Source organism: Castor canadensis, chromosome 11 (assembly GCF_047511655.1).
Source record: "Castor canadensis chromosome 11, mCasCan1.hap1v2, whole genome shotgun sequence".
Taxonomy (NCBI): Eukaryota; Metazoa; Chordata; class Mammalia; order Rodentia; family Castoridae; genus Castor; species Castor canadensis.
In genome coordinates, this window is record NC_133396.1 from 119,160,181 (window position 1) to 119,302,673 (window position 142,493).

Genomic DNA, 142,493 nt, shown 5'->3' on the forward strand with positions numbered 1-142,493 from the left:
ATCTATTGCATATTTTAGATCTTGGATTTCTTTATTGAGTTTTTGTTTGGATGACCTATCTATTGATGATAATGGAGTGTTAAAGTCTCCCACAACCACTGTGTTGGCCTTTGTATATGCTTTTAGGTCTTTCAGGGTATGTTTGATGAAATTGGGTGCGTTCACATTGGGTGCATACAGATTGATGATTATTATTTCCTTTTGGTCTATTTCCCCTTTTATTAGTATGGAATGTCCTTCTTTATCTCGTTTGATCAATGTAGGTTTGAAGCCTACTTTGTCAGAGATAAGTATTGCTACTCCTGCTTGTTTTCGGGGGCCATTGGCTTGGTAAATCTTCTTCCAGCCTTTCATCCTAAGCATATGCTTATTTCTGTCGGTGAGATGAGTCTCCTGTAAGCAACAAATTGTTGGATCTTCTTTTTTAATCCACTTTGTCAAACGGTGTCTTTTGATGGGTGAATTAAGTCCGTTAACATTAAGCGTTAGCACAGGAAATCAATGTGAGTCAATGCCCTGTATAGCTATCCTTATCTCAACCAGCAAAAACCCTTGTTCCTTCCTATTATTGCTTATACTCTCTCTACAACAAAATTAGAGATAAGGGCAAAATAGTTTCTGCTGGGTATTGAGGGGGAGGAGCGGGAGGGGGTGGAGTTGGTGGTAAGGGAGGGGGTGGGGGCAGGGGGGAGAAATAAACCAAGCCTTGTATGCACATATGAATAATAAAAGAAAAATGAAAAAAAAAAAAACATTAAGCGTTAGTACTGATAGGTATGTGGTGATTCCTGCCATTTAGTTGTCTTAGTTGTTAGAAGGTTTGATTGTGTGTACCTAACTTGATGTTACTCTCTACTGTCTTGCTTTTTCTTATCTTGTGGTTTGGTGCTGCCTGCGTTTTCATGGTTAAGTTGGGTGTCACTTTCTGTGTGCAGGATCCCTTGCAGAATCTTTTGTAATGGTGGCTTTGTGGTCACATATTGTTTTAGTTTCTGCTTATCATGGAAGACTTTTATTGCTCCATCTATTTTGAATGATAGCTTTGCTGGGTAGAGTATCCTGGGGTTAAAGTTATTTTCATTCAGTGCCCAGAAGATCTCACCCCACGCTCTTCTTGCTTTTAATGTTTCTGTTGAGAAGTCTGCTGTGATTTTGATGGGTTTACCTTTGTATGTTACTTGTTTTTTCTCTCTTACAGCCTTCAATATTCTTTCCTTATTTTCTGAACTTGTTGTTTTAATGATGATATGTCGTGGAGTAGTTCTATTTTGATCTGGTCTGTTTGGTGTCCTGGAGGCCTCTTGCATTTGTATGGGAATATCTTTCTCTAGATTTGGGAAATTTTCCATTATTATTTTGTTGAAGATATTATGCATTCCCTTCGCTTGCACCTCTTCTCCTTCTTCGATGCCCATGATTCTCAAGTTTGGTCTTTTGATGGAGTCAGTGAGTTCTTGCATTTTCTTTTCACAGGTCTTGAGTTGTTTAATTAATAGTTCTTCGGTTTTTCTTTTAATTACCATTTCATCTTCAAGTTCTGAGATTCTGTCTTCTGTTTGTTCTATTCTGCTGGATTGGCCTTCCGTTTTGTTTTGCAGTTCTGTTTCGTTCTTTTTTCTGAGGTTTTCCATATCCTGGCAGTTTTCTTCTTTATTGTTGTCTATTTTTGTCCTGAGTTCATTTATCCATTTATTCATTGTGTTCTCTCTTTCACTTTGGTGTTTATACAGTGCTTCTATGGTTTCCTTTATTTCTTCTTTTGCTTTTTCAAATTCTCTATTTTTATTGTCTTGGAATTTCTTGAGTGTCTCCTGTACATTTTGGTTGACCCTATCCAGTATCATCTCTATAAAATTCTCATTGAGTACTTGTAGTATGTCTTCTTTTAAATTATTCTTGTGGGCTTCATTGGGTCCTTTGGCATAGTTTATCTTCATTTTGTTGGAGTCTGGATCTGAGTTTCTGTTCTCTTCATTCCCCTCTGGTTCCTGTACTAATTTTTTGCTGTGGGGAAACTGGTTTCCCTGTTTTTTCTGTCTTCCTGTCATTGTCCTTGGTGTTGTTACTGTCCCTGTACTGTGTGTAATTAAGTATTTTCTAGCTTGTAATAATAACAATGGTAATATTTAGAATGGAAGAGTGAGCTGAGATGGAAAGCAAGAAGTTAAAGAAAAGGGGAAAACAAATATACAGACAAGAGGGAGAAAGCAGAACAAGGTATCAGACAAGAGAGTTTCAAAGGTATAAACAGGGAGTGTTAGTGTACTAATCGACAGTAAGCTGAACAGACATTAGAGAGACAGAGAGAGGATTGAAAGTCAAAGATAAAAAAATAAAATATAAGTAAATGAAAGTAATATCTATATATAAAAATGAATTAAAATAAAATGGAAAATGGAAAATTAAAAAAAAAAAAAAAAAAAACTTCCAAGTTTATATGCAATGCAGTTTCAGTCTTAATAATTTGGGTGTCTGTCTCAATCTCCTGTCCTGGAGTTGGTGCCTCAGATGTTGTTCTGTAGTTGTCTCATCAAAGGGGATGCATAAAGTAGAACAAAACTACACACTCACACACACACACACACACACACACAAAAAGCCCCACCAAGTGTCCCCAGTTCAAATGCAATACAGTTTCAGTAAGTTTTTCGGCTTGCAGGTGTAATTCGGATGTTCTCTCATCAAAGGTAGGGAGAAAAAGAAAAAAAAGCATCTGGACACAGTTCTGAGAGTGGTATCTGCAACTGTGGCTTGCCTGCCTGCTGCTCTCAGCCTGTAGCTCACGGCGTTATTTATGCAGATCTCTGGGGTGAGCTAGCACTCACCTGGTCCCACAGGCTTTGTTTGCTCAGAGTTCTCCTGTGCGGGAGCCTCTGCTACAGGCTTTCCCCTTTCCAAGCACTGGGAAAGGCGACACTGCCCCGCGTTGTCAGGGCTGCGTGTTTATTTACAGTTCATGTGGGAGGTGGGTCTTCCCCCATCTCCTCTGAAGTTTTCCTCCCACTGCCACTTTCAGAAGCTGTCCTGCTCCTGCTTACTGGGCGGTGCTGCTGCTCCTGCTGGTCGCCATGTTTGTTTACAGTTCACGTGGGAAGTGGGTCTTCCCTCCTCTCACAAGCTTCCCTGCTCCTGGTTGCTGGGTGCGCGTCCCGCTCCCACCAGAGGCTCTCCGGCCCGCCTGGCTTGTTTATTTACAGTCCCGGGAAGGATTCCCTTTCCCCAATCTTCAGTGCTCAGGGTGCCCCACCTTCTTTCCAGCATGTCTTAACTGTTCTTATTGCTTATTACTCAGTTTCTCTTTTTTTTTTCCCCGGGTGGAGGTCAGTCTGTCCAGGGGGCTATGCTGCTGTGGCCTAGGCTTGTCTGTGGGGTACCGCGGTACCGTGAAGCTCACCTGGTCCGCGTCTTCCCACGCCGTATGGGCGCCGGCCACTGGCGGCCCCGGGGACCCTCCTCGTTTCTCCGTTTAACATGAAGTGGAGATTCTCTGCACCGGCTGGAGATGTGGAGGGGTCAAAGTTATGCCTTTTCTCGGTGATTATGCCTGCAAGGTGTGTCTCCAGCGTCTCTCCAAGCTTTCACTATAGGAGGGTCGCTTTCTGCTTCCTACCTCTAGCCGCCATCTTGGAATTCTCTCAAAATTGGCAAATCTTGAGATCTTTTTCAAAAGAAAATATAACTCGCCAGTAAGAGCATGAAAAGCTGCTTGTCATCATTAATAACTAAGATAATTCAAATCATCACCACCATGAAACACAACTTCACACCTTCAAGAATGGCTATAATCAGAAAATGAGTGTTGGGAAGGATGTGGAGAAGTTAGAACCCTTGTATGGTGCTGGTAAGAATGGAAACTGGGTCAGTCAACATGAAAAGCAGTCTAGTGGTTGTGATACTTAGCCTTCCATGATGCTAACAAAATATCTGAGATAATCGTCTTATAAAGAGAAGTTTATTTTAGCTCACCATTTTAGAAATGTTAGCCCATCATTGGTTGGCCCTGTTGCTTTGGGCCTATGACAGGATAACATGTCATGGTGGAAGTGTGTCAAGAGCATATTCACTCACCTCGTGGCCAAGAAATGAAAGAGAAAAAGACAAAACAGCTGGGCTCTCACTGCCCCATTCTAGGACACATCACTAGTAACCTGAAGACCTTCTACTTCAGCTCTCAGTGATGCCACACAGACTTTTGGGGGACACTTAAGATTTAAACTATAGCAGAGAACCAAAAAAGACAAACATAGATGAGCATATGATTCTGCAGTTTCATTTTTAGGTATATACCCAAAGTATTGAAAACAAGTATTAAAAAAAGTACTCATTCACAAATGTTCATTGTATCATTATTCACAATAGCTAAAAGGTGGAAATCCTCTAAATGTCCTTCAATGAATTAATGGATTAAAAAAACTGCAATATATACCTATTACTATTATTCACCCATACAAAACAATAAAATCTTGCTACATGCTACTACATGGATAAACCTCAAAAACATTATTCTAACTGCTGAATTCAACAAAAAAGGCCAACTATTGTATGATTCTATTTATAGGAACTATCCAGAGTAGGTGAACCCACAGAGAAAGAAGGCAAATTGCTTCCCTGAGGGCTGGGGAAAGGGGAGAATAGGAAAGGACTGTTCAATGGGCTTGGAGTTTTCCCGTGGTGTGATGAAAATGTTTTAATGCTAGAAAGAAGTGGCCATTGCACACAATACTGTGAACGTACTCAATGTCACTGAAGTGTACATGCCAAGTGGTTAATTCTGTCACATAAGTTTCATTTCAATAAGAAAAATTTAAAAATAAAAAACCCTGTCCGGGTGGCAGTACCTCCCACCTGCAATCCTAGCTATTCAGGAGGCAGAGATCAGGAGGATCACAGTTTGAAGCCAGCCCAGGAAAACAGCTCATGAGACCTTAGCTCAAAAAAAAAAAACCCATCACAAAAAAAGGGACTGGTGGAGTGGCTCAAGATGTAGGCCCTGAGTTCAAACCCCAGTACCAAAAAAACAAAAAAAACCTGATGCCTATATCCTTGTCAAAACAGGTCTGTATTGACCATGTTGCTTAAGGATATCTCATTGTCCCTGCACAATATTTCTCTATTTTGATAGTTTTTCACATGTTGAGTCTTTACAACCAAAATAATAATAAAATAAATGTTTATATAAACCATAATCGTTCACAGCAGTTCATAGAAGCAGACAAGTGGGATAGAGTCTACCAATAATATCCACCCATGCAAGACTTGGATGTGGAGGAAAGGAACATAAGGCAATAGTCATGTGTGAACTTAGTTTTCTGACTACCATTGTTGCATAGGGTTTGGTTCTACTGAGACAAGTATGCTGGGTATCTGTCATCTAGTTCCTGCCCTATCACTGTTGTGAGATAATCAGTGATTGCAGTTTCGTTGTGACTAGATGACGCACACAGCTTAGTGGGACATTAGTTCTGGATGGTGTTACAACCAAGTCCTGATGCCTAGTTATCTTGGAGACTCCATAAGTTACCCCTTATTTTAAGTCCCTTTCTGCCTAACCAGGTAGAGTGGATTCCATTATTTACCACAAAACACTGACCAGTACAGTAATTGTGTCAGCAAAAGGTGTAAGTGGCATCTGTTACGAGTCTCTAGACTAGACCTCTGGTGTGTTTGCCAAGTTCTGCTTCTCATGCCCATGACTCCTGACTCTGTTAGTTTGGAGACTTCAGGACAAATGGAAAAAATAGCTACAGTTTTATCCATTAAACTGAATGCCGACATTGCTTCTAGGGTATCTGTAGCTGCTCAACTTACTAAGCTACAAAATAAGGTTCTAGTGTGGACTGGGACTTGGGGTCCCAGTTATGAGGGGGAATGTGGTTTCTGATATATCCTTCGGGCATGGGAAAGTGAGAATGGAATTCAGGAGATCTGGCACATCTTCATGTATTATCAGGACCAGGAGTAGAATCTCGTAGAAAACTACAGCATCCTACATAAGGCACTGCCAACAAGGGCTCAGGTATCTCACAAATGAAGGTCATGCCACAAAATAAAGGAAGCTGACCAGATGAAATGCTGTATGAAGGTAAATGTAATATGGGCAACAGAGTCACAAATACCATTTATGGCCTTGGGCCCAGTTGCAGAAAGAGATCTGAAATACCTTTCCATATATTCATAGCTTCATATGTCAACTAATTCTAACATGCATTCCTATGTGATAACTAGTTTTCCCTCGTGGTATATTAGAGGTGGTAAACTTTGAAGTTTAATGCATAGATCACACAATATAGGCAAATTGGTGGCAGAACTACAGCAGGAGCGATCCACGTCCAGACAGCTGGTCTTAGAAATGCGTAAAATAGCCGAGACATTGGAAGTCTCTTCTAATTTAAAGTTGAGATGCCACATTTGCAAGGCTGCTGATCTACTACTTGAACCCCGCCTCCAGCTCTGGATGTTCCCTAAAGACTGCTTTTATTCGTGCAAAGGACAGTCATATATGTCAGACGACAGCAGGTTGCAGAGGTTGTTTTCAGGTTTTATTTCCTTTTATTTTGTTTTGATCAGGATTTGGTTTAGAAGTTGAAGTGAGGTAAAATGATTGGTTAATTTGGTCAGGCACTCTGATCCAAACTCTTCATGTGTTAAGGATTGGGGGAAAGCTGAAAATCATAGCAAACTTGACTAAGTAGTGGCTTAAACAAATTAGTGTTCTTGGGGTTTTTTTAGAAGTTTTAGGAAGGATTTATTTTAGTACAACAAGATAAAGTGGGGAGAAGTGACAGAAAAAAGAAGAAACATTGCCTGTGGAAATTTCCATGCAGGAAATGGGAGTAAAGACTCAAAATGGTGGTTCTTATTATCTGAGGCCTTTATACTTTCTGAAGAATACATGTGGTCATATTCTCTTTCTGCTCTTAATCATTAGACAATCGTTCTGAGTAGCTAAGATGGGTGCTGTTTATTATTAATATAAGAGGTTTGGTTTTTCTTATAAAAAAGAAGAAAAGTCCAGAGGTCGATGTTGCTGGGATACAAGGATAAGGAGGGTTTAACATGAATTATTGACGGGACAACCAAATAATCAGCATACTGACAAAACTCCCTAAACAGAAATGATCAAGTACAAAATGTGACACTCATTCATTCAACATTCCATTCCCCTCCTCAATGGCTCTATCACTCCCCAAGCATTCTGTTTGGCAATTAGCATACTATTAATTAAACCATTATTGAAAACTTACTAAGACTGTTCTTTATATTCTATGTGAAATTAATCTTTATATGAAATTAGCTCTATCGCTATTTTGTAAGAGAGGAAACTGAGGCTCAGAGAAATTAAGCAGTCTAGCAGAAACCATGTAGCTAGCAAGTGAATTCACCAGTAATCAAGGCAGTCACATTCCCCCATACACACCCAGGGGCATCAGAACCTGTTGTCGCTGACAATTTCTTGTGGATTCTTTCAAAAGATAATTCTTTCAATTCACTTATGTAACACAGTCAATGAAGCATTGTGGTCTTTGAGCTTCTCTAATTATGTTTCAAATCTAATATGTTCAGCAAATTGTGTTTATAAAATGAAAGCTAATGTTTGTTAGAAAGGAGTAAAAGAAGCTAAAGAGAGCACTTCCTGCAAAGCAAATATTGGTACCCTTTAAGAAAGTTATACAGAACTCCACTTCTACCATGTAGAGATTAGATATCCTAAAAGCCACTAGTGATAAAGCACCCCAGAAATAATAGATAAAATATTTGAGACACTTTTAAATGCATTGCTGAGTTTATAGAAAGACAAATCTCTAGATCCTAAAAATGAATTAAAATCATGATTATGAGAGTCACATCCAGCAGCTGGCTATCTTCAGAAGCTTGAACTTTCAGTTTTATTAGGTGGCTCTTTCCATAAAGGTAGTAAATTAGTAAACAAAGAGGGAACAGGGGTACAGCTCAGTGTTACAGCACATGCTTAGGGTTCAATTACAAGTGAAAGAAAGAAAAGGAAAGAGAGGAAGAAAGAAAGGAAGGAAGGAAAGGAGGTAAGGAGGGAGAGAAGAAGGCAGGGACTGAAGATACGGCTCAAGCAATAGAGCACTGGCCTAGCAAGCATGAGGCCTTGAGTTCAGATCATAGTACCGACAAAAAAGGAAGAAAGGAGAAGAGAAAAGAAAGAAAGAAAAGAGTAAGAAAGACAAACATAAGGAACAAACAGAACTCTCAATCATGTGTAAAAAAAAATCTGTAAAAATAGAAGAAATTAATTGCTTTCAAGCACCAAAAGTCAATAAGATAATTTTTATTGTCAATGACAAGAGTAGGCAGTTCACGAACACCAATTTCAACTTTGTTTTCAACTTGCTATGGATCTTAGCCTGTTTTCTATTGCTATAACAAAATACCTGAGACTGCAATTTATAAAGAAAATAAGTTTATTTTGGTTCACAGTGCTGGCATCTGCTTGGCTTCTGGTGAGGCCCTCATGCTGCTTCAACTCATGGTAGAAAGCAAAAAGGCAAGCAGGCAAGGGTGAAAGAGGCAAAGCACAAGGAGAAGCCTCACTTTTGCAGCAGTCTGCTCACATGGTCATTAAACTAGTTCCGTGGGAGAGGGAACTCATGTGAAAAAGGTATAAATCCATTCACAAAGGCTCCAGGCCCATGACCAAACACCTTGCACTAGAACCCAACTCCTAACACTACTGCATGAGGAATCAAATTTCATATGAGTTCTGATGGGGACAAACCCTATTCAAACCATAGCATTAGTTAACTTAATTAAGCAAAAGAAAGAAATGAGGCATACAGAGTAGAAAGGAGCTGGTATCATTTACACTTTTTAAAGATGAGATGGTTGTAAACCTGGAAAATCCAAAAGAACCCACTAGAAATTTATCATACTGCAAAAAATGCAAGAATTCAGAATTGTGATTGAGTTCAAAATTAATTCATAAAATAGCCAAAATCAATTTGAAGACATGCTAGAAGGGAAGACATACTTATACTCAAAATAGCATCAAGAAGATGAAATATGTAGACATAAACTTAAGCCAAATATAAAAACTTATATGAAGAAATATTTTAAACACTACTGACACAACATGAAGACTTTCATAACAAGGGAGATATATCTTGCTGTTGGATAGAAAGATTTGATATTTTGAAGATGCCAATTCTCCCTAAACCAATATATTGTGATTATAATTAAAATAAGATAGGATTTTCTTTATAAATAAGCAAGCTGATTCTAAAATTCTTATGGAAAAATATGTAAGAAAATCCCAAGAAAAAAATAAGAGCAATTAAAACACTATGATAATATTAAGTGCTCAACTCACACTACCTGATAGAACAGAAGGAAGAACTCAGAAATAAAGGCAAATACAGAGTCCTTTGGAATGGGTAAAGGTATCATCCCATTCCAGAAGGCAAAGATGAACTATTGGATAAATATACTTTTCAATAAATAAGGCTGTATTAACAGGGTAGCTCATGAGGAAAAATTACTTTATACTTATCTTGTTCCTGCTATCCAAGTAAATATCAGATGAAACAATGATTTAAAGTACATTTTTTAAAGAAGTAGGGAAGAAAAAAAGTCATGCAATATTAGCAAACATCTAGAAAAACAATTTTTTCTTATGCTTCAGTGTGAAAAAGTCCCTTCTAAGTATGAGAAAAACCCAGGAGCCAAGAGAGAAATGATTAATAAATTCAAATAAATGTAGAAAAATACCAACTTCTTCATGGCAAGAAAACTAATAGGAAAAATATTTGCACAATACATCATTAATATTAATACCATTAATATTAAATGAATTCCCACAAAGGTCAATAGAAAAAAATACAGGATATGAACCAATGACTCATAAAATAATAGAAATGGCTCTTAAACATTGAAAAAATGTTGAACATCATTTACAATAAAAAGTTCTAAATAAAACTACAAGACACAATTTATTATCTTATTTATTACCTAGTAGAAACAACTCAAACATTTTAAAGATATTGAACATCACCAATAATAAAAGACATTCTAAATGAAACAACAGATATAATTTATCATCTTACTTGTTACCTTATTACATGAGAATTCCGAGAGTTTGACAACTTCTTGGTAAGATTAGGGATGTACAGGTTCTAATCATTTGCACTAATGTGAAATATGTGCTGTATTTATGATGGTAATCTGTCAATGTCTACCAAATTCTAATGTTCACCAATTTTGGTCTTAACAGTGCTTATATCTACAAATTTGTCCTTTATAGATGCTCCAATATGTACTCAGCATTGTAGACAGAATGCTATTTTCTGGTCATGAGTAAAAGACTACAGACAATCCATTTGTGGATTGTCTGGTTAAATATGTCTTAGGTATATTCACGAAATAGACTAACAAGCAACCATTAACAAGTACAACTCTATAGATTTTGAAACTCAACAACTTCCAATATGGGTTGTTTAGTGGGAAAAGCTGAGAAAGCATATCACATGCTACTTAAGTGAAAGCTAGATGATGTATCTATTTATAGATCAGTAAGCATAGACAGTTGGTAAAAGAACACATAATAAACTGATTATAGTTGACTCAGAAAATTCTGTTGCTATTAAGCCAATTTTCTACTAACTGGAAAAGAAATTGGTTTTTCATTATATTTTTTGTGTACCATTTAAACCATGTACCACCTATATGCATTAATTATTCAAATTTTTTAATTTAATTTTTTAAGTAATTCACACAGAAGCCACCTTCTCACAATAAATAAATCAGTAGTTGGTATACTGTGCCATGCCAGCTTCATAATTTATACAATTTGAAGAACCACATAGGTTTGGTTTTTTGTGGGGTATGTGTGTGTGTGTGTGTGTGTGTGTGTGTGTGTGTATGTGTGTGTGTGTGTGTTTCAAAATAAAGTGTTACACCATCTTTTTTTTTTGTTACACCATCTTTTAGCAAAAACATAAATTTCTCTTTGCCAACTTTATTAGAAATAACATACCATGATAGACAGTAAAATGCTAACTAAAGAACAATTTATCTATTTGCTATGTTATTAAAGTCACATTAGGAATTTGATTGAGTATAATTTTGCATCACTTCTAATAAGCTTCTTATGAAGAATTCAACAAATTATATAATATAGCAAAATTATTTTAATTGAGCTGCTTTTAAAAAATTCTTTTAGATCTTTCAAACATACACATCAAAAAAGAAATGTGGTGCTCCCACCACATTTGCTGGAGTGTGATGCATGCCTCTTCTTAAACAAAAATTCCTCTAAACCTGTCTTAGCAACTCAGATGTGAACAATTCACTGAGTTGATCATAATCATCAGCATAATAATGATTATTTTATTGGCATAAGTTTTATTTTCTTCATATAAGTGCCTATGAAAGCTGATCTGTAGAGACAATGCAATTTTAGAAAATATCATGGGAATTATTTTTAATATGTGATAATTCTCAAAGCTCACCATATAAAGAATAAATGTTAAAATGTAACAAATTCTGTTAAAATGACATTCAGGGAACCTATTAATGAAAATATAAAATTTCTTATGGAGAAAAACACAGCTGTGTACCTAAAATGATGGTACGTATGAAAAGCATATGTTGGAAAATAAGAGGACATAAAGCAAGGTAAACAGAAAGAGGACTAGCTGTGGGGACTTTGGAAACTCAGCAAATTAAGAACCCTTCCCAGGATCACAGAGCCTGCAAGGATCCAAGCCAGGATAAAGCCCACACAGAGCTGCTGGGACTTTTGCTCCTACCTCCCCATCTCAACTCTATTTTCCTAAATGTGTGTGCTAGAGAAAACCACTTCCAGAAAACGTTGCTGTTTGGGTAGTTACTGCTTCTCTCATGGTTCAATTACTGGTTCCTGTGACATTATTCCCATGGTGTGGGTCCTCTTCTCCCATCAGACCCTTCTCCAGCAGGTCCCACTGGACAAAAATACTCCTTTGTCACATCTGCATCTTTGCTGACTGCTACTCTACCAGAGCATACTCTTTCCTCCTGGCTTCTGAAGGAATTCTATGCACCTGTCCCAGTTTCTCTAAAGCCACATGAATATCTCCTTTCTCTGAACCTTTGTAGTACCTACAATTTTGCCACATGATTGAGCTCGGAATTAGAAACTTACCTGTATTCTTTAATTTTTATGTCACTCTGATTAACAGTGTTAAAACACTACATGTATAGGAACCACACAATCTCTTTTTTTCCTATGTCTTACATAGCTCTCTGTTCATATTATCTTTATTATTCTTTTCTCTTTTCTTCAGTACAGCTCTACTCAGATGGTCCCTGGGTCAGAAATTCTAGTGACTGACATGAGTAGTATCTTCAGTAGCCTCTCTGGGGGGAGAACAGAATAGGACACAAAGCCAGTTCAATCTTATAAATTTCTAAGTCATTTAACCTTTCTAAGATGATCTCAGTGAATACCAAGGTAGAGGATACAGTCAGCCAAAACAAGGAAGTTGTTTTTTTTTTCCTTTGCTCTTCTCTGTTTGAAAACATAGAGATATGAATTATGGGTCCTAAAATCTGAAACATTTTAATACACCCACTTCAGAAAAATAAACATATTAAAATGCAATGTTTATCTGAAAGTCTTTTAGTAGCATCCAAAATTCACAATCCTAATGAGTCACAAGTCCATCTTTATGTTTAATTCAGGGCCCAGAACAACCCAAAGTTCATCTCAGCTGAGCAGCTACAGATTAATATGTAGAAGATGTCTTCAGTGTAATTTATGTTACTCCTGTCAAGGAATGAAACAGTCTGAGGGTTACTCACTTAGCAGTGAATTCATGTGATAGTTAACTAGTTGGTTTCTTCTCTTAGAACTCCTACTGGCTGTTACTGCTGTCATTACAAGTCTGAGGATGTAAGTACACCTCTCAACTCTTAAAAAAATCATTCGATTAATTAATTAAAGGTAATCTTAGTCATTGATTTAAGGAGTTCTAAAATCAAATTATTCTCCAATGAAATCCAAGAGGTACCCATAAATACAGAGTTTACTACCCATTTTAGCATCCTAGGCTGAACAGCCAAGAAATCACCTGGCATTTTCTTGCAGAAGACAAAGACCAAAATAAATAGGGAAAGTTGAAAAAAAAGAAAGAAAGAAAGAAAGAAAGAAACCACACTGGCTTATAAGACAAATTAAAAATTCCCAGAAAGGGGCTTCTGAATCCCCCTAGGATAGATTAACCACAAATGGACCTCTTGATTTTCAGATAGTGGACGACAGGCAGGCAGGACTGTGGTCTACAAAAGAAGGGGAATCGGCTGGGGAGCCCTGTAGTGGGTGTATATGGAGATGGTTTCCAGACTACAAGGCAGGAAGGGAAACCTAAAGAGAGCCCAGAGTTGACACAGATAGAGTTTTGGGAGGCTTGGATGGTGAGGCATTTGCAGAGTTAAGGAGCTGCTGAAGACAGAGGGAGTGCTTGTACCCTGGAGACAGAGGCTGAGTACCGATTTCATATGTGAGCAAGGAAAGGAAGAACTACCAAGAAGGAACAGGATAATTCCCAAAGACCACACAGTCATATTCAACTCAGCAGAAAATGGTGCAAGAGATGTATAAGGAACTACTGTTTTTCCTAAGAGGCTTTATAGGATTATTTGACTAGACACTATGTGCCTACACAGTTTTAATAAAAACAATGTTTAAGAACACTTACACTAGTCCCAGTAGCTGCTATAGTTTGGATATTAAATGTCCTCCAAAATCCCATGTGTTGGGCACTTTATCCCCAACTGTGGGGCCATAGAGAGGTAGTAGATCCTTGACAGGTGGGGCCTAGTGAGAGGTCTTTAAGTCATTGGGGTTGAAGCCTACAAGGGAACTATATGTCCCCGTTCTCTTCCTCTTTCTCACTTTTCACTTTCTATCCATGAGGTGAGTGGGTTTGCTCTAGCTGTATGCTAGCACCATGATGTGTCATCACTGCAATATCAAAAAAAAAAAAGTTCAATCAGTTATGGAGCAAACTTTTAAAACTATGAGCCAAAGTAAACCTTTTTTCTTTATAAGTTGACTTGTTATAGTGATGGAAAGCTACCTGCCCAATAGTATAAATGTTAAAACAACCCAACTATCCCTAACAGATGAATGGGCAAGCAAACAAGAATAGCCATACAACAGAATATTAGCCATTAAAAGGAACAAAGTCCTAATGCATGCTACAATCTAGGTAAGTCTCCCACACATTACTCTAAGTGAAAGAAGTGAACACCTATTGGATGAACCCATTTACTTAAAGTATCTAGAGTAAATAAATCCAAAACTCCATAGAAAAAATGCAGAGTGATGGTTGCCAGGGGCTGGGCAAAGGGAGGAATGAGCAGCATTATTTAATTTGTAAGGGGTCTGGCAGTGGAACAGTGAAATGTTCTAGACCTGGGTACAGACGGTGCTTGCACAACCTTGTGGTTGTATGAAATACCACTGAGTTGTTCACTTTCAGACAGTTCATTTCATAGCATGCAAATTTCACCTCAGTAAATTATTTCTAAATAACTCTTATTAACAAAACAACAGATGCCATTTGTAATGGAGTTTTAGCTAGGAACTGCCAATTAGTCAGGCTCTAACCAAGCTTTATAGTAACACACAATTTATTTTCTCCAGAAAGCTTGATAGAAAGACTTGCACAAGATTAGATCCCCAGTAAATGGCCACCATCATTGCTGAAAGATAACACAACAAAGTTGTTTGCAATTTACTGAAGAAGCAAACATTGCCAAGAGAATGGGGGACGAGGTGACTGGTGCTAAGTCTCTGCTACATTTGGGCAGAGAAGCCTGAAGCACCTGTGTTCTTTGACAAAATACAAGCCACATTTTGATTCAACTCTGCTGCCACAATAAGTGGGAAATTTCTCCTTAATTCAAACTCTTTTGAAGATGAGAATTACAGCTAAGTATAGAATGAGCGAGAGCTACTTCGGAAGACGAATTTAAATGTCCTGTGGCATATGGTCATTTTTTTTCTATTTTCAGCAGCTTATGCCTTTGGTTTCTTCAGCTTGTATTTGTATTCTGGTTGTGAAGATTATATGGGATTCTGTGTTTCACGTATTCCAACAGTATTCGACACAGGAAAGGCTGGAAGATAGAATGATTTGGGGGTTTAGTTTCCTTTTTGTTTGAAGGAAAATCAAAATGACAGAAACATCACAAGCACTTTAATTTTTTTTTAGCAATCCTGCCTTTCCTGCATTTTTAATGAGAAAAAAATCAAACACTAGCTCTTTCTCCCCGGATTTCAATGCAGAGGCAGTGTGATGTAGGGGAAGTAAGTGGAGTTTGAAAGTAGTCAGAAGAACTTGGCTTTGAACCCTATTCCTATCCTGCTTATGAATTTATATTTCTGTGCATGCACCAGATGCTCCACACATGGTAGGTGTAAACACTATCATTATCCAAAAGAACAGAAGCTTGAAAGAAAAAAGAACGCTATGAGACAGGAAGGACAAAGAGACAGGAGAGGGACAAGTAAGGAAGGAGTAGGAACCAGAGTCTATAACCGTTATGGATGTTGAAATGGATACAGGCGTCCTGGATCTCTGCCCCAGCTCTTCTTCTGGTTTTACTATTATGTTCATTTTCTTTGCTCTTTTCAGGGATGTTAGTTACAGTGTCTTCTCAGATTCCATCTCCCCTTGGGTAGTACAAGACGAATACGAGGAATTCAGTTATAAGGGACAACAAACGAGTGAGGGGAACAAAGTTTATGGAGTCAAATTTTAACTAGATCTGAACATAATGGAAATCTAACTATTTAAAAGGAAAGGCAAAAAAAGAATGTTTGTTTTTGCTATGAATTTTCCATGAATGTTAAAAATAATAATACATGATCACCACAGCGAGTTTGCAAACACTGGAAGGTACTAGGAAAAAAACGTAAATCACACTGAACATCCCCACCCAGAGATAACATGGTAAATATTATTTTCCTTCCGGTCTTTTATTTTTTTTCCTAGTCCTGTAATCTCAAGTGATTATATGATATTGTCTCCCAATTTGGGGGGTTTATTATAAAATGAGCATTTTTCTTGTTAGGTATTTTCTCTAAACACCATGTCTGTTGTGTAGATGGACCTCAATTCATTGGACACTAAAAAGACATTAATAGTAAACTTTCTACCCCAACCAGTAATCTACCCCAAATACTTCCTCTCAGCACAGAATCATGGTTATAAAAGGAATGGCTGATGTGAAAAGTAGACTTTGCCTTAAGACTAAAGTACTGCCTTATGTGTTTTGTAAACTAAAACAAACTAAAATTAAAGGTAGAGCTGAAAATCAGTGAGGTTGGAAAAGACTGAGAAATAATGCTGCCCTTCCCAGATATTTTTTACCCTTCATATTTTACCTGTCATTTGAAGGTCAGTTTCCGTCATGCCATTGCATAAATGCTTTTCCTCTCAAGTCCTTTTTCAACTTGAGCTTGTGACTTGCTTTAGAGTTGGCAAGGCCATGACCTCCGTGATACGAAGAAATTGTTTTTGACTGCAGACATGCTTAGGCCTTGACTTTTCCTTAGTCAAGGAGACAATTTGCTGACAATATTAACTGTGCCGTGTCTCAGCTAACTAAGTGAATGACTTTCCCTAAAATTTTATCCAGCCTACCTCAGATTTGACCTAAAAATTAAAAATAAAAAAAACTCAACCAAGAAAAAGATGAAATGCACATTTTTTAAATGTCAGAAAACAAGAGTCAAGGAGAAACATATTAAATATTTCAACCCCCATACATATATATATATATATTTGCCTCCTCATAAAATGTTGTATACTAACTAAATATTGTTGTAAATGAACAAATAAAAGAATAAATTCTAACAATGATGTGGAGAAATCAGAAACCAGAGATTCAAAGGTTGACTGTTGTGCACTTTGGGTTGGGGAAAGAAGGTAACAATATAAACATGTTTGTGCTATACCACCTCTGCTCATTAGTTTTGTTTTTGGGCAAGACATTCTGTACTTTTTTTCTGCATGAAAAAAAAATGCCTCTAAGCCTCAGTTTCCTCATCCATAAAATCTCATCGTAATAACTTACCTTCACAGGGTTATAAAGCTGAGCAGTGAGATCATGTGTTTTGTACACAGCAGGGTGAATGACTTTGGGGACCAACAGACTCCAGCTGTTCATTTTTCAGCCATGCCAACTTGGGCAGCTTACACAAACTCAATACACCTGTTTCCTCATCTGTGAAATGAGGATAGTACTAAGATACAAAATCCAGTTTTAAATGTTGTAACATGTATTGACATGTGAACCACACGCCTGGCTTTGCTGACTGCATCCCAATAGAAGCCGATGTGAGGACAGGCTTAGCTTATCATAGAGCATGTAGCCCTTCAGGAAGCATCTGGCCAAGAGAAGAAAGCATACATCCAAACCAGTTAGTCTCTTCTTCCTCTGTCTCCAGGCTCCACCTCTTCTCAGGGATCATCTTTTCTAACCATTGTACCCTCGGTTTTTAGAACTATAATTGTTCACAGTTTTTAAAAATCTGTTCAGGTACATTAGTTGCCATTATGTTTTAAGAACTCTTGGTGTTACAATAATAAAAGCAGGGAAAGATATTTGTTTGTATTTATTTATTTTTCCCTCTGCTAGTTGCTTAAGAATAGGACAGCTTTTGTTATTCATGAGATAGAGATTAGACAGAAGAATTTTAAGAGATTCCTAATAATTTTTTTTTTAGTATTTTAATTCTTTATTGCAAAAATCTTTTCCAAATGTCAGCTGTTCCTGGAGGCCACTTTTCTAAAATGAGACCAAGGGTAATCCTGCCGATTTGACTGAAAGCAAAACTCCCTTTAAACAAGAAAACAGTATCATAACTCTCAGAATTGTGCTCCCAGTCTTCATGTGCAGAGGAAATATCTGCAGTTGTAGAAACCATGGAAATATTACCTAAAACTCCAAACACTCCTATCTCTACATTTAAATCCAATAAATACAACAAAATGATGAGAAAAATAAGATCTGGACAGCTATAATAGACCTGCACTATCAACACAAAACCCCTTGGACTATCAATATACACTTAATTTTTTTTAATGAAGCGCAAGAGGAAAAAATAAACCTACTGGGGGTGGGTACCAGTGAGAAGGGAGTAGGCATAAGGAAAGGGGGAATGAGGATGTATATAGTGGAAGTATTTTGTATCCATATATGAAAATAGAAGAATGAAACCTATTGAAATTGTTCTGAGAAGGAGGGGTAAGGGGAAAGAGGCAGAACAATGGAGGGGGTGAATCCAACTAAGATATATTGCAAGCACATTTGTAAATATCACAACGTATCCCCTGTACAACTATTATATGCTAATAAAATCATTTTAAAAATCTGGACAGAAAGAAAATTTGCTTCCTTTTCTACTACAATAGACATTCAAAGGATCCTTCGACTTAAATGCATTTAATCATCATTCTAGACAGAATCCACACTGAATAAAATCTTGTGACAGTACCATAAGCAGCCACTTCATCTAACTGCAGTGAGTGTCCTGCTGTGGGCCACAGAGGCAGAGGAGACCAAGACCCACAAGTACCAGCCTGTCGAGGGCAAGGTGTCCTTTTCTGATATTTTTACAGTCCTTCCAGCTGCACCTCACAGTTTTTAAAGGGCCAAGCACACAGAATTCTTTCAGGAATTAACGTAGAAGGAAAATGTACAAAGAGAAGCTAACATTTTTCCTTGAAGATAAGTCCATTTCACGACAAACTTCAGCTCACTTCAAATCACTGCTCTGTGGATGAACATATCTTCTGTGACCTGGGATAGAGTGCTCAGGTACGGCCAGCTCAGGTCAGCCAAGAGAAGTGGCAGGTCAATGGAGAGGGGGAGTGACATTTGGAAAGATTTTGCAAACTGATAGGTCCAAGTTGGGGACTCTAATAAATCTCTTGCACATACTGGCATACCACACTGAATGCATCTCTCATTAGGGTTACAGGTCACCTTTTCTGAATCTTCGCTGTTACTTTTTACCTGCTGACACAGTAAAAGGCAGTGTAAGCAATGGCCATTATTGTGAAAAGGCACAGAAGTGAACACTGTGGTTTCTGAGCTTGGAAAGTTCAATGTCAACTTTTGGGATATGGTGCAGGGCCATTAGTTTTAAGTTCATTCCAGCCCTGCACAGTCAAATCAGTATTCAGTAGCTTAGCAAAATACCTCTTCACATACCTGCTCCAAACCTCTTGAGGCCAAAATACTTCCTTCTCATGGTTCTTCCAGATAATCAAGAATGGTATTTACCTTCTATAGAAACAAGCTCATAAAGCTGACAGACTCTTGAGACTTCATCAACTGGCAGCTCCTAGAATTTAACTTCAAAGACACTTTACAGATATTAATGATGGAAGTTTAGGTTCAAAATTTAATTTTTTTTTTTGGCAGTACTGGGGTTTGAACTCAGGACCTTATACTTGTTACACAGGTGCTCTACCACTTGAGCCATGACCCCAATCCTTTTAATGGTTTTTATAAGAAGTTTAAGGAGCTGATTTCAGATTGGTAGCTATATTCCATTAATGAAATTATTACCAACAGATAAAGTACTTTCAAGGCCATATTTTACTGGAAAAAGTATAGCAAAGCCCAATTATAATGCTGAACATGCTAATGTAATTTAAGTTTATTCAGAAGATTTTTTTCACTTCCATTCTCTCTCTTGCAATGTCAATTTTATGTTTTTCAAAATATAGGAGAATCGAACCCGGAAACTATCCCCTTCAAGGAGATTATTCAGAGGAAGCCACTTAAACACCCATAAATAATGGGTTAATGCAGTGATAGTTCATTCATATACTATCCAAAAAACAGTCTTTGTGAAAGTTTACTTCTAAAATGCTGCCAATAATTTTTCCCTCCCTAAATAAACAGACCATTCACCATCAAAGGGGGGAGTCTATCCCCTCCCTCTTGAAAGTGGGTGAGATGGGAGAATTGCTGCACCAGTAAAAGGCAGAGAAGTTGATGCTGTGAAGTCAACAAGAACAATCTAGAGGGATTCAAAATTATTTCAATAGAATGTATTTTCTTTACTACAGTTTTAAAAACTAGAGAGAAGAGGATTGAAACAAAAAAATCAGATCAGAAGAGGCAAAATAAAAATTCTTCCCTAACACAATGCCCAAATGAATATACTTATCTTTTGTAAATGTATCTTTTATTATAGATTAGCATTATAATATTTTTGCTTTTATATATTTCCTTTTTATCAAACTCTTTTATACCCATTTGGAGACAATATATTTGATATTGAAAGACACTGAGCCTATAGATTTTGTCCAACCCAACATGCCATTGATTAATGTAAATATTCACTATTTTAAAAAGCTCTAAAAATTACTTTACTTAGAAAACAAGGGAACCTTCATCATACTTACAATGTGTTTTCATTGTATCACATTTAGCCCATCAGTATTTTTGCTTTTGATGTTTAAGAAACTAGGTATTGTATTTTCATTTTAATTTTCTTTTCATTATCACATAATTGTTGAACTGGGGGCACATTGTAACAGTTACAAAAGTGCTTGCAATATATCTTAGCTAAATTCACCCCCTCCATCATTCTCCTTTATCCCCTCTTCCCTCCCCCCCTTCCTAGAATAGTATCAACAGGTCTCATTTTTCCATTTTCATACATGAATACATAATATTTCCACCATATTCAGCCTCGTTCACCCTTTGCTTACATCCTCCCCCCACACTGGTACCAAACCCCTAGACAGGACCTATTTGACCTTTCTGTCCTCCATTTTTAAAAAAGACATTTTTGTTAGCTTAAGATACCTACACAGGGGGTTTCATTATATTTTCGTGTATACATGTATTATATTCTGAATTGGTTCATCCCTTCCATTTTTCTCCTTTTTACCTTAGTTAATTTTCTTATAGTCTCTTTTTTATTCTTTTATCCTGTCTCAAAGGCCATTTGACTTCATTTCAAACACATATTAAGAGTAGATAAACCTGAACTTGAGGAAAAGAGTTAGTTTAAATATCTTAAATTTGTATTTTTTGCATTTTTTCTCAGACATTTTTATATCTGCCAAACCAAGCTTACAAATTAAATAGTTGTTTTAATTCTTGGTGTTTATGAACAGTACAGTCTCCAAACCTTGCTTTTATATCACATTTTTTTACTGCAAACTCCAAAATCTTAAATTAAGCCTCTTGAATATGGTGTTTATTGGTTTAAATTTTTTAGACCTTGATCAAGGTGCTATTTGTCACTACAAATTTCTTGTCTATCATGTATGAGGCACAAGAGAATAGGCATATAATTCTCTTTTTCTAAATCAGGCTCAGGCTAGATCCACTTCAAAAGCTTAGGATCCAACTTTGAACTTTCCTCCACTTCAAAAGCTTTGCCTTGAAGTGTGTTATGGAGAGAAAAACACACGGAGATGTCCTGAATATTAAGGATGAGGAGAATTACTTCTTACAATGGAAAATAGAAGAATAGGAAAACAGAATAAAAGGGGGAACAGTCACTCTAAAGATATAAAAATCACATTTTTCTTTATCAGAAAAAAAAGAAGTAAATGCTTATTTTGAAGAGGATTTGAGGCAGGCTAAAATTAGGGAAAGTTCAGGACTCATTGAAAACTCTTACATTTCCAATTGACCATGCTCTAGCTCAGGTACCACCGTCACCTGACTGGGAACCATCCATGTCCCTCCCCACTCATTGATTATTGGATGGGAATCACCTGGCTCCTCCCTTTCCATAGATTAGCATAAGTTTTAAAAGTATCTGGAGAAGAGAAAAACACTCTGTCTCCAAATTCCACCTGGACCCCACAATGCTCCCTTTTGCATTTCTCTTCCCTAACTTTTAATAAACTGCCTTTACTCCCACATATCCTGCCATGGATTCTTCCTGATGGTACACAAAGAATTTGGAAGTCTTCTGGTGTACTGACACCATTAGCAGTTTCAGTATGCTTCGTCATGGTTTATTCTACTAGCAACCATTCTACAAGTTGTTCATCCTAAATAAGACAATATTATGAACAGTTTGAGTATTTTAATCCTAATAAAATTTAAAGTAGCATTAAAGAATAAGATTACACAAAGCCAAGTAAGTAAACAAAGTAGTGGTTTCTTTGTTATCTAAAAATAATTTAAAGTGTTACTTTATGATATAAGGAGCATAGCCAGAGGTCATATAAAAGAATATATGCCATTTGGTTTTTATTTAGAAGGCACTCTTGGTCTGTGGTAAGATTAAGATAAAAGTAATTCTTTTGTTCATTGAGATGGACCTTTCACCAGAATAATGAGTGATAACTATATAGGTACTCAAAAAATCTGGTAAATAAACAAATGGATTGCTAATAAAACAGAGAGAATACAGAAAAAGAACAGCAAAGTGATCATAATAGAACACTGTGGCTTACTATATACCAGTCATGGAGCTCTAGAGCTAGAAGAAACCTTCAGAAACAATCAAGATTTCAAAGCCCTGGCTTCAGTCAGTCTGTTGCTCACAGTACTCATACCTCTGGACTCAGTGGCAAGTCTGGTACTTTACTACAGGGACAAAAGTCAGAGAAGCCTTGGGGAAACAATTTCATCAGTGGACAGTAAGGAAGAAGACTCAACATCCATAAGAAAATGGAAGTCTCTGATCAGAGGCTGGGCAAATTGTCCACAAAACATGGTTGAAAACCAGGTAGAAATACTTCCCAATATGTGGTACTTCCCAACATAGCTGTGGTCCAGTCAGACAGGTTTCTTAGAAGTCCAAAAAGGTAGTAAGTACCCAGTTCTTTGGAAGTTCCATATAGGTGCCTCAGACGCAGAGTGGGAATGGAAGAGGAGGGCTCTAAAGTTGTCATACACAAGAAAGGAAGGAAGGAGACAAGTTGTGAAGAAGAGGACAGGAAAAGAGAGCGAGAGAAGAAAAGTTCTAAAAAAGATGTGGAAAAAAAAAGATAGAAGATGACCTCAGGTATAAAGACAAAAAGAAAAAAGAAAAAAAAAAAGTGTGACAGACACTGAACCACGTGTTTAGTAGAGTAGCTGATTAAATTCCATGTAATATGGATTATGATCTAAATTTTGTCAATAAAAAGAAAAAAACTGAAGCTCAGAGAACAAAAAAACATAAACAATCACTTCATAGGAATCACAGTGACCAATAAAAATATGAACAATTCATGTTTATGAGAAATCAGGGAAATGCAAACCAAGGCCAAGAGAGATCCCATTTTACACCTGTGTGATGATAAAAAGAAGATGTCTGACAGTATCAAATATGGCAAATACAGATCAACAAACTCTAGCATAAATTGGTGCAATTAAGGGCTCAGGGTGGGGCTCAAGTGGTAGAGCAACTGCTTGGCAAGTATGAGGCCCAGAGTTCAAACCCCAGTACCACCAAAAAATAAATAAATAAATTGGTGCAGTTACTTTGAAAAAAAAAATTTAGCAGTGTCTTACAAAATTGAGGTATTCATGCTTTTCAACACAGCAGTTCTGTCCTTAGACATATCTTACACATGTGAACAAGATGGCACCAACAAGAATTTCCATGGTCTCACTGTTCATAATAATAAAAAACTGAAGAAAAATGAAGTGTACATTCACTCAAGAGCAATTAAATAAATCACTGTATATTAACACAATGCAAACATGTATAGAGCAATGAATGTTGACTGAAATACAGTCATGTTCTGCAACATAGCTTTATTCTTGTATTGTAGTGAGAGAAATAAGAAAATCCTAAAAAACTACAGGTAACACGAAATTTTGTTTTTAAAATTCACAAAAAAAGTGTTAAATAAACAGTTAAGCAAACGTAAGCACCAAAACTAAAAAAATAAAAGGCAAGGAAATGATAAACACAAAACTAAAGATAGTCATTACAGGAAGGATAGAGGCAGGTGGAGGAAAGAGAGGAGAACAGATGACAGGTGCACATTGCATCATAGTTCTTGAACAGTGAATTTAAGGATAGCAGTTAATAATTAACTGGAGGGCAGGAAGAGAGCTCAGTCACATAGCACTTGCTTAGTGTGCATAAGGCCCTGGGGGCCTGAACTCAATCCCCAGAACAAAAAAAAAAAAAGAAGAAAAGGAAGAGCAAAAAGAGGAGGAAGAGGAAGAATTGTACCATTAGATGAATAAATCCAAAGGGCAATGATTAAACTATATCACAAACAAGGATTATGACTAACTCAGCCTTGTACAAAGGACAACTAAATTTGAGAAAGAAAAGAAGAAAAAGAAGCACTAACTCTTTGACTAGTTTGCAAAAGTCAAATTTGTTGTGAAGATTATCACAACATACTATCATATAGTTTAATCAGAAATATATTATTTAAAGTCATTTGATTCATTTCTACTCTATGAATCAGTACATATGTGTATTTAAAATCAGAATTCTGTTGACTCTAATAAAAATTTATTTTCATAATTTAGTTTCACTTTTAAGTCTTAATTAAAACTTCATTGTTGGGGGGATTCCAAGATGGCAGCTAGAGGGAGGAAGCAGAAAGTGAGCCTCCTATAGTGAAATCTTGGAGAGATGCTGGAGACACACTTTGCAGGCAAAATCACTGAGAAGAGGCAAAACTTTGACCCCTCCACACCTCCAGCTAGTGCAGAGAATCTCCACTACACGTTAAACAGAGAAGCAAGGAGGGCCCCCGGGCTGCCAGTCGCCCACGCCCAGACGGCTTGGGAAGACATGGACAAGGTGAGCTTTGTGGTGCCACGGTACTCCCACAGGCAACCCTGGGCCAGAGCAGCATAGCCCCCTGGACAGACTGACCTCCACCTGGGGAAAAAAGAGAAACTGGCTAATAAGCAATAAAAACAATAAAGACACGTGGGAAAGAGGGTGGGGCACACTGAGCGCTGAAGATTGGGAACTGTAAATAAACAAGCCAGGCAGGCAGGAGAACCTCCAGCAGGAGCAGGGGTACATGCCCAGCAACCAGGAGCAGGAAGGCTTGTGAGAGTGGCGGAGGGAGGAAAACTCCACAGGAGAGGAGGGAAGACCCACTTCCCACATAAGCTATAAACAAACATGGAGGCTGGCAGGAGCAGCAGCACTGCCCAGTAATCAGGAGACGGAAAGCTTGTAAAAGTGGTGGTGGGAAGAAAACTGCACAGGACAAGGGGGGAAGACGCACTTCCCACATGAACTGTAAATAAACAAGCAGGCCTGAGAAAGCGGGTTCAGTGTCACCTTTCCCAGTGCTTGCAAAGGGGAAAGCTTGTAGCAGAGGCTCCCGCACAGGAGAACTCTGAGTAAACAAAGCCTGCGGGGCCAGGTGAGTGCTAAGCTCACCCCAGAGATCTGCATAAATAAAGCCTCCAGCAACAGCAGGCTGACAGCAGTGGGTAGGCAAGCCACAGCCTCAGATAGCCATTCTCAGAACTGTCTCCAGACTCTTTTTTTTTTTTCTCTTTTTCTCCCTACCTTTGAGGAGAGAACAACTGAATTACACCTGCATGCTGAAAAACTTACTGAAACTGTATTGCATTTGAACTTGGGTCACTTGGTGGGGTTTTTGTGTGTGCGTGTGTGTAGTATTGTTCTACTTTATGCATCCCCTTTGATGACACAACTACAGAACAACACCTGAGGCACCATCTCCAGGATTGGAGACTGAGACGAACACCCAAATTATTAAGACTGAAACTTCATTGTATTTAAACTTGGAGGTTTTTTGGTTTTTTGGTTTTTTGGTATTTTTTTCTTTTAATTTTCTATTTTTCATTTTATTTTATTTTATTTTTATATATAGATATTTCTTTCATTTAACTATTTTTTATTTTTATTCTTATCTTTTTTTTATTTTCAATCCTCTCTCTGTCTCTCTAATGTCTGCTCAGCTTACTGTCAATTATTACACTAACGCTCCCTGTTTATACCTTTGAAACTTTCTTATCTGATTCCTTGTTCTGTTTTCTCCTTCTTGTCTGTTTATTTGTCTTTCCCTTTTCTTTAACTTCTTGCTTTCCATCTCCGCTTACCCTTCCATTCTAAATATTAACATTGTTATTGTTACAAGCTAGAAAATACTTAACTGCACACAGTACAGGGACAGTAACAACACCAAAGACAATAACGGGAAGACAGAAAAAATAGGAAAACCAGTTTCTCCACAGCAAAAAATTAGTACAGGAACCAGAGGGGAATGAAGAAAACAGATAAGCAGATCCAGACTCCAACAGAATGAAGATAAACTATGCCAAAGGACCCAATGAAGCCCACAAGAGTAATTTAAAAGAAGACATACTACAGGTATTCAATGAGAATTTTATAGAGATGATACTGGATAGGGTCAACCAAAATGTACAGGAGACACTCAAGAAATTCCAAGACAATAAAAATAGAGAATTTGAAAAAGAAAAAGAAGAAATAAAGGTAAACCATAGAAGCACTGTATAAACACCAAAGTGAAAGAGAGAACACGATGAATAAACAGATAAATGAACTCAGGACAAAAATAGACAACATTAAAGAGGAAACCACCCAGGATATGGAAAACCGCAGAAAAAAGAACGAAACAGAACTACAAAACAAAATGGAAGGCCAATCCAGCAGAACGGAACAAACAGAAGACAGAATCTCAGAACTTGAAGATGAAATGGTAATTAAAGGAAAAACTGAAGAACTATTAATTAAACAACTCAAGACCTGTGAAAAGAAAATGCAAGAACTCACTGACTCCATCAAAAGACCAAACTTGAGAATCATGGGCATCGAAGAAGGAGAAGAGGTGCAAGCGAAGGGAATGCATAATATCTTCAACAAAATAATAACGGAAAATTTCCCAAATCTAGAGAAAGATATTCCCATACAGATGCAAGAGGCCTCCAGGACACCAAACAGACCAGATCAAAATAGAACTACTCCACGACATATCATCATTAAAACAACAAGTTCACAAACTAGGGAAAGAATATTGAAGGCTGTAAGAGAGAAAAAACAAGTAACATACAAAGGTAAACCTATCAAAATCACAGCAGACTTCTCAACAGAAACATTAAAAGCAAGAAGAGCATGGGGTGAGATCTTCCGGGCACTGAATGAAAATAACCTCAACCCCAGGATACTCTACCCAGCAAAACTGTCATTCAAAATAGATGGAGCAATAAAAGTCTTCCATGATAAGCAGAAACTAAAACAATATGTGACCACAAAGCCACCACTACAAAAGATTCTTCAAGGGATTCTGGACACAGAAAGTGAAACCCAACTTAACCATGAAAAGACAGACAGCACCAAACCACAGGAAAAGAAAAAGCAAGACTACAGTAGAGAGTAACCTCAACTTAGGTACACACAATCAAACCTTCAAACAACTAAGACAACTAAATGACAGGAATCACCACATACCTATCAGTACTAACACTTAATGTTAACAGACTTAATTCACCCATCAAAAGGCACCGCTTGATGAAATGGATTAAAAGGGAAGATCCAACAATTTGTTGCTTATTTCTCACTGACAGAAATAAGCATAGGCTTAGGATGAAAGGCTAGAAGAAGATTTACCAAGCCAATGGCCCCCGAAAACAGGCAGGAGTAGCAATACTTATCTCTGACAAAGTAGGCTTCAAATCTACATGGATCAAACGAGATAAAGAAGGACATTCCATACTAATAAAAGGGGAAATAGACCAAAAGGAAATAATAATCATCAACCTGTATGCACCCAATGTCAACACACCCAATTTCATCAAACATACCCTGAAAGACCTAAAAGTATATATTAATGCCAACACAGTGGTGGTGGGAGACTTTAACACCCCAGTATCATCAATAGATAGGTAATCCAAACGAAAAATCAATAAAGAAATCCAAGATCTAAAATATACAATAAATCAAATGGACCTAGTTGATGTCTACAGAACATTTCATCCAACTTCTACACAATATACATTCTTCTCAGCAGCCCATGGAACCTTCTCCAAAATAGATCATGTCCTAGGGCACAAGCAGGCCTCAGCAAATATAAGAAAATAGAAATTATACCATGCATTCTATTTGATCACAATGCAGTAAAAGTAGAACTCAACAACAAAAGTAAAGACAAAAAACATGCAAACAACTGGAAACTAAATAACTCATTACTTAATGAACAATGGATCATCGATGAAATAAAAGAGGAAATTTAAAAGTTCCTGGAAGTCAATGAAAATGAAAACACAACCTACCGGAACCTATGGGACACAGCTAAGTCTTTCATGAGAGGAAAGTTTATAGCCATGAGTGCACATGAAAGATCCCAAATCAATAACCTAATGATACATCTCAAACTCCTAGAAAAACAAGAACAAAACTTCATTGTTACTACTTATTATATTTTTCTGTTCAAAGTGGTGTAACTCTAAGTGGTCTTTTTATAAAACCAAACATTTTATTTTATTTTATTTTATTTTATTTTATTTTATTTTATATATTTTTTTATTCATATGTTCATACAATTCTTGGGTCATTTCTCCCCCCTGCCCCTACCCCCTCCCTTACCACCCACTCCACACCTCCCTCTCTCCCCCACCCCCTCGATACCCAGCAGAAACTATTTTGCCCTTATTTCTAATTTTGTTGAAGAGAGAGTATAAGCAATAATAGGAAGGAACAAGGGTTTTTGCTAGTTGAGATAAGTATAGCTATACAGGGAGTCGACTCACATTAATTTCTTACCTTCTAGGTTAATTCTTCTTGATCTAACCTTTTCTCTAGTTCCTGTTCCCCTTTTCCTATTGGCCTCAGTTGCTTTTAAGGTATCTGCTTTAGTTTCTCTGCGTTGAGAGCAATAAATGCTGACTAATTTTTAGGTGTCTTACCTATCCTCATATCTCCCTGTGTGCTCTCCCTTTTATCTTGTGATCAAAGTTCAATCACCTTGTTGTGTTTGCCCTTGATCTAATGTCCGCATATGAGGGAGAACAAACGATTTTTGGTCTTTTGGGCCAGGCTAACCTCACTCAGAATGATGTTCTCCAATTCCATCCATTTACCAGCGAATGATAACATTTCATTCTTCTTCATGGCTGCATAAAATTCCATTGTGTATAGATACCACATTTTCTTGATCCATTCGTCAGTGGTGAGGCATCTTGGCTGTTTCCATAACTTGGCTATTGTGAATAGTGTTGCAGTAAACATGGGTGTGCAGGTGCCTCTGGAGTAACCTGTGTCATAGTCTTTTGGGTATATCCCCAAGAGTGGTATTGCTGGATCAAATGGTAGATCAATGTCTAGCTTTTTAAGTAGCCTCCAAATTTTTTTCCAGAGTGGTTGTACTAGTTTACATTCCCACCAACAGTGTAAGAGGGTTCCTTTTTCCCCTCATCCTCGCCAATACCTGTTGTTCGTGGTGTTGCTAATGATGGCTATTCTAACAGGGGTGAGGTGGAATCTTAGTGTGGTTTTGATTTGCATTTCCTTTATTGCTAGAGATGGTGAGCATTTTTTCATGTGTTTTTTGGCCATTTGAATTTCTTCTTTTGAGAAAGTTCTGTTTAGTTCACTTGCCCATTTCTTTATTGGTTCATTAGTTTTGGGAGAATTTAGTTTTTTAAGTTCCCTATATATTAAGGTTATCAATCCTTTGTCTGATGTGTATCTGGCAAATATTTTCTCCCACTCTGTGGGTGTTCTCTTCAGTTTAGAGACCATTTCTTAGGTTGAGCAGAAGCTTTTTAGTTTTATGAAGTCCCATTTATCTATGCTATCTCTTAGTTGCTGTGCTGCTGGGGTTTCGTTGAGAAAGTTCTTACCTATACCTACTAAGTCCAGAGTATTTCCTACTCTTTCCTGTATCAACTTTAGAGTTTGTGGTCTGATATTAAGATCCTTGATCCATTTTGAGTTAATCTTGGTATAGGGTGATATACATAGATCTAGTTCCAGTTTTTTGCAGACTGCTAACCAGTTTTCCCAGCAGTTTTTGTTGAAGAGGCTGCTTTTTCTCCATCATATATTTTTTGTGCCTTTGTCAAAGACAAGTTGAAAACCAAACATTTTAAAATAATACCATCTTCCCGTATTATATTAAGCCCAAATTGCTCTTTTGTAACTTCTGTACAGGTTCTAGTTACACTCTGAGCCATTTCTCTACTTATGTGAAACTTCTTGCTCCCTGAGTCCAGCCTCCTCTTTATAAATTGATAAATTAACACTTACTCATAATACTGCAAATTTTTAATCTAATTATATTTGCTTATTCCAGGCTTCCTCAACTTCCTGAGAGCTGCACTATTAATGTTTGATGTCTCATAATATAGATATTTGGGGTGCCAAGCACTCATCTTTCCTCCTATCTCAGCTCTTCTAGTTCCAAGAGAGAATAAACACAAAAAACTGTATAGAAATTCAGAAATAAGGATAAGTGCTTGTTGTGGGATCAGTATTTAAAGTAAAGCTGGAGAATGCAGCTGGAACCTGAGGCCCAACTGGGAGCCCTTGAAAACAATTGAGCCTGTGAAGCATTTGCAGTCAGAGAAAATGGAAAATACAGACCTTCTCCTCTTAACCTGTAGCCCTTCATCAAAAGCCCTTCCCAGGGAACTAAGATGTGAAGAATAGTTATATAGGCCATTGTGCATGAACACAAACCATGGGCATTTCCCAAGAAGGGAATTTCTTATTATCTTTTTCTATGTAGTACCTCTAAATAATGAACCAAATAAGGTCAGATAATGACCTATAAATTTGATTGGTCCATCAAATTAGGTGAAAAAAGAAAGAAACTGAAGTGTACCTCCCGATAGCCTTACCCAGCAGGGAAAGGAGCAGCACTTTCTTCTTGGAGAACATGGATGTCACACCACCCTCTAGAACCATGGTATACTCTGTTGAATGAATAGACTGAAAATGTTTGTGGAACAAAAAAACAAATTGTGATGAGGTACGCACCTCTGCAAAGAGAAATAAACACAAATATCCAGGTACAAATGGTACCCAATAGAATCCACTGGTTCCTTGAACAACAGCCACAAGTCAAGATATTGTAAGCTAAGCTATGACTTCCTGTAAAAACAATATTACAAACTAAGTTTTCATGTCTAGAAACACAATTCATGCTTGCATAAATGACATCAAACATAAAACAACAAAATATAAAGCTACATTTTAAATGTTCTTTGGTGGTGGAAGGTTCTCTGACCAAGGATGTATCTCTTTTTGGATGAATCTCCCTGAAGAACAAAGACATTCTTCTTCCCTCCAAGGACCTTTGATTCACATTCAAAATGAATGTCATCTTTTCTAGAATTTTCATTGCCACTGTAATGTGCATGTATATCTCCAGAAGCTTTTAAATAGTAAAAGGTAAGAGGGTTTGAAAGGAAGCAGAGAGGAGAAAATATTATGGCTCCCAGGGTGACTTCCTCAAATGCAGCACAACAGCTGTTCAGCCTGGGTTACTTTATTTAGACTGTCATCCATAAATAAGGGTTAGGATCAGGATAATAAATGGCATAAAAGCATTGATGGAGGGACAAATGAGTAAAATTAAAGTTATGACTGTCCTATGCCAGTAAGTGACTTGCGATATGCCTCTTTATTCATATCCTCGTCTCTGGCTTTAAAAATTAAGGAACAATAAAAGAGAAATTTATGCACATTAATATGCTCCAGGGAACCAGAAATATGACTCTAAGGTCATATTTTGTAAAGTGACAAAACCCATAACCTACTTGAAGTGGAAAGATAGCAATTTCAAATTACTTTGGAAGAGTGAAGTAGTCATCCATGTGAAGCTATTGAATATAAAAATGAGGAGCAGTGGTGTCTATTTGTTCCTTCTAAGTCACTTACCTTCATTGGGCTATTCAAAAAAATTAATACAGAGCTAGAGTCAGCCTGCGTCATTGGTTTTCCAGCATTACAGCTTTGTGTCATACTTCCACCATAAGGACAGGGAGGAAGGTTGCTTCAGTGGCTAAGCTGACAGATGAGCAGCATAAAAAGTGTATCATCAACTTGCAGCTCTTTTATGCTTTTGTTCCACAAACTTCTGCTCAACAGCTTATAGACAACAATCATCCTGGGAGAATTGTTTACAGTCTGGCACAAAAACAATCATTATAACCAGTAAGGATAACAATGGCATGCAAATATCAATTTAGCAATTTTTACTGCAAATGGCACTGATTGAAGTATATAATATCTGTGCTAGGTATTGCAAGGAATTGAAAAGATGAGAACTTATGGCCCAGAGGTGACAATATAATAGTTGGCACAACTGGAAACAAAATATATTCTAAGAAAAAAATGTACTAAAGAAGTAACTGTAAGGTAAATTGTAAAATGCTAAGACCCAGATGACAATGAAGGACAACAGAAGGATACTACTAATGCACTATGTCATAGACATGTTATAGTTGAAATAAAAAGGCTGAAGCCAGACACCTGTGACTCATGCCTGTAAACCTTAGCTACTCAGGAGGAAGAGATCAGAAGGATCAAGGGTCAAAGCCAATCTAGGCAGATAGTTCATGAAACACTATCTCAAAAGTACCCAAGACAAAATAAGGCTGGCAGTGGGGCTCAAGTGGTAGAGTGCCTGCTTAGCAAGTATGAGGCCCTGAGTTCAAACCCCAGTACCACAAAAAAAATATAAAAAATTGAAAATAAATGGCCTACATGAGCATCATGAGAAGTTAGAAAGAGTAACTGAATAAGCCCAAAAGAGTAAGAAAGAGGAAATTTATAGCTATAAAGGCAGAAATCAATGAATGAGAAAACTAAAGCATCATAGTGTATTAAATGATAGCCAGACTAGATTCTTTGAAATATTTCTTCAGATAGATGCCCAGGAGTGTGCACTCAACTTTAAATTAACTGATGACCTCAGTTATTCCAGAAAACAGCAAGAACAGTGACCCACTTTATTTTATGAGGTTAAAATAATCTTCATTCCAAACAAAAAAGTTCAAAAAATGGAAAGAAACTAAAAGTATGACCATTTCACTTAAGACAATAGATGAAAAGTAGCATAAATAAAATGTTAACTGAAATCTAACTCTGTTCATTTAAAATGTAGTTATACATCTTGATAAAGTAGAGTTCATCATAAGAACACAGGAGGTTAAATCTAAAATAAACAATGTGATCCACTACATCCATAAACTATGAAAGAAAAAATCACGTGGTTAGCATGACCAACATAGTAATTCACCAGTACAACAGAAATGCAGTTTTGACAGTGATGTAGGATGAAGACTTTAAAAGAAATAGAAACTGAGGCATAAGCAAAACTACCTTTTATCAGGAGGCAGAGAGCAGAAGGATCATGGCTCAAGGTCAGCCACAGTGGAGGGTGGTGAGGTATCAGAAGACTCCATCTCAACCAATAAAAAAAAAGCAGGGCATAGTGGTGAGCACTTGTCATCCCAGCTATACAGGAAGTGGTAAATAGGAGGATCGTGGTCCAGGCTGGTCTGAGCATAAAGGCAAGACCCTATTTGAAAAACTAACAGACATTAGATCAACAGCAAACACAACAAGGGGATTGGACTTTGAGCACATGATAAAGCGAGAGCACCCAAGGGAGGTATGAGGATAGGTAAGAAACCTAAAAAACTAGATAGCATTTGTTGCCCTCAAAGCAGAGAAACTAAAGCAGATACTTTAAAGCAACTGAGGCCAACAGGAGAAGGGGACCAGGAACTAGAGAAAAGGTTAGTTCAAGAAGAATTAACTTAGAAAGTAACACACATGCACAGGAAATCAATGCGAGTCAACTCCCTGTATAGCTATCTTTATCTCAACTAGCAAAAACCCTTGTTCCTTCCTATTATTGCTTATACTCTCTCTGCAACAAAATTAGAGATAAGGGTAAAATAGTTTTTGCCCAGTAGCGAGGGGGTGGGGGGAAGAGGGGACAGGGTTGGTGGTAAGGGAGGGGGTAGGGGCAGGGGGGAGAAATGACCCAAACATTGTATGCAAATATGAATTAAAAAAATAATTAAAAATTTAAAAAAAAAAGCAAAAAGGACTGGGGGAATGACTGTCACAGTATACCACCTGCCTAACAAACACCAGGTCTTAGTTTAAAACCCAATGTCACCAAAAACAAAAACAAAACTTTTCTACTCTCTTTGCACCATTCCTGTAAATATAAAATTATGGAGAAATGAAGGGTTGTTTAATAGATGTCATTAAAGAAAATAACTATGAAAATGAAGAAAAATTAAATCTATATCTCATACCATATACAAAGGTAAATCCCTAAATGGGAAAAGCCAATAAAACTAAACACAGTAAAATTATATTCATGACCTTCATTGGAGAATTACTTCATAAACAATACTTCAAAACATAACCCATATGTTTAAATATTGATGAATTTGAACAATGCCTATTTAACACAAAACGAAAAAACATGAATAACCTTTTCCAGGTAAAATGAAAGGAAAAAACACATATGACTTCCAAAACTGTTAAAGAATTACTGTCTAAAAAAAACCAAGAACTCTTCCTACTCAACAAGAAAAAACAAAGAACTTGATAGAAAAAAGTTAAGATTCTGAATAGACAATTTACAGAAGGAAAAACTCAAATTAATTATTAATGTTAGATTAGTTATGAAAGAAATGCAAGGAAAAACATTTACACTCTCAGATTGCATAAATTCAACACGAGATAATACAAGTACTGAAGGAAAACATGATTTTCATGCAGTGTTGAAGGCATATCAATTGATGTGACTATGCTTGAAAACAGTCTGGTGTCTTTGAAGAAATGAATTATGTCTGCAGACTACAGTCTAGCAAGTGTACTCTTGAGTGCAGTATATAGCTAGTCGACTCATACAGTGCTGTAGGGAAGCGTATATGTGGATATTTATCTTAGTATTAGTTTTGGCTGCAGAGTTCAGGTCAGCTGAGTGTCCATCACTGAAAGAGTGGAAAAGTTTCAAAAAATTCTAATAGTACCATTCAGTAGTCAACACAGCTCTCTCTTAAGAACATAGCAGTAAAAATAAATAAATAAAATAAACGAGAATGGATTCTGTAGCAGTATTATACAGAAATTTAAAACACACACATACAAATAGTACTTTCCAAAGAGATGTAGCCCCAGAGAAATACTTCAAACCCTTGTGAGAGAAAAACTTGAGAGGAAAGGACTGTAATAGAAATATAATGAGGATAGAAATAATGTTTTTTTCAAAAAGTAATGCACTTTTTTTTCATCCAAAGCATCCATTTACTTACTAGAAGTGGTCAAGGTAGGAGAGGCAGTAATACATTTTTTTCTTTTTTAAGTAGGTGTAGTCTTCCATCCATAAACTCCATTAATAAAAATAACAAAGTGGGGGCCACTTGTGGTAGCACATGCTTGTAATCCTAGCTCCTTGGCAGATGAAAGTAGGAGAATTGCTGTCAGAGGCCAGCCTGGGCCAAGTTAATGTAAGACCCTCCCTAGAAAACTAAAACCAGAAGGTGGGCATGGCTCAGCTGGCAGCATAGTTGGCAAGTGCGAGGCCCTGGGTCAATCTCCAATAACTGGGTTTAACATTTCACTTAAGATAATTCAACATTATCAGTTTTGAAAGAAAAAACCTTAGTAACAAACCAGTCTGCCTTAATGAATTACAGTCATGCTAACGAAAACTTAATTTTCTTTGTGGGTTACAGCCAGAATACAAACGGTAGAACATCTTCAGAAAAACTGGAATGTACAAGGCTGAGTTCAATTTAGATATCATCAGTGTCCTCATCATCATTGCCAATGTTATCGAACTGAATTCTCCAGGACCAAATGTATCAAGTTCACGTTCTGGATGCTCGCCAGGTGCTCATACTTCTAGCTTCATCTGCATTGTTTTTAAACTACACCAGCTCTGTTACCATGATAGTCTCCGAGATCAAGTGATATGATGTCTGAGGTATGTATCCAAACCTTTTTTGTCAATTTCCCGCTGATGGGACATAATCTCTTTACAGCATCAAAACACATTGCTTTCTGATCGGCCATTTTCTGACACTTAGATTACTTGAGCAATTTTTGTCCATCCTCCTCAAACGCCAGATCTCTTGTCGGATTCACTCTGCTGGAAGGTGAGGGGCAGGAGGGGAAGAAGGAGAAATGTACTTAACTACACAAATATAAGAAGCCAAGTGAATGGTGAGGGTGTTGTTCTCTAATTATCCTGTAAGAATATAGCATGTAGCACTTAATGAATGCTTACTAAGCAATAGGACCTGTTCTGGATGCATCACTTTTTCTGTGTCAGTCATCACAATGACTCTGTGAAAGGGGACTTTAGTGGGGTGCTGAAGCCAACAGCACCTGCTCCCTGCACTGAATGTGAGTATCTCATTCCAACTAGGAATCCAGTGAAGTCATGTTGTTAGTTTGAAATCAGCCCAGAGTTGAGAGTATTTCCACAATGGAAATGAGCACACACAAATCAGGACTATCTCTCTCCTGTGCCCATAGAACCATTTTAATAATACACCACTGTCACTGTTGTGCTCATTCCACCATGGAAGAACTCACATCACACAGCTAGTAAGAGGCAGGACTGAAATGGGACTTAGGCAATCTAGCTATAGACTCTACATTTACAAACTTTGCACTATACCAGAGCACTTAGAACGTGAAGGGAAAGTATGTTGTACCAGAAAACTTGATATGCTTAGAGATAGGCAGCAAAGAAGCAGAAAGGCAAAACTGAAGATGTAAAAGAGACTGGGCATTACACAGAAAAGGTGATCAAGTTGGGGGACAGAGACAATAGAGTCACAAGCTCAGATATCAGCTTAGGACTTAGCATGCACAAAGCACTATACCATTTTTGAATATTTGCCATGAGTTCCTTTTGTACAAAAGAAGGCACAAAGATCCAGTGCATATACATGGTGATTTTGTGACAAAGAAGAAAATTAAGACTTGTATACGATATGGAGCTCAATCTTGTCTACTTGAAGCCTGGGTTAGTCATCAAGAAAGAAATAATAGGAATACGTTGGAAGTGTTAGAAACGCAAAAGTGTTATGAAATCCATCGTCTATACTGTTTCATGAGCTCTGTCTTAGATATTTGAAAATGAGTAGTACCTATAGAAAACTAAGTGAAAAGTGTAATCCCACTACATGGTTAATATACTGCAATCTGCTGCACTGAACTTACAAACAACCCTTTCATCTTCTCAATAAGCATTTGTGCTACAATGCACACCCCTGCTCTCTGGCCAGCAGAGCTCTAGGCCAATGGCAGGCCTTGCAGAAGAAGCTGCCTTTATTCATTTTTCATTTTCCTGAGTTTGCTGTGCCTAGGGCGAGGAACATTTAGTAAAATACATGAAGTAGAATGATGAATGTTTGCACTTATTTTGATCACACAAATGAGGCTACTGAGAAATAAAACCAGAAATCTGCCCTCAAGGAAATATGTTTGTATCCCATTTGATTTTATCTAAAATAATTATAATAATGTATTCCAATCTTGGTAGTGACTGCTTCCTCAAAATTTTCTAATATTCATGTGATCTGAGTTTCACCATTTCCTGGTAACTGGATAAGAAGCAAAGAATATTTCTGAAGTGAATATTATGTGGTTTCAAAGTGATTCAAATTGTGGGGGATTAGGCTGAACTATACCATTTTTGAATATTTGCCATGAGTTCCTTTTGTAGAAATATTTTATTGGCATAATAATTGTACATATAATGGGGTACAGGGTGAAACTTGATATAAATGTACAGTGCATAAGGATTAAAACAGGGCAGGTAGCATTTCCATCTCTTTAAACATTTGTCACTTCTTTGTGTTGGGAATCTTCAAACTTCTCTTTTCCAGTTTTTATAGAGTATATGATAAGTCACTGTGACCTGTAGTCACTATACTGTGCTATAGAACATTAGAACATATTTCTTCTATGTAATTGCATTTTGATATCCATAATTCAATCTTTCGCTATCCCTCCTTCTCCTTGCTCTTCTGGCATTATTTTTTTTTTTTTGACAGGGTCTTGCTATATAGCCCAGCTGACCCAGAATTCCCTACATAGCCCAATCTGGCCTCAAACTCACAATCCTGTTGCCTCAGTCTCTTGAGAGGTGGGATTATGAGTGTGTGCCACCACACCTGGCATATTAATTTCTTATACACAGAGAATGTCAGCATCCTGATGTTTGGTCACAGTTTTTTCACATGATTGGTATGTGGGAATGGAATGTGCACAGTATGTAAAAATTAAATCACAGACATCTACACACTAAATGTACACTAGATGCAAAAAATAATCTCAGATTCTTCATGAAGTCTCAATTCCTGTAGAACTGATGTTTTCAGTAGTTGTTTAACTCTTACATTTAATGACAATAGACATTTTTCTTAGGACATCTCTCAAGGAAAAATGATGGAAATCTTTTAAAATCAATTCATTTTTTGACAAAAGGAACTTTGTACAACAAGAAGTATATCTGCAGTGATCAGCACTTTCCTCCCTCCTTGACTCACTTCAGAATCGTTCTCCTTTTTAATAGCTTCTCTTCCATCCTGACTGTGCTCATATTGTGTTGTTTTTCAACCAGTTGCTGCTGTCTTGGTGTGCTCTTAAAACTCAGCTCCAGACACTTTCTGACAGTGACTTAGAGTCAGCCAAAATAAACCCAACCTCTCCTCAAGACAGTGTAATACATTTCTTTGGGATTTATAACTGTAAGTTTCATTTTTTTTTTTTACTATGTGCAATAGTTGCCCTCCATGCATCTCTCTAGTGAACAAAGAAAGTCCCTCAAAACTAATTCTAAAACTCTGCCTTTTGTGTCTTTTACTTTTTCCCTCTTCAACTAGAGTGAACAAACGCAGAGACAATTACTGCATGCAGTAAAAGAAATGAATGGCTGTTTTGTGTTGCTTGTCTTTTATCCCTTATTGTATGGATTCAGTGTGCCATATTTGAGAACAGTACATAGTCTGTGATGTGTGTACTTCTTAATAATATACCAAAGATACCACAGTTGACAAAAAAAAAAAAACTCAAAGAAATTTGAACATCCAAGTTTGTATGATTTTTAAAATTTGCATTGGTTCCTTTTGCCAACAACCAGAACTAATTCCAGAAACTCAGCTTCATTTCAAACAGGAAATTTTGTGTTCCTCACTGAAGTATGTCAGTCTACAAATCAAGCCAGTTCTCAAGTGATACAACAGGTATAACACACAGATGTTTCTATAAGAAAAGAAAATCAGAGCTTTTCTGAAATTATTCTGTAATTCTACAAGTAAATATGATGGCTTCCACATGAGGTTAGGAATGGGTAGGAGGCACTGCTCTTTTTATCGTAGTTCGTAACTTTCTGTGATCATTCCTTTGTGCATCATGCCGTCTCCGCGCCAGCCAGGTCTGCCTCTTGTGCTTGCTACAAGGAAGCGTCGTTCTTTCTGACTTTCAGACACTGGAGGTACCTGATACTGGGGTATGAGATACTCAGAAAGTATCTCAGTGGTACTAACACTCATAATTTATGACTTTGCACCAGTCCTATTTGGTTTGCACAACTTACAGAATTCACTGCTACAGGTCTGTGCCATGGTGGGTAGCTGGTTCCTTTTACCGTGGAGGGATCCAGCTCTTATGTCAGGCACCTGTGATCACATCTTTGTACACAGGTGCCAGTAAAGATGGGGGACTGTGAAAGGTAGTTGGCTTGTCCCCCCTCCATTACAAAAGAATTCATTCTTTTGTTTCCTATGCCTGTGGTCCAACATGTTATGCTTTCTATTCCCAGCCTCATCCTTGCTCACCAACCACAATGACAGCAGCCTAGGATTCTGCCATTAAGAAGATCTTGCCCAATATGTGTGGTCTGCTTAAGCAATTTATAAAGCTTGAGCCATAAGAAATTGTCAACTAACCTACCAAAATGGCAATTCATATGGTCCCAACCTAAAAGGACTATTCAAATATTGTCGACCAGTATCCTGAAGTATGCCCCTTGGCTAACAAATGGTCGTTGTCAAGCCGTCAACCATGCATTGCCACTTTTTTCACAATTCAATAACCGATCAAATAATATTTTTATTTTATGCATACTTTAAAACATGAAGATATTTGATTAGTATTTTAAGTTCTGTAACTTGGAAAGAAAATTTCCCAGTCAACTGTGGCTAATGCACTTATATGCTTCTCTTTGTTACTGTCACTACCCATCTTTCATACTGCATTAGCAACTGTCTCAGAAAATAGGCAGCAGGAGGTAAGTATAAATCACTCATTTTCCTGACAGCTTACGATTTTAGTAACTTTTTGTTATAAGTAAGGTTTGAATAAAGCTTAAGGATTCATCCCATACTTATGTCCTCTTTCCTCAGAAGAGAATGAATACCAATTGCAGATAGGATGGTCAAGTAGACACATCTACACTATCATCTGTAAGATTTTCCAGAACTTTCAAGGTAATTTTCATCCAAATTTAGTATTATGTGATTATGTGAAGCCAGTAACACCAAACCAAGCAACTTCTCTGAAGAAACTAGATATGCTGTGAATTCTCAACGGCATTGTGTCACAAAATTAATACTACATATAAAAAGCACATAAAAGACTGAAGGTGCCTTGGGAAATAGGAAAAGTAAGTAATTATCCTAAAAGGATATTGTTAGACAATAGTTATTTCTTTACACGTGGATTAGTAACTTGATGCATTTAGTAAATTACAATGTGGTTCCATTATATCCCAAAAAAGATCATGTAACCCTCACAGAGTACTTATCTTACCCAGGTTACTAGGAATTCTACACCTCTGAAAAGGATTATTACCTGTATACACCCAGTGGTTTATTTCACGTGTCTTTTGTGGATTGCACAAAAATAATTTTTAAATTCTCTACATTTCTAAATTTAAAATAATTTCTAGTATCTACAAGATATTTCTTATAAATTGATCATTTCATTTGGTTTATAAACACCTTCAATTTTTCTTTGCACCTAGAGACATTACAGTAAGGTGAAAAGCTTCCCAGAATTGTGTATATTTTTTGACTGCCTTATTGACACAAGAAACCTTGGTTCGATTTGACATGTCACTGCATTTTTTCCTCAAAACTTTAAGCTTTGAATCTTAAAATTTGTGGCACTTTTATTATTTCACCATTTTGACCATTTTGCTTCAAATTAAACTCATTGATAGCAAGTTTCATATGCTACTTTTCAATCATTCACATTTCTTTTTGTTTTGTCTGTTTTCTTTATGCCCTTTTTAAACTTTTTGTTTTCTTAAAAATTTTGGCATGACAAATTTTTCAAAAACAAAAATTGCCTGCTGAGAATGAAAAACCAAGCTACAAAGTAGACAGGGATATTTGCAACCACTTATCCAACAAAAGCCTGTTCTCTAGAATATATGTATAGAAGCCTGAAGACTCAGCAGTAAGAAAAAGCAAACAATCCAATTAAAACACGGCAAAAGGTATGAAGTGACACTCACCACAGAATATGTACCCATGGCAAATAAATACATGTAAAAATGCTTGACATCAAAAGCCACTAGAGAAAGGCAAATTGAAATAATAAGGTATCACTACACACAGATCAATATTGACTGCAGGCAAGGATGCAAAAAAAATCTCAAACATCACAGTCCTTCTGGAAATAGTGTGGTAGATTCTTGAATGAACTAAAACCTACAAGTACTATATGACTTGCCATTGCTCAACTATCACAGAGAAATGAAAGCTTATGTCCACCCAAAATCTGGTACACTGATGTTTATATAACAGCTTTATTTGTAATAGCCAAAAACTGAAAGCAACCCAGATGTTCTTCAAGGAGTGAATGGCTAGACAAACTGTGCTCCATCTATACCATGGAATTAGAACAAAACTGCTAATACATACACATGTACTGTACATATACACAAACCTAGATGAAGCTCAGTTTTTAAAACTCCCAAAAGATTACATACTGTAGGATTCCACTTCTTCAGCATCATTGAAATAGCAATGTGAAAGAATTGGTGGTTGCAAAGTCTTAAGGAGGGAGTGGGGACAGGAAGAACGTGGCTGAAGTTACTAAAAGGCACCTGAAGTGTCCATGTGGTGATGGAGTTCTTCTGTATCATAATGGTATCTATATGAATACTGTATCCCCACTGTGATACTGTGCTGTAGTTTTGCGAGGTGTCACACTGGGAGAAACTGAATGAACTGGAACTTTTCTCCATCTGGATGTTTTTAAATCTAGTAAGCTATGGTGTATCTCACCCTAGACCATTTGGCAGGTCTGTTGGTAAAATATTACATACAGACACACGCTTTCCACACCATGCACCTCAAGTGTGCTCTCTAAGAGACTGAGGTGACATTGCTATATCTGTATTCTCTAAACCACAAACTGTGCTTTTGACAACCACGATGCATTTTAGAAGTTGTCAATAGAAATTGGTAATAAAATACTTTCTATTTCTGATGGAATAGAAGTGCTTTTATAAGCAACACTTAAGGGCTTAATGAGGAAGTTAGTCCAATACAAAAAGTAAGCAGATGAGCCTGAGTTGCAATTTAAATTTCTGTTACACTATTATCCTAGATAACATCACCCAAGCAGTGATGCTGGCACCCACAACCCCAAATAGCGCCATTAATGTGGACTACACAACCTGTACAAACTTAGGGGCAGTGCTGTTAATCAGGCCAAGTCATGCTGGGATTCATTCTTCTCTGCTGGTTGAAAATGTCCAGGGGCTGCAAAACATGAATCTGTAACACAAAAAAAGGAAAGCACTTGTGTGAAAGGAAGATGGTTCACAAGTAAAGGTTATAAGAAAGGCATGTCAGTGAGTACCTATAATCCCAGCACTCAGGAGGTAGAGGCAAAAGGACCACAAGTTCAAGGCCAGCCTGGGCCACCTAGTGAGTCTTTGTCTTGAAAAGAAAACAAACAAAACCAGGAGGGTGACAGAGTAGCCACCATCTTCCCAAACACCCTGATCGAGCATCTCACTGTACTGAGAGATGCAAAGAAAAGCCCCTGTTTCTTACCACGTTCCCCATCTCCCAAGTTCTGGCTGGCTGTGTCTCAAGTAGGCAAGTGGAGACAGTAGACAGCAGTCAAACCCCCATTGACCTAACAGAATGAGAAAGAGTCATCCAGGAAACAGATGCAGGGCCACAAGGCAACCCAAGGGCTTGACCTGCCTATAGCCACAGGGCTCCCTGACATTTGGAACAGTTTCTCCAATATTCTACAGTCCACAGTTTAGAACTGCAGCTAGGAAAATTCAAAGAATATAACACCAGGCTTCCGGTCAGCAGCAAAAACATGTGATTGTCACAAGCAGACTAATGTCTACGGATTTGTGGAGTCCTGTTGAATGCAATACTTAAATGTCCATAGACACAGGAAAATCTGAACTGTCCCTTAATTATTTGGCTTCTTAAGGAAAACAAGAAAATAATATCACATCAAATATATGCAGTCAAAAAGAAAAAGAATGAAGCATGAGAATGCTCTCAATATGCTTCATCAAGACTAATTACAAAAATAGGAAGCTGTAAATGTAACACACAGGACTCCCTGCTTTGAGCTTATTCTGAATGAAAATGTAATCTTATAGATTGGATGCATTTATCATCTCAGTCCCCATCCCCTGCTTAAAATGAGGAGTACACAATTTAATCAAAGAAAAATGTAAATGAATTTCTAAATGGAAATCCATCTTTTTCAGCCAGCTTAACATTGTGCTAACCAGAAATCTGTATTTCTAAAGTAATTCAAACATCTTTTTCCAGTAAAACAGACACTGAGAATTTTATATTAATATTTAGCAGATTTGAACCTGAGAGATTTATTTATGTGGGAAGAGGGCTATTCTACCAGTTGGTTTACACAACTCCTTCGATACTAAAAGACCAATGTGGCTCTATGGGAGATCTTCATGTGCCTGTAAATCCTGGGATTATTGGAATTCAAGCCATTCCTCATGTTTGCCATCTGATTTATGTTATATTCTAGAAACTACTTGCAGTAAATATGATTTGAGATAAGCAGAAAATATAAATACTTTTAATTAGGTTTATACCAAAATTTTTTCCTCTTGGCTTTCCTTCTAAAGTTGGTTACACCCAACAGTTGTATGCTAGTTACAACACTAATCGCCAAAAAATGTACTTACTGTGTGTAACTTCTAAAAATTGCAGTCATTGCCTTCCATTTCTCCATGACTTTACTGTTACCAGTAATATTAATATATACCTTCCTGAGTGTTTATTACGTTCCAAATACTTATCATCACATATCCAAAAGTCAGATGATTTTCACAGCATCCCTGCCTAGTAGGTATTACTCTTGTCCCCATTTTAATTATAAGAAAACTGAGCCTTACAGAAATTGAGTGACTCCCCAGTAGCACAGTTTATAAGTGAAAGAGGCAAGATACAATCCTGATTCATCAGTCCCCAAACACATGATTGAGCCACGAAGTCAGATTGCTATTCTAAGTGCTTTCTTCCAAGATCTGTACCTCTCAGCTATGGGGTGCTAGGGTTGACTTTACATTTCCTGAACACATAGGTGAGTTCCTGATTAGGTGAGTTTTCCCTGGATTGTGTGAAAAGATACTCTTTGTTAATTGAATACACACTACAAACGCTTCATCTACTACATAGACAAGTAGCATCCATGCAGTCAATAATAACAGTGAACACTTTGAAAGGACTGGCTATGGGCCAAGCACTCTTCTAAATATTTATTATTCATTCATATAACTCTTAGTAATTCGTACTACTGTTGTTCTAATTTTACAGTTGAGGAGACTGAGGCACAGAAAGAGGTTTTTTTAATGTTGCTGAAAGGACGTGAATAATAATCAGCACATGTCCACACCAGGCAATGTGGTTCCAGGACCTGAGCACTAAACCGAGCAGGCCATGGTGATCCAAGAAGATATAGCCGCTCTCTTCCTAGAACTACTCATCTGGCATGGGAGACAGAAATTAATCACATAAATCTGTATAGTCATAGATTTATGTCATAACAACATTTCAGTCCTCAATGGAACATATATACAACTGTGGCCCCACAGATTAGAATGGAGCTAAAAAGCAAGTCCTACTTACTGACATTGTCGCCATCATGATGTCTTAGACAACACATTGCCCTGGTGTAAACAAACCTGCTATGCTGCCAGTCGTTCAAAAAATATAGCAGCCCATTTGTGTACAGAACATTACACTTAATGATAATAAACTGGGTTACTCGTTTATTTATTCACTATGCAATACTTCTTATTGTCGTTTTAGAGAGCACTCCTTGTACTTATTAAAAGAGTTTTGGAAGTACATATATGTACTTATATGTACATGTGTATGTGCACATGTGCATACTGTATAACCTTGGTGTGTGTAGACTGCACCATGTAAGTTTATGTAGACATACTCTGTGATGTTTGCACAATGGCAAAGTCACCTAATGACACATTTCTCAGAATAAACGGATCCCCACCATTAAGAAATACAGTGTATGATGACAAACTGTAATCACATATGCAGGAAAAGAAGAGGTAGCTGAGAGAGTAAGACTGAGAACTACTTTAGCCTGGATGGGCAAAGCAGGCCTCAGTGGGAAACAACATCTAAGCTGAGATCTGAAATGGAGGAGAGGCAGTCACAGGAAGGCTCCCAGCCAGGAAGGAGGCACGTGTGGGAGCAGGGGAGGTTAGAGGACACCCCACAGCCCCAACTCATTTCTTTATTTGTGCAGTATTTTAAACTTGTAAAGGAATGCTAAAATATGGATCATTTTCTCTCTGTTTGATCTGCCCATAGGCTGACAAAAAAACAAGAGGTCCCAAGTGCTGCCATGGGACTTGCAAAGTGGATACTCAGAAACCCATTGTAAATCCCCCAGCCTGAGCACAGCAGAGCTGCTGTTACAAAGATTAAGAGCAACAATTGCTCTGGAGAAACTATAATTATGCTCTGCATCCCCTTCCTTTCCCTGTCTCTCCCACAAATGGGAAGAAAAGGGTTGTTTTACTCCCACATTTTGAGACTTAGTGATGGGCTCAGGGGTCCACTCAATGGACTGGCTTCTGATTCAGCTGCAAAACCAGAATATGAGAGGCCATGGCTCAGCCATGCTGAGAAACAGCACTCAGAGAAGACGGACAGCACTAGAGTAAACTGTGCTTCCCTTCAGGCAAGGATGTAGGAGACGCTCCCATCAGCCAAGGGTCTTGTGGGTCTTGTGGGAGCCAGGCTGGAGCCATCTTCAAAGATGCCTGGCTCAAGAGGCTTACCAGATGGAGTCTCGTAAGGCCAGATGCCTAGGGACTGAGAGCTTGTTTCATTGAGTGGCCAACCATGTCCCACATCACAGGACTAGTCACTGGAGGAGTTTCCTAGAAATCCACAAAATGCATCCTAAGGGAAAGACCTAGGTCTACATTTGCCAAGCCTCATGATCCCTGAGAGCTGATCATGAGAATAGCAGTCTCTGATGCTGTGCAATTCCCCTACTTTCTTCTTTCCAATTCTGAAGGAGTCAAAAGCCAGAGCTGGTGAGCTGGGGTTGGAAAAGAATGAGGTGGGATGTGGAATTAATGCTACCTGTGCTCCTTCCTCATTATAAGATGCAAAACCCAAGAGAGGGGAAATTCAGTCAGAATGAAGCCCTCGACTTTATTATTATGCAAGTGGGAGTGGGTCCTTTAAAGCAGTGAAATATTACTGTCCCTGTGGCAAGAAGTGACCCAATGACTTTCCTTATGCAACTCTAACTGGAACAGCTAGAAAACATTGTCAATAATTTATCTAGGAGCAGAGTCAGGGGAAATGTAGACCTTGCTGAATAGTTTTGAAGATTCCTTGCTGGGTTACAAAGAAAATTGGTTTTAATCATTCTATAAATATTTATTGAGTGTCTACAGTGCACCAGGTGTAATCCTAATACTTGGAACATATCAGTGAATAGAAAAAATATTTTTCTTCATGTAGCTTACATTCTGAGAAGGTAGGAAGAATGAGAAAAAAACATGAAAAATAGACAATTATGATAAAAAGTGATTTATGCTATGAAAAATTGATCAGGCTCGGGTCACTGAGAATGCAGAAGGAAGGGTTTTCTCGTAGTTTTAAATCCAGCTTTTATGGTGGGTCTTACTGGGTGGGTGATATTTGAGAAAGAAGATTGGAGATTGCTTTCAAATGCAAATTATATCTTGTCATTCCTCAGCTCAGAACTGCAGTGGTTCCTAAATTCTACCTGCTGGTCCAGAAACTATGAAGGGCACAGATGGAAAGAGAGAATGCTGGGAGATTACGGCAATGACCATGGTGAGAGATGGTGGTGGCAAATGGCACCAGGGAGGAGAGGGCAGGAAGTGGACAGCTTTTAGAGATATTTTGATATTTTTTAAAGGATTTTTTGACATGAGTGGATGTGGGATGTGAAAAAGAAAAAAAGAATTGAGGTCAACACCAAGATTTTTGACCAAACAACTGAATGCTAGAATTACCAAAAACTAACTGAGGAAGACAGTTGGTAGAACAGACTATAGTTGAACAGTTTGGGATAGTGGCCTCTGAGACACCCATTCAATCATAAAGTGGAGAAACTATGAAGTTGATAAGATACATGAGTCTAGAGTCCAAGAAAGAAGTCTAGGCTGGAGTTACAAATTTGGAAGTAAACACTGAGAATTGTCTGTAAATTGAAATAAGAGCTCCTGTGTTAGAGAAAAGGCAAGGGGCCAGGCATAGTGGTTCATACCTGTAATCTCAGCTATTCAGGAGGTGGGGATGGGAGGATTGCAGTTTGAGGCCAAGCCAGGCAAAAGGCAATGAGATCCTATCTCAAAAAGCCAAGCTGGTCATGGTGGTACACATCTGTAATCCCAGCTACATGGAAGGCAGAGGTAGAAGGATTGCTATCTGAGGCCAGCCCAACAAAAGTGAGACCTTCTCTGACAAAGAGACTAGGCTATGACTGCTCAAGTGGTAGAGTGCTTGCCTAGCAAGTGAGAGCCAGTGAGTTCAAACCTCCCCCACCCCAGAAAAAAAAAGAAAAGGTAGCCCATTGCAAACCAATGTGAGTGACTTATATGGGGTACAGAACATAGATGGAAAAGGAAAAAAAATGTTATTTGCTTAAAAGCAGAACAGAAATTTCTGGCAAATCTCATCAGTCAAAGAAAACCCAAATATCTATCCTTTGGTAATTTGGAAAGTGTTTCCTTCTAGCCATTCCTCTAAAGATATTCTGGATCTTTTTGTTTGTGTTTATGTTTTGTAAATTTCTTAAAATGAGAAATGCTCACATCTTCCTTGCTGGGAAGAAGGGCAGACTGTCCAGGGTGAGGGGTGGCTGAAAATGGGTAAAATCTCTCTACCCTCAACATAGAAAATGTTCCCTGTGTTCCCTATTAAACCCTGTTAAACCTCTCTCTCTCCTCTCTCTCTCTCTCTCTCCTCTCTCTCTCTCTCTCTCTCTCTCTCTCTCTCTCTCTCTCTCTCTCTCTCTTCATCTATTCATTTTCTTAGTTGCCATCATCTGTCAATGACATCATCAGATTGCTAACCTTGGAAAGACGGGCATCCCTCTACCTCTCTTCCTAAGATGTACCCAGGGCAGCAAAGAGTCCCAGCCCACTTTTCAGGACAGCTTCTTAACTCAAAGACCATCCTAATAAGCATCACCAAAACCCAATGAGCTCTGGTAACATAACTGCCAAATTTTCCTGGTAGAACCAGGGAAATAAATGTCCAAATCACTGTTCCCAATAAAACTGGATACACTGACTACATCCTTAGAAGTTGGGGTGAGGTCTTCTCTAGCAATTTAGTTACTGTTTAAAGCTCCACATTTCCCTTAATTTTTTCATAGAAGAGGGTGTTAATTTCTTTAAGTCAACCAGTGAGTTAAGAAAGTTTTCATCATCTCCTCTGTCTGTAAAGTATTATATGTTATGCATGATTGAAGAACTCAGAACTGCATTACCACTATGTCTTGGTGAGCCCTCTAATCACAATAAAAGGAAATTTTAGTCTCCCTCCCTGTACAAAGAAGATTGTAGATAGAGGTCAAAGAGGAGCCTACATGTCATACTGACCAAAGGTTTGGAAAGAAGTGTAAAAATTCCATTATGAAAAATGACGGAGGAAGAGAAACAGTGGTAGTCATGTCACACTGCAACTAAGCTAATTATATTCCCAAAAAGGGACCAGTACGCAGCAAATACAGCCTGTTCAGTTGATCTCTGGACTAGAACCAAAAAGACAAAGTACTCTGTTCTTAACAGTCCTGTGGTTCCAAGATAATGAATAATTAGGGGTCAGAAACCAATGGAACAAATCCTGAAAGATGTAGATGTGAGGATAAATATAACCAATCCAAAACATTTTGCTATGTATTGAAGCTCGGAGGATTTAGCTTTGATTTAGAAGGTCGTGGAAAAGCTGCTTCTAAGTCATTCTGGGAGAGTTGTTTATTTTGCCTTGCTCAAGTCAAATGTAATGATCCTAATGACTTTAAATTTTCCCAAATTATTCCTCAGTCTTGGTTAGATTTTGTACTGGGATCGTATTTTAGACAGTAAATGCTGACTTATTTAACATTCAGCCAAGCTCCCAATTTTCCAGCATTCTGATCCCCTATCAGGACAGCAAGTGTTGAAGTGTTGAAATTCACTCTCTCACCCCTAAAATATTTTAAGATTAAAATTATAAAAGTACAATTTCACCATTTACTATATTGGTTTTCTTTTTTGTTTTCATTTTTCTTCTTTTTTCCTTCTTTTAGGACATGTGCTATTCCTCTCTAAACATTCATCTGACTAGAATACATCCTGTGTATTCTAGAGCAATTTCTAGAGATTTCTGTGATAATGGACATGTGTTGTACAGTACAGTAACTGTGAACCACACATGGCTATTAAGCACTGGGTGTATGACTAAGGTGACCAAGGAACTGAATTTTTAACTCAATAATTTGAATCTATTTGAATTTAACTTAAATATGAAAGAACCACATGTGGCTAGTGGCTAGAGTTGCATTGGATAGTGCCTCTCACAAAGAGCACAAGACATATTGTCCTGAATCTATAGTCTGCACTGTACCAAAATGGTCTGTAATATACAATTGCTGTGTTCACTCTAAGTAGGAGTTTATCTTTTATTATATGACCTGTGGTAGACTATAAGCTGTCCCCTGAGGGACTTTTGAATATTAAGGAAATGTATTTAATTCCTGGGACTGCATTTGTAAAGTACCAAATTCTCAGTAGCTTAAAATAATATAAATGTATTGCTCCACAGTTTTGGAAGCTGGAAGTTCAGAACTGAATGGTTGGCAGGGCCTTACCTTGTCTGACAGCGCTAGAGAATTCTTTCTTATCTCTTCCAGCTTCTGGTGCTTGCCAGCGATCCTTGGCATCCTTGACACCCCAGTCATATGGCCATCATCTCCCTAAAAGCCTTCACCTCATCTTCTTTCTGAGCATGGTGTCAAAATTTCTTTTTATAAGGACACCAGGATACCCTTCTAAGGGCATCAATTTGATCTCCTTCCTGAGATCCTAGAGGTTAGGACTTCAACGTATCTTTTTTAGAGGACAAAATTCAACAGGTTAACAATTTAGTACAGAATTACCTCCTTACATGGCAGCGGGTGGACCCATGAAGCTGACATGGCTCCATTTTTGCTCTATTCTTTTAAAGACAACAGGAACAGGCCAGAGGCCTTGGAAGCTTCTATTTCCACATAAACAGGAAACATAAACCATGGAACTCTGAGCAGGAAATATCAAGCAACTGCATCCACTCATGTCTAACTTTGCCTGGTGTCTTATCTGCTTGCCCTGGTGCAGGATTGACGTGAATGGAGGAGAAAGCAACTGGAATGGGATCCAGAGATCATTTCTTCCCAACCTCTAAACGAGACCAGGCTCTATGGTCTGGCCTGCACAGTGCTGTTCTCAGCACTCAGTACTGCTATTAGAATTCAGATGAGGTAAGTGTTTCCTTTTAGAAATTAAAATGAAATGTACATTCAGGACCAGGTATGATAGAACATTTCTTTAATCTCAGCTACTGAAGAAGGTGGGAGGATGGAGGTCCAAGACAAGGTGGGCAAAAAGTGAAGACCAATCTGAACACTGAAAGCAAAATGGACTGGGATGTGGCTCAAGTGGTGGAGGACTTGAGTCCTTAAGTTCAAACCCCAGTACCACAAGAGGAAAAAAAACTACATGGTTCTTCTCACCTTTTTCTCACCCCCCCCTCCCCACCCCCCCATCCCATTTCCCTTTGCTGATTCACTCTGATGCTCCTTTTTCTCAGATGTGGCAATTCACATCACACCTGATCCTTTAGGAAACTTAACAATGAACCAGCTAAGGGCAAGGACCATAGATCTCTCTGGATGAGGTGTGATCTCATTAGCCACAGCTCAGAGAAAGCCATGGGCCTTGAGGAGCTGGTCAGTCAAAGAGATTCTGGTGAAGTGAGAAACCTGAGAGTGCAGAAGATCTGAGCAGACAGAAGAGGATTTGGATTGAGTGAACAAGTCTACAAGCCACAAAGGGAAAGGGATAGGGGGGAGATAAGGGGGTCTGGTATAGCTCGATCAGAACAAGAACTAGGCCCTTGTAGTAGTTAATTTTTGTTGACCCTGTTAAGGAATTCCCAGATAGCTGGCAAAACATTACTTCTGGATGTGTCTGTGAGGAAGAAGAGATAAGCATTTGAATCAGTAGGTTGAGAAAAACAGACCTACCTCACTGATGTAGTCACACATCATCCAAATCCATTGAAGGCCTAAAAAGAATGAAAAGGGAGAGGAAGAACAAATTCCTTCTCTGTCTTCTTAGGCTGGGACATCCATCTTCTCTTTCCCTCACATATCACAGTTCCTAGTTCTAAACGATTCAACCCCAGACTGGGAACTACGCCATCAGCTCCCCTGGTTCTCAGGCCCTCAAATTCAAGCTGAATTGTGCCATCAGCTTTTCTGAGGCTCCAGCTTGCAGACAGCATGTAGGGGGACTTCTCAGCCTCCATAATCACGTGAGCTAATATCCATATAAATTTCCTGTTGGCTTTGTCTCTCTGGAGAACCCTGATACATATAACTGTGACATGAGATACTGAGGAAAACAATCTGGTGGCATAACACAAGGGGGTGGAAAGAAATCCATTCAGTCGGCATCTATGAGGACTGAGCAAGAGGATGGTAACCAGAATCTCAAAAACACTATCAGTGGACATCTGGGTTCAATTAGACAGCATGCTCCTTGAGGGCTCTAGCCGAAGCTAACGCAGGGCCTAATGAGTGGGAGTTGTCCAATAATTGCTCAACAGATTAACAAAGAAGCAAATGAGCGTCAGAAATTAGTGCGTGAAATCAGCACGCAGCAATGTGAGGTTTGGGTCCCATTCTAAGAAGTTAATTTGGAGATAGAGATGGACATCCCAACAAGAAAGATATTAGGAAATAGGCGATGAAATGTGAAGAACATAGTCTTCAGTAGTGTCGAGGAAATAAATGACAAAATGGAGAAATGAGGGAACAATGAAGTCAGGAACAACTGAGTTTTGTTGCTTGAGGTGTTGGTGCTTGAATGCATTGGCTGTTGAGATAGAAACTGGGTGTGAAGTCCTCTGAGGTGTCAGATGCCCACGATCAACCTGTTTTGTTTCCCCCACAAAGGATTTTAAAAAGAATATGTGCAAAGTGCATACAAATCCATTGCCCTGCAACTAACACTGGTGGCTGGTGGCATGCCTTCTCAGGTTCACTACAGTCTGCACTACACTCTACCATCTCTTCACAGATCCCACTTTCTCTCATGGGAAGGCCAGATAATCAGTTTAGCTAAACAAGTCGTAAAAAACGTTGAAAGACTTCACCAACACCTGTTGTTGGTGGTGTTTCTAATGATGGCTATTCTAACAGGGGTGAGGTAGAATCTTAGTGTGGTTTTAATTTGCATTTCCTTTATTGCTAGAGATGGTGAGCATGTTTTCATGTGTTTTTTGGCTACTTGAATTTCTTCTTTATATCAGCTGGTAAGTCAGCACTATCTTATGCCCTCCAAATGTACCTCTGCTTTACCAGCTATCCCAGACACATTCTGAAAGAATCTTCCAGACTTCCTTACCATCCAGAAGATAAAGGAGAAATGCCATGGGGACAGGAAACCCATTGGACCCTGTTCTGACTGGAAAGTGTTGGTACCATTTCAGTTGTCATACGTTATCAATAGCATCCCTGTGTGTTTGCCACCTGCCTGTTCTCTATAAGTATTTGAATTTGCCACCTGTGCTCAAATCTAATCTGCCTCCCGTCTTCATCCACAGATGCTCATCTGAAGTTCCTATCTTTCTTCAGCTTGTATCTTCCCCCTTTGATCTCAAAATATTTGCTTGTTTACGTTATCCTTACATGACCTTTAGAACATAACTTTGTTCATGGATAGACCCACCAAACAACTCCTATGCACAACCTTTCTGCTTACTTACGCTTCAAATCCTCTACATAACTGGTTGTCAATTTGTTTGAAAGCTTCCCAGGAAACACCTGGGCTTTCTCTGGGCTTTCCCCCAGCCCCATGGCTGCTGTTTATTATCAGATTTGAATGCAGAATTCTTGGGTACTCTTTAATTACATAAAACATGGGCCAAATAAAGCAGGAAAGGGAAGATTCTGTTATAGAAAGAGTCTATCATTTAAAAAATTATTGTCAGTTACCTAATGAAACTCCAATAATCAAAAGATAGGAAAGAAAATCAGAAATAACACTTTCTATCTAGTTTTCTACATGTTTTTGCGTAAGCTAACAAAATATCACAAGTATCAAGAGCTACATCTCAACAGCAGGCTCCCGTGGTGGTCAGAATCTGGCTGCATTTCAAAATAATAAGCATTTGGTTTAGAAGACTGCTTAAAGGATATAACAAGGCATAAAATCTCAATCATCCAATATGGTTTGTATTAGAATAAATTGATTACCAAAACCTAACGTGATCAGAGCTCTGCCAAGAGCCTGGCAAGCAACACTTGCTGACATAATTCAAATCCTACTCAGCTGTTTATAACAAGTGATGACTTCATAAGCATTCACATCCATCTTTGCTCCTCTAGCCAAATAGGGGAAGAAAAGAAAGGGAAGAACTCTCTGAGGAAATTAAAAGAAAACCACCACCTCTATTTGTTTTCTCTGTGAGTCTAGGAAAATGTGGCTATAGGCAAAGAAAAATTCAATAATATAGTCAGACCCTACTCCATGAAAATCATTCTTTTCATCCCTCAAACTCTTAAGGAGAAGTTGACTTACCGAACTGCTTCAAAGAATGAAAATATTGGATGAGGAGATTTGGTGTATTGATGCTTCTCCCAAGGAGCAAAGTATTTGTTTGTTTGTTTTTTAATTTCTGATGAAACATACAGAAAAGTATAGAATTAAAAAGCCAAATGTGAATATTAAAAAAAGTGTCATTCTTCCTCAGTTGTGCATTAATGAAGAATGAGTCTACTTCATTAAGCTTCTGAAATCTCAAAAGTAAGCTTTCCATCAAGAAAAGTGAAGAAGGTGAATTTGGGGTGTGGCTCACCCAGCAAGCACAGGCCCTGAGTTCAAACCCAGGTACTGTAAAAAAAAAAAAAAAAAAAAAAGGTAAATAATTATAAGCATGACAAACTCAAAGAGTAAATTTGGAATATATCTAAGGTATATCAATGGCTTACTAAAAGACAATAAACTAAAAAAATTATAGCAATCTTGAGCAACAAAAGCAGCATGTTTTTACTATTTATCAAAATAAGGAATACCTCTCCTCACGTTTTCCTAGTCAAATTTTAATGTTAGCTGATTGACTTCCTGACTTTATATGCTTCCTATGAAATATACTATCCTGAAATCTCATGAAATGAAAATATCTTTATAACTGTCAAAAATGTCATAAAATTGTCAATGGCACATGGAATTAGTTACATAAATTTTAAAATATTTCAAAGTATCATTTGTTCTTTAGTGGCATAAGTTCTCAGCAAAACAGCTAATGCCATAAAACTTCTAGAAGGAAACATAGGAGAAATCTATGCATGTCTGGGTTTGCTGATGAGTTATTAGAAGAAACACCAAAGTGGGATGTTAAGTTACACCACCAAGAAAATTGTTCAGTTACACCACTAAAATTTAAAACTTCTGCTCTGCAAAAGATACCACTAAGAGTATAAAATGATAAGCCACAGACTAATGATATAATTGTTAAACACATATCTGATAAAGGACCTGAGTCCAAAATATACAAAGAACTCTTAATACTTAACACTAAAAACATACACAACTCAATTTTAAAATGAGCAAAAGATAGCAAATAAGCATATAAAAGATCCTCAGCATCATTTGTCATCATGAAATTGCAAATAAAACAATAATGATATATCATTATAAGCCTGTTAGAAGGCTAAATCCAAAATGCTGACAAAAGCAAGTGGTGACAGGATGTGAAGCCACAGGAATTCTCTTTCATTACTGGTTGGAATGCAAAATAATATAGCTATTTTGAAAGACTGTTCAGAGGGTTTTGTACAAAGCTGAACATCATCTTACCATATGATCTAGGAAGTACTGTCCTAGCTGGTTACCAAAAATATATGTCCAGCCTTAGTCATAATACTAAATCTAAAAGCAACCAAGATGTCCTTCAGGAGGTAAATGGATAAATAAACCATGTGTTGAATTCGTACAATACAATACAATTCAGTGATAAAAAGAAATGGACTATCAGGTCCTGAAGAGACAAAGAAGAGCAGTAAATGTATGTTGCTAAGTCAAAGAAGTCAGTCTAAAAAGGCTATACCCTATATAATTCCAATTTTATGACTGCTATGGTTTGGATGTGGTTTGTTCCTCAAAGGTTCATGTGTTAGAAAATTGGTCCTCATTATCACAATGCAAGAGGTGGTGAGCCTAGTGGGAGGTCATTAGCTTATTAGCAGTGCTGACCTTGGAAGGGATTAAGTAGTTCTTAAGGGACTCTGATTTCGTTCTCACAAGAGTGAGTTGTTGAGTGAGCCTGACCCCTGAGTCAGTCTCATGATTTCTCATTCTTACCCATCTCTGGCCACAGGATTTCTCATGCTCTCACCACTGTGGTGCCATCCACCATGAATTCCTCACCAGAACCAGTGTCAGTACTGTGTCCTTGAACCTCCAAAACTAAGAGCTAAATTAGCCTTTTCTCAAAGTTTGCCTGCCTCAGGTACTTTGTTATAGTAACAAAAATGGATGAATGCAATGACTTTCTATAAAATACAAAACTATAGACACAATAAAAATATCAATGGCTACCAGAAGTTCAGATCAAGGAAAGGGGTAAATTGATATGGTATTAAGGATTTTTAAGGCAATGAAACTACTCTTTATGATGCTGTAATATTGGATACACAACATGGCCTGTTTGTCAAAATCCATTGAAATTTTCAACATAAAGGATTAACATTGATGTCTATAAGGGTTTTTTTTAAATCATTTAAGAAATCAGGGTTTCCCAGGAAAGAATGCAGACTATAACAAGAAAATCTATCTTACATATGTATGGAACAACTTCATTGAGGAGTGGGGGTAGAGGGAAGGAGCTGACTTTGAACATGAGTGGAGTCTGTAAGACTAAAGTCCCTCAAGGAAGCTGTAACAATCCATGTGGTGACAGTGAGACTTCAGGCATTAGCATGAACTCAGGTTTAATTTCAAATAGATATAGATGGGTTATATGTAGAAATACACATATGTGTTTGTATATACATTTGTGTATTCAGTTGAAATACATACATCAAATTTCTTTGCTTTGTCAGCTGAGAGAGCAAAAAAGGTACGATATCCCAATATCAGTCAGTACATGTAGCACCCAGATCTTGGTTTTTTAATGATCCAGAAAAAGAAACCAAGGCTCTCAGGACAAATGACTGATTCTAGGACAGGAGCAGAAAAATATACAAAAGAGCCTGGAGCAATTTGCAGCCAGAAAATAAGGAATAACTCTAGGGAACACACACACACACGTTGATGGAGTTAATCGTAAAAGAACACAGGAGCAATTCAAAGAGCTTCCGATGTCCAAAACTAGAATAATCTAAACAAAAATTAGAATGGTTTTGGATTAGAAAGAAATACCCATGAATCCTTACTGATATAAGTGATTGGGTAAATTAATAAATGAGGCAAGAATGACAAACATCCCATACGGAAGAATTCCAAATAATATTTAGATACTCAACTCTCAAGAATTAAGAACAGAACCCTCCCTCCACTTCTTAATTGTGAGCCACACACAGTGAGCTCCTCCCAAAGAGCAAACTATGCAATGGTGAGTGGAATAATTATTATATGATAGAGAAACATTACCCAAGCTCAGTGATCAATGTCAACACAACAGTCAAAAACCATGCTGATAGAACGTGGCTTTGATACAATGTCATGAAAATGGCCCTTCACTCTGTGATCTTTACTAAAACTCATAAACCTAGTCTAACCAGTTGAAGACCATTAGACAAGTTTCAATAGCGAGACATCCTGCTAACCACCTGACCAGTGTTCCTCAAAACTGTCAAAATCATCAAAATATAGAGTTCCAGAAACTGTCACAGCCAAGAGGGTGCTAAGGAGCCATGAGAACTAGATGACTAGGATAGTGTAACAGAAAAGACATTAGGTGAGATCTAAGGAGATCTGAATAAATTATGGATTTTGGTTAACAAGAAAATATTGCTAGTAGCTCATAATTTTAATATATGTACTACCCTAATGTATGATGTTAGTAATATAGAAACTGGCTGAGTAAATGGGAATTCTTTGTACAAGCTTCTTAATTCTTCCATAAACCTAAAACTATCCTAAAAACTTGTCTATTTAGGGCTGGTGGAGAGGCTTAAGTGCTACAGTGTCTGCCTAGCAAGTGCAAGGCCCTGAGTTCAAACCCCAGTACCACAAAAAAAATAAATAATCTATTTAGAAATATGAACGAATCATTAGAACTCTAAGACATGGTCCATTGCATCCTTCAGTATTACAAAGAATTTTCCAGCTAGAAGAACCTTTACACATCATTAGCTCCATTCCTTTCCCTGTCAATATGCACAGGTGTGATACAGTGGACAGAATCTGGGATTCTAAAAAATGGGTTTATATTTAAGGAGCATATCTTTCATTGACTAGGTATATGACTTTGAGTTAATTAGCTCAAAAGACTTTCAGTTTCAAAGCTACAAAATACAGATAAAAATAATTACATCCCAGAATTCTTGTCAAGAAAGCTCCCAGCTCTTACATCACATAGAACACACCTAAAAACATTGTATTTTCCTCTTCCCCTAACTAAACTGTGCCTTTGGTATTATATCCTATTAAATCCATGAAAGAATTCATGACTACCATCCCTATGTAGAAAAAGATCTGATAGAGAAGCAGAAATAGCTTCCAGAGCAACAAGTATCACCTCTGAGCTTTGAGGTCCTCAAGGGAGAAATGCTCCATTGACCTCAGAAGAGCCAACTTTGAGCCAAAGCATCCATCCCAAAACTCCATCCGCACTCCTGCTGAGTATGCTGAGAGGCGTATTTAAATCAATTCCGTAGCTCCCACTGGGGCTACTCCTCCCCCTGGCAGGGGTAAGAAAGGCTCAGCGTCCTCAGCTTCCTGGAGGTGATGATTCTTACCCCACACTGTGTGGCTCCCTCCTGTGACTTTTAAATGTCCTGAGAGAGAGGCTGACTGGCCTATTCCTGGACCAAGTTCAGCCCTCTCTTCAGGGTTGTGAGGGTTCAGGGCAACTCAGAACACTCACAATTTTTATTTGCTGGAAACGGAGATTTAGGGATTTTTTTAGAGTCTTGAAATATTATTATCAAGGTCAATAATGCCAATGAGTAGGTTACCATAGGGGGGGAAATATGGTTTTTAGAACATGTGTCTAATTCAGATACATTTGTCAGAAATATGAAAAATATAGATCAAAGGATTTTTCTTTTTGTAGTTGTTTTTGAGACAGGGTCTCCCTGTGGATCTCAGGCTGGCCTTAAATATGCAATCATCCTGTCTCAGCCTCCCAAGTGCTGGGATTACAGATGCACCCCACCACACCGGGCTTAAAATATTTATGACCTCCAAATACATAAGACAATCTACATGATCTGTATTAGTCAAGGTCCAGATGGATGTGGTACCAGTGACTTTAGCAGCATGGATTTGATATAAAGGATTGCTAACTAGATATTGAAGAACTGAGAAGTGAGAAAAGAGCACGGAATTCAGATAATTGCAACTACAAGAAGCAGCTACCATGTTTTAGGGCCAAACAAACAGGAAGTGATTAAAAAGTAAGACCTTGGAAGAAGGGCCTCTCACCACTGGCTCTCTCCTGAGTCTCAGTTTTCCTTCTTGTGAAATCTTTTCTTTTTTCCTTTTTTTGGCAATACTGGGGTTTGAATTCAGGTCCTTGTGCTTGCTTAAACCATGCCTCCAGACTGTCACTGGTTTTCTTGTGGAGCACAATGAAGCTGAAGATTGCTGGGGAAAATGTAAACTGAATCCAGATGTTGCTACTGAAATAACTGCCATGGCCAGAGTGAGATGGGAGCCTGAGGGCAATGCAGACTGGAAGCAGACCACAGGAGTTAGTCTCTTCTTCTAAATTCCCAGAGTCCCTCAAACACCTAATTGCTGAGAAAGCCAGGGGCTAATCACAAAGCAGAAATGTGGTTTCTTTAACAAAGCAAGTGGTTGGAAGAGGCAAGGAAAAATAAACGGTATTTTATGAAGTATCATTGATGAAAGAGGAAAAAATTGTAAAGCAAAGAATAAATGTTAAAAACTAAAAATACCCAGGAACAATGGCTCACATCTGTAATCCCAGATGCTTAGGACACAGAGATCAGGAGGATTGTGGTTTGAGGCCCACCTGAGCAAAAAGTTAGCAAGCTTCCCATCTCAACCAAAAAGGTGGGGGGATGGTGGTGTGCACCTGCTATCCCAGCTACACAGGAGGCATAAGTAGGATACACTACTGTCTCCAAACAGTCTCCAAATTCAGATGATGAGACAGAAATATACACATAAAAAAGCACAGGCTATATTGTGGTGATGGAAGTGATAATCAAATGAGAAGTCACCCAAGAGGAGACGCTAACCAAGGAGATGGTCAGAGAAGGCAGAGCTCTCACTGGGTGTGGGAGAATTAAGGAGGACTTAGGCTCAGGAAGGAGTCCAAGGAAGAGTAAAATAGTTTGGAAGGATGGATAGGAGTGAGTGGATTAGAAATCAAAACCATGTAATTTGTTTGGAGTGAATGTTTGTTGTGTTGGTAAAAATAAAATGTTTTGGACAAGTGATCATGGCTACTGCACCTTTAAAAATGAAATTTATGTAACACTGGCATTTTCTTCTTTTTTAAAAATCTAAAATACCACAACTACATAGCTGCTTTTCCACTTGGAAAAAAAATCTATATGCAGACTTTGAGCAATTACAGTTTTTAAATTCATCACTAGAGGCTGATCAATAACTACTTATTGAAGCTTTTCCCTTGCGGGGTGCTGTACTAGGGAATATGAAGTCTAAAAAGAATTTTAGGATATGTTCTTTGGAGACTGGATATAAGAAATAAAAAGTGTAAGGCAATGCATGATGAACAGAAAATGAGTACCAGAAGGCTGGGGATGTAGCTCAGTGCTTACCATGCACAAAGGGAGGGAGGGAGGGAGGTTGGTTATATTTATAGATTGGAATGCAGGTAGCACGCCACCAGGCAAGTATGCATTGGTCTCAGATTAAGCATAAGCCAATACTGGGCCAGAGAGGAGAAAGAAGAAAGAGGAAAAGAAGATGAGGTTGGTTGAAGTGGGGTATGCAAGACAGCAGAGACCCAAGGGATGCAGGGAGATTCAGGCTTGGAATAGAGTGGTGTCAAGGGGCATGGAAAGAAATAGATGGAATCTGGATATTCTCTAAGGACAAAATTAGCAGTCCTTGGTGACTGATGACATGCAAGGCTTGAGGCAGAAAGAGAAGACCAGGATGTCTCCCAGGTCCCTGGCTCACAGTACAGAATGGCTGTACAGAATGGCAGAAATGCCATGTAGTTCATTGGAGGAAGAAAGGTGGGAATGGACAGAAAAATGATGCCATCTCTTCATTATGGAGGATGAGTTACTCCTTTTTGTTTTTCTGTATTTCCCAAATTTTTCACTGGTGAACATTCATGATTTATACAATAAGAAGGTACAAGGAGAGTTTGTGATATTTGAACTATTAATATATAGAATAAAGATATTAAACAGGTTTCTGAGTTATGACTATGTTGGAATGATAGGTGAATTCTTTCCTATATTTTTAAAAACTATTTTCTGATTTTCTTACAATGGATAGTATGTGGATGTATTTTATAATTAGGAAAAGAAGCTTTGTATTTTGATAGTTTGCTTTTTTTGGTAGAGAGTCAAAGCCATACTCAGGATCAACAATAAATAAGTCAGTCTGTGCCTGGTCAGGAACAGATGAGTCATGGATCCAGGCCACAGGGAAGCAAAATAAAAAGGAGCAGGATGAGGACCAACAGAGAAGCAGAGTGCAGATGTCACATTCAGGCAGCCTTGATAGCTGAGCCTCTTCCCTGTTGACACAACAGCCAATTGCAGAAGATTCTAGCCCTTCAGACAGCAAGGAGGCAAGGACTAAACCAAGAAGAATGTCTCAGAAAGGCAAAATGGGTACACAGAAAATTACCAAAGTCCAAAGACTAATGTCATATGAAATTTGCCTTTCCTGCTGCTGGCTGTACTTTCAGATCAGTGTTTGACCTCCATGCAGTAGGTCTCACAAGTGACTGCTGACAACATGTGAAGACTTTAGTTTTTAGTATCTCTTAAAGGAATTGTAAATCTTTCTATCAGTAAAAATTGATTTTTGTTTCATTTTTCTCCCTGACCATCTCTGGGCTCTTCCTGACCCACTACCATTCATAGTCTATTTGTTATCAACTGCTTGTGAAATGGTGATTTTTAAACATGCTCTCTAAATAAGATTGGTCCAACCAATCTTTTAAAAACTCACTAGCTTATTTACTTTAATCATTTTTATTTTATTTTGGAGACTAGGGACCAGTAGAAAAAAATTGAACTGAGAAATTTAATATAAAAATCATAAAACAAAAGACTTCTTTAAAAAGTTTTTCTTTTCCAAAATTCAAGGTAGCAATAAATAAAGCAAAGAATCCAGAGGAAACCCTGATAAACAGTTGTCTCAATGCAAATATATGGTTAGTACCTTTCTCTGTGGGTATGTCATGAAAAGTTACATGAAAAGAAATATATTCTCAGCAGCTATATAATAGAAAAAAAATTTTTAGAGTTAGGTTGGGTTTATAAATTTATTTATAAACAAAAATAGCTTCTATTTTCAAAATTTTATTATATTGACTTAAAAGATACTGTACTTTTGCTTTTCCTGTGATCATTACAGATTCTTCATCTGTCTTTCTACTTGATCTTCAATAGAATGTGACTCTCTTAATACCTTGAAGTTAAATTTCTCTCCAAAACTCAGACTTTCCATCAAATGGTTAATATATGACAGGGGCTCTCCCACTGTTCTTTGAGGAGAATACTAAAGACTTCTTTAGAAATGTCAGTATTCATCCTCTGATTTTGCCCTGGTTTTCATAAATTGATAACATTTTAAGTAGGTTGTCCATGTATGGAGTCTGGGGGGAGAAAAAGAGGAGATCTTAAAATTCTGATGTGTTCTAAAAAGCTTCTGTTCGTCAAAAGAAATGGTCTCTAAACTGAAGAGAACACCCACAGAGTGGGAGAAAATATTTGCCAGCTACACATCAGACAAAGAATTGATAACCAGAATATATAGGGAACTTAAAAAACTAAACTCTCCCAAAACTAATGAACCAATAAAGAAATGGGCAAGTGAACTAAACAGAACTTTCTCAAAAGAAGAAATTCCAATGGCCAAAAAACACATGACAAAATGCTCACCATCTCTAGCAATAAAGGAAATGCAAATTAAAACCACACTAAGATTCCACCTCACCCCTGTTAGAATAGCCATCATCAGCAACACCACCACCAACAGGTGTTGGTGAGGATGCGGGGAAAAAGGAACCCTCTTACACTGTTGGTGGGAATGTAAACTAGTACAACCACTCTGGAAAAAAATTTGGAGGCTACTTAAAAAGCTAGACATTGATCTACCATTTGATCCTTTTGGATATACCCAAAAGACTATGACACAGGTTACTCCAGAGGCACCTGCACACCCATGTTTATTGTGGCACTATTCACAATAGCCAAGTTATGGAAACAGCCAAGATGCCCCACCACTGATGAATGGATTAAGAAAATGTGGTATCTATACACAATGGAATTTTATGCAGCCATGAAAAAGAATGAAATGTTATCATTCGCTGGTAAATGGATGGAATTGGAGAACATCATTCTGAGTGAGGTTAGCCTGGCCCAAAAGACCAAAAATCGTATGTTCTCCCTCATATGCAGACATTAGATCAAGGGCAAACAGAACAAGGGGATTGGACTTTGAGCACATGATAAAAGCGAGAGCACACAAGGGAGGGGTGAGGATAGGTAAGACACCTAAAAAATTAGCTAGCATTTGTTTCCCTTAACGCAGAGAAACTAAAGCAGATACCTTAAAAGCAACTGAGGCCAATAGGAAAAGGGGACCAGGAACTAGAGAAAAGGTTAGTTCAAGAAGAATTAACCTAGAAGATAACACACACACACAGGAAATTAATGTGTGTCAATTCCCTGTATAGCTATCCTTATCTCAACTAGCAAAAACCCTTGTTCCTTCCTATTATTGCTTATACTCTCTCTTCAACAAAATTAGAGATAAGGGCAAAATAGTTTCTGCCGGGTATTGAGGGGATGGGGGGGAAGAGAGGGGGCGAAGTGGGTAGTAAGGGAGGGGGTGGGGACGGGGGGAGAAATGACCCAAGCCTTGTATGCACATATGAATAATAAAACAATAAAAAAAGAAAAAAGAAAAAAAAATTCTGATGTGTTATATATGAGAATACTGTCTCAAGTTAAAGCCTAAATTGTGTATGAGGGTTTGGGATCCAAAATGTGCCCCAAAGGCTTGGTTGCCAGATGATGGGCTTGAAGAAGTGAATGGATCATGAGGGCTCTGATCTCATCAATGGATTAATCCACTGGTTCCTAATTTGATGGGCTACTTAAAGGTGATAGAAACTTAGGAGATGGGACCTAGTTGAAGGGAGTGGGACCTTGGGGGCATTCTTTTGGGGACTCTATCTTATCCCTGGCCTGTTCTGTTTGTTTCCTAGTTGCTATGAGGTGAGCCACTGCTACCACCACTGACATTCTGCCTTACCTCAGACCCAAAGTAATGGAGCCAGGTGACTGTGGATTAAAATCTCTGAAACCATGAGTCAAAATAAATCTTTCCTCCATTAAGTTGGTTTTCTCACAATAATGAAAAGCTGACTGATACACTGTGTAAAAGATACACTCTGCCATGTTTGAGAACTACAAAAAGAGCAGCCCTGGAATACACAGGAGGCTGAGTCAGTGTGAGCTTGGACTTGGAGAAAAGCCAGGGGAGGAAACTGGAGAGGCTCTGTGATCCTGCCACTAGAATAACGGGATGTTCGTGGCATATTTCCTTAACATGTGCACACATACATCTCTGCAGTCACCAACCTAATTATGGCTCCCCTATTGTCCATTGGTCTTTAAGGAAGAGCAGAGTGAGGGGCTATGCCATCTGCATGGAACTCAACATCCAGTTCTGTTGTCATGATCCAAACATTTCACTCCTTCAACATCATGAGTGATCATTTCCATTTAAAAAATGTGCAAACGATTATTCATATTGACTGACTTTTTTAAAAAGCATCATTCTGGGCACTTGCATCTAGGCTTTAAGACACAGTGTTGGATGTAGAAAAAAATTTTCCCCTTTGGGATTTCATTCTCCAAGTGATAAAGAAAACTTAAATGAAAAACCCATGTTGTTAAATGAAAACAGAAGCTATAGACTTGCCATATCATTTGACTTTGGCTCTTTGGTGATTAAAACTTAAATTACGTGATGTTTAGGGAAATCACAACAGGCAGAGTAATGAATCGCTTTAAAGATTTGAACCAAGAGAATCAATAGAAAATTACATGGTTCCTTCTTGTATTCCCCTGGATAACTCAGCCCATGCAGAGGCTAAGGTGCTTTGTACCAAACATAAGCAAAACTGCTTTTCATGACAGGAAGATCATTATGACACTGGGTTTTAAAGTACTCTTTTGTTTGGTAGCAGTTCTAATTCAAAAAAAGTACAGAGAATATAGGTATTAACTAGCAAAAACTCTGAAAACAGGCTTTGCAATTATATAAGGAAACTTGTGAACGAAATAACAGAATTTTCTCTTTTAAAAAATGATCTTAAAGTTTTCTAACATGACAGGGAGTCCAAAGGTTAGTTCCAAAGTTTAACCAAGTTATCAAGGGCCCAGTTTGTTCCCATTTCTCTGATCGGGCACTCTTAATGTTTGGAAATACCTTTCTGGTCTCAAAATTGGTTACTGCAGCATAGTCATTAAAACCAATCACTAGCAAGAGAATAGGGTGGGCATAATTGGCTTATACTAATTATGTCTTTTCCTGGGGATGGGTCCATGTTCCATGAACAAACTTCTACTAAACATTAGAACAAAAGTGGGACTCAGCTGACAAGAAAGTAGAAGTGACAGTTGTATAGGTGATAGTCATTTCTGCCATGGCAGCAAAAAAAATGTCTATCAGGGAATAACAACAACAAAAAAATGGCTAAACTTGGTTTAAATAATATCTTCATTGACTACAATCTACACTACATTTGGGGAACCAGTGAGACTCTTCCAAACCAAAATATTCTCTTTTCAAATGAGTTTTATGACCAACTCAAGGGAGAAAATAATCTAATTTTGTTATACATGTTGGAACAAGATTTAGGATGCAAATTTGAGCTTCTGGTTTTCAAAACAACAGATTGGTAGGTGGGATTTGCCTTAAATCTTCTCAATAAGAACTTGTTTTGAATTCTAGGCATGATGGATAGTTTCCATTTACTAGTCATGCCATGAAAACAACTGATATTTCCACTTAGAGGGAGTCTCATAGGTGAATATCACCTCTGAAAATATTTCAACAGAGCCAAGATGTAGTTCACCTATCTCTCCCAACTTCTGGCTATTTCAGAAGGAAATGGATTCTACACTCACCACACCTGTTAACAAAAAAAAGCAATGTCACTTCTCTCCTTCCTCATATGCTCAAGGAAAATGATCACCAGGCCACTGTGTAGACACACAAGGTAGGCTGTATATAAATAGCACAGAGGGAACAAAGCATTATGGGCTGAACTCAGGGCACCCTCATGACCCTCTGATGGCCTGAGTCCAAGAAGATGACCATTAAAACAACAAACAGATGGTATCCAGGACAAATAACACTCTCATGTGGACTGCCCAAAGAACCAAGGTCTAGCAGGAGGGAATGGGCACACAGCCAGGAAATGCTCTGTTAGATAACACAGCTGTGACTTCAACCCCAAGCAGATCTGTTCACATTTAAAACTCAAAAATAGCCCAATGTTTCGCTAGAAAGTGTGTAACTGTAGATAGCTGCCCATTTTCTCACCCCCTTGCAAAAGCAGCACTGGAGAAAACAAAAGGGGAAGAGGTAGTGCTCACTATTCTTACAAGATGACACATCTATATTAAGGCTGAATTAAGTTAAATAAAGCAATTTTCCATTAGCCATGGAGTTGTTGCAATCCCCAAAATAAAGGAAATTTCCCATTGGGTTCAGAATAGGATTCCAGACTGGTAGCTGGCTACTTAGCCTACAGAATCCCTTTACTCTCTGCTGGGGAGGTACATGAAAATATGTGAAGAGCCTTGGACTGGGATATAAAGAATACAGCTATTTTATTTTGGATCAAACTTAGCCTGTTTAGATCTCATCTTGAATAATAAGACCTTCTTCACAGGATTATTTGATATCAAATGAGATAAAGCTTTTAAAACTGTAAGGATTTGGTTTGGCAAACATGGAATTTTTACACCTTACCCTGGGGACATCTTTGAGATTTCCTAGAATAAATACAATAATCTCTTACTCAACTGCCAGTCTCTGGATTGAGGGAACAGCAACTGGTAGAAATTTTGTGCGCTGGAACTCAATCTAGAAAAAAAATCTAACTTGGGGTGTGTGTGTGTGTGTGTATTTGAGATTCTCTCAAGCATCAGTGGAACAAGCCACCTAAATTTACCACACAAACACATGGACCCAGATGCTACAGAGCTGCCTTTGCCTGCAGCATCAGAGCCAGTGAAAAAGACATCACTTTCTCTTTCAGACTAAGAGCAGCTGCTGTCATAGAAAGGTGGCAAATCTAAGTTTATGTCCCCATTTCTCTATTCCGAGAAATTGACCTCCAGTCAATTCCCGTCCGCTAGCACAAAAGGAGAGGAGGAGCGGGACACGTCAGAAAAATGGCTGCAGGATCGAATAATGGTTTGGGGCACCCTCATTCTTAAAATATATTTTTCTACAGAAACTGCTGTGAATGGAGGCTTTGCATAGCTGAGACAAACCCAATTGCCATTTTGTCACGTTATGGGCCAAATTGGCATTCTGCTTGAATTTAGGCCCAATTTGCAATATTGTTCCTATGAGGAAAAGTATTCTTAATTCCAAACAAGCAATTTATATTTGAACTTACAGAGCACAACTCATTTGTAAGTAAAATTGCAGTAATTGTTTTTCTTTGGGTGCTTTTAATGAGCCAAACAAAAATGAAAAACCAGTGAATGATTCATTTGCATGCTCAGTAATTAAATGATATGTACAAATCTATAGTGATTTAACATATTTACAAAATAAGCATTAATGGTATTGAGACTGGTTCTCAACTCTCTTTTGTAGGACAGAACTTGATCTGATGTTAATGCATTATAAAGGATAAACAGGTTTATCTAACAATTCTAAGATGCAACATTTAAAAAGTTATCTGTGCAGTCAACTGCGTATGACCAACATTTTATTGAGTGCAAAATCATAACCATGTACAACCCAATTAATTAATTCAATCATCATACGAACTCTGAGGTATTCTTACTACTACATGCAACTTTACCAATGAGTTAACAGAGGCACAAATTGTTAAGTAATTACTCCAGGTCCTATGTGGATCCCAGGCATTCTGACACCTGACTTTCACGTGATGTCGTGATGTCTACGTTACAATAAACTTTTGCAATCAAAGCCTTACAGACTTTATAGATTTCCAAGACTTTTTAAAAGGATTTGCTCTCATTTAAATAAATAATATCTTACTAATAATGCATTGTCAGCAGTTACACTTATTTATGTATTCATTTACTTACTTTTTGCAGTACTGGGGATTAAACCCAGGGCCTCATGCATGATAGGCAAACCCTCATACCACTTGAGCTACGCCCCATCCCTTTTGTTTTTGAGACAGGGTATCCCTAACTTTGTCCAGGCTGGCCTCAATCTCGTGATCCTCCTTCCTCTGCTTCCTGAGTAGCTGGGATTACAGTAGTGTTACACTACCCTGGTACCATTTTTCATGAGCTGAGATTTAAAGCTAGTTTGTCTTATATTTTGAAAATTGAATATAAGATTTACACAAATAAGATGCAATCACCCCAGAAGACTGAAGATGTCTCCACTGCACATAGAAAGTGGAAAAGCTACTTCTATCATTTGAGTATCTGTACCATCAGAATTATTCTAGAGAGGCAGAAGGACCAAGAGATCTGCTTTCTGGCCAAACACTTCACATTTCATTTTTTACCCCATGAGGATAATTCTCACTTTGAAGGCTATTGTGAAACACATTATTATTATTAACCAATGTCTTCCCAGCACTATATTCCCCAAGTCCTACCAATGTCTGTTACTTAATTCCAGACAAATTGAGCTTTGAATGTCTACCTCACAAAAATGTAAGGTTTGAGCAAATATGTGAAAACACCTTGGGAAATGTATATAACTTCCCAGTGTTGAGATATCGCAGGTGAGCAGCCATACTACATACATAGGTGTGATTGGGGGTGGATGTAACCTGTAGATTGCCAGGATTTTCTGAGTAGAATGGCCAGGTTCTTTGGAAGCACTCAGGGTCTAGTCATTGTACCTGCTGTGAAGCCCCTTCCTCCAAAGGGAAGAGAGCTCATCCAAATAAAAGTGGTAAACAGTATACTTCAGCTGTCCTCGACTACCAATGTCAGGTACTTAATGTCCTTTTTCAGGAACTGATGGCGTCTCCTCATTCAACCACAACAGCAAGGACGAGCTCAACTTCTCACCATTGCTATAGCTTATAGGTAATGACCAGTTTGTCTTCCTCTTAAATTTCTTTCATGACATATTGCCATTGCCCAGATGATGTTGGAAAAACCCGCAAATTCTACAATAATGATCAATTTTGAGACCCCTGGAAAAGTAGTTAGAAACCCTTTGTAGACTCAAACTGGTAGGAAACATGGAGGAGGTCTCCTTCCTAGACTTTGGGGAAGAACTGCCCTGATTTTTTCCAAGTTCAAACATCTGAAAATTTGATAGCTCCAATAAAACAAATACATTGGAGTCATATCAGAAAAATCACAAATAAATCTCAAGGAAGGTGAATGTTAGGGAGGAGAATAACTCTTAAAAAGCAGGCTACATTAAATGTTGGGTTTTATCCACTGATTGAAGACACAGGCCCTTTGGACTCCTGAAAACTACCAGTAACATAAAGGGCCCCTTCAGTTCCTATAGAATGTTCAAGGAAAAAGAATCTTTCAATCAAGTCCTTCATTGTACAGATGAGACTGTGATTCCAGATCTCTGGACATGGCTCATTTCCCCATACGATTTGTCAGCTAGGATACTATTTGTGACTCAACCAATGTGTAAGACACTTGAGAGCTAGTTACTTAGCATGTTTATTTTTCATCCCATATACAGCTCTGCTCACAGTTTAATGAGTTCTGCTAACTTGAGGAAAAGAATACTTAATGGCCTGGCTGTCCATTTATTTATAAGATCTAGAACAATTCTTTATGATAACATGAGTGTTGGCCACAGAAAGGCCATTTTAGGGACATGTCCTATACTTACAGGGGAAGGGGAAGAGCTACTACCCCTTTAAATGAAGGCTATCCTTTTAAGTTGTTCTTTTGTTTCAGAAAGGCAATCCAGAGAAGACAAGGGACTGGTATAAACCAGCTGAATCCATCCAGTCCCTCTTCCAGGTGACCCAAAGTATTTTGCACACTATACTCTCCTTATGCTGCTAAATTCTCACCCTGGAGGTAGCCAGGCACCATTTTTGAACAAACAATATATGAACCCCATTTCAAAATGAGCATGCTCAAGAAAGTACCCACTTCTATGTGATTATTAGTGTTTCCCATAGGAAGATAGATGTTTCTCCAATAAAAGCCCCTGAATTCCTTGCTTTCTTTATTGGGGAGATACACGACTTTGAGAATTATCTCCTTACTTGTTGCAAATAAAAAACCTTTCTTTACTCTTTTCTGATTATGCTTATCACCTTTGCACTCACCAAGAGGGTAAACCCATTGCTTTGGCTACAGAAGTACTACATGTAGTTCCAAAGCAGGAACTATGGAACACCTAAGAAAAGAAGGCGATGCTTTCAAGAACCCAAGAAAGGACCCGGCAACGTCTACTGAGTGGAATCTTCCAGTCACTAGAGGCAGCCAGGAAAGCAGTGTCTACTCCAGGCTGTGCCCTTGAGCTCATGGCAGCCTTGGGATGACTTATGATTTTGTACCACACCACAACCCCGAGAACTGACGAAACCAGAGGAAACTAGGATATCACTTTCAGTAGATGAATACTAAGGAGCTTAATATTATTGGAGCATTATCCAATAGAGGCCACTTTGCAAAGGACAATCTTAAAATACAAAATGATGATGTTTGTCAAGGTTTGAGCATCAATCTGAACTGAAAGCCAAGAACAATTATCTTTTAGTCATTCATTTTAGTAACTCATACCCTTGAAAAACTTTTTAACCCTGAATCAAAGACGCAAGGGCCTGTTCAAATGTTTTTTGATTTGATATGGCTCATAGTGCATGCATATTGTCAAAACTCTTTATCATTGATAACTGGAGATGGAAAATACCACAGCCTGTATCTTTGCTGATGTGATTTAATGGGTACAGATGGCATTCTAGGCACAGGGCTGCATGTGTAACACTCTCAACCTTTATGGCATGCTAAATTGTGCCTCAGGTTCATCAAATATACTGGTATTGTGTCTTCAAAGATCTGTAGCAATTGTCCAAATGTTCAAATTGTTACCAATATTCATAATACTTTTATATTTAGGAATATTTTTTACAAAAACCAAAGGTGATTTATTTATTAGAACAAGAAAGGCCATATTTTAATACACCATCACCAAAAATGACAATGTATGCCAAAGAACTATAATGGTCTTAAAAAAGAAAAAAGCACAATGACAGCAAACATGATATACTACACCTCTAAGGACCTACAACCAGAGAAAGTAGAAATAAACACACAGCTCCCCACTACCCCACACACACATATGTACAGGTTATATAAGCAACAATTTATAAAACACATTGAAAGAGAAGGATGAGCATACTCACATGTGTAAATGGGTACACGTTTTCCTTAGAAACATGTAACATGGTTTCCTTCATTTTACTAAGCTCAAAGAAACTCTTGATCTAAACCTGTTTTATGTCAAACACTATACATATGGAAGATCATAAAGCAAAGGCTTACATTTTTCTGGCAGTTTTCATTGGAAGTATAAAATGGTATTTTTTAGTGTAAAATCAACATACAAACAGAAGTCATTATGGTGCTTGAAATTTAACTGTAACACTACCAAACTACTCTGTACAGTACTATTTATATTACAGTGGAGGTGACTGGATGATCAGTGCTTCCAAACTTTTCTAATACCTACACGTGGAAGATCTAAAGAGTATAATATATTTAGAAGACAAGTAGTTGTTTTCTCTCCACAATTAAAGTGCTCTCTAGCTAAAGAAAAGTCCCCATAGGCAGACTATCACCTGTGACTACTGCCATCTTCCAAGGGCCCCAACACACAGGGGCCTCACTGGACCCTGCAGTTTTCATTGCCCTTGGGCTCAAGTCCAGTATCGGGGCTGGGGGCAAGGCGGCCCCGCTTGGCTCTCAGGCCCTCTCTGGGGCTGTCCGCTAAGCTTCGCTCAGTTAGGTTATTGACTGAGAGTGACTTCATGGTGGGCTCTCCCAGGGCAGTGCCTGAATCCACTGGACGCTGCTGCACAACCTTGACCTGCAACACATACATCTTTGTTAGAGGCTTACATCACATTCACATTTCTACAAAATGAAAAATGAAGCACTATGTCACCAAGTTGTTCGTTAAGTTCTTCTGTATGAGGGTGTAGGATTTTAATTCTTTTAATTTTACTATTTTCTTTCCTGAGAACAGGCCCCACCTACCAAGAAGAATTAGGAGGATGTCAGATATGACCTCTAACAAGTCACCAAACTTTCCTTGACAACTTTAATGGCTGGCCACTTGCTCCAAAGGTAGTATGGCATTTTCAGACAAGAAGGTAGACTCTTTAAAGTGAAGACTCTGTCTTATTGATTTATGTATTCCTAATGCCTACAAGGTGCTCGTCTAAATTGTAAACACCTACAAATTTCAATGTGAGAATCAAAACCTACCTCCACATGTCTCAACTAAACCCCTGCTGTCATTCAGAATGAGCATAATTCAAATAAGTAACTGACTTCAGAAAGTGGAAGCTTTATTTACAACATTTAGAAGACCTGGATATTCTAGTCAGTCTCCTTACAGTGCTGGTGTTTCCTTAGTAGATTTGGATTATAGTGGAAGGGCAGCTATCTGACAATAAAGAAATTGATGAGAGGGTAAGGTAGCTAGTGAGTCAAGATTTATTGAGATTTATACAGTAGTGGAAAAAAGACATGGGGTCAGAAAAAAGAGAGCAAGAAAAAGGAGGATAGAAAAGCTTCACTCAACCAAAGTTTTAATGACAAGAGTGGAACTCAAGAAGATCTTCAAAAGAAAAAGAGAGAAGTGCTACAGATAGCTGTAGACCTATAGTCCCAGCTACTTATGAGGCTGATGCAGGAGTATCTCTTGAGTCCAGGCGTCTGAGACCATCAACATGGCAAGATCCCACCTCAAAAACTTAACAAATAAATAAAAAGAAAAGGAAAAAAACAAAAAAGGGCTCTTAACAAGGGCAGATAAAGTTTGATGCAGAAGTCAGAAAATAGCTATATAACAGACACTCCCTGAGCAAATGACTTCCAGAGACCTCCTTCTGAAACAAAGAATGGAAATGATCTTTCCACTTATATTCTTTCCATAGGAAGTATGTGGCTTTAACAGGCAGTTACATACTTTTCATTACAGAAAACACATCACAACCCTGGAAAGCTTGCATCTATTCAGCTCATGTGCAGGACACTGAAAACCAAGCAGCCTTGAAGGACCAGAAGCCAGTGGAAAATCCCCACCCATGGAAAGTTAAAGAAAAGCACAGAGTTCTACTGGTACTATCTTTTCTTGTTTGTTTGTTTAAAGAAAGTGATGCCAAAGACAAATGTTTCACTTGAACCATCAGATGCAGGAATGTCAAATCCTTCAGGTAGGTAGGTAGGAAGAGAAAGAAAGAGAGAGACAGATTACATATGGAATAATGAATTGAGCCAGCAAGACTTAACTCATTAAACACCTGATGTTTACTCACTCCTTGGCTTCCCTACCCAGACTCAATTTCTCTGACACTGAATTGAGGAAACTACACTCTGATCAGAATTTAAACTGTGGATTGATCTTCATGTTGATTAGTTAACCTTAGAATGATTCATAACCAGATGAGGTCAACTTCACCAAGTCAGAATTTAATCTACATGACATCCATATCCTATCCTATAATAATGTCTACAGCCCCAGTGAGGAAGAAGACAGAGATGAAGGTGGCTCAGTGAAAACGAACCTCACTAGCAAAAAAAACATGTAAGGTGCCCATGAAATTGCTGACAGCACCTCCATCCATGATGGGCTTTCTGATCCAGTCACCATCCTCTGGCACTGACCACTCTAAATGTTCGGGAGATCGAGTCTATGATCTCTAGCTCCCTTGTTCCCAGAACACCAGAATTCCTGGCCATCTTCATCTCAATGACATCATAAACAGAGGATGATCCTCATCTGCATTTTACCCATTTTTCCCAACTTTGAACTCATTAAATGTCAGTAAATGACCTAGGGAACTTTTGTCTCTCAACTCAGCCAGCCATCTTAGCTTATAATTTACAGCAATGCTTCAGAAAATAATACCTTGTTCTATACTTTTTAAAGCTCAATGGTGAAATATGCATAACATATGAGGCGAGCATTTCACAGGGCAACTCAGAAATTGCTGTTAAACCGAAAATTACTAGGCTAGGTTTTGAAGAGTTTGAATCTAATCACGAAGTCTCTGATAACCTCCTCTCAAGAGGACCCCCCACCATTCATTTGCAAGTACATGAAATTGCTTAGCAATTCATAACCATTGGTGCCTACTGAACTGCATGTAGCTAATGTGGAGAACACAAATCCACAGGAAACCATGGTTACTACTCTCTACCAACAGGCTCAACTGCAGTGTGGAGAGCCAGCCCCCTAGCGTGCAAAGCTTTTTCCAAGATAATAAATCTGAACTCTGCATGCAAACTCCTTTTACCCTCAATTCCTCTTCAGGAAAAAAAAAAAAAAACCCCATGTGGTGATTTCATGCGACAATTTCCTAACATACCTTTATAAACATCTACTATTAAAGTCACTTCTAGACAACGTTCACGGCTCCATTCATTCAACAAATGTTTGTTGAATGTCAGACTTTTCATTACACTGGAAAATACAAGTAAGCCACAGACAAACCCGGATACCTATTCATTCTGAAGAGAAATATTCAAGCAGTTAACAACAAGGGAGCTGCCTTAAGATAGTGGAAGGTGTGGTTTTTCTGTTTCAAGGGAGCCTAATGACTCATTTGCTCTTTGTAAGTATCAGACAGACAGCACTGGATATGAGATTTTACTGAGGGATGAGGTAGCTCCCGCTTACCCATCTAAGAAATGACACAGACTATACCTGGAAACTAAACATGACTCTTCAGGGATAGGAGCCCAGTGGCTATCCTGTGGCTAACAGCTTTGGTCAAGCTTCCTAGCCTCTTCATTAGGGGTGCTCACTACTTTAAGAAATTTTTTTTTTTTAACCTTACTGAGGATTGAACCCAGGACCTTACTTGAGCTATGCTCCCAAGCCCTAAGAAGCTTTTCTGATCATCAATGGAAGTCAGGACCCACCTCACCATACTCTTCAGCACTGTGTTGTTGGCAGCATCCAAAAGTTAAATCCAGAGAGACAGAAAAAGAGAAGGCTACTTTGGAAAAAGGGAGGAAAAAATGCACAAAATAGCCAACCGTTTCTAATACAAGGAATAGATGGCTCCATTTCAATGAGTGATTCTTAGAACATTCCTCATCCTGGAATTAATTTATTATAATATAAATTATGAACAAATTTATTACCATGTATAACTTGCATATAGCTCTTACATAACAAGAAAAACAAACCAATTTGCAAATCTGTTGCTATTTTGATGTAACCAAATGTTTTGCATTTTGGTCTCTAAAATCCTAAGGAGGCACATTCTTGCTCACTTATTTATTACATAATTATTACTATACATAATTATAATAATTATGTGTAATTATGTATATAGGAGGTACTATGTTTTTAAAGCTTCTTTTGCTAGTTCAAGGTTATCTCACTGCATATTTAAACTCTGACAATGGAGCAAACAATACCACAAAATTTTAAAACTTTTTGAAGCTATTCAAGCAAATTCCAACAGCATAGTCTCCAGTTTGAGAAAAACTGGCATTTTGGCACAAACAAGAGTGCAGAGTTAGTTGAGGGAGTGCAGGTATGAACACTGGGAGTCTTCCTTTCTCCTTTCTTTTGTGACACTACTTACTGTGAGAGATCAACAAAACGAGAAAATAAAATGCATATTCTCTGCATTCATAAATGGTAACTGCTGGTGTGGATTATAGTATTAGAATTAAAGCCCCTTTGAGCAAATACTCTCCATGCCCTAAATAACATCTTCTGGGTTACTTATAAGGTACACAGTGGTCACGAAGATCCCATCCTATCTTTAACAATCACAGTAGAGAAATCCATGAACAGAGCGAATTTCTTAAGCTATCTACTGAAATAGTGCTTTTTACAGGAAGTGAAGAATAAGAACCTGACAGAATCAGGAGCTGGGGGGCAGATGAGTGAAAGTGAAAAGCTGGGAATAAGCAGTAACTGTACATTCCACGGTCAGAAGGAAAACTACCTCTTTGAATCCTTCAATAGGCTTGAAACTTTCTTACAAATGCATCCAGATTTCACAGGACAACATCAACTACCAGCAAGCTATTTGAAAGTGATCTGTGGAGTGGAGGATGAGATCAGAACTGCAGAACCTCATACTGCTTGACCCTGGGCTTGCTAACTCCTGACTGACCTACACCACATAGGAAAGGTTAGGCTTGAAAAGGCTCCTGAGTCACACAGCTCAGAATCCAACCCTGCAACAGTGATTTCTGGTATTGCAGTCAGCAGATGGATGTTGACAGAGTTTACCTTTTGTGATATGCTGCCACCAGCTGTTGGTTTGGAGGACTCTGCAGGATTTTCTTTGCCCAGATTTAGCGTGGACAGGGCTAGCTTCTGTGCAGCAAGGCGGGGGCTGGTCCTGGTCACCATGGTTGTTCTCCTTAGGACATATGGGCTAGTCTTTCCTGTAGGGATGTCAGCAAACCCTAAGGGCAAAAGGGCTGTCAACACTTCCAGTTTCAATTCTTATACAACAGAAATGATATTCAATAGGCAAAGTTTTAACAAAAATTAGGGTAACTACAAAAATAACTTCTCTCAGCAGCAGAGGACGATGTATTCAACTTCACAGTTGCACTGGGAGTCATCAAATGGAATGAATAACTAACAGGCTACCTCTCATTAGGAATATTAAAAAAAAAAAAAAAAAAAAAAAAACCCACAGTGGGAAAAGAGGAAACAATAGTTCACAGATTCTTCTTCTATGTGGATGCCCTAGCTTTCATTTTTCTAGCTCTGAAGGAGCCAGCCGGTCACAGTATAAAATCTGAGTTGGTAATATGAAAAGCAAAAATAAAAAGGCCAGTTCTTGTTTAAAGGGGGAAAATGTAAAATGGTAATATTGGGTTCAGGTGACCACTCTCATGTAGGACTAGGGAGGAGGACAGACTGGTCTCCCAAAGGGTGACATCACTTGCTCCTTCCAGAGAGGAAACTGACCTGACTTTGATGACAAAGAGAGAATGCCAGCCCAAAGGAAACTAGAAGACAGTACACCACACTCCACACCAGCTGGCAAAGCTAATGAAAGTTGACTGTTTATAAGCCTTTACAAATAAAAATCACCCATCGGAAAGAGATTGCTGACTATTTGGGGGCTACAATTAATCAGAACAGTGTTTCTCAAACCATCTATGGCAATTTTGGTTGGGGGGGGTCGTGGGTGGAAGACAAAATTTCCAATCTGATGTAGAAAGATATTTTTGTATTAATAAGATTGAATCAACAGAAAAAAAATGTCTACCTACCTCTGTGTTTGGCTGCTGAAATTACATCAAATTCTTTTAAAAAGTTTGCAAACCCTAATTTTCAATTTCTAAACTTTCTTTTTTAGTTACAGGCAGTGCTGAGGGCAGCCTCGGAGCCCTGGGCCCCACCTGGGGCAGCACCGAGTCCAGTGGCTCCAGCCTGGGGGGAGCCAGTGTCACCAGTCCCACTGTGTAGCTCACCTACAATCTGCACCAGACACGACTCAGGGAAGGAAAGCTTGAAGGGGCTCCTTGACTTAGGGATTTTTCAGGAAAGATTCTAAACAGTTCCTTTTGATAGTCCCTCTTCAAATCTACCAGGTCTTTTTGCAGTGTCATGGGTAATCGTAGTCATCTCTCATAACCATACCAATTTAAAACGGACTACATTTCCTAAAGGCCAGTTAGGACCACTGTACAATAATCCAAAAGCTAAGAAGTAAATGCTTCTGGTTTTTCACATGTGAATTTTTATACAAAACCTCAAAAGAAATCACAAATAACTCGTTTTTAATGCTAGGAATTGAACCCAGGGTCCCATGCAGGCTAAGCACATGCTCTACCGCTGAGCTACACCCTCAGCCCTACTATTTTTGTTTTGAAATTATGCATACCTTTCTTTACAACTTCTGGAAGTCCCTCTGGCTCAAACTCAGTATCTTCCTTGTCACCAGCAGAGTGAAAACCACTTTTGACAGCTTTCTTACTCTTTTTAGAAAATGTCTCTGGAGTGGAAGGTGTTGACCCTCCTCCACTGTCCCATACCCCACCAGACCTCTGCCTCTTGCCAGAAGTTTTATTTTGGCCAGCTGATGCCCGCTTCTCAGCAGCCGAAGGAACTGGAGATGATCCTGGAACAACTGAGTTTTGCAAAGGAGAGCTTCGGAGATCATGTTTGGATTGCTTGGAACTCAGATAAGCAACTTGCGTTTCTAACATCTCTTTCGCGTTCTCTAACTTTTCATGGCTTATAAGCAGGGAACAATACTTCTCCAAGTATTCTTCTGCCTCCTTGGTTTTTTCTTCAAGTGTTTCTTTCAGCTCTTTGATCTCCGTCTGTAATTCTTTTACGTTAGCATCCACAACAGTGCCTGTCCAAAATAAAGTGACACATCACATATAATTTGATGCTGCTCCAGCTAACAGGGGGTACTGCAAAACAGATAGCCTTAGATAAGCCTGTTGAAGTTTTTAGATGAGTTAGGAAGATTTTACCAATTTATATTCTTATCGATGAAACAACTCTTGTTTGGGACATAGCACACCAAAGAATATATTCTAGTAGACTACATGCGCTTATTGAAAAAGCTGAAATATAAGTCACCAAAATCTCCAATTTCTATTTCCACCAACTCATTAAAGTTCATTATGAAATGAGATCCAAATGAATTGATTTCTTATGTCCTTTCTTTTCCCCCTTCCATTCTTTCCACTATAAAGGAATGAACCACAGAAGTCATTCATGTTCAAAAATTCTCTGTTAAACGGCTTTGGGGGGCCAGTGACAAAATAAATACCCAAATTCTATGAAACCATTTGGAAGCAAGGGACAAGTTGGTGGGCAAGAGTTTGGGAAAAACTATGCAATGTGTAACTTACAATTCCCATGGGTGGCACTCAATCCACTAGAAAAACTCCCTGAAACCTCAACCTACTCCCTGTACTGTTCCCAGCAAGGATGACCGTTGACCTGCTCTGCTAAGCTTCCTCCAGAGCAGCCACTTGCACCATGCTTGCCCTCATCTATCCACAAAGGAATAAGTGGATAGAATAAGTACAGCATAAGTGGAGAAAAGTGACAAAGAGAATTACTGTGTATTTTTTCTAATTTTGCCTACGCACCCAAAGATGTGGTTCCCCACACCATCCCTTTAGTTGACCTATGAGGTTAGGCAAAGGTCAACCAGAACCAGAATCAGCTATTTCTAAATTACCAATGACAACGCAGATGCCAATTGGTCTTTGATGCAGAAACTACTTAAGTGGACATAAAAATGAAAATTTCTTCTTAGAGGCTCATTAGCAAAGGTACCACCAGGGAATTTGTTTTGCATGTTTTTACAGAAGAGATGATAAAATAGTCCCATTTCAAACCAGACAGGCTTCATTCTGAATCCTATAACAACCCTAAACTAAGCACAAAGTTCAGAAATTAGAAAATGGGTAATTGCTAAAGAGCAGCACTGAGAGGACCAGTACCGAAAAGAGTTCCTATCGTGCACTCCCAAGACAGTCTTGAGCAACTCGTGTGCCCTGGCAAACGCCCACCTGTTTTCTGCTTCTGTGTAGCTTCGAGCTGAGAGAGTTCTTTCTGCAACATTTTCTTTTCTTCTTCCAGCTGTTTGCAGGATTTCAGCAACAACTTTATTTTCCCCTGGGCACGCTCATTTTCCTTCTTCAGCTGATTTATGGACTTAAGATGGTCCATCTACAAAAATAGAAATTATTCCATTTAAAACCTTGCTTTTCTTTTAATAAGTTTATGGAAAAACAATGATGAGCCATATTAAAAAATCATATATTGTAAATGTAAGAATTATGTTCAGAGAACACCTGAAGATGCAGAGAACAATCCCCCTCCCCACTCAGTTTCTGAAGTCTCCCCGATAGATTTCATGGTTTTGCCATTCTTTTTTTATGTGCAGAGTTGGGTTTGAACTCAGGGCCTCACATTTGCTAGGCAAGTGTTCTACCACTTGAGCTACACTCCCAGACCTTTTGTTCTTAAGATAGGGTCTCACTAACTTTGTCTGGGCAGTCCTCAAACTCAAGATCCTCCTGCCTCCACCTCCCAAGTAACTAGGATTACAGGCATGTGCTACACATCCAGTGCTGTCATTCCCTTTCTTAGCATCACGTGCACCATCATGGTTCCTAAGGCAATGTCTCTTGGTTCCTTCTAAGCTCATGACAGTGCTAGATGGTGGAGAGTACTACAAATCTGAGCATGATATAAACTTGGGTAGTTTTTTCAAAAGTTAAAAAAGTTTGGAGTCAGGCACCAGTGGCTCATACCTGTAATCCCAACTTCTTGGGAGACAGAGATTGGGAGGCTTATGGTTTGAGGCCAGACCAGGCAAATAAGTTTGCATGGCTCCACTTCAACCATTAGCTGGGTACAGTGATGAATGCCTGTCATTCCCAAGCTACATGGAATTTTTGTCCAAGCCAGCCTGGGCAAAAGAAGTTTATGAGACCCCCATCTCTACAGGGGGAGAAAAGCTGAGCGTGGAGGCACACATCACCATCCAGTGATGGTGGGAAGCATAAATAGGAGGATCGTGGTCCCAGCTGGCCTGGGCAAAAAGTGAGACCTCATCTCCAAATAATCAGAGCAAAAGGGACTGGAGGTGTGGGTCAAGTGGTACAGCACTTGCCTAGCACATGTGAAGTACAGAGTTCCAACCCCAGAACCACCACCAAAAGAAAGAAAAAAAAAAAGTTTGATACATTACAGAGGGTCTTAGAAAAACCATCAAGGAGAGTGTGCTTACCAAATTATTAGAGCATAATGAATCTGTCACAGAGAAACTTACTTTGCTGCTCTTCAGTTCCTCTGACAGCACTTTTAATTCTTCAGTTAACCTATTTTTCTCTCCACTAAGTTCTTCTTTCAGCTCTGTCGCTTTCTGTACCATCCTGTGTATCTCCCTCTGTAGCTCAGTTTCCTTCTTAGTCATCGTGTTAACCTGAAATTTGGTCATCCTTAGCATCTGCTTTGGGTGGTCACATTAAACACTCTGATACAATATAGTCACAACATTTACTTTGGCATCCAATAATAAAATGGAATCTGGTTAATCCTCCCTTGAGTAATTCACTCAACTAGTCTCCTCAAAACCTGCTAGTAAGTAAGCTTACCTTTTCTTCTCAGCAAAGATTCAATAAAAAGACAGCAATAAAAAAAAGAAATAAGGACAGATAATTCTACTAAGCCTTAAAATCCTTCAAAAAGGTATTAATTTGAATTAAACATCAAAGAATATTCTATGAGACAGTGCCTTAGATATTTATCAGTTCTTGGATGTCTATTAATCCCCATGTCATACTAATCCACAAGAAACATGCTATGATTAGTTAAAACCAGCTAACATTCTATTGTTTGCATTTGCCCCCTGAAGGTAAAACAGCTTAATAGTTTGTCCCATCATCTGTACATCAAGTGCCATCTCTTGCAAAGTGTACAAAAACCTGAAAATCTTATAGTGCTGTGAGTTACTGGACCTTCCTTTTTTAATTATTTGCTCAGCAAAAATTTAACTTGAAGGAATCACTTTGCTACATCAGTAAGTAAACATATTGGGCCAAAGCTTAATTTTTCCTTAACAATTGAGCCTCTTGATGGTAGATCCCCGCTTTAGTCATCAGCTAACAGAACAGGAGACTGCACAAAGAGGAGTAATGAAAGAGGGAGTTCAAAACGCTAAGTGATCTGCTGATTCTAATTACATCAGGATCTTTAAGCATTCTTTCTCATAAAGGTGAAAAGGAGAGGGTGAGACATAGGATCACTTCTGATCCTAATAGTTATCTGTTATACTCTTGCCAGTAGTGGTTCTCAACTGGAATGACATTCTGTAAGAAATGAGAACCAGGAAGCTTTGATCCTATGTAGAGATCACTACTGCCCGAGTCAACAAATGTTCCCACATTTCGAGACCCCCACAAACGTAAAGGCTTTACAAAGTTAGGCCCAACATGGCAGGCACCATCTAGAAGGAAGTACAACTCACAGAATGGTGCTCCTCCCTCCTGACCACTTATTAAAATGCAAGTAGATAAAGACACTTACTTTTTCAGCCAAGGACATTTTTTCCACTTTTGTCAATTCTAGTTCATTCTCTACATCCTTATAAGAGTTCTGCAGGGCTTCAAAGGTGTTCTGCAAAGTGTCATTTTTGGATTCCAGCACTTGGACCTTCTGCTCCAATTCCACTGTCAGATTTCCCAGTTCTAGTTTCTGCTTCTGCCAAAGTTGCTGCTCTCCCTCCAGCTGGGACAGTTTAGAGACAAGGTGCTCTTCATCTTGCAGTTGGTGTTTTAGCCTCCTGACCTCTTCATCCTTCTTCTCTAATTTCTGTTTGCCAGCTTCAACCTCTTGCCTGAGGCCATTCACAGAAGACTGCAAAGTAATATAATTATTTTTGGCTTCATCAAGGTCCTGTAGCAACTGAATCTTCTCAAGTTCAAGAGAATCTACTTGACTACTCAGATTCTGTTCTCTGGCCTTACAGAACTCTTGATCATTACACAAGGCTACCATCTTCTCATTTAGCTCTTGTAATTGGGTTTGAAGAATTCCCACTGCAATTTCAGAGTCTTCTTTCATCTGTACTTGTTCTTGTTCTTTTGCTTGCAATAGGTGTTCAAAGGAAGACCTTACTGTTTCTAATTCAGATACTCTCTCTTGTTCTTTTTGTAATTCTTTGATTAAATTTTCTTTTTCTGACCTTGTATTAACAAGATTTGATTCCAAGTCTTGCAGGTTTTGAGCCATCCCCTGTATTTCAGTTCTCAGAATCTCTACCTCTGCTTTGGATTTCTCAGCCTCAAGAATTACACACTCTTGGTTTTTTCCTGATAGTTCCAGTTCTCGTTCAAGGTTCTCAACTCTATCTTTAAGCAAAACTGCATGATGCTGGCTTTCCTTCAGTTCCTGTAAGATATGGAGCTGCTTCTTTTCATCAGCTTCTATGCATACTTTCAGCTTTTCAACACTACTTCTCAGCTGATGCACTTCCTCCCCTGGCAGGTCTAGACTCTGTTCCTTAGCCTCTTGAGTTTCTTGGTCATTAACCAAGGCTGCTATTTCTTCATTGAGCTCTTTCAATTGTGTGTGAAGCAATTCCATGGCAGCTTTGGATTCTTCTTTCATCTGTATTCTCTCTTGCTCCTTTTCTTCTAATAGACTTTTAAGTGAAGACAGCAACCTATCTAATTCTAACATTTCACCTTGTTTTTCTTGCAGTTGCATTGTTAGATTTTCTTTTTCAGACCTAACCATGACAAGGTCTAATTCAGAAACTCTCAGGCTTTCAGTCATTTCCTCTATCTGTGCTTTTAGGGTCTCTACCTCTGCTTTGCAATTCTCTGCATCAACAATCATGAGCTCTTGGTTTTCTTCTGACATCTGCAACTCCCTCTCCAGGTTCTCCATCTTATCCTTCAGCGAGTCGTTTTCACGCTGGCTTTCTCTCAGCTTCTCTGTCACCTGGAGCTGCTTCTTTTCATCGTCCTCAATGCGGACACTCAGTTTCTCCATGCCTCTTCTCAGCTGACATACCTCCTCCTGGGTTGAGCCCAGCCTCAGTACGATCTCACCTTTCTCCATCAGCGCAACCTCCAAGGCCTTGGAGACAGTCAGTTTTTCATGTTCTGACTCACTCAGTTTGACCTGTAGGCTTTCAGATTCTCTGAGGAGTGACTCTTTTTCTTTATTCAGTTGTTCAACTTGGCTTTCCAGCTTGCATGTTGCCAGTGACAACACCTGTGAGTCCCTTTGCAAACTCTGTAGCTGCTCCTGGAGATGAGCTTTGTCTTTTGCAAGCTTGCTGACATCAGAGGACATGGTCTGAAGGAGTTCTGTTTTGTCCTTGACCTCAGCCTCTACCACTTGAATGTGATGGAGACTCTCACTGTGAAGAGACTCCAGTTCTTGTATTTTCTCCTTCATCTTCTCAGACCTCTGGCCCAGTGCTTTGTTTTCTTTTGATGCAGCATCTAATGCTTCGTGAATCTGGTTTCTCTCACCTGTAACTGCAGACAGTTCTTCTTCAAGACAGACAATAACTTTCTGCTTATTTTCATTATCTTTTTCTAAGCACAGTTTCTCTCTTTGAACTATGTCTAAGTCAGCTTGCACAGAGATGGCATGATGCTCAATTCTAACTTTCTCAGACTTGATCCTGTTCAACTCATTTTCCACATCGAGAAATCTCTCTTTCCAGCTGCCATCTATGTTGGTTGCAGTGTCTTCAATAACTTTATGTGACGACTCATCTGAGACCATTTCTAAATTAGAACCTAGGCACTCTGAGCATTCTACTAGCTGGCATAGCTCCTGGTTATCACAAGAAAGGGATTCTAACTTTGCACTTAAGTTAGATTTCTCTTTCTTGAGGTCCTCAACTATTTTCTCCAACTGTATGCATGTTTCAGTCTTGCACTTCAGCTGTACTTCCTGTAAATGGCATTTTGAGTCTAATTCTTTTATTTCACTCAGCAAACTTTCAACTTTTTTGTCCTGATCCTCTATGACGTGAAGTAATCTCAAGTTCTCATCTGATGTCTCTTTTACTTGCAGTTGGAGATTCTGGATAGTTTCTGGATTCTCCAGAAAATCGATGGGTACCAAAGCATTAGGACCAGAAAATGACAATTCGGAATTGCATTGTGAGCAGCACTGGGTTTTGTCTTCTGCCGGGGTCTCATAAGTGGTCTTCAAAGACTGCTCACCAGACCCCTCTGCTATGAGTGGGACTGCATCCATTTCAGTGACTCGTTCAATCTCTAGACTGAGGTTCTGATGAATGTCTTTATCACATATCCGGTCAGTGTCCTGCTTTGGTGTTTTTTCTGTAGTTTCTGAAGCATATTCTTCTGATTCTTTTATGTCACAGCTACCATTTTGATTGGGAATAGCCTGTAATTATAGTATATAACAAGAATGCACTTTATGTTTCAAGAAGAATCAAAATAAGTAGGCTTAATTATTGTAATTATTATATAATTATTATTATTTTATAGAAAATGACACCTGGCCTCTGCAATGCATGTCTCTCAAAATGACATTATTTCCTACCACACCCTTCCCTCCTCCTCTCTGTCCAAATACTCAACACAAATGTTCAACAGGTCCTACCTGTGTGCAAGGCACTGAACAAGGTATTTATCATGAAGACGAAGCTTTCAGATCAGTGCTTTCATCATCTAGATTTTAGCATACTGAAATTTCATCTTTTACTTCCTAGGTAGCTCTAAATACAAAATTAATTTGTGATGATCAAATAAAAGATTAAAAAGCTCATATAAAATGCTCAGCTTCCAACCTCAGCATTTATGATACTCTTTAATAAGAAAGAGCAATAAGGTTTCATGAGCAGATTGTAAGCCCAAGGACTTCATCCCAGTACAGCACTACTTGCACATTCTTGGATAGATTGCAAGTTTGCATTTCACCTATAGATGAGCAGCTGCTATTCAACTATTCCTACTCTCTCCTCACTATGACCTAAAGATGTAGACAGACTAAACTCATAAACTGCAAAGAATTATTAGTCAAGTTGGTCAACTAGAAAAGATAGTCATAATTAAACAAGTATGTATTCAATAAAGAAAGAAATGTCTCTTTAAATGACTTATACCAAATCACACATTTACACATAGTAAATTATGAGAAAATTAAGTGATATATAAATAATCTTCTATGTTTAGTTTCATGACCATAATGCTGTAATACTAAAAAGTATAAAAGAAGCATGAGGTTCAAAATCCTCATCACATTACCATTCATAAGCTCTTAAATTAGCAATGCTGGAGGTATCACGATACCCAACTTCAAACTATATTACAAAGCAATAGCGATAAAAAACAGCATGGTACTGGCACAAAAACAGATATGAAGACCAGCAGAAAAGAATAGAGGACCCTGATATGAATCCACACAGTTATGCACACCTTATATTTGACAAAGATGCCAAAACCATATGATGGAGAAAAGATAGCCTCTTCAACAAATGTTGCTGAGAAAAGTGGTTATGTGCCTGCAAAAAACTGAAACTAGATCCATGTTTATCACCTGTACTAATATCAATTCAAAATGGATCAAGGACCTTAATATTAGACCCCAAACTCTGAAGCTAGTACAGAAAAGAGTAGGGAATACTCTGGAAGTAATAGGTATAGGTAAGGATTTCCTCAATAGAACCCCAGCAGCTCAACAACTAAGAGAAAGGATGGACAAATGGGACTACATAAAATTAAAAAGCTTCTGCACAACAAAAGAAATGGTCTCTAAACTGAAGAGACCAGCCAGAGTGGGAGAAAATATTTGCCAGCTATACATCAGACAAAGGACTGATAACCAGAATATACAGGGAACTTAAAAAACTAAACTCCCCCAAAATCAATGAACCAATAAAGAAATGGGCAAGTGAACTAAACAGAACTTTTTCAAAAGAAGAAATTCAAATGGCCAAAAAACACATGAAAAAAAAGCTCACCATCTCTGGCCATAAAGGAAATGCAAATCAAAACCATACTAAGATCCCAACAGCTATTCACCCCTGTTAGAATGTAGCTATCATCAAAACCACCACCAACAACAAATGTTGGCAAGGATGTGGGAAAAAAAGGAACCCTTATACATTGCTGGTAGAAATGCAAGTTAGACAACCACTCTGGAAAACAATATGGAGGCTTCTTAAAAAACTAAACATAGATTTGCCATATGATCCAGCAATCCCACTCCTAGCGATATACCCAAAGGAATGTGACTCAGGTTACTCCTGAGGCACCTGCACACCCATGTTTATTGCAGCACTATTCACAATAGCCAAGATACGGAAACAGCTAAGATGCCCCACCACTGATGAATGGATTAAGAAAATGTGGTGTTTATACACAATGGAATTTTATGTGGCCATGAAGAAGAATGAAATCTTATCATTGGCAAGTAAATGGATGGAAATGGAGAACATCATCTTAAGTCAAGTTAGCCAGGCTCAGAAAGCCAAAAATCATGTTCTCCCTCATATGCAGACTTTAGATCTAAAACAAAGGCAGTAATATTATCAGACATGGGTCACATAATAAGGGGAGGACACATACAGGAGGAATAGGGAAAAAAGTAAGAAACCCAAAACTTGAAAGTGTTTGATGTGCCCACCGCAGAGGAGCTAATACAGTAAACTTAAAGCGACAGAGGTCGAGGTCTGGTAGAGATGAATCAGTTCGGGTTGTAATACACATGTGCATGGAAGCGATGCTAGGAATCTCTCTGTATAGCTATCCTTATCTCAACTAGCAAAAACGCTTTGTCTTTCTTATTATTGTTTATGTCTACTCTTCAACAAAATTGGAGAAGAGGGCAGAACAGGTTCTGCCTGGAAGCGAGGGGGGTAGGGGGAGAGGGAGGGGGTGGGGGGCAGGGGGGAGAAATGGCCCAAACAATGTATGCACATGTGAATAATGAAAAAAAGTTTATATTATGGTGTTACTTTTCAAAACATCTTTAGTAAATGAAAGGGAAATATAAAAAAAAGGCTCTTAAATTAATATTTAAGTGTGCCTTATTAACTCACAGTGAAAACACACATTCTAAAGACCTTCTGAGGGCTGGACTCAGTGGCTAACCCAAGTGATCCCACTGCTTCAGAAGCAGAGATAGGAGAATCACAGTTTGAGGCCAGTCGGGGCAGGGTGGTGGGCAGGGGGTGGGGGCAGACAGTGAAATCTTGTCTTAAAACAAGCTGAGTGTGATGGTACACATCTATAATTCCAGCTAATTGGGGGACCAGAGGCTGGCTAGGAAAAATTGTAAGAACCTTTTTGAAAAAGAAAAAGGACTTAGGGACTGGAGCATGGCTCAAGTGGTAGAAATATATTCCTTTAAAAAAGGCTTATTTTAGATCCCTTAAAAGCAACTGAGGACAACAGGAAAAGGGGACCAGGAACTACAGAAAAGGTTAGAATAGGAAGAATTAACCTAGAAGGTAACACACATGCACAGGAAATCAATGAGAGTCAACTCCCTGTATAGCTATCCTTATCTCAACTAGCAAAAACCCTTGTTCCTTCCTATTATAGCTTATACTCTCTCTTCAACAAAATTAGAGATAAGGGCAAAATAGTTTCTGCCAGGTATTGAGGGGGTGGGGGGAGAGGGAGGGGGCGGAGTGGGTGGTAAGGGAGGAGGTGGGGGCAGGGGGCCTTGTATGCACATATGAATAATAAAACAATAAAAAATTTTTAAAAAGGCTTTTTTTGTAGTTCTGGTTGATTTGAGGAAATGTTTGATATATTTTTTATTTATTTCCCTGAGCCCAAAGAATATTTTAATTTTGATTTCACATTGATTTCAATTTGGTAAGTGCCTACAGTTATACAGAAAAACAGCATGCAATTCCCAGATACTTACATCTTCCAGGTCACCACCAAGCAAGGACCGGGAACTTAAGTCCAGCCCTTGCAGCTGGAGTCTCGCTCCTTCAAGTTCCAGAGACAGGTGCTCCGTCTGCTTCTTTTCTGCTGCCAACTGAGACTCCATCTCCAAAGTCACAGTCATCAGTTTCTGTTGCCACTGCTCATTTTCTGACAAATACTGCTTCCTAAGGCAGTCGAGTTCATTCCTTTCAGAACTTAGTAACTGCTCGAGCTCTTCAATTTCCTTATTTTTCATAATCCCTTGATTTTCAATTTTCTCTTCTAGACTCTTGAGGGATTGCAAGTACAACTGACAGAGTGTCTCAAGTTCTTCAACGCTCCTCCCAGGGGCAGAAGGGATTTCTTTCTCTGTCAGACTTTCCTCCTCCAGACTACTGTAAGACACTTCGTCTACATTGGAGGGGTTTGCTGAAACATTCTCTTCGAAATTACTCAAAAGAGATGCATCTCCTACGTGTTCTAAAATATCTTTGCAAAAAGAGGATTCTCCAAGACTTGTCAGACTAGGGCTATCAGTCACACAGGAGAATGACAGAGATGGAATATGCCCGTCCTCAGGTCCTGGATTCATCTCCTTTACCATATCACCCTGCAAATTTCTCAGATTGCTGGACAAAGCTGAATTTTCAGCCTTTAATGTGTCAACACAGGACTGCAGCTCTGCCATCATGGCGCTCATCTGACAGTGCTGATCATGTAACATCTTGTGTTCGCTTTGTAAACATGAGAATTTCTCCTGCAATTCAGCAAAGTGCACTTGGACTTCTTTGTTTGACAAGGTCAAATGCTCATAGAAATTGCTGTTTTCCAAAGGATTAAAGGACACACATGTCTGCTCGTTTTTCTGCCCACCAAACTCACCATCTGACATTTCTTTCACTAACTCACCATGGAGGTGACCATCTTCATCATTTAATATTTTCACTTCATTTACTAGTTTCCCCACCTCTTCTGACATTTTACTAGTTCCCATGATATATTCTGATCTTGAATTATTCAGCTCAGATACAAGTTCCAGCTTTTCCACCTGCAGTATCTCACACATTTTCTCTAACTCACTCAGTTTGTTCATTGCTGTCTGTAGAGAACACTGCAGGTGTGCATTGTCATTTTGACTCGTTGACAACTCATGAAGCACTGAAATATACTTTTCTTCTGCACTAACCTCACAGTCTTTAAGGCTGCTAATTTCCTGTGACTGTCTGTCTTGCAAATTTCCAGTTCCTAATTCTCCTCTGATTGTCTGTAATTCCTGCTGCAGGCGTTCTTTCTCCTTCTCACTTTCCTCAAGCTTTAATTCCATATTTCTTATCACAGTTTCTAACTGTACCAACTGTGCCTTATTACTTTCTGGAGAAATGTCTTCGATTTCAAGATCCATCTGACACTGGAGAGTGCTTTTATTTATTTCATTTTCTGTTTCACTCCCAGAGTCCCTAGTTGATTCAAACTCTAGATACTGACGTTCAGGTTTAGCCTTTGTTAATTCCATCAGTTGCTCATTCTCTTGTAATAAGTCATTCACTTCCTTTTGCATCTTAGTTTGTTCTTCCTTTAAAGTCATGATTTCTTGCCTTAAGCCATCAGCCTCACTCCTAGAATTGTTTTTGATGTCAGTAATCTCATCTCTCAAAACCTGTTGCACTATCCCTGAGTCTAGTATTAGTTTCTCATTTCTTTCCTCAGCAAAAGCCAATTTTGTTACCAATTCTTGCTGTTCCTTTGTAAATGTTTCCTTGAGCTGTTCCAATTCATTTTTTCTGTTTTCACAAACACTTGTGCATTCGTTTAGAAAACATTCTAAATCAGAGTTCTTTTCTTGTGCAGCTTCATACTTTCCATTAAGATCCTCCAATGCACATCTGGCTTCTTCATATCTCTGTAGTAAAAGAAATCTTTCTTGTTTGTACTGATCAGATAACTCTGAAATGCTTTTCCCTTGTTCCTCTAGACAGTTTGAAAAATTCGCACTTTTTTGGAGTAACTGCACTTTCTCCTGATTTAAGGCTTCATTAATTTCTTTGAGGGTCCCATTTTCTTGGGTGAGCTCTTCAATTTTTTTTTTACTTAGAGAAATAATGGAACTCATTTCCTTTTTCTCTGCACTCAGGGTTTCTGACAGAAGTTGTATCTCCTTTAGAGAGTCTTCAAGTAAATGGTTGCTCTTTCTTAATTCCTGAGTCTCTGTTTGCTCAGCTTCTAATTTTTCTTGCAAAAGTTGCAATTCTTTTTCCTTGTTCTCCAGGGACACTAAAGTGTCAGCGACAACACTCTGATGAGCACAAGTGTCTTCCTGCAACTTATTAATGCGCTGGCTTGCTTCAGCCACAAAGCTCTGGTGCATCTGTTCTGCTTTGCTGAGATTTTCTTCTATTTCTCCTTTGATTTGCACCAACTCCTCACACTGCTTTTGTAGATCTGAGTTCATCTGCTTTTGAGACTCTAAAGAACACTCAAGTGAAACAACTCTATTTTGTAAGGTGGCTAAATTTTTTGGACTTTGATCTGCAGCTCTCTGGCAATGGCTCCTTTCTGAAGACAGGCTCCCATGTTCTCCCATCAGATTTGCAAAGGAATTATTCATTGCAGGCTGCTGTTCAGATTCCAAATGACTTCTCTGATGATCCTCATTCGTTTCCAGAGAAGAGCCTTTGGATTTCAGCAGATCCTTGAGGCTCTCGTATTCAGAATGCAAGTCTTGATAATGCTGGTCTCTGGCCATGATTTCACTTGTCAGTAACTGAAGCTTCTGTTCTAGATCTTCCACTTGCCCAGTAAGCTGAGAAGTTTTCAGACACATATTTTCTATTTCCTTCTGGTGTTTCTGATCTGAGAACTCCGCTTGCTGCTGCAGTTCTATGTAAGCTTGTTTCTGTGTCTCTACCTCTGCCGTCTTGCTGTCCAGCACGTTGTGAAGGTTTCTGATCTCCACGTTCAGGTTTTCTGTTTCCATCTCCAGTGTTCTTACTCTCTCATTGTGTTCTTGACTTTTTATTTGTTGTGTCTTGAGGCAGGTCTCCAAGTGATTAATTTTACTCTTCAAGCTTTCCTTTTCAGATTCCATCTGATTTACAAGCTTTTCATTTTCACTTTTCCAACGAGAATACTGAGTTTTCTCTTCTTTCAATTCTTCATATTCTTTCTTTTTTAACTCCAGAGCACTTAGTAAAGCTTTGAACTCGCTCTCTACCTGGTTTAACTTATTATTCAGTTGTTCAATGTGATGTTCCCTTTTCTTCAAAAGGTCCTGAGAACAATCTCGCTGTTTTTCCAGATCGGCCAAGGCAAGCTTCAGTTTCTCTAAAGTCAAGGAGTTTTCTTGCTGATTTATTTTTTCTTGAAGGTCTCTTATCATGGTTTCCTGAGAGGTGTTCTTAGCTATTAAAAAAAAAAAAAAAAAAAACCTCAATGTTTTAAATATCGATTTTAAAAGCATTCTAAACTCTAGAGCTAGGAGTATTGCTCAGTGGTAGAGTAACTGCCTCGTATGTGTGAGGTCCTAGGTTCCCTCTTCACATTACAAAAGAGCAAAAAAGGAAGGAGTAAATAATGATAAATTTTTTGAAAACTCTTTAAAAAGAAAAAATCTAAACAAACAGCTCCTCAAACCCTTTAAATCCTATAAAAATTGGCATTATTGTTTGGGTCCTTCTTAGAAAATACATCACCTGATAATTTCTTAACTTTATATAAAGACTGAGAAAAATGGGTATTTTAAGGCTAGAAATACACTTGTTAATCTTCTCTCAAGCAGTTCAACAAAAGTAGTGTTGTACAAAATACCAAATGAGTGTTTTCCTGAGCAATGGAAACCATTACTTTTTGTTTATATGTGTGTACACATCTTTCTTTTTCTCATCTTTTGAAATATTTACTCAGAGAGAAAATTGGGAGAACACCACTAAAATGGAAATATCCCACTGATGTCCTAGAAAAACAAATAACTGCTCTACCATTTTGGTTAAAAAAATCCATGGTGCTGGGCTGGCAGAGTGACTCAAGATGTAGAGCACCTGCCTAGCAAGCATAAGGCCCCGAATTCAATCCCTAGTTCTGCAAAAAACATGATGCTTTACAATAGGAACCCTCAAGGCCTGCCTGAGAGTATTCTTGAAGAACAGTATCATCCAAATTCCAGCCCTCCAGAGTAAGAATGGGGAGGGGAGTGAGAATTATCTGGATGCTTCTTCTATCACAACTTTGTTTTCTGCCCAATGACTCATCTCCATCCACAGACCTCCTACTTGGGAATGACCACAATGTTTTCACTGAGCAGTGATAAGAGGGTTTCATACTCCTCAAGTATGTAGAGGAAGATAAATGTTGAGGATATTAATAATAAACGATAAAAGTGGTATGTACCACAATCTCAGATGTAATACTAAATGGAAAGCCACACACATTTCTAAGCCACTAATCTCAAACCTCACCACTGAAAGTTGATGGCTTATGGAGCAATGCCCCAAGAACTTCAATTCACTTTGCTCATAAACACCTCAAACAATGATAATGGTGACCAACACTAAAAAATGCCTTAGCCATAACACATTCTTACAGCTTTCCTTCAAGAAAGCTAAAGACTGACATTTCTACCTACAGTCGTGGAAAAGGGAAACCTGTCTTAAAGAGAATTAGACTCCCAGCTACTTGGGAGGCTGAGGCAGTAGGATTACTTCTGCCCTAGAGTTCTAGACTAGCCTGGGCAACATAGTGAGACCCTGTCTCAATAAATAAAGAGAAATAAAGAAAAAGAAAAAGGGTCATAGAGAAGTGTAATATACATTCATGGTTCCAAGTTAAATGAAATCCTAGATGTACAAATGCCCCAGGTGAGGGAAAAAAAAAAAAAAAGACACATGGCACATAGATACAAATATGAGAAAAAGGGATGAATTCATTGGTATGTATAGCATACCTCTAGGCTTTAAAGTCAGGAAAGCCATTCAGTCAAGCAAGTCATCAAAATACAATGATCATGAAGGGCTTGGAAAACATGCATTCAATATAGGGTTTTTTCCATTTTAAGGGAAACATTAATGAGGGAGGAGCTGTCTGGATATAACAAACAAACACACTTGAGACACAAAGAACAGGACTCTGGGGTGAAAGACAGCACTGACGATTTAGCTCTGTGTGAGAAATATTTACCATTCTGGTTTCAAAGTAGTGAAAACCAGGCATTTGGGACTCAATATGTTCCACTTTTAAAAAGTCCAACTACCACCCTGGAAACTAAACAGTGGAAGACAGAAAATTTTCTCCACATCAACTGTCATTCTGGGTGAACATAAGGAAAAACTCAAAGAATCTTCTCCAATGTGCTCACCTCTCAATTCCTCTGCAGAATTCTGGCTCTGGTTTAAACACGCCTTAATTTTCCTGAGTTCTTCCTCCAGGTAGCAGACTTCTCTGGCCCTTTGCTCAGACTGACTCCTAAGGAGGCCATTTTCTTTCTTCATTTCCTGAAACACACATTTATTTGGTTATAATCAAAACAAATGCTCAAGCAAGTCACTTTTGGCTTAAGAAGGGTCCTTAAGAGAACTATCTATATCTCTTGCACAGGCAGGAATCATGTTTTTTCTTCAAGTACCTAATAATGTCACAAATAAGAAATCAAAACAAAAGCACAGAACCCAAATAGAAGAACAATCTTTTTCCTGGACAAGACCCTGGGTTCAATCCCCAGTACCACATACACACATAGATAAGATAGATAGATAGGTAGATAGATAGATAGATAGATAGGTAGGTAGATAGATAGATAGATGATAGACAGATAGATCGATCGATCTAGATCTAGATACAATTCTTTGAACTTTCTGGCTATACATGTATCTATTAAAAAGTTAGGCTCATAGGGGAAAGCCTATTTACAAGATCCTCAAAGAAAAAAGCTCCCAGCCCAGTTCCTATTATACCTGATTAATCAAATATAGCTTTACCAAAGAGTTGATGTATTAATAAACTAAAATATTCACATGACAAACTTTTACTTTTCACTATACAATGATCTTGAGGTTTAATGTCTTAGGAATATCTTTAAGAGTAAAATTACTTTCAGTAAATGCTTTCATCATGAAAATCCACAACATACAAGATATACATTACAAAAAATGCAAATACAAATATGACAAAGTCTCTGCCCTCAAGGCCATACCTCCAGAGAGGAAAGATGTGATACCAATCAGCAAATACACTCCAGAATGTGCAAAATACTATAAAATACACCGAGTGTGCTATGTGAAATCAAAGACTGGAACACTGAAGAATAATTCTGGATGGGAGAGTCTGAGCTTTCAGGGTGAAAATGGGATCTTGGGTACTGGATAAGTATTTATGCATCGATATGCAAAAACACAGCGAGACACATGTACATGCAGCTCCATTCCATTATGTCTCAGAAGATCTCTAATCTTACAGACCAATGCAAACAGTTTCTTACAAACAGTTACATGCCAAATAAAAACACTATTGCTTCTTACCACATAAGACACATACAGCAGACATTGTAAGTGCTCTATTCGTGCCTCAAACTTTTAATGATTTTTATAGCCGTTAAGTACCTTGAACTACATTACGCACTATCCTCTGGACCATGGGGAATTGGCATATATCACTACCAACTGACTGAACCAAGTGTCTGAACCCTGAGGGGAAAAGGAATTCATAAAACTATTTTTTAAAAAAAAAGAAGTACATTTCAAAAATACCCTTCTGGGAAGTAGGAGGAAAATTTTGAATCTTAAAGAAACAATTAAGACCCATCCTCCAAAACCCTACTGCACCATTGGAAAACAGATGGCCCTGGCAATGCTGAGTTGGAAACCTGCCTTCAATTATCAGTCTGGTTACTACCAGCAGATGGGTACCGATGTAGCAAAGCCAAATTCAAGAAGAGGGAGAATCTGGCTAGTAGAAAGTACTTGAAAACTTGCTGGCAGCTGCTATGTTCATGTATACACATTCATCATGAAAATGAGACAGAACCCATTGTCAGTGCTACATGCTCATCTCCTATGTCCTGATCCTGCCTTCCTTCCACTAGGAAACTGATGCTCTATCAAATTAAGATATCAGTCAGAACTAAAGGGCAGCTCCAATGGACCTCAACACTGAGAGGCAAACACACATGAGTGGGTGTTCGATTTTTCAAAGAAAGATCATGAAGGTAAAACAATGTCACTGATTTAAATTAGCATCATTGAACTAAAGAAAATGCTTGTTCTTCAGGCTCAGAATAATCAGCCATCTAATGAGATCACAAATGTGAAAGACAGAACACCTTAAAACACTTTGACATGGGAAATGAAGTGTTAATATTAGTGTTTCTTCCCAAAATTTATCAGTTGTAAGATCATGACCAATGCTGAATAAGGCCAACATAAAAGAGAAACTACCTGAGTTGACTTCAGCATTTTTATTTTACAAGTTCAAAAATATTCTTACCTTAAAAAAAAAAAAAAAAACCTTAATAAAATCAAGTGACACCTACATCTGAGGGTTTGACAAGAAAGCTGGGAAAACAGTGCATGCAAAACTGGGCTCATCCCAACAGGAAGGTTAGAAAAAGGAGAAAAGGGAGGGAGACAGGGCACCAAGAATCCAGGACAAGTGTATGTTTATGTGTCTGCTGATCACTGTCTCTGTCCCTTACTGGAGACATTTAAATGAACAGTAAGCTCGATGGAAAGATTAGTATGTCCTTCTCTATTCTGGCATTGGCTGCATAAATATTTGTTTCTAACAAAGAAATGCTCAGCCAACCTTGGGACCCAGCAGACTTATAATGCTATGACTAGGACCAACCCAAGAATTTTAAAAGGCCAGAATTTAGAAAATGAACATCTGAAAATGGATGTGCAGGCTGCCATCCATCAGCAATTAGTTTTCTGTGAGGCTATAGCCACTTAAGACATGATTGGGTAACTCATTAGCAACAATGAGTTAAACATACAAGGATATGTTCTCCTAGGCATCTCTTGCATCCTCATATGATTTGCAAAATTGGGCACTGCTCTGGCAAAACACAACAAAAATCCCTATAACCATGAGCCAGCATCAGAGCAAAGCAAGCAATTCCACCCAGATCAACTTCGGTTTAGGAGCAGCAAGAGAAGCATCATTTCCTAGGGCCAGACAAAACAAATTGCAGTTAGTACGTGGCACTTCGTGATCCCATCCATGAGCACAGCTTAATAAGTCCCCTGCCAGGGTGAAGGCTACATATGCAACTGTGGAATGGAAGCTAAAGATGTGTTTTTCTCTTTCCACTTCATCATTCTTGCCTGCCAGATCAAGCTCCTTAGAGGACCTAGTATAATACAGATCCCTGTGCCTGGAAAGGTCCCCGAGCAAGTGTTCCCTCATCCTGCCTGTCAAACTAGTACACTCTACTGCCAAACTCCAATGCAGTGGGGGCTAGTGCTGGATGTGGGGGTGAGCAGCTTAACTAAACTCTCCATTCACTTGTATACTAAATGTTAACTTTACCCTTCATTAACCCATTAATCCATGATTCCAGAACTGATAATTTCTCATTGTGAGCAGAATATTAGTTTACTAAACATGATCGAGGAAAATTTCAATACAACTGTCACATTATTTCTGCATCCAAAACCTATCAATGTGCTGAACTTGTTTGTACTTACTTATAATTAGATACAGAAAAACACCCAAATTGGTAGTATAAGGGAACAGGCAAAATTTTAATCATGAAAAAAATCTCAAATGCACTGTCTCCTGGTCATGACCTTCTATGCCTGCAGCTGACATCAAAAGGTATTAACATTTGTGAAGATCAAAGAAGCAAGAAGGTGGCCTTTAATGATTTACTGAGTATCGGTGTGCTGGGTACTGGGCCAAGCATCTTATATATAACATTTGATTTAATCTTGACTATAGTCCTGAAAGGGAGGGGTATTATTTGTATCTATATACATACTCAGGAACGGCAAATTACTGCCTCAAGGTCACACAGCAAGTTGGCAGAAAAGCAAAGCAAATTAAGATCTAGCTCCCTCTAAAGCCATCACCACTGTACCCTCAAGTCATACCAGCACTCTTACTGATGATAAGTTACTTATCTGGACCCAATCCCAATTTAAAGCTCAAGAGCCAACTAAACCCTTTCAATTCTTAATATCATCCTCGAAAGAAGACACATGCATACACAAAAACATAAATTAAGACAAATGCTAAATTCATTCCCAAACCCTGTGCTTGGGTACGTTCCGCAGGAGTGCCCTCATTTGACGATGAACTCTAAGTGAAACATGATATTCATGTAACTCAGGCCAGGCTGGAGTTAGCTGAAGATAGCCCCACAGCGGACAGGCCAGATACCTCTGGGGATAAAGTCTTCAGAAACACCTGCACACGGCAACACGCAACATCAAGCCCACTACTACGACTTGGCCCCACAAGCCTTTTAAATGTGTCTGGACTCTCTTAACCAGATGATTGCTTTACAAAATGCTTCCACCCGGCAGCCAGTGGAGTCGCGGGAAAGTTCCTGGCTAAAAAGGAAGCTCACAGAGGGAAGAATTCCATGCCAGTCTGCCTGGGAAAACGTTAGCAGAAGCATCTGTTGGTTGGTCCCCACTGGCCAAAAGGCAAACATTTGTTTTGCTGAAACAAACACATCCACTGGAAAACATTTGTGGATGGAACCATCACTGGATGGGAAGCTTCTTCTGCTTGGGTTGAAGGAGTGAGCCCCTAGCCCCTTTCCCAAAAATGTGCCCCCTTTGCTGCAGTTCAAATAACCACCTCTGTGTGGTGACAGGTGCTTCAGTTTTGCAATGGTGCTACACCCTGAAAAGCAGTGGGGATAAATATATTTGGACTTTTGTCATCTAGATAAAGAACTGTTCAGAGAATTCTTCCCATCAATCTTTAAGGGTCTAAAAAGTGATCGCAGAACATTTAAAGAGTAAGCGGGAAAACATTCTTAACTCTGGTGTCTGTGGGAGTAGAAACACCTCTTCCTAAAATTATAGTGTTGATTTATGGCTCTACTCAACTTGTTTCAATCTATTAGCTGTTCCTAAGTGGTTCTTAATTAAGTCCTTTAAAATAAAGTCCAAGCCACTAAACAAATCTAGAGAAAAGCCAAATTAAAGTTCTTAGGGATAAAATCCTATCTGTAAGAACATCAGTCTCCTCCTTGTATCTGTGCCACTCACAAACCCTCCTTCATCATTTTGTAGATCTCCAAAGACAATGTAGTTGGTGCTACCCAAGTACCAGTGTTCACCTTTGAAGCCAGAGTATGTAATTTACAACTATATTGTTTTTTGTTGTTGTTCCTGTTTCAGTGCTGAGGAATTGAACCCAGGGAACCTCATGCCTGCTACATTCCCAACACTTCAATTGTTTATAAGAATTTTAAATCTATAAAGTCTTCATCTGTCATTACTTTTATTTCCTTAAGTCTATGGCTTTCCATGGGATTTTAATGCTCCATAACCCAAAAATCAACCCTCAGAAAACAGATTTAAATCCTTGCACTTGGGAGGCAGAGGAGGAGAATCCTGTATTTAAGGCCAGCGTGGGCTACAGAGTAGGCTTCAGACCAGTCTAGGTTACACAGCAAGACCCTGTCTCAAGCCAGGTGTGGTGACTCATGCCTATGATCCCAGCTACTCAGGAGGTGGAGATCAGAAGGATCACGGTTTCATGCCAGCAGGGGCAAAAAATTAGCAAGACCCCATCACAACAAATAGCTGGATACCTGTCATCCAGCTACATGGAAAGCATAAATAGGAGGATCACAGTCCAGGCCAGCCAGACAAAACACAAGATCCTATCCCAAAAATAACTAAAGCAAAATTAAAGACCTAAAGACATGGCTTAAGTGGCACACCGCCTGCTTAGCAAGTGCCAAGGCCCTGAGTTCAACCCACAGTACCACCAAAACAAACAAAAAGGCTGGGAAAGGAATTTAAATATTTCATAGGAAATCCTTTCTTTCTTCCATCCTTCTGTCTCCCAGGTAAATTAAAACAGTATTTAAAAATTGATTACGCATTCTTGATATGCGTAACATTTTCTTGATATGCAGACATTTTCTATGACCGGCTAGTTGCATGAATAATTATATTGGAATGCAAGGTGGAAATACAAAACACATTCTATGCAATAGTCATAAACATAACACTCGCATACATACTTCTAGAAAAAGAATATATGGTCATAATAAACCACTGATATACAATTACAACTTCCTTTTGACCCTCACACTTCATTCTATATGAAGTTGAGAAGCAGCTGGCTCTCTTCACCGCTCACCTCGCTGCTTCTCCTAAGCTCCTTCTCCGTGTTCTGGCTTGCTTGGAGTGCCTGTTCAGTTCTGCTGAACCTTTGCTTAAACTCTTCCAAATTCTTTTCTAACTGTTGCTTTCCTGATGTAACCTACAATGGGAAAAAAAAAATAGGGAAAGCTTCATTTTTATGCTCTTCAGTTTATAAATAATCATGTGCTTTTAAAGAACACAACTGCACAGTAATAAACAACTATGAACTGAGATAAGAAAGAGATTGGGAGACGGTTGGGGCATGGCTCAAGTGGTGGAGCTCCTGCCTAGCAAGCACAAGGCTCTGAGTTCAAACCCCAGTACAAGAAAAAAAAAAAAAAAAAAGAATGAAAGAGATCAGAGTTGTCATTATCCTCCGGTATCACAAAGGATCCCCAAGGACTCAAGGGTATTAAAATCCTCAGGTCCTTGCATAGAATGTCGAATGACCTATGTGCCCATAACCTGTGCACAGCCTCCTATAACTTTAAATCATCTGTACATTACCTGTAGTTATCTAATGCAATGTAAATAGTATATAAGCAGCTGTTAAACTGTATTGTAGGTGTTCAGTGCATTATGAGGCTAAATACACAGTACATGAATGAGAGGCAAGACAAACAATACTCTTATAACAAGAGGTACCTCGAGGTATTTCTGCACTTCACTTCATTCATGTGGACTTCGGAGAGTGCATAGTGCATAGCAAATTCAAGTTCTGCTTTCTGGAATTTTCTAGAACATTTTTTAAAAAATTGGGGGGGGGCAGTACTAGGGGTCGAACTCAGGGCCTCACACTAGATAAGCAAGGTGCTCTATACCTGAGCCACACTGCCAATCCTGAAAAAATATTTTTGATCTACTGAATCCATGGGTGCAGAACCTGCAGAGGTGGCAGGTTGACTTTATTTTTCAATATATAATAGAATTTTTTTGAAAAGATTATATCCATAACACAGCACACAAATCACACCTATGGCTCAATTTACAAAACAAAACAAAACAAAAAAAAAGAGCCAATAAAAAAAGGGGAATTTGCATAAATGATAGGAATGGTTACTGAAAGAAATTACTGGCAATCAAGGAAGCATGAATGAAAACAATGATAAAATGGCAGATTTTGCTCTTAGCTGACAAAATTTTAAAAATCAGGACTACTTCTAATTAGCAAAGATGGGAAGAAATAAGTCTTTTCTTATAGCTGGAGGAAAAGAAAACTGTTACAATTATTTTGCAGGGCAACCTGGCAGTCTCTATCAAATGTCAGAATATATAGGAAACTTCGAACCATTGATTTCACACCCAGAAATCCACCCCTCAGAAGTATCAGCACACATCCAGGCTAGATGAGTGAAAGACTGGAGCGACTAGAAAAGTGGCTCAAGTGGAAGAGCACCTGCCTAAATTCAAACCCCAGTACCACCAAAAAAAAAAAGAAACAAAACTGAGAATATAGAACCTAAATATCAATCAGTGGAGGAATGATTAAATAAACTACAAAGCATCCAATGAAAGGAAGGTTCTGACAATATATTTAAAACAAAATTTTTTTTTAAAAAAACAATTATACCTTTTAGAGTTTCTGCTTTTTAGGGTTTTTTTTTTTGGCATTGTGAGGGATCAAACCCAGGGCCTAGGTGTACATTAGGAAGTGCTCTACCACTGAGCTACATACCCAGCTCTACATTTGTAAATACATTTCTAAAAGCCTTAGTGAATACTCAAATTGTTAATAAAACATTGTTCTGAGAAGGGAGGAGGGGATTTTTTTTTAAACCAACTTGGATAGATGAAGGACAGATGTATCTATAAGTATCTGAGACAGTATGTCAACAGCTATTAGTAAATGTTCTCTGTCCCCATCTCAGCTGCATTTCTGCCATCCCTGATGCCTCTGCTGTGAGAAGTCATGTCCTACTCTGTTACAACTGCAATTTAAGGGTTTTAAGCTGTATTTCTCATAAAATAACAGGCAATTTAAATGAAGAAATTCTTAATTTTAGAAAACACTAAGAACATAAATGGAACTGTGACAACAGGTGAAGAATACCAGTGATGTTGAGGAAAACTTAAAAATATATCACTCTTCCAGCAAAATGGGTCAAGAAAAGAATGAACTATGCTCTACCATTTACGAACTACTGCTTTGGCATTTTAACACCATAGATATTTAGTACTGACATGCTGTCCATGCAGCAGTGAACTAACACAAATCCCTGTGCCTGTGAAAAGATTTAAGTGATGCACTGATGATTACTGTAAACTAGTCACAACAGCCATGCTATAGATTAGCCTAGGTGCCCAACAACCAAAGAATGGATAAAGAAAACGGACATGTAAATATACAGTGAAGTATTACTCAGCCATAAAGAACAAAATTATGTCATTTGCACGAAAATAGATGGAATTGGAGATTGTTACAGGAAATAAGCTACAAAAGAGCTTAGAAAGACAAACACTGCATGTTTGCCCTCATGTGTGAAATACAGACCTAAAAAACCAAGGACATGAATGTAAAAAGGAGACTTGGAGAGAAACAATGGAAGTGGGAGGGGCAAAAGAAGAGGATGATGGGCGAGTGAATGTGATGTGATCACTTTATAAGAAAATAGAACAATGAACCCCATTAAATTGTAAAAAAAAAAAAAAAAAGGGGGGGTAAGAGAATAGAGGGAGTGAATATGGTCAAAGTACATTATATACATGCATACATGTGTATCAAAGGTATATCATAGTGAAACCCCTTGGTACAACTAATATACACTAAAACATAAGAGTCAAGTGATAGAATATTAAAATAAATAACTATATCCCATGTGAGAGAAATTAAGCAAATTAAAGAAAACAGAAAGCTCTTGAGGCCAAAGATAAATGCAGTGAGCAGGGACAGTAAGATGACTCTGGAGTAGAAAGCTGGGAGATGTGAGGAGCACACCCTCAGATCCGGGGAGAAGAGAGCATCCGGGCTTAGTTGGTCTATGCTCTGTGTATCCAGCCAACAGCAAGGGGGCCATGCAGCTAGAACAGAGCCAGTAAGGAGAGAGGAGATGACCTCCGGGCGGGAAGCAGCAGGAAGCCACCTAGGATCCTGCCGACCTCTGAAGACCTAGCTTTGATCTAAGAATCAACACAGTCAGACTTCCATGATAAAAGGCTCACTCTGGCTGCTGGCTGAAAAAACACTGTACAGAGGCAAGTGCAGATCAGGGAGAGCAGTTAGTAGGCCAGTGATCACAGGAGACAGGATGGAGAACTGGACCAGAGTGCAGCACAAGATGTATTGTAAGTGGCCATGTTTAATATGATGAATAAATACAGACATAAAAGTCAAATTTATTCCTAGCAGGGAGGGAGAGACACATGGAAGGTTTCAGGAATGGGGGAAATAGGGGACGGCTAGCAAGATTCTCACTCCTGATAAGCAGCAGGTTATATGAGAATTTATCAGGTTGTATATGTGTTATTTTAACACAAAGAAGTTTAAATATACTTCATATCATTCACACATACATATATACATACACACAAACAGATATTCACACATACAAACACACAAGCAAACATAGTATGCACATGCACAGAAACAAGTATCAGCAGTTTTAATGGACTAGCTTGAGGTATGAGACAAAAAGAATTGAAGGCAGCATGAGGTTAGGGCCTGAGCAATATGGAGAATGGAACTGCTATTTCCTGGGATACAGAAGATGAAAGGAGCAGGTTTACAGCTGGAGTTCTATTCTGAACATGTGCACATGGCACACCACACACACAGCCCCACATCTGCAGTTCAGAAGGGACCTCCAGGTTGGAGACATAAAACAAGAATCCCATCAAACAGATGAGATGCAGAGCCACAAACCTGAATGAGATCACATTTGGAGTGAGTCTTAAGTAAGCAAATTCACTATAATCCTCAGAGTTTTAACTATTTGAAGGCATAAATTCCTGGGAAAAGCTCCCACCTGGTCAACATGACCCAGATCCACCAGAATATCAAGAGGTTGCCACAGACATTCAGATCTGAAATCCTAACTCACCCCAGGACGAGAGCCAGAAAGGTTCATGTTTGCTTTCCACTTTGATCATGGAAGTGAGGATAGAATATTTTTCTTTAAGAGAATCTTGACTCACATGTAGAATCTAAAAAACTTCATCTCACAGATGTGAGAGTAGAATGGTGGTTACAAGAGACCAGGATGGTAGTGATGAAGAAAAGATAATCGGTGGGTGCTAAGTTACAGTTAGATAGAGGGAAGAAGAATTGGTATGCTGTCACACAGTACAGAAACTCTAAATAACAGTAACATACCAGATTTTGAAAGCTGTCACCATAAAGAAACGAACATACTTAGCTTCATTTAAACATTCCATAATGTAGAGATGTATCAAACATGACAGGGTACCCCATTAATGTGTATTAAAAATATCTTGTGTTATGTGGGCTAAAGAAGCAACACACGTATGTAAAAGAAGGGACTGTCAGGAAATAGGTTAGTGCCCTACTTTATCCAGTTCCGCCTGAAGGACATTGAGCGTGTTTTTGGCTTGCTGCAACTCCTGGGTAAGTCTGATTTTCACCTGAGTACACTCCTGGTCCAGGGTTCGAAAAGAACACTGCTGGCGGGACAGCTCCTGAAAGGCAAGGACACATGCAAGACGGTTAGCCAGGGAGATTCCAGGACCAGATACAGACATCCTAACTGGCAGTGCAACACACAAAGAGCAGGAGACAATGGGGAGCCACACTGGCCATCCACTGAATGGCAAACGCAATCAAGCTCAAGTGCTGGTCCCACTAATCAAATCCAGGTCTTGAGGGGGCAGGCGAAGGAGTCTGCCAGCTGACCACATGCAAAACAGCCTGTTTCTGCTTTATCCCCCACCTTAAATGAGTCAGTTCTAGTCTGAAGGATCGGAAGTAGGAGAGAAGAGCTGAGTTGCAGTAATCACAACTCAGCTGAGAATTAAAAAAAAAAAAAAAAATCAAATGCACTCGAAAATGGGGTCAAAACAAGAAAAAACAACATCCCACTGTCATGGCCTTAGGAAGGAAATGTCACCGACTCTGATAACCATAGTACACCTGTAAGCACCCTCATCACTTTTTCGAATATCAACATTTAGCTCAGGCTACAGTGCCTAAAAGGACAGCCCCGGCACAATACCCACCAGCCCCCTCTCAGTTCTAACCAAACCTCACAGTTCATCTGACAACCCACAGGCCATAGTGACAACCAGAAAATGTAATCCAGCTCCCTCTACTGCAGAGAGAATGTCTCAAAGCAGAAATAGGATCTTGTCCTACTGGGTATCAAACCGCAGAGCACATCAGAGAACACAGACAAAAGAGGAAAAGTCTGATTCTCCTCTCCAATCAAAACCAAAAGATGCAAAAAAGTACAAAAATGCAGATGTGGAGGTAAATAAAGTAAACTTCTGTTCACAAAGCATATCCCCTCTGATAATTTTTCAAGTTATAATAAACAGCTCCCCTCTCCAAATGATCCAACTTTCCGAAATTGCCAATTCCACAAGAGCCTTTTTCCAACAAATTCCTCACGAATGCCTTTGCCTTACCTCTCGGAGTTCCTTTTCTTTCTCCTTGATTTTCTGTTCCAGGGAACATCTGGCACTTTCTGCATTTTGTCGCTGACAATTCAAGTCCTCTGTCAGTTTTTTCAGCTTTTGTTCCAATGCGGTACACTGGCAATGGATAAAAATGTTCCACACAAACTTAAGGTTTGTAAAGGAAGAAGCAAATATTTTGTGCTTTAGAAAAATCTTAGCCCCAAGATCTGCTTCCCATTGTTATGATGCTGACTTTTCATAAAGCTGGATTTTAAAGCCACTGCAATTATCCTAACATATATAAAATCTGTATTTGGGAAATAATAGCAAAAATGTAAATTATTAGCCTATTTAAATAAATACATCATAATGTGTGCTACGAATCTGACATAGCAGGTCTGATGATTCATCCAAGGCTCTGGTGCAGGGGGAAGGAAAGGTTAAAAAGCAGTAGTGTTCACCTAGCAACTTAGGGGCAGTAAAATAGTCAGAGGATGCCCATTATCCTCCCATGATAGTTTCTTTCATGCATAAAGGATTTTTTATTTTTTATTTTAAATATTAATATGCTTCCTTCCACAATGCCCCCACTATGCCATTTTACACTTTGGAGGTTTCACAGAGCTCCAAAATATCAAACTGGTTTTTTAATCAAGCTACCAGAACATTCTATTGCTTTTTGACATAGCCAGTTATCTATTAAATCATTTTAAAAATGTGAACTACATGAAAATTTAGGATACTTTTCTCAAATTAGATCAGAACAAAATGGTCTTAGTTCTTCAAATGGTGAAACCCTTCTACTTCTTGAAACCATCACCTTGGGCTCAAATTATTAAACTGCCCTCCAGAACAACTCTAAAAACCCAGGGAGTTAATAAGAAACCTTCATATTGGCAGGGAAGAATTCTCTACTCTGGAAACATAGCCAATCTCTCTGCTAGTGTATTTCTCTAAGACTGCTCGCAGCCTAATTTAAAGCTATTAGAAATTTAACTGATAATTCAGAGGAAAAGAGAACACTGTGTAATATTTTGCTGGAAGACCAATTATTGACTAACTAAAGATGAACAGTGCCAAGCTGTTCAATAATGACTAAGTTATTTTAGAAATAATGGAACTTGAAAAATATCAAAGTAAAAAGGTAAAATTTTGAGCCAGTGGTTTAAATTAATCCACTGCCTCGGACATAATGAACTCTGTCATTATCCTCATTGCCCTTGAGTTTTTTAGACACACAAAGATTACTTGTAACAATAATATAAATTCAACAAATAATTAAAAGCCTACCATATGTCATGTACTATTCTAGGTACTGGGAATACAGTGGTCAACAACCCAGATTAAAAAAAAAAAAATCACTGCCCAAATGATGGACCAATATTTTAATGGCTGACACAAAGCTCAGGGTAAAAAAAAAAAAAATCAGAAAAAAAGCAAAAACCATTCACCAAAGAAGATGAATAAACCCTTGGTGCCCTCTACTGGCACTCCTTCTAAGTGCAACACATTCCATTAACCTATCTCAGAATCAATAATCCTTTCCTATTAGACAGGATAAATCAAAGCAGAGCCTTTAGAGGGTAATTTTTATCTTATTCAATTTTTCAAATGACAACCTGATACCACCAATGCACAATCCATGTAAAATTAACTGACCACTAGATGTCATGAATGCTCCATAATACTCTAAAGAGCTCAAGATTTTGCAAATATGTAGAATATGACTCAGGGCCCTCCCTTAAGTCTGAATATTTCATGTGAAATGCGGGTACTCAACACCAGGTCTACACTCAGCCCAACACTCTTTCTATATGAATTCAAGTCTTGTACCACACAGTTTGTAAATACTTAGAAAAGATACATACTAAAAACAGCATACAGTCACTTACGAACACCACATCACATTAGCTCCCTTATTTAATGAGCAATTCTATGGTATAGGTCAAGAAACAGCATAATAAACACAGCATAATTTGATTTCAGCCACAAAGAAAAGTGAACTAAATTCTCAATTATGTAGATTTTTAGCTGATTGAGAAACAAAATAAAACAAACAAAACAAAAAAAAGGAATCCACAAAGCACTGGACAAATGAGTCTTAAGAACAGAGGAACACCAAATAAAACAAAGCCACATTGTGTACTCAGCACTGTCTGAATCAAAAACTTTAATTGATTCTCTAATTAAGAGCCCTCATCAAATATGTCATATAGATCAAGGATTTCATGATCCTGTCTCACCAAAAACAAGGTAAAAAATAAAGTGATAAATGTAATTCTTATTACAGAAAGTCCTGGCTAGACAGAAATTCAACTGAGAATGACCTTAATTGAATAAGAACTCAATAATAAACTGCAATAATAACTACTAAGATCATTATATGTTCACCATGTACCAGGTACTGTACTAAAGCCTTTACAAAAACCATCTCCATCTTTACAACAATGTTGGGACACAGGTAATATTGACACCAATTTTATCAATTAGGAAACTGAGGCTCAAAAGTTAATTAAACAGCTTCAAAAGTAACAAAACTGGGATGTGGCAGAGCCAGGGCTACAGCCAAGTCCTTCTAATTGAAAAGACCAAAGCACTATTACAAACTCAGGCTACATGAAGAGAACCAGTCTGTACACCAAGGCAGGCTATGGTCTCCCTGAAGTTCCACTGCTCCTTCATACATCTCATCAGTATTTATCAAGTTTTCCTGTAGAAAGCATTGCACTTGGAAAACATGGAAAAACAAACCTAACTTCTACTTCCAGGAAAATGGAATAGACATACTTTTACCAATTCCTCCTAACAAGAACAAATACAAATTCTGGACATTATAATGAAACAAAAATAAGAGTGGAGAGAAGGCAGCAGACTGATGGGGGGCTCAGGATAAGTGCATTAAAAAAACAACTGTCCACCCAGAATCCTGTAACAGCAGAACTTGAAAAGGAAATCAAGACATCTTCAAATGAAAGAAGACTGTCCTAAAATAAAGAAACAGAAAGTTCTGTAAGAAGAAAGGAAATGATGAAAGAGAAACCTGGAAGGAATCTAAAGAAGGAAGAAAGAACAAGGTAAGTAACAACATAGACGTTAGTAAGCTTTCATTCTCTAGCTTTTTACAGTACGTTTGACAAGTGATTGATACAAAGTGATTGATCACTTTCGAAGTAGATCTAAATAAATAGACAAAATATTTAAGACAATTATTATTACAAATGGGGAGAACAAAGGCATGAAAAGGGAGGAACATGTTTCATAATTCATTAAAGCTGAGAAAATGAAGACATCAATAAAACATGGTAAAGTGTGTAGATGTAAATGCAATCACTATAAAAGTTCTACAAAGAGATTCAACTACAAAAACATTATAAACAAAAATGAAATTCTAAAAATGTTAAGTAACCAATCAAAAGTTAAAAACACAGAGCAATGAAAAACAGAAACAGAAAACAAAATGGAACACTCACTTAAGTCATGACATGTCAATAATTACATTAAATGTAAATTATCCAAATACACTAATTAAAAGAGACAGTGGAAGGGTACGTGAAAAAAACATGACGCAACCATATTCAGTCTATACGAAATTCAATGTAGGCGGATTAAAAGTAAAAGCACAGGAAAAAAATTTGATAACTTAGACAAAAACCACAAACTATTCTAATTGAAAACTCCCACAAAAACAATCTCCGGGCCCAGAACATTTCACTGAAGAACTGTACTAAATGTATAAAGAAGAAAAACTACCAATTATAGGCATTCTCTTTCAGGAAACTGAAGCAGTAAAAATATTTACCAATTCATTTTATGAAACTAGTATTACCCTGATGCAAATATCAGACAAAGAAAATAGCAGACCAATATCCCTCATGAAAATAGACATAAAAATCCTTGTTATTAGCAAATAAAATTCAGAGAATTACAAACCATAACCACGTAGGATTTATTCCAAAGATGTAAGGCTCATTCAAATACCTGAGAATTAACCCGTGTAACCCAACACATTAACAAGCTGTTACTTCATACAACTGCATATGAATCTTGAAACAAAAATTTTAATTAAGGTGGAAAGGAAGAAAGGAGGAAAGGGAGGGATAAAAGGAGAGAAAGTAACCTGCCCAGAGAAAGTAAATAGGAGAAACAGGTACTTACCTATATCCTAAGAAACATCTAGAAAAGTTTATTAAAAGTAAACTGGTCTAACAGAATTAATTTTTTGCAAGAACAGTTCTCTGTGATTCTGACAATTAGCCAAATGTGGGAACCACAGGGCCAGAGCATAAATAACAATACAGGGTCATAAGGAAGCTGCTGGAAGAAAATGTGTAAGCATATTAAGAGATGATAAAAAGAGCACACAGGATGAAAAAGATGTCAAGAATCAAACCTGGAGAGGAGGGAATTCCAAGTAGAAAGGCAAATATGAGCAAAACATTGCATCCAGAGGAAAATTAGGTTCTACAAACACCAAACCATCATGGTTGGTCTTAGAAGGTAATTCATTTTCCTGCATAATGTTACCATATAACATACTATATATTTTGCCTTTATTTTTTTGCTGCTGCTATTTTCTGCCTTCATAATACAAAAATTTTTGTCTATTTCTTACTCACTGCCCTATCAGCAGGTCTAGAATAGTGCTTGACCTGTAATAGGCATCAATAAATATTTGTGAAGTCAGTGAATGAAAGAATGAATAACAGAGAAGAATGGAGACAGGTTCAGACCAAAGCAACAACAGCCCTCAAATAACTGGCCTTAATTAGGTTAGCGTTAATTAGAGCCTCAAAATTCTACAGCAGTAGTATGTTTACTGAATCCTAAGAGTAGATCAGCTAAATCCCATCAAGTATATCCTAAAATTCTTTCAAAGCTCCACTACTCTAAGCACCTATTCCATGTGCCATGTTCTGTGCCAGGTGTTGTACATGCATTACTTTCATTCTTTACCATCTCTAGAGAACACAAGAGAAATCAGTGACTTGCTCAGTGTCGCACAGCTGAGAAAGGTACAGCCAGGAATGACCCCGAATCTGCCCAACTCCAAGACAGCTTACTAGTTCAAATGCATCAACACTGCCTGGTATAAACCAACAAAGACCATTACTAACATTTACTCTATAAACTGAAGTATAAAATACTCTTCCCAAAAAATCATATGACGAGATGAGAGATTTCTCAGTAATTCGTGTGAAGTCAAGTACCTTGGTTGCTGCCTGGTCATGTTGTGCTGTGGTTCTCACTAGTTCGTCCCTATTTTTGTTCAAAACTTTCTCCCTTTCAGTTAATTCCATTTTTGTTTTCTCCAGTTGGAGTTGAAGCTCTTGAAATTTATTCACTTGGCCTTTCATTTCTTTTTCTTGTCCTTGCAGGCGTAGTTCCAATTCATTAACCTTGTTTCTTAGCTCTTAAACCACAAACAAAAAGCACACTCCAGTTCATATATATATTTTTACAAAATGTTCAAAATTTATCATTTATTTTACTCTGCTCTGAAATCTTTGATGAAACAATATAATCAATTTACATTAAACAAAAAAACTATTTAAATTGGATTTAATGTCCATGGTTAGCATCTACTGTCATCTGTATTCAAATAGCTTATAGAAACAGAGAAGTATATTCTCTTATTTTCACAAAAAAACATGGGGAGAGAATGCTTTTCTAAAATCACAAACAGTAGCTATTTTGGAAATTTCCATTTTGAAGGCCAACACCTCATGGAAAACTTCAAGCAGCATTTTTGCAGCCCTTTTATAGTTCATTAAATAGGCTCTCTTAAAAACGTAACTCTTTTATGGCAGACGGGGAGCAGGTAGAAGATAGAGAAGTTAATATACTAAATGCATAAATTCACATACATTGAAACAATGACCTTTTATTATTACATTTACATGTGCGGCCTTCTAGAAAATAAGTTAAGCAAAAAAATAATGAATAAAAATATCTATCAGACATTACCACTGCTAACACCTTACTATAACTCCTGGAAAGTGGATATAAAAATTTTAAATATGCAAAGATTAAAAAAATGCTTAATAAATATTTTTTAAAAATAAAAATCACAAAAAGTACCTTACAGAAACAGCAAAAAAGACATCAGGTGTAACACCCTTTGTTAAAATTATCACTTGTTTTTATACACTGACAAATATTTGTTTTGTGCCTATATTAACGCAAATTAGAGCTGAGCAGTGAAAAGGCCACCCTATTATATTTTATGGTAGCTTCACCTCTAGTGAAGATCAAGACAGTGTGAACCTCCTATGCTGCCAAAATTAACAATGATTTTTTTTCCCCTACATACACACGATATTGATTCCAATGGCATTGGCAGTGTGACAGCTCTCACCAGCAAACACTGACAATGATTCTCAATATATCACAGCATTGCAAATCAGCATAGTCTTCAGAGTAGATTCCAAAACACCACCTGGTAGGCTTGGCCGTCAGCCGCAGTATAGTGCAGCAGCCAAGGTTACAGGTTTGCTCCCATATGTCTGCCTGGCAGTGCAAGGCAAAGCTGTTCTGCAGATACACACCATACCTCTGGCCAAAGCTGGTCAGACCACAGGCTTGTTCCCTGGACCACAACAGGAGCAAGAACAGAAGGCCAGGGAGTGCAAAGTATAACCAACCTACTCACTCTGTCTCTGGAAAGAAATCAAAGCTTCCCAGCCTACTTTAAAAGACACAGGGTCCCAGGTCTTCAATAAAAATAAAAGTACATTCCAAAATTGAGGTGTCCTTTATCATTATCAAAAAAGGCAATAGTTCATATCACCAGTCTGAGATCTTAACTTCTGATGTGTCTAACAAAACACGTGTAAGTACAATCCCGGATTAACAAGATGTCTGCAAGTGCCTCTGAATCTATCTCAGGAAAATTCAATTTAAACTTACTTCACCTTAAGAAGTTACCTTGATTTTGGGCTTTGAGTTGATCCAAAAGATGAGAACTGCTAGAGTTATCACTAAAGCTGCTATTAGTATCTCTTTTGCCTATTTGCAAAGTTGACCTACTCGGAGTCACCTCTTCTTCCCCAAAAAAGTGAGATGCAGAGACATCTCTCTTAACTGGAGTTTTTAGAGAACTAGATGAAAGTCGACTTGGAGTCTTCTCCTGTTGCCACGAGAACACAGATGAGGAAGTCTGATGTCTAGCAATGTCTCGGTGATTCATAGTGGCTTGGGGAGTAGCCAGGCTCACTTTCTGTAAAAACAGAAGCTTTTTATCACTTTATAGAAATCTCAGTATTGAAGGTGATTTTCACATAGACATAAAGCCATAATTCGAAGGAATCGATACTTCTACTCTACAGCAAGACAAAATATTCATGAAATCGAGAAAACTAAGACCCAATGCCCAGTGATGGAGTTTCCTAATGATCAGACTTCTCACCATGGAAGGGGTGGGCCACTAACATCTGAGGTCAACCTACATAAAAAGGGCTAAGTCTTAGGACTCATTCTGCATTCCTCAACCCCAGTAAACATATGTGAGTGTTCACTGCCATTTTAAGTTCCAAAATTGGCTTTGCTTTGCCTGTCTTTGGTCACTTCCCCCTGTAGCTTTGCACAAAGAAAATGAAAATTAATTATCAGCCTAAAATCTTTCAAGAATCTCACTTTTGGGCTCTAATTAAGGCTTTCCACCATATTACTCCCTCCAAAAAAATGCCATTCAGGATGTTTTATCTGATACAATACAGATTTGAGGAACTCTTCCCATTCTTCTTCCTTTCTTCATTCTGACAATAACAAGATTTGTCTGTAGATGCTGCATTAAATTTTTTAGAGCAAACATTTTTCCTGCTATAGGTAGAGATTTAATGTTCATGAAGACTCACATTTTCTATAAAATAACTGAGAATCAATGTCAAGGACAGAAGTAGCACCAATGACAAAAGCATGTTTCAAGGACAAACCAGAGAATTGTTATTTATCTTGAAAAGCAATATGTTTGCTACATACCAGAATCCTAATGACCTCAAAAAAACGGGTTAAGGGTTAATGACAGTGAAGTAAAAATTGTTAAAGCTCTAAGAAATAGGTATTTTTTTAATTCTTAATACTTTAAAGGTACTTTTTTTTTTGGTGGTGGTGGTACTGACATTATAGAAATAGAAATAGTGGAGGTAAATAGTAAATTCAATAGATACCAGGTAGTCAGTCCCTGAACTAAAAGCACGGGTTTTAGAAATGTGCATTCTTTTTTAAAGATATATTCCTTTTACAGGGAGGACATTGTGACAATGCCAAATAGGCTTATATTGTACATTGGTTAGATCACCCCACCATCTCTCTCCCTCAGCCCCCTCGCAACTCCACTTAAAGCAATTCCAAAAGGTTTCTTTGTTCTAAGAAATATGTATTCTTACAATTTTAAACTTTGTTGACAATAAACAAACCTCTTCACCCACTTCTCTCTGCTTATTTACCCTTATCAAAATGGAGTTTAAGATCCTGTCATCAGCTTATTTAAAAGACCTCCTCTGAACTGAACCAGTAATAATCCTCAAGCCCTACATCCCTGGTAGAAATCACATCCCACAAGGACTGTATAGAAGCAGCAATTCCAGGTAATAAAGCCAGCCAGTGAGCACTGGGAATCCTGTGGCCTTGACCTCTCCAAACACACTCCTTATCCCTAGATCTTAATTATATGCTATGGTTTCTCTAGAATTCCATGAACATTTAGTATTTGGGGATTAACTAATCTTCTATCTATGTACATATATATTTTTTTTCTTCCTTCTGTACTGAGGCTTGAACTCTAAGCTTTCACCTTGAGCCACTCTACCAGCCCAATTTTTTGTGATAGGTTTTTTTAAGATAGGGTCTCATGAACTATTTGTCTGGGCTGGCTTCAAACTGTGATCTTCCTGATCTCTGCCTCCTGAGTAACTAAGATTACAGGTGAGCCATTAGTATCTGGCACCTCCTACCTATTTTTAAAAACCAAAATAATCACCACCAATGAGCCAGAAATTTTTCTAGTACAAGTCAGTCCTATGTAAGACAGACTTCATTCTAACCTTGTTCTATTTTACAGCAAAGGATATCTGTAGCTGTGTATTCTCTCACAGGGCCAATGATTAACTTACTTTAATCTGTAAGGCTTTAAGCTCTGCCTCCAATCTTTTTCGTTCTTCAACCTCTTTATTATATTTTTCTTTTAGATCGTCATACTTGGAACCTAAACATAGACAATGAAATTTGGCTTCATTCCGATCCTTGATTTCATGAAGGAATTCAAAGACCAACAATGATTGTAATAGTCTAAAAATGCACCAAGTAATACACTAAGTAGAAAGAATATTTTTCCTTACAACAAATTTTTGATCCAATTACTCAAATATCAAAATATATGACAATTTGGGAATTTTGAATATTCTGAAACTGAATCTGTTTTAAACCCCACAACAGAAGGATAAAGTAAGGTTAATACTACCCCAGTGCCTCAACATAACACAGCAGACATGCAAATGAATATACAGCAGGTGGTTGCATTTTTGAAACATGAAAATTGAATGCTGACCTCAAAGTTGAATTAATTCATTTATTTCACAGATTAAAATCTCAATTAAGACCTGTTTATACCAAAGGGAATAAAAGTGTTTACCAATGTAATGTTGACTTGGTGTTAATGGTGTTGTAAAAACTTTTTGTGGCGTGCTGCATGGGTTCAGAGAGACATCTGCAGACTGTGCAGCTTGTTGGCTCCTTTCAAGTTCAGATTTACACCTGTTAGAAAAGGACCCAAAGATTAGAACTAAGTTCACGGAGTACCAACACCACACAACCACGGAGAACAAAAAACACAATCTCTAAGAATTCTTAACCATTTCATTTATCTGACATTTAGTAAGAACTTGTATATCAGATACAAATGCAGTCCCCTATCTTAAAAAAGATTAAAATGAAGACCTGTAATAACCACTATAGTAGCCAAGATCACTTGGAGGGTTGGGGATACATTCCAAGCATATTTCAAATTCTAAGTGAAAGACACAGGGATATGAAAAAAAGCAAGAACTTCAGAAACACAGGTGGAAACTGAGGTCACTAAAGCATGGGTTCAAGTCAAGAGAAAAGACGACTTTACTTATAAATGAATCATCTCAAAAGCACAGACTTGATATACAAATCATGTATTACACAGCATTATTAAAACACAGATATAAAAAAATAAGTTAACATAATACATCCAGAAAAGATATGGCTGGAAACAGTTACAAAGACATCAGAAAAGTTATATATTATATGTACAAAATATCCCTATCATTTGAGTAAGTTCTGAACACCTTTCAGAACCAAACAACCCATGCAAAAAAGAGGGCTTAATTCTTGTGTTAAAGATTCAATTCTTGTCAGTCTCTAATGTCTCTGATTTTACTTAACATAAGAAATAAAATGAACACTGTATTAGAATGACTAGTGGTAAGCACTACTCTCTTTGCCATGGCCACATTACTCAAAGTAGAAAGTGAAGAAAACAGTGAAGGAAGTAACTCAATGCCCTTAGCTCCCACAGTTCCAAATTCAATGTAGGAAAGAAGAGACAATGTATGAGCTGAAAATAATGACAATTCAGCAAATTAAAGCATAGCATTTGAATTCACAATAGGCAAAGCACTGTCTAATAGAAACACTTTATTACCATAAAAAAGCAATAAGAAATAAAACATTCATCTTATTTAACTTGCCATTTTCAGATACTATAATGTTGATTTGTAATTACATTTTTTAATTTAAAAAAAAGGTGTAATAAGCTTGTTTTAATTGCTTAAACATGGCAAAGAAACAGGCAAATTGACTTTGTAATGCTTAAAGTGGGAAAGGGCGACCTCAAACAAGAATCTCAGTAAGAACCTCTTCTGGACTCCACTTGCCTTTCCATCCAGCTTAGAACCCATGGCACACTACTTCAAACACTCTCTTCCTGTGATCTCCAATTTTCCCACTGCATTCTATCCCATTATCCTGGCCCAAAACAACCCTAAGTCAACCTCCCTGTTCACTTTCTCAGCACTTTAGTCCCAAATGCTACAGGAAAACACACACAAACACTCACACCCCCCACACACACTCTCACACAACCCCTACAGACTGGTCCTGTTGTATAGTCCTTGTATCCAATCTCAATTAGGCCTTCACTGAGCAACATTTTTAAATTCCCTAGTTCTCCCTTTCATTCTCTACAGCAGTTTTCCACACAGAGAAAACATGAGTTACCACTCTAAGCCATGACTTCATTTCCATCTTTTGTACCTTATTATATCATCCGGTGACCAATGTAGCATCTGACACATGGACCAGCTTAGTAAATATACAACTAAATGAATAAATAAGTAAGCGACCATTTAATTTATTTTAAATTAATAAATTTATTTTGAGCTACATAATGACACAACTGAATCACTGCTTATTCCATGGTGGAGAAGGTCACAATGTATAGTAACTACATCATTAAAGAGAATAATAAATGCATTTGACAGCTACATACAAACAATATTCACATAAATACCATTCAAATAGTTACCTTTTAAGCTCCTGCTCCAGTTTTTCTATTTGTTTTTTGCCTGAATTCAGTTGTCCTTCCTGGAAATTCACTTGTGACTCCTTAACTTGAAGCTCATGAGAAATCTTCTGCTTCGTTTTCTCCAAATTTTCACAGATTTCCATCAATCTCTGATTCTCCCTTTTCAGGTTTGTGACCTCAGTTTTTTCATTTTCAACCTAATGAGGATGGTTGAGAAGAAAATTGGTCTCTTATTTTGTGAATTTACCAAGAATTACTTGTAGATCTGAGTCTAGCACCAACTACTAATTTTCTGATAAATAAAAGTAACAAGCCACATGTCAATGCTCCTCAACACAGAAATTTTAGATGACCAAACTCTAAAGTCAACAAATAGAAAAGTTCTACAGAATCATGTATTATATTGTCTCCGGTCAGGGCTATCCCTACCCATCCTAAAAAGACAGGCTTTCACATCCATTTAAGAATTTTAAAAAATCACAAACAAACCCTACAACTCTTCCTGAGCAGCTCATTTTCAAGTTCCACTGCTAAAGTCAGTTATTGTAAGAAATCGGAAATTCTCCCAAACAAAAGCATTTTAGAAGCAATGCTCGTACCACTATTTTGTTGGCTAATACAGAGATTTAAAAAGAAAAAAAAAAAGGATTAAGTTTTCATTTACTAGTTCTAAAGAGAAGAAATACCAAGGTGTAAAAACCACTTTCAGAAAGTCATCTCTACTTGAACCCCCAAAATGCTGTAACACCATCCTCAGATTTCAAGCCACAGACTTGGACTTCTTGTTGCTTGATGCAAAACCAATTCCCAATTCAGGGTTCCAGACAGAAGTTAAAATATAACTTCGTATAGCCCTAAATGTCAGCAGGTAGATAGAAATGTAGCCAGACATGAAAATTAGAGGCAATTAAAAATGTTTGCAAAGAGAGAGGGATTACCACTAAAAGAGGAAGATGTCAAGATCACTTTTCTCTAAGAAGTGAAATAATTAACCCAAAATGAGTGAACAGTTTCCAGCCCCAGAGCTTCCGTGATACACACCTTCTGTTTCTGCTTCTGCAGCGCTGCCTCTAGGGTGTCCAGCTGAAACTGCCTTTGCTGCTTTTCTTTCTTCAGTTTGTCCAGCTGTCCTTCAAGCTCTTGAATTTTCTGTAGAGCTCTTGTAGGGAGGCCTTCCTTCCATTCTTCCAGTGCCCAGCTCATTTTGTTCTCCTCTTGTTATTTGAACATTTATAAGGAAACTGAAAAAGCAAAACCAGACTGCTGGTTTACTTATAGTAAATAAGAAACTTAAAGTCAGAGACTAATGGGTCCACCTAACCACCTAGACAAATCAAGTTTCAAAACACATTTTAGAAGATAATGTAGTACTATATGAACCTCCTCCATCTTCTGAAAGGTGACTACAATAACTAATTATGAAGTACAGAATATGCTTGTTTTGGTTTCCCCTTGCTTTCTGTTTTCCTTATTTTCTTATTTCTTACTTACTATGGCTACCTGCTTTCTACCGCTCATGTTTCGTTTTCATTATACAAAATATGAATGTTTTGCTATAAGGTTTTCAGGTGAAAATAGATTCTACCTATAAACAAATAAAACTCATGGCCAATTACTTTGCAAAGGCTCCTTTCCCTCTTCACATCATTAATTACAACTCACATTTCTTCCTCTGGGAAACCTTTTCTGAGATCCCTGACCAGGCCAGGATTCCCTGTCAGTTTCTCATCACACAGGTGCCCTGTCTTCTTCCAAACAGGCATAATTTGTTAACTAATGGATGAATTACCCAAGAGTGGATGCCAAATCATCACTAGAATCACTTCAAAGAGTGATAAAGCCATGCTCCAGACAGAAAGGAAAGAGGAATAAAGCCTTAGTGATTCAAAGGGAATTCAGGTCCCATCTTAGCCACTAGATGTGTGACTTTGGGCAAGTTATTTAACTGCTCATTCGGTCCCAGTTTCCTCATTAATAAAAATGAGGATTTTAATGGTGGTGACTTCCTTAAGCCTTAGACTAGCATCTCCTGGTAAGCTTTCTGTACAATGTAGCTATTAAATCAGTCCTTAAAAGTATATTCCAGCCTGTGGTACACAGGGTGAGGTGGCCTACCTCCATCTCCACCGCATCTTAGGATAAACTAGGAGAAAGTATGGAGATCGTTTTTTTACTTATCCTTTAGAATGTACATAAAAGAATCATTCATTTTCCAGTTATTTTTAAAACAGGCTATACGTTCATTTTTTTACTAAGAATGATAAGATTTTCAAAGATTAAGGAGAAACAAAGGTCACGGACAATATATGCTAGCAAACTTTGGGAAGCCGATTTAATCCACTCTCCTCCCAAATCTGAGTCCTTGGAAGACATCTTAACTCCACTCCCATTCGCCCAAAAACTACTTACAGGAATTTCATGTCTCTGAAGTAACAAAACACAATTTACCCGGTCCCTCAAAACCACACCAATCCAGCCTATTTGTTCAGAAGTGGGAGTGCAATACACCACAAGCACCCAAAAACAGTCCTAACCAATTCAGCCAGCCAGGGGCATCATACCATCAAGATGCCATAACCAACAAAATATAAAAAGATGAGGGAAAATAACAAGGAAAACTGGCAAACTGAATGCTTTTCCGTTTCAAAGTCTAAGACATAGCCACGTAAATATATATATATACATGAATATATATTTAAACATACATCTATATGTAAAAGGGGGTATAAAGAATGTTGGAGGAGGTGAATTCAACTATGATATATTTGATATATTGTAAGAACGTTTGCAAATACCGCAATGTTGTCCCCCAGCACAATAAAAAAAAATTAAGAAAAACAAATACATATTTATGGGTGCATAAAAATACTAAAATATATGTATGCATTAAATATAATTATTTTATGTATTTATACTATATTAATATATACATATAGCAGACCCAAGCTACTTGTGATTAGAACAGATGTTGACACTTTAAGGTATCGGCAATTAGCCATCCGTTGGCAAAACAACAAAAAAAGTAAATCTGAAAGACAAAAATCTGAGAAAGGATGGAAAGCCTTGGTTCTAGAAAGAAGGATTTGCAGGACTAAAGCCTTTCCAGAAAATGCTCTTATCTCACGTCTTAAATGCGTGGAGGGCACTTTTTGTGCCGGAATCACCCAACCCCTGTGAAGTCCCCAGGGAAGCCCTGGTGTGACCCAGCGTCCCAGTTGGTTCTCGCGATTTCCCTCCACCCCCCAAAAAAACAAAAACAAAACAAAACAAAACCTGAGTCCCGCGCCTGCTGTGCCACGGCTGGGTCTGAGAATAACCCGCCTGGTCCTCTAGACCAGGCTCCTTTCTGGTAGGACTGGTGTCACTTATTTCTGGCTCCTCAACACATAACAGCCTGACAGACAGGTGCATCCAAAAAGATATGGAAGGGAAGAGAAGAAGAGAGAAACGCTCTCCTAACTAACGAAATGCGCACCACCTGCTGCCCAGACCAAAAGCCAAGCAACGAAGGCTCCCGGGCTTGCAAGGCTGCTCGGAAACACCTGGTCATCTCCAGTGTTGGAGGCGGAGACCCCGAAAATGCGAGTCCGTGAGCAAGCAAGGCCTAGGAACCCCACGACTCGCACCGCCCTGAGCCCTCCGGTGCGGCCAGGCGGGAGGGGACGTCTCGCCGCACCCATGGGGCCCGGTAGCGGACCCCAGAGGCGTCCCCGCTCCGCATTCCCCAGCACAGTCCAGCGGCTCCCCAGGCGGGACACAGGCAGGACGCTCACCTTGAGACGTTGTCACCGAGGGAGAGAAAACCCTTTTCCCAGAGTCCGGTCCGGCCAGCCTCCGCCCGCTGGAGCTCAGATTCCAATTCAAACTGCCCGCCGCCGCCGCCGCCGCCGCCACCCGTGATCCGCGCGCCCACTTCCGATCCCGACGAGCTCGTCTCCATGCCTATTGGTTGTTATAAGCAGCTATGGACCAATCAGCTTCTGCGTACTGGGCTTGCCACCTCTGATTGGCTCTTTTGGATGGTTTTTAAAAACAAGCTCTCAGAGCTGGAGGGGCCTGCGCGGATCCGGTGCTTTTCTTGTAGTTGCGGGGAGACAGAGACCACGTGCTTTTGCTGAGCCTGGACCGGGTTTTTTTGAACCGCTATTTCCGCAAATGCCAGGGAATGCGCAGGCTGATTAGGAGGGTGTGACCTATCGCCGACAGCCAGGGTCCCCGGTGCGCTGTCTGGTGAAAACTCACACACCGCTCACGTCTGTTTACATACTAAATTGCTGCATCCCTGTGCATTTTTATCCAGCGTTATTCTTGATTCTTGGAGGGAAGTGTTAGTCTCGTTTTATGTAGAAACTAGCGGAGGCACATGAGAACTAAGTAACTTGAAACTGGAACTAGATATACGGAATCTCGCTCTTAACCACTGACCTCTATTTGATTATATTTGCTTGGCTGGGATGCAAGGGAAAAACATTTCTTCAAAGTCAAATATTCAGAAACACTGAACTGGATGTAAGTGTAACTTTTTATAAAACCATTAAGTTTGCATATCATTTATGTACATGCTTTTCTTCCTCTATTCTAATATAAATAAACTTCTAAAAGCAAGAGCAAGCTATGAATTGTTAAATAAATGTCTAATGTGTGGTCCTCTTCAGTAAGTTCCAAATGTAGCACACCCCTGTGTTTCTCTTTTATTAGACTATTCTCGTCCTCATCTTTCACTGAAGTCCTGCCCCAGTACCCAACTCACATGCCACTTTCTTCATGAAACCTCTCTATTCCCACCGACTCTTCAGAAATAGTTCTTAGCTCTTTCTTAGAACCTACTTTATACTTCATTTTTAGGATTTTATTTTGGCCATGTTTTATATTTATGTCTATGTCTGGCTTTCTTGTTAGCGTCAAAAATTCCTTTACAATAAAATCTGTTTGATTCATCTTTGCATTCCCAGTGAATCAGGGAGTTAGTTGATACTGACAGAACAACTCCTCCTTACAATTGCATTTTGTTGGCCCATTCACTGCAAAGAATGGAAAGTCCTAAACACCATACTGACATTGAGTAGCCTTTGGGCTAATTAACAAGTAATTAGCATTGCAGCTAAGCAAAATTTCTACTCACCTCTGCACCAGTCCCATTTTGACATCTAGTGTGAGAGGAGTTTATAATGCACAGGCTTAATCCCAGTAAAACACACACACACACACACACACACACACACACACACACACACACTCTATCTAAAGACCCTCAGGACAGTCACTCACTCTGGAGCCTGCCTGCTCTCCATGTCTTGAGGGTGTATTTTCCTTTGCTTTAAATCTAACCTGTTTTCACCAAATCTCCTATGTGTCCATCCTTGAATTCTTTCTCAGACAAAACCAAGAACCTCTGGGACCCCCAGTTTGGTAATACTAGTAACTCTCTCATAACTTTGCACATAGTCATTTTAAAAACATCATCTTTGGAGATAAAACTGCAATCAAAAGAAGGGGCTGGTTCTCCACCACCCTTATATCCCCAATAGAGGGGAGGGAACAAGTAGGGAGGAAAAACTTTGTGGGACACTGTACTAGTATCTGGTAGTTCTGGAATTTGAGTGAAATTCTGACTCCGATACTAGTTACTATTCCATTGCTTCCTGTGATAATTTTTTATTAGCCACCTAAGGAAAATAGAACTAGAAAGATAAGTAATACAAGATTTTTAAGGTTCGAATGCAAATTTTACCATTTGTTCATTCATTATTTAGCAGATATTGGTTTAATGTCCACTGTATAATCAAGCTTGTGTTACATTCTTCTAGAATAAATAATTTTTTAAAAATATATTCTCTTCTTCCACAAGGGACTCATATAATGGAGAGTATTCTAGTAAATTCTATGCTGTTTCTGTGACTTCTCTTCCCCTGCTTCTATTTTCCTCCAGTTTGTTTGGGTTTGGGGAGACAGGGCAATTGGAAAATGGGCTCCATTCAACCAAATGCAGATGTCCTCCCACAGTTCATTTTCAGCTCTTTGATCTTTTCTTTTTAAAACCATTCCCTCAGTGAGCCAGTCCACTGTTTATCCACCACCTCTACTTTCCCATCTTTTCTTCTCCAGCTTAGACTGCAGCATTTATGACTGAAATCATTCTTGTTGTTAGTGTCCTCAACTCCCTTATCCCTGTTTTTTCTATTTCCCCCCAATCTGTATGCATGTGACTGTCCAGCCATCCATACCTGCCCTTGGTATGGATACCATTTATTCAGTATACCATTGCTGAAGAATGGGGCTGGAGAAAAATCCCAGGGCTGTATAGATATTTAAGTGTATGACCTCTAGCAGGGCCTCAATGCTACTCCTCAGCCCTTTTCTCCAAATTTCAGAATTTCTTCAATCTCCTCCAACCCCTACTTCTGCTATCAATACAGCTTCATCTCATAGTTCACAGAAAATAAAAGAAGTCTGACAAGAACACCTTCAATGTGCTGCCATGCAAATTTACAAGCTTGACAAAACCTTTACCCATTCTTCCTTCCATTTTGCCTGTTGCAATCATAGGGGAAAGATTTCTAATTCTTCCTAAGGCAAAAGGATTCCTCTGAGATATGGAGTATATTGCTGCTCAGGAACTCCCCTCTCTGGATGATGCATTTACAAACTTTCTATAAATGAAAATTTCTAAGGAAAACTGTCTCTATCGCTGAATCATTGAGATAATATAACCTTAATGTCTTTTATGCAGCAGTTTATTTTTATTAGCATATATATTTTCCAGCTCTATGAGGGCTTAAAACATTTTATAATTATACATGTGCCTGTCTAAGTATGAGATTTTTGCCCCTCCTATTATGTCCATTCAATGTGAAGGGAACCTCAGCTGGGTGGTGGTGGTGATTTTGGTCTGTTCCTTTGTTTAGGTTTTGTTTAGAACCAATTGTTATTAGAGTCAGATAGAATATGTTTTTTCCATGTTCTTATTTGAACCCTTCTGAGTCTGTACATTCTAGATGTTTCTCTTGTAAGCAGCAAGAGAAACATCCTTTCTGAAAATCTAGAGCTTTAATTTTTATTGAGATAAAACTCACACAAAATAAAATTGACTCAATTTTAGACTAAAGTGCAATGAATTTTGACAAATACACACTACTGTAAGCACTACCAAAATCAGAATAAAAGTATTTGTGTGTGTGTGTGTGTGTGTGTGTGTGTGTGTGGTGGTTGTGGTGGTACCAGGAGTTCAACTCAGGGCCTCACACTTGCTAGGCAGACGATCTATCACTTGAGCTATACCTCTAGCCCTATTTATGTTGCTTATTTTTGAGATAGGCTTCACTTTATGCCCAGGCTAGACTGAACTGTGATCCACTTATGTGTACTTCCCGAATGGTATTGTAAAATGGGATTATAAGCATGCACCATCACACCCTCCAGATTGAATTTTATTATTCCTTTCCAAGAATTACCTTTTGATTTTATTTCTTTTTCTCTAATATTGTCCACTTTCTCTTTCACTGAAAGAAAGAAAAGAAAAGACTGGAATAAGTGCCGATTTACTTAACTGCAGGCACCAACCCCTGGTCAGGAGGATCATGAGCAACCAGGGAGACGTGACCCCACCAAACAAAAAAAGCACTCACCAGCATCCAACTCTACAGAAATGGAGATTTATGAACTCCCTGACAGAGTTCAACATAATCTTAAGCTCAGTTATCTATAAGAGAATACAGATAGGTAACTCAACAAAATCTAGAAAATAACACATAAGCAAATACAAAGTTAATTAAAGAAATAAATAATTGAAAAGAAGCACACATTCTTCAGCTAAAGGAGCACCATGACTGAGCTGGAAAAGAGAACCTTGAAGTGTACCTTGGACCCTTTTTTATTTTTTTTCTTTCCAGTGCTGGGGATCAAGCCCAGAGCCTTGCTCTCTACCACTGAGTGCATTCCCAACCCCAGGAGACCCATTTCTTTGAGAAATATGTACATGACCATAAGCTTCTCTGATTTTATCATATCCTATTTCCTGAAAGTAGTTGGTCTAACCCTGTGATGGATTGATTTGTGTCCCCCATAAATTCATATCCTGAAATCCTAACCCCCAATACCTCAGAATGTGACTTTTAGTTGGAAACAGGGAAATTGTAGGTATTATTAATTCAGATGAGGACCCTAATCCAATATTATGCTCTTATATCTAAAAAAAAAAAAAGGGGGGGGGGGATTTTTGGACACAGAGAAAATGCCATGTAAAAAATAGTTTCTCTGCCTCTAGACAAGGGACACTGAATATTCTGGCAAACCACCAAAATCTAGGAGTAAGGCATGGAAGACAGTCTCCTTTGAAGCCCTCAGCAGAAACCAACCCTGCTGACACTCTGATCTTACACTTACTACCCTCCAGAACTATGAGACAGATTTCTGTTGTTCTAAGCTGCCCAGTTTTGGGTAGTTTGTTATGGCTGCCCTAGGAAAGTAATACAGATCCCAAGCTGGAATGGCCTAGTAAATACTCAGGCACCAGTTCAGGAATAATATCTGGTAGAATGGAGAACTTCTTCCTTGACGCACTGCCTATGTTGAAACCACTGAATTGTGCCATGTTCCCAATCGCTAGAACATACAGGACTTGAAGGCAAAAAGTGGGAGAATTGGTGCTTCTCATTATCGCTCCAATAACATTTGTGCTTCTCATTCCTTCTCCTGCAGGCTATGAAGTGAGGAGTGGGGAATGATGCCCCTGGAGACACAAAATGTTTTCACAAAACATATAGCTATACCTGGTTCTTTGATTTCCTTTTGTGGACAGCAAGCAGAGAAAGGAGTTACAATTCTGGTGCTGGTGTGAGATTAACCAACCTTGATTATTGTGAAAAGCTACAGTTGCTGCTATATAAAGAGGGCAGGAAAAAATATGTCTGGAACTCAGGAGATTCCCTGTGGTACCTTTTATGTCTGGTGGAAGCAGTCAACGAGCTATTCCAACCACCACAGCCCAACAGAGCAAGCAAGGCAGACCTTTCTGGAGTAAAGTTCCATGATCCCTTACCAGGCAAATAAATTAGAACAGCTCATGCTGGCCAAGTATGTAGAAATATAGAGGGAATATAGAAAAGAAATATAGAAATATAGAGACGAGTTGAAGAGTATCAGTCATATCCGGGGTACCAGTTGCAATGTCAGAGATGATACTTATTCTAACAATTCTCTTTTACAAAATCTTCTTTAAAGGTTATGGCTACTGCCTTAACAATACAATGGTCACGTGAACTTAATGGAGGGCAAATGTGTAACAGGGTAAAAGATGTGTTGCCAGGACCAAAACAAGCCAAGGAGGTCACCAGAGGGAGAGACCCTCAGCTTGGATATGGGGTTCGTGATGTCACAAAAAAGAATTTCAGGATACACTAAGGTAGGAACCAGGAAAGTTTGTTAGTAAACCAAAGCAAAGGAAAGGACAGTACCCACCCAGATGTGGGTACAGGCACATAAAGAGAGGAGCACTGAGTGCTCTAACATCAGGGGTATTTATGGGATTTGGTTTAAACTCATCTTAGGATAAGTGCTCCCCTTTGTTCTGGATGCCTGCTAAACTTTAATTATTCATGCTGTTAATAATGTTTTGAAATTATCAGTTGGGCCCAGAGATACCACATCTGTTCAGTTTACTAAATTTGGGTCATTGTGACCTAACTATCTGTTTTCCTTGACCATCCCTTTAAACAAAGAATGGTTTTCATTGGATGCTCCTTTCACGACAGGTGTCTTTTCTTAAGATAAATATTTTTTTCTTTCTTAGTGATCAAAGGAGACATTTTCCAGATATTTTCCGGGATAGGTATCTTTTTTTGGCGGTACTGAAGCATAGAGTCAGAACTTTGCACTTGCTAGGCAAGAGCTCTACCATTTGAGCCATAGGATATCTTCTTTAAAATACTCGCTGTCAGTTCCCAGAGCTTAGTTATCATCTGGACAGAGGCAGAGAGAGAGAGCTGCTTTAAAAAGAAACTGTAAGTTACAGCTCAGTGGGGCAATGTGAGAATTCACAGAGAAAGGCATGTATGCTCTGAGTCAAGGTTTTCATGAATAACATTGTTTTTCTTAGTTTCTGGCTTTTGATCCCATGCCTCATTTTTCCTAATCTATCCTACCTTGCCTCCTGAGGACTAAGCAAATACTTTTATGACATGAACTTGGCCTACCTGCAATTTTAGCCACAGACATGGTAGATGGTAGACTCAAGAGTCTGAGCCTCAAGGGCAATGCATATATGGGTCTCTCTGTGTCTGTGCTCTGGGAGTTTCTCAGAAGCCAAAAGAAGCCTTCTTAACTAGCACACAAGCTCAGTCTGCAAGTACAGGGGCAGTTATGACTTCAGAAGTAACCCTAGCAAATGCATTCTGAAGCCAGTGGGTAAAAATCCTACTGTTTCATTCTTTACATGGGCAATTCTGACAGATCCACAAGAATCAAGCCCTGGTACCTATATATTGCTCCCTCATATTGACTTTTCCTCCTTCAGGATCTCACTGATCTTGCTTGACACCTTGCTTCCTCGCCATTTTCATCAGCCTGTGAACCACCAAATACACCACCTCTACTCAACGTGATCTTACTCTCTGTTTGGAGGAGAACCCACAGTAAACAGAAGGCTTTTCACTTCTATGCTGGATTAATTTCAACAAGCAAAAAAGCAAAATGTCCATATGAATTTCCCAAATGCTGCAAAAACCTCCAATATGAGCCTGGAACTTCAGTCATCATATCTAAGAAATTAGATGGGTTTTACCTGGTGATGGTGGTTCAGACCTGGGGTTTCTGGTAGAGACATAAGGCTGTGCTTTCATGCTTGTTTTATACATACCTAGGCTTCTTTGGGCTGCGGAATGAGGAACTTCATATTTCTTTGGGGCAAGAATTTATTTTCATAAAACTTGATATTAGGGGATTTTGAGTTCCTGTAGGAAAGAAAGGCTTGGGGATAAATATTAAATATTCAATAGATTAGTGTAATTTACATAAACTTGATTACAAAAACGAATGTTGAACAGTTCAATGTGTTTTAAATAAGTTGATGACAATCCATATGAACTCTACTGGATGATATGCCATCTGAAGTAGAGACAAAGGATCTTAAGCATTTAAGAAGTTTTTTCTATTCCCACCACTAGGTGATTCACCATACTTAAGAAAGACTTTGGAAATGACCTGTAGGGCCCCACACTGCCTCTTCTCTTTCTCTCCCTCTGTCCCTTCCTTAGTGTTCTTGCTTCCTCTCTAAAATAACATTTGCTTGTTTAAAGGACAATACAATACTAATTTTTATTAGCATATATTAAGTGAAACCAAGGAGTTTCATTGTGGTATTTCCATACATCCTTTTAATGTACTTTGTTCAAATTCACTTCCTCTATTACTCTTTCTTATCCTCCCTCCTTTCTTTTAAAAAAATTAACTGGTTTTTATTATTCTATTTTCATATATTCATATGAAGTACTTTGATCATATTCACACAATAGTAATTTTTAGGAATGAAGTGAAATAGTTTATATTTTTAAACAATGTCATCTCAGTGCTGGAGCATGCTGTTAACATGCACAAGACCCTGAGTTCAATCCCCAGCACCACGCACAAAAACATCTCGAACTAAAAAAAATTCAGTAGCATTTTTAGAAAGTAAAAAATACTTAACTAGTGTCTATGGCTTCCAAAAACTTTAACTTATTTAAAACATGTTTTTTGGTCTTTTTTTTCAGTACTGGGGATTGAACCCCAGGACTCAAGCATGCTAGGCAGAGCACACTTAGCACTTGAAACACATCTCCTACTCTTTTTTTTCCTTTAATTTTGTTTTTGAGGTAGAATCTCATTTTTCCCAGACTGGCCTCAAACTTATTGTCCTCCCAAGTAGCTGAGATTACAGATATGTATCCCATGGCCGGCTGAATTTTTTAATTTATTACATTATTTTCATTTTTGGTGAAAAACCTCATCTTCAAAGCAAGTGATTTTTACATGTCCAGGTTTCCAAAAAGAAAATAATATAGCCAAAAATAAACCTACCCACTTGAAAGACAAGTGTGCTCAGAGATGATAATTCTTCATCACATGATTGAGTTAAAGATCAATTTGCTTCTGTCTCACTTTCAATAGTTCCTTTGATCTGGATATTAGATTGACTATGGAGTAAAGTGCATGATTTTCCTGACACTGTGTCCAAGTGGTTTGACACCTTGAAATAAAAGGCAAAGGATTCCCCTAAAAGAGTAATAAGCACTCGTGTAGCTAAGAATGGCAAGAAAAGCTTCCCTTACATGCTTTATTTGAGGTTGTAGCTTGTTCTGGTTTAATAGGATTAGGGTATAGAGAGCTAAAATTCATAATACAAAGTCCCTGTGAGGTCAATGAGAAGGTGCTGCACACTTTCTGGTTTACTTCAATTTTCCTGTCACCTCTCTGGTTTGACATGTACTGTATTAATGAAATATTGCTATCGTTAGTTGTAATAAAACAAGACAGGACAGGTTTAGTAGGTCACTTCGTACTTATGTCTTCTCTAGTAGTATGTGAGATACATGGTTAGTTCTGAACAATCAGTATACCCTGTCACCCTTCCAAAACCTTTCTTGACACAAGTGACTAACTTCTCATTTTAAGGGCAGCATATAGCATGCTGACTGATAAAACAAAGTGGCTGCTTACAGGTGGCTTGGGATTGCTAACTCCTGGTCCTAAGAAATGTGGCTGAAGTGTTTGTCACTGCTGCCCCTGGTGGCAGTCCTGCTTTGCTCCTTTATGTGGCCTGTAAGAGGCTAGCAGCTGGCTGGTCAGTGGGGCCAATGGTAACTATGGGAAATTAGACATTCAGTGAATGTGAAGTATCTGTGGGAAGAGGTGATTAGCATGCATTCTATAAAATTTATAAAGAACAATGTGAACAATCCTGCTAAAATAGTTTTGTCATATACTGGATAGGGTAACTCTATAGTTATTTATTTACCTTATTTTTTGGTAACAGTTGTCAAAACTTGTTGCAATGAACTCTCTGAGCACCAAAGAACTTAAGAGGAAAACAAAATAAAAATGCACATTTAAAAAATTAAGTGTGTATTATCAACTTTACTGAGAAATGAAAATTCTATACTTAACCTCCATGGGAAGACACAAGTATGCTGAAGAGGCCTAGAATTTACTTCAAACTTTAGATGTTATTTTATGGACATCTTGGACAGGTATGAACTATGAAGCAATGGTTGTTAAGGTGCGTGGTTTAATTAACAGAACTCTGCAAACAGCTAAGTGATTCTTGTGTCATGTGTCACCAATTAAAAATTAACTCAAATAATTCTGCAATTTTTTCATGAAATTTGTAGAATCAAGGTTTTTGAAAGTTCATCAATCAAATCTTATTTTGATTGCTATCACAATAAAAAATTTAACACTGAAGGTGAAATTCTATGTTTCATGAGGATTGTACAAAAACAAATTCTGATGGCTCACACATAATATTTCTTGTCAATATGCTAAATTAAAAATGACAGATCAGAAATATTGAATGAAGCTTTTAAAGAACTGCAATTATTAAAAACAAAACTTAGAGACAGGGAGACATCGAAATTTATTCATAAAAGCAAGAAGAGAATTGAATTAAATTAAATAAGAAGATAAATTTATAAGATTTCACTCTAAAATTCTATAATCATGCCTGAGGATATATAGACCTGTGGAATAGTCCTTTGATGGAGTTTCTTGTTTTTATTTCATGAATTTATATTCTACATCAAAATAGAATTGAATTGTAAAAACTGACAATTTTGAAGCAAAAAGTAAATATTTTGACAAAATATTTTAAACAAGTATAAACAGAAACAACTTGCTGACAAGTTTTGTATTGAAAAGCATTTTTCTTTTTTATATTTGGAAAGTATCTGAATGGAAGAAAACAGGAGTTATCTGTGGCAATACCTGTGCTGGGGGTATGGCTCAAGTGGTAGAGCCATAGCGAGTGCAAGGACCTGAAATTCAAATCCCAGTACTGTCAAAAAAAAAAAAAAAAGAAAGAAGAAAGGAAGGAAAGAAAGAAAAGAAAAAGTGAGGAAAGAAAGAAGGAAGGAAAGGAGGGAGAGAGGGAAGAAGAAGGGGAAGGGAACAGAAGGGGAGGACAGGAAAGGGAATGGAATGAAAGGAGAGGGAAGGGAAGGGAAAAAGAAAAGAAAAGATCTATGCTGAATTATTTGTATATTCCAGAATAGTATAGAATTGAGAATTTGCTGCATTTAGCCACCTAGAGAAAGAATAATCTCTTAGTTGAAAATATTGTGAGTTACAGGGTAGGGTTAATTGAAAAAGACTGTGATGATTTGGGGGTAAAAAGATAATATAGTCATGTTGAAAAATATGAAAATATACTGCAAAATATACTGCAGAAATATCTCAGTAGCAGTGTACTAGAAAAATCACAGCTAAGAAACTGAATAAAGTACATGAATATGTACCATTGACAATTATTCTACTTAAAAAGTATTTCGTTAGCATATATTAGTTGTACAGGGGAGATTTCATTGTGACATTTCCACATGTGCTTACAACTTTGGTTAAGTTCACCTCCTCCATCATTCTCCCTCATCCCCCTCCCTCCCCTTCTTAAAACAATTTCAGCAGGTTTCTTGTTCTATTTTCATACAAGTATATAAATCTCATCAACCACATTCACCCTCCTTTACCCTCTCCATTCACCATCCTCCCTCTATTGTATTTTTAATATTAAAAGAATCAATATAAATACACTTCAAAATTTTTGCTTTAATATACATGGATATCTGTTTTTGAAGATTTGTATTTCTGAAAATGGTATGTTCTTCTCATTAGCATATACTAATTTTAAAAAGGGGCTTCATTGTGATATTTCCATACATGCACATAATGTACTCTTATCAAATTCACCCCTCATTTACTCTTTCTTAATCTCTCCTTTTTTATTTTAATGGGTTTCATTATTCTATTTTCATACATGCATATAAAGTACTTCAATCATATTCATTCCCCCCCACATCTTCTTTCACCTCCCCCTCTAATTGGTCCCCCCCACAGTCCCTTTTTTATATTCATGTCACTTTTTAGGTCCATGTTTCATATAGGAGATAAAACATACACTCTTTGTGTTTTGGAATATGGCTTATTTCACTTAATATAATGATGTCCAGTTCCATCCATTTTCCTGCTAACAACAACATTTCATTCTTTTTCATGACTGAATAATTTACTCCATTGCGTGTGTGTGTGCATATGTATGTGTACATGTATCAATCACATTTTGTATTCATCCATCAGTTGATGGACACCTTGGTTGCCTCCACAGCTCAACTGTTGTGCATAGTGCTGCTATAAACCTTGCTGTGCAGGTATATCTGCTATATGGCCTTACATTCCTCAGACATATGCCGAAGAGTAGTACAGCAGGATCATATAGTAGTTCTATTTGTAGTTTTTTGAGGAACTTCCTAATGACTTCCATCGTGACTAATTTACATTCCTACTAATCTTGTAACGGGTTCCTTACCCTCCCCCACCCCTGCATCCTTGCCAATATTTGTTGTTGTCTGTTTTCTTGTTGATAGCCATTATGACTGACTGGCTATCTGACTGGTGAGATGGAATCTCAGTGTTGTATTGATTTTCATTTCCTCTATGGCTAAGGACACTGAACATTTCTTCATGTGTTTGTTTGCCATTTGTACTTCTTTTTTAAAAATTTTTCTTCCACTGTGCAGCCCTCTTCAATGCCAGCAGCCTAAAGGCAGAAGTCAGGCAATGGTTCTGAGCCACAGTTTGCTCTGGCATGGGACACTATGACTGTTTGTACTTCTTTTGAGAACTGTCTTTTGATTCATTTGTCCAATTGTTAATGGGATTATTTATTCTTTTGGGTTTAATTTTTTTGTATTCTTTATATATTTGAGACATTAATCCTTTGTCTGAGGAATAGTTGATATACATTTTCCACCATGTTATAGGTTGTCTCTTCATTTTGGTGATTATTTCCTTTGATGTGCAGAAGTTTTTTTAATTAGACCCAATCCTATTTGTCAATTCTCATTTATTTTCTGAATAGTTGGAGTCACATTAAGAAAATCATTGTCTATATCTATTATTTCGAGTATTTTCCTTATGTTTTCCTGTAATAATTTTAGAGTTCTTTTAGGTTGTACATTAATATCTTTGATTGAATTTTGATTGATTTTTCACAGGATGAGATATAGGGAACTAATTTAAGTCTTCTACAAGTAGATATCCAGTTTTCCCAACACTATTGGTTAAAGAAGCTGTCTTGCTGAGCTCCAGTGGCTCATGCCTGTAATCCTAGGAAGAGATCAGGAGGCTTGAGATTCAAAGCCAGCCTGGGCAAATAGTTGGAAGGACCCTATCTCAAAAACACCCAACATAAAAACAGGGCTGGTGGTAGTGGTAGAGCACCTGCCTAGTAAGTGTGAGGCCTTGAGTTCAAATCCTAGTACTTCCAAGAAAACTAAACTAAAATAATGAAGCTCTCTTTTCTGCAACTCATGTTTTTGGCACCTTTGTTGAAAATTAGATGGTTAGAGGTGTGTAGGTTTATTTCTGGGTTTTCCATTGCATTTCATTGGTCTACATGTCTGGTTTCTTTTTTTTAAATGCCAGTACCATGCTAGTTTGTCACTATGGCTCTGTAGTATAATTTGAAGTTCAATATTGTGATGCCTAGAACACTGCTCTTTTTGCTTAGGATTACTTTTGATATTCAGGGTTTTACATGCTTTTGTATGAATTCCAGGATTGATTTTTCTATTTAAATGAGAATGTCATTGATGGGGATTGCATTGGTTCTTTAGATTCTTTTGTAATATAGTCATTTTCATAATTATCTACCCATCCATGAACATAAGAGGTCTTTCTATCTTTTAGTGTCTTCTTAAAATTCTATCTTAAATGTTTTGTAATTTGCATTGTAGAGTTCTTTCACTTTCTTCGTTAAGTTTATTCCTAGGAATTTGGGGGGGGGATATTTTGAATGCAATGGTTTTTCTGATTTCTTTTTCAAAGTATTCTCTATTTGTATATAGAAAAGTTATTGATTTCTATATGTTGAATTTTTTTTGGTATCTTGCTACTTTGCTGAAAGTGTTTACCAGATTGAAGCCTTTTGGGAGAGCCGTTAGAGTATTTTATGTATAGGATCATATCATCAGTAAATAGGGGTAATTTGACCTCTTCTTTACTATTTGTATCCCTTTTATTTCTTTGTATTGCCTTATTGTGCAGACTAAGAATTCTGGCACTTTATTGAATAAAAGTGTGGAAAGTGGACACCCTTGTCTTGTTCCTGACTTTATAGGATATAGTTTCAGTTTTTCCACATTTAGTATAACGTTGGCTGTATGTTTATTTTACATAGCCTTTACTATATTGAAGTACGTTCCTTCTATTCCTAATTTCTTCAGGGTTTTTATTATCAAGGGATAATGATTTTGTCAAAAGCTTTTTCTACATCTATTGAGATGATCATGCAATTTTTGTTCTTTATTTTACTTGTGTGCTATATTATGTTTATTAACTTGCATATGTTGAACCATCTTTGCATCACTGGTGGCATCCATGGAATGCCACCAGGGATTATGGTTTATGATCTTTTTCATGTGTTGTTGAATTTGCTTCACAAGTATTTTCTTGAGAACTTTTGCATCTATGTTCATCAAGGAAATTGATTTATAATTTTCTCTTTTTTTTGTTGTGTCCTTCTCCAGTTTTTGTATGAGGGGTACAACTGACTTTGTAGAATGAGTTTGGCAATGTTTTTTCCTTTTCTATTTTATGAAATAATTTGAGGAACATAGGTGTTAATTCTTCTTTAAAGGACTGGTGATTTCAGCAGTGAATACTTAAGTTCTGGGATTTTCTTTTTTGGGAGACTATTGCTGCTTCAATCTCATTGCTCCGTATAGATCTGTTTAAGTGCTTTATATTGGTTCAATTTTGGTAAGTCATATGCATCTAGAAACTTACCCATATCATACAGTTTCTTTAATTTATTAGAATATATGTTTTTGAAATATTTCCTAGTGATCCTCTGAATTTCATTATTATTAATTGTGATATCTGGTTTTTCATCTATAACTTTTTATCAATTTGATGTTTTCCATTTTTTCTTTTGATTAATTTGGCTAAAGGTTTATTAATTTAGCTTATCTTTTCAAAGAACCAACTCTTTGTTTCATTAATCCTTCATACCATTCTTTTGGTCTCCATTTCATTATTTATGCTCTAGTCTCTATTATTTCTTTTAGTCTACTGATTTGGGATTTGACTTGTTAATGATTTTCCAAAGGATTAAAGTGCATCATTAAGTTATTTATTTGAAGGCTCTCTGATTTTTCAGACATAAGCACTCTTAGCTATAAACTTACCTCTTGGCACTGTCTTTGTTGTGTCCCAAAGGTTCTGGTAAAATTTATTTTCATTTTCATTTAATTCTAGGAATTTTTTAATTTCCCCTTTATTTCTTCAAAGGCTCACTGATCATTCAAAAATGTATTGTTTAGCCTCCATGTGTTTGAATACTTTCTGTAGTTTCCCTTGCTATTGATTTATAGTTTCATTCCATTATAGTTTGATAAAATACAGGACTTGCTTTATGTCCTAAAATATATCTATTTTGGAGAAAGGTCCATAGGCTGGTGAGAAGAATGTGTATTCTTCTGTGTTTGGTGGAATGTTCTGTAGATATCTGTTAAGTCCATTTTATCTATGATGTAGTTTAATCTGAAGTTTCTTTGCCAATTTTTTGACTTGATCTATCTATTATTTACTATGATTGTATCTAGAGGTCTTGCATATTCTATTTGCACTTTCTTATTTTTTTTCTTTATCTTTATCTGAATGTTCTAGTTCATTTACCTTGTTTTCAATCCCTGATATTCTGTCTTCAACTTGATCCAGTCTCTTGGTGAGGTTTTTAAATGAGTGTTTTATTTGACTTTGAGAGTTTTGTTCTCAGAATTTCCATTTGATTTTTTTAAAGACTTCTATATCTTTCTTGAGTTCCTCTTTCAAGTCTTGCATTGTCTTCTTTATTTTCTTCAGCTGTTCATTTGTATTTACTTTAAATTCATTCAGCTGTTCATCTTCTGAACGCATGAAAGAGTGGGGGAGGGAAAAAAAGAGCACTTAGTTCTGAATTGGTGGGCAAGAGCTGAGGATTTCATGCTTTAGGCATGTGCTGTCAGACCACACCAGCAGCTCACCACCCTGAGGGAGGGAGTAGGCTGAGGAACTATGTAATTTGTAGAACCTTGGCTCAGAGCTCTCAGTCCCATGTAGCAGCAAACACATGCAGCCAGGATGGAGCTCCCAGAAGTAAACTACTCAACTAGCCACAGGTTCAGTGCTCTGTTTCCATTGTGATCCTCAGGCAATGGGACTCACTGTGCACCAGAAAGGGCATGGCTATAGACCACTGCACCTTTCACTACTCAAGTTCCCTGAAGCTTGAATTTCTCTGTGGGTGAATATCAGACCCTTTCCCCCTACACGACCACCTCTCATGACTGTTTCCACCCAGAGACTGTGGCAGTGTGTCCCTGGACTTTGATTGTTCCTTGTTTTCAAGTCCTCAGAGTGGTTGAGGCTCAAAAAAAATAGGCCTCCTCTCAAGATGATGCCTCACTATAACTCTCCAAGATATGAGGAGTGACAAAATGTTTATCTGTTTAGAGGCTAGCCTGCCACACAGGAACAATCACTATCATACCAAATCCCTGCTCTGAATTTATGGCTTTCTAGAAGTGTGGGATTATCCTCCCAGTCTGTCTCCAGGGCTGCCCATCTTACATTGTCCTTGTATCTTTGCCTTCTTCTTCCACCCAGGGAGCTGAGTTTAGAGCAGAAGACTGTTTTCTACTTTTCTCTGTCACTTTTCTGTTTTTCTGTGATTTTCAGCTGTCCTGTCAACTCTGTCTTGATTCCCAATGCTTTTCCTCTCTTTTTCTCTTCAGATTATAGTCTCTCCTTTGTTATCCTGACTCTTCTCGTTGATGGAATCAAACTAAGGAAGCTACTACTCTGCCATCTTGCCCTATCCACATTCATTGAAAATTATTTTTAATGGAATTTTATACAACCAGAAACATAAATATTTTAAAAATGTTAGAAATTATAAATTTTTAGTAACTTTAGCATTCTTTTATTCTCAAAGTATCTTATTTATTAGCTAAATTGCATGGTTACCCTGTTTTATGGTCATATTTCAGAAACAGTTAAATCATTCATGCCCTACATTGGTAAGAATAGCTCTGGAAAATTTTTAAGTAGATTTGGATCAAGATTCTTTTGCTGTTATTTAGGGTACAAGATATTGAAAAAGAAAAACAAGAAAATGTAGCATTTTAAAATTGTTTCCATTTATTCTAAGCAAAATATAACTCTACACATGAAAGTTATATAGATATAGCTTGTTGAGTTTCATGAAGGAGTGAGTGATCAGACTGAGGGGTTTCCCAATACATAGGACTTTCAGTGCTAAAACTGAGATAATCCCAGGCAATCCAGGGATGGTGGGCCCCCTGCCGCAGGTCTAAATTCATACTCCTATGTGTTTAGAAGAGGCCTGACTGGCATGTGAAGAAGGAATATCATAAATATTGAGTCTATGAGCCATCAGTTTCAGAAAAGGTACTCTTTACCTTCAGTATATTGCAAAATAAATAGATAGTAACTTTTGTGCCTCCCTTACGTTCCAGTCCTTTCTTCTCAAACAAGAAAAACCCCAGACAAATATGTTGTGATGATTCCCTTTCTTCCTCTTCCTCCCCAGGGTAATCCTGACTTCAGTCTCTTTATTCTCTCAACCCTAAAAATGATTCCTACCTGAACAACATCAAAGGCCTGCCTGATCTCAGAGGAACCCAGCTCCCAGAGTGCCCAGAAAAGAACCTGCACATCCAACCTTAGTGCCTAGTTCAATACTGGGAACATAGTAAGTTTCCAATATATTTGTAGAATTTGTGAGCTATAGACCAAATAGCTCCCAAAGAGTGGAACATCATCAGGCTGTATTCTCCCAGCTATCTGGAGAAAGAAAGTTATTCAGGAGATGAAAGAAAAGAAAAAATTCAACAATAAAAATTTCCCTTTGTGGTAAGGTACAATATACTTACACATAAAATACTAAGGCAAAACTCCAGTGAACAATGAGCAGACACTTAAACAGTTAAGGACAGGAATGTAGAATAGATCATGTTAAGGGAAAAGACCTAGTGGAAGGGTAAAGGGAAATGAAGAGGTAAAGGAGGTATATATGGTTGATGGTTTTCTACACATGTATGCATATGGAACATTGAAACCTGTCAAAATCATTTTAAGAAAGGGCAGGAAGAAGAGAGAGAATAATGGAGGGAATAAACAAAACTGGGGTACATTATCCACATACATGGAAATGTCACAATGAAACCCCCATACAATTATTATATACTGACAAAAACATTTAAAATTTTTCTCCTTTTTTGCCACACTCAAGATCTCAGTGGACAGGTGAAGTGTAAATACAAATAGAGAAAAAGCTTCACTGTTTTCTTTACCTCTTGGAAGTTGGAGGAGGAGTAGCTAAAGGATCTAGCTTTTCTTTCTGGGGGGTATAGGCTGGCCAGACACATGAGAGATGAAGGGCACAAAATTATTCCTTGTATTTCCTTCGGGGATAATTTGCTTCTGGAATTCTAGAACCAGAAAACAGACACATGTTAGTACTTAAAAAACAGTGAGCCAACACTTCTTAAATTTCCAAGTGATTCTTTAATTACCAAAAAGAGGTATTACTTCATGAAAATGTCAAACATAACAGAATATGTATTCAGGGTGTGTAAAAGTGAACTGCTGTCCACAGAAATCGAGAGATGTGTCTAAATTCCCATTTGTCTGATAGCCTGGAGACAACACAGCTCAAAGGCATAGCTATCAAACCAAAGAACAGGTTGCATTGCCACAGCTTACTAGCTGTGAGACATTGGGGAAGTTACCCAATATTTCTTCACTCTTACTCACCTAATAGGGTTTTTATAAGGATTGTATGAAATAATCTGTGTAAAGCTCTTAGCACCAAGCTGCATGGTACATACTCAAAACATAGCTATTGGTACTATTTTAGATAGATTGTGTCATCTAATCATCTGTGATTTCTGCTGGAAGGACTAAGGTGGTTTTTATATCTCATAGTAAGTTTATAAGGTATATTAATCATAGGCAAGGTTATACACTGAGTTGGTTCTTACCTAATTTGATGAGTCAGATTGTTTTCTTTTTTTTAACTTCTAGATTGAAAATAGAAATTTAAGTCAATGTTTTGCCTGAGGCAGAAAAGCCTTCTTACTTGGTTGCCTGTCTGAAATGAAAAAATAACCTCTCTTAATGTCTGAACACCTATTCAACCCCTCAGCTAATGTTGATATATTTCCCATGGAAAGCTGAAACAGGGATCTAAGAACACAGTCTGTATATGGCTTTTAAACTAGGCAGTACAGATTAAAATTAGTCAGTCTCTTATTCCCAAGCCCACCTGAGAAGAAAAATTTAAAAACCCAGAATACAAGGATTCTTGGAGTTAATAGATAATTTGTGCTTGTGGACAGCGACACCAGATAATGTGTGTTACTTTACTCAAAATGGGGCAGTGACAGGGAAAGCTCATCATCAAAGATGCAGTAGATGGGAATCTTGGGAATGACGAGGAATAGCTAAGGTGATCTTCCTACTGAGATCTAATCTAAAGAATTGCTCTAATAAGCTTCTGGGTTGCTAATGATCACTCAGCTCTAATTAACAGTAAACAAGTATCTATTTAATCACCCCAAGTCCTAAAATATCATGAGCTAACTCCAGAAGGGTGAATTGTCTATTATCATTATGAGTAAGTGTCTTTGCTTTAACAAAACTGGCAGATTTTCATTTTCCCAGTCTTCTTCCTGGTGCATGAAATTGGGTGCTGGCTTAACAACCTCAGACTATCAAGTACTGTAACATGTTGGCTCATGCTGGGTGACAACAGGTTTGTTTTTCATGATTATGTAACCTGAATTCTTTTTCCAAGGAAGGATTTGAAAATGAGCTATTAAGTTAGGTTGCCAGCAAGCATGTAGGTTAAAAGCCCATGTGTGTCAATAATAGTAAACTCAGACCCTTCCTCTCATACTCCCACCCCACCCCAACCCTATACCTGCTGGTAAACTCTAAATTGAGTATGACCCATGAGAAATATTGTCTAGTAGCTGATTGAGGTATATATATGAAGCATTTAAATGCTTGTAAGGATTTTTCAGGAAGTTATTTGAGCTGCTCAGACTTATAGAGCAATCTATTCAGCCAGCCCATCTAGTCAATTTGTACAATAGTACCATATTAAATTTGCTTAAAAGCTAATATGGTGTTAAAATATTGTATAAAAGGTACATACTAGATTGGTTTTAAAGACTTTAGATTCCAGGCAAGTATTTATCGACTGGAATGCTATTTAGAGGAGAGTTCACATTGTTCTTGACTTCCCAGACAAAGCTGAGAACACCACAGCAAGTAACTGCTTTTGCAGTTCCTTATTCTTATAAGGCTTTTGCATTCCTTATTCTTGCTACTCACAGGCAAGCTTCCTTCTTGGCTGGGAGACCCAAAGACAAGACAATGAACTGTTTGATTCTCATACTTGGAGAATCTGCAGTGGCTTTTAGCCCTGAAGGTCTAGGTGCCAGACCAGGTGTTATTTAGAAAACAAAAAGGTTCTTCCCAGAGGTTTGGATTTTATCTGAAGATAACAGGACAGGCTGAACACAAGACCCTGTTAGGCATTTGGGTAAAGATTGTATCTACTAATGATCCACATACCTGCCTATATCCCAAAAAAGGAATGCTTTTAGAATAACTAAGAAACATACTTGGGAAAGTATACATTCCCTGGCATCTTCTTGGTGGTTTCTGAAATGAAGGGAACAAAGAAGATGAAGGAGGAGGGAAAAGAAAAGGAGAAAAAGTGGATAATAAGATTCTCCCCCAATCCACCCTCCATTCCACCCTCCTCTCAGGGAAATAGCAGATGCTTTTTTAAGTAGTCTGATGGCTCTGTGCCTTCCTATGCAGCTTACATACACAGTCACATGTTCATTGTGAGCAGAAAGTCACATGGGAGAATTTTGTTCACTGTCTTCAACAGCTAGCACTATATTACATGGGCCCCAGGTCAGAACCTAGTGGAAACAGGGTGAGAGAGGGAGATTGTAACTCTGAAAGGTGTGTGTGTGTGTGTGTGTGAGAGAGAGAGAGAGAGAGAGAGAGCTTCTAGTACTTCTAGAACTTCTGTTTGTATGGACTAGCTATGAGTCTGCTTCAAATTTTCAGTAGAAAACAAATTAAGAGAGAAGAATAATAGTTACTCAAATAGCATTCTCAATTGCTTGAGAAGAAGTTTTCACCTTTTCTTTTCTGCCCCATTCTCATAATTTTAAAGCTCTTAATGTAAAAGGACAGAATCTTGAAACAAGGTAGCAGGGATAAGTATGACAGAAGGGCAGGGGGAGTTGAATTTTAACTTGGCTGAACACAGGACTAATTTCCTTGGCAGTTCAAAAGTTCTTAATGAAGTTTTTCTGCCAGATAGAACCAGCACAGGCCAAAGCCCAGTCACGTCGAGGCCAGTCCCTGACCTTCCCTTCAGAAAGGAGGATCCTTTGTGGCAGCTCTTTCCCTTGGGGAAGGCAGACGACCTTCTTCAGTGACCCCCCACCCCACCACTCTGCTCCTTCCCATCTTTGTGCCCTTTTCAAACCGCTTGGAATTTCCTCTCTCCACCTCTCTTTAACTCAACCCTCACTTCCTTCCAGAATCAACTGCATGTCCTTCAAAAAAGTCTTACTCTGTAAAAGACCTCAATTCACATGGCCCTGTCCTTCCAGTAAGCCATCATCAAGTCATTACTGATTTGTCACTATTTATGGTAGAAGCTTTGAGGTAGTTGATCAACTAGAGACAAATTCTCTTTTCCTTTCTGCCTGTACATATCTTTTTCTTAAAAAAAAAAAAAAAAAAGAACAGTAACTTTATGGTCTCTCTGTCT

General features: G+C 38.2%; 1 protein-coding gene across 2 annotated transcripts; it reads right to left on the reverse strand.

Moving 5' to 3' along the window:
• Positions 1–71,440: 71,440 nt before the first annotated feature.
• Cenpf (centromere protein F) lies at positions 71,441–121,298 on the reverse strand. 2 transcript variants are annotated; one of them, XM_074048335.1, is made up of 18 exons: positions 121,156–121,298; positions 118,424–118,623; positions 117,383–117,579; positions 115,463–115,584; positions 114,945–115,036; positions 112,759–113,050; positions 111,042–111,244; positions 105,844–105,969; positions 104,845–104,898; positions 100,262–100,384; positions 94,296–94,431; positions 88,944–92,347; positions 82,599–85,448; positions 81,343–81,495; positions 80,075–80,234; positions 78,421–78,897; positions 76,806–76,984; positions 71,441–72,407 (listed from the first exon to the last, which is right to left on the reverse strand). In XM_074048335.1, the coding sequence occupies exons 2-18, from the start codon at positions 118,583–118,585 to the stop codon at positions 72,204–72,206; spliced, it is 8,934 nt and encodes a 2,977-aa protein (XP_073904436.1). In that variant the 5' UTR covers positions 118,586–118,623; positions 121,156–121,298; the 3' UTR covers positions 71,441–72,203. The 2 variants fall into 2 exon arrangements, with proteins under 2 accessions (XP_073904436.1, XP_073904435.1); XM_074048334.1 differs by having other exon boundaries at positions 104,770–104,898.
• Positions 121,299–142,493: the final 21,195 nt, after the last annotated feature.

Bases quoted from the DNA above. Each gene is read 5' to 3' on its own strand.
- Cenpf (XM_074048334.1), bottom strand. From the start codon at position 118,585: ATGAGCTGGGCACTGGAAGAATGGAAGGAAGGCCTCCCTACAAGAGCT. The intron at 85,449-88,943 runs GTAAGTATCTGG...CTATAATTACAG, and splicing joins TTGGTGGTGACCTGGAAGAT to GCTATTCCCAATCAAAATGG. The intron at 76,985-78,420 runs GTATGCATAATT...TTTTGCCCTTAG, and splicing joins TCCAGAAGTTGTAAAGAAAG to GGTTTGCTGACATCCCTACA.